Genomic DNA, 144,179 nt, shown 5'->3' with positions numbered 1-144,179 from the left:
TGATATTTAATTTCATGTAGATATGAAATACTTGGGTATAGGAACTATGTTTTAATCTATTTCTTATAAGAAAAAGTTTGGAAGAGGTCATAGTCACATCATGGGATCATTCTTAGGATATTCAGTAAGAAGGTATTTAGTAAATAGTAGCTATTGCCACTACCCATTATTTCTGGCTTAAGGCAAGAAGGAATGCTAATTCCCATGCATTTTCATGTCAATAATTTTGTCTCCTGTTCTTCTTGAGGAGGGATAGAAGTAGCCAATTCAGATTAGGAGATGGTGAAAAAGAGGGTGTGCTCAGTTTATGTTTGGGAGCATACCTTCAGTTCTGCAGATGTTCAGTGATCACACATTGAGCAAGCAGCTAACCACTCTTGCTGCTGATAAATTATTTAAAAACAAAACCGTCATCTTGGTATTTGGAAACGGTCTTTGATTTTATATAAACAGCTCTCTAACCAAGTTTTTAAAAATAGAAACCATATGTAGTCAGGGCCTACATATTTTTAGTCTAATTAAACAAATTTAATAGTCATTTATTAAGTGCCAACCACGTGCTGAAGATAGGCACTAAAGATAGAGAGATGGAAGCATACTATTGCCTTGAGAAGATCATCATGAAAAAGAGAGAAGAGCCATCATCATAGAACAGGGTGATTTTAAAGGCAAACAGATATTTTTCAAGTGTTGTAGAAGCAGAGGAGGGAGCAATGAATTATTTCTGGGGAAGGGCTTTAGGAATCACAATAAGGAGGTTATGACATTTAAGAATGTGAATATCACCAAGGGGTGAGGGCATTCCAGGCAAAATCTGCAGGAAAAATCTAGGGATTCAGCTTAGGCTTTCTAGAGAGGGAGGTGGAAAATACATCTGGAGAGGCAAATGGGGCTTAAATACTTTGCTAAAAAGTTTGGAATTTGACAATAAAGAGCCTTTAAGGGTTTTCAGCAGGGATTGGAAATGATCAGAGCGACATTCTGGAAAGATCACTGTTCTAATTTGCTAGCTGCTGGAATGCAATATACCAGAAATGGAATGGCCTTTAAAAAGGGGAATTTAATAAGTTGCTAGTTTACAGTTCTAAGGCCAAGAAAATATCCCAATTAAAACAAGTCTATAGAAATGTCTAATCAAAGGCATCCAGAAAAAGATACCTTGATTCAAGAAGGCCGATGAAGTTCAGGGTTTCTCTCTCAAGTGAGAAGGCACATGGTGAACATGGTCAGGGTTTCTCTCTCAGCTGGAAGGGCACATGGCGAACATGGCGTCATCTGCTAGCTTTCTCTCCTGACTTCTGGTTTTATGAAGCTTCCCGGGAGGCGTTTTCCTAAACACTGGTGGACTCTGCTTCTCGTGGTTATGTCATTTTTCTCTGTGCTTTCTGAATCACTTCACTCTCCAAAATGTTTCTTCTTTTATAGGATTCCAGAAACTTATCAAGACCCACCCAAATGGGTGGAGACATGTCGTCACCTAATCCAGTTTAACAACCACTCTTAATTAAATCACATCTCCAGGGAGATGATCTTATCACAGTTTCAAACATACAATATTGAATAGAGATTATTCTGCCTTTACAAAATGGGATTGGGATTAAAACATGGTGTTTCTAGGGTCCATACATCCTTTCAAACCAGCACAATCACTTAGGCAACCACATGAAGGATGGAATAAAGAAAGGCCAGTCAAGGCAGAAAAGCTAGCAGGGAGCTATTGAGATAGCCCAGGGGAGAAGCAGTGATGGCCTATAGCTGGCCTGGAGCAATAGGGATTTAGAGAAAGCGTTTGGATATAAAATAGACAGCTTTGTCAAGAGATTGGACATGAAGCTTGAGTGACTTAGATAGTCAGAATATTATGGGCTTTGCAGAAACACAGCTGGTGGGTGTAAACCCTTGGTTTTCCCATGAGTCTCAGGGAGTTGTGAGGAGGATGTAGGGAAGGGAGGATGTAGGGGCAGAGAGAGGGTGGGAAGGAGCCAGACTGCCTTCCCTGTTTGGGCTCCTCACACACCCTGATTCTCTGTCATCAAAAGGTAATAAGGAAGCATCAGTCTGGTCACAGGAATGAGTTTGGTCTAGACAGGTAGTTCTCTCACAAGCCCTCTCTCCTAAAGCAGAACTGAGAGCCATTCTTTGAGGGAAGCAAACCATCTTGGAACCAGCAGGATAGCCAGACCCTTGGACTTAAGTACTGGATTACTATGTATTTTCCAAACTGGCAGCTGATTTCTTGGTGGGTTTTTATGGACCCAGCTGCTGACACAGGGACTCAAATCTTGGGTGCACCTTACAGACATTAGGAAACTCTGACCACCCCACTGCATTATCCATTTTTCTCCATTCAAATTAGTCAAGTTAAAAAACAAAACAAAACTTTAGGCAGTTTCAAATGTATAAAACTAAACAGTGGATTCATAAATTGTGAAGAGATTTTGTTTGCTGAGATCTAAAAACACCCCAGTTGCATTTTGGACATGTCAAGTAATATCATCATGAAACTTTCCAACAACCGGGATAGAGAGATGTTCCTGAAAGCTCCCAGAGAAGCAAAGAATCAGGAATCAGAATGGTGTCCCTCTGTAGAAGACAATGGAGCAATCCTTTCGAAATATGAATATTAATCTTCCAATCTAGAATTCAATACTTAGCCAAGTAAAAATAATGTACCCTTTCTCAGGAAGTTACTGGAGAAGGTGCTCCAGCAAGACAAAGGAGTAAATCAAGAAAGTAGAGGACACAGGATCCAGGAAACAGTAGTACAGCAATAGTTTTTTTTGTTTTTTTCTTATGGGCAGGCAGGCGAAATTGAACCCGGACTCTGGCATGGCAGGAGAAAATTCTGCCACCGAGCCACCATCGCACCACCCAACAACAATAGCTGATTATTATATTACTCAAATATCATAACTATAGGGTAGTTTGGGGGGCAGGATAAAGTTGCTAAGTTCTTACTTGTTATATGAGAAAGCCATTAGATATGTCTAAAATTAGTAAGTGAAGACATAGCAGTGTAAGCATATGATTCAGAAATATAAAAGCAAACACCAGAAGCAGCAGGTAGGAGGTGACAGTGGTTTGCCTCTGGGGAGCAGAACTGGGTAGGTGAGAGAATAGGGACTGGAAGGCGGCCAGCAGGAAACCAGGTTTTGTTAAACATTCTTTTAATACTATTTGATTAAAAAAAATATATATATATATGTAAAAAACCATGTGCACATGTTACTTTGATAAAAATTTTAAAATTTCTTTGAAAATCAATGAATCAGTACACCTGAGGGGGATTATCACCACAGGCAAGCAAGCATTGTCCAAACAGCAGGAAGAGCTGTTGCGGGCTGCGCCCCACTTCTGCCTAACCGGGTTTTTCTCCCTGATAACCCGCACAGGGCAAAACCCTGCACAGCTAATTCCATATCAGTATTGCAGGCTTCTAGGCAGCCGAGTCAGGGTGAGGAAAACACTTTAACCAGTCGCTTTGGCACAGGGCACGAGTGCTCTTCCTCTATTTGCACTCCCGGTTGCTATCAAAATCCCACAAAACTCCCTCTGCTTCTCCGGGGCCTCTCTCCTGTCCCCGGAGACAGCGCCTGCACACCGAGCTGAACTCCAAGGCGCCCAGACGTCCTCACCTCCCGCGCCCTCTCCTGCACCGTCCCCCGCCCCACCCAAGGTCCCGCGGCGCGCCCGGGGCACAGCCCCAGTCCGGGTCCCGCGGGGTGGGGGGAGCCGGGACTCCTCCCACCCCATCCCCGCCGCGGAACAGCCCCTCCCCCAGCCGCAGTTGACCCCAGAGCTGCCTGTTGCCGCTGGAGTCCCTATCGCCGGTCCTGGGACTCAGCTGACAGCGGACAGACAATGGTATTTCACATCAACCTGGGTGTCAGGAGCCGGCCTTATCCAGCAGTGTTTTTCTATTAGTCTAACACCCCATTGTCCATCTCCTTATCAACTGAAATGTTGATGTAATGCCTGGCTTGGAAGTGGTTTCTGCATCCCGGCACTTGCACAGCTCGCCTTAATTTGGGGAGGGGGAGGGGTGGAGGAGCCCATTTATCAGAATTCTCACGAGAATTCACCCCTTTCCTCCTTCCAAAAGGCAGCTTGGGGAGCCACCGGTGGGACCACAATTATGGGCTTCTTTCTCTGCCTGGGTAGGTGCCGAAGTTCTCGGCGCTGAGGGCCGTTCTCACAGCAGGAATGCTGGGAGAACCGCCGCCGCCGTTTTCATCCCTCTGTGCTTTGGGGTGTGGGATTTTGGAAATCTATCTTATCCCTACCTGTGGTAGATGGTGGGTTCTGGGTGGGTAGGGACCTTGTCATTTCACTCTTCTCTGAATGTCCTGCAGCCCTGAAAGATCAGGGCCTGTTCTTAGCAGGAGCTCAAAGCATATGCAGGAGATTAAATCAAAGGGCGCACAGCTGGGAAGAGGTCAGCCTGATAGAGAGTAAACTCACCACCATCTTCTCTACTCCATCTCCAGGTCCTGCCCTTTGCGTCCCTAGCTCCCAACTGGGCGAACTCCTAAGGAAATTCTTAAAAATAGGATCTTTGCTCGCCATTGAGTCCACACCCTTCTGTGATCCTGTTTGCTCAGAGTGGAGGTCAGAGCACAAGGGGATTGTGTGTGTGTGTGTGTGTGTGTGTGTGTGTGTGTGTGTGTGAGAGAGAGAGAGAGAGAGAGGGAGGGAGGGAGGGAGGGAGGGAGGGAGGGAGGGAGAGAGAGAGAGAGAGAGAGAGAGAGAGAGAGAGAGAGAGAGAGAGAGAGAGAGAGAGAGAGAGAGAGAGAGAGAGAGAGAGAGAGAGAGAAGAAAGGACTCTTCAGGAATCTGATTAAGAGAGAAAGGGCAGCACTCTGGGATGGAGTGGGTTCAGCTGCAGTTTGCTTGGGAAAGTTACTTAACCTTTGCAGGACAACTTTCACATAGATTAAACAGGTATGCTTTGCTCAGTGCCTACACATAGCTGTACTCAGTAAATAGTGGCTGTTTTTAGTAAACATATTAGTGGGCTCTTGGCACAAAGTCTGGTTTGGGGAATTGGTGAGCAGGGCTCAGGAACAGAAGTGCTAATGGATGTTACAGGTAAGTCTTCAGGTACCCCTCTTAGGAGGATTCCGGGCAGAGAGGAAGAGGTGTTTCCCTGCAGGCTAAGCCAGCCTGTGTTGGGCTGCAAAAAGGGAAATGAGCTCACTGGGCCTTGACTTCTTGCCTCAAATTTAAAAAGAAAATAGTGTATTGTAGCATTTGGAGAGTTCTGTTCTCTGTGAAGTCAAAAGTTGTATATTTAATGTGTATGTTTTTTAAATGTAATTTTATTGAGATATATTCATATACCGTACAATCCATCCAGAGTGTACAAATATTGGTTCTCAGTATCATCACATAGTTGTGCATTCGTCAACTTGATCATTTTTAGAACATTTGCATTACTCCAGAAAAAGAAAGAAAAAGAAAAAAAATTCCCAAGCATTCCATACTCCCTACCCCACCCTCTTATTGATCACTAGTATTGGACTCTCCCCAATTTTAAGACATCCGATAGGGGTAGGTTAACTGAGAAAGTGTAGTGTTGTCAGATGTCTGTCTGTCTATCATCTATCTACCGATCTATCTATCTATCTAATCAGTGGGACAGAACAAAACAGCAGGAGATCTACACAAATACTGGCAACCTCCTCTTTTTTTTTGTAATATAGTTATACAATCATCAAAGACCAGAGCTACTGGATTACAGTTCAACAACTTCAGATATTCTGTAATGCCCTTGCTTTGATGTGCTCCTTGGAACAAAGTTGGTAAGCTCCATTTTAAGGTGGATTTCAGAAAAACCAAAGTGGTCCCAGCACATTAATCTAATTTAGCTCATGCCAAAATTCTGCAAGCAAATGCTACTCTCCACAGAAGCTTGAGAGGTTAAGGACCTGCCTGATGACACACAAAAAGCAGCAGGGCTGTTGGGCTACTGAATGCTCAGCTTCCCTTACCATGACCCACAGAGGAGCTGCTCAACATAGCCATGGAAGCCCTTCCAGCCCATCCCACATCCACATGCTCCTGCTCCCCAGACTAATAACAAGCACTGTGTCTGAGGCTCAAGAGTCCACCTAGGAAGGCTATCTCATGTGATTCCCACTAGAACCTGTGAGTCACAGGGAGAAATCATGATACCTATTTTATTACTAAAGAAACTGGGGCCCATGGAGACCTAGAATTCAAACCCATGTATTCTGAGTTCAAACCCAGACCTTTTCCATAACATCAAGTACTATAAATAAAGCACTTGACTTAGTCTCTTAAGCACACATTCCTGGGATGACAAGAGGCTTAGAAACTAGGGGCAGAGCCTGTCCCATTTTGTTAGGATGTTTACTGCATGGTTCTTACCAGATTCTAATGAGCTCTACTGTCCTTGGCTTGGAGGTGTTGGCTCAGAGACCAAGACTAAGTTGACCGGAAGTCTAGAATAGTGTCACTGCCTTGGCGCCAGTTCCAAGCCACATAGAGTTTACTTTCTGTTTCCTTATAGGGCTCTCCCATGGAAGTTCCAAACGTTGAAGAATGAGAATGAGAGGGAGGGAGGCAGAAATAATGTACAGAGTGAACAGAAGATGGTGTTTTCAAGGGCAACTTTAAGCAAAGTCAGTTCTCTTATCCTGAAGGCCTGGAAGGACCCTTGTAAGTCTCAAATTTCTCCTCTCCTGATAGGGTAAAATTCCACCAATGAGCATTCTATCTGTCCCATTTTTACGGTGCAAATAATTCTGGATTGTCCAATGCACAAGGTAACTCACATGCCCACTTCTGAGAGTGCCAAATACAAACTAAATAAAACTGAGGGAAGAAAGGGCCAGAACAAGAAGAAGGTGGTATAGAAACAGAAGACAACCCATCTATTTAACAGTTTTCCCAGACCTGTCACGTTTTGTTTTCCAGGGAGTGGGGATTTCCCTCCTTTTAAGTTTCATGGTTGGCATGTACAGTCCTTTGGTTCCTTTGGTTCTGGGCACTCTTTCCAGGGTGTCCCTTACCCTAACTGTGTATTTATGCCCTTAAGCTTCAGTGATCTCGGTGATATTTTCAGAAGTTTAAGGGTTGAGTTAAGTTTCTTGAAAAATTCTTACATAAATTTTAGTGCCTTCTGCTTTTCCAGAATGAACAATTTAGTTTAGAGAGTTATCAAGGGCCAGGGCTCTAGAAATACCATTTTTGCATACAATGCCTAGTCCATCTCCTTAAAATGGTCCCCTTTCTCCTTTATGTGTCCTTCCTTCATCTTTCATCGCTCTTTCATTTTTTCTTTGTGATCTGTAGTTTTGCATGGGAGATAACAGTTATTTACTCAAGTAGTGTACGGCCTAGATGAGGAAATGACTTAGTTTCACGAATTATTATAGGTGATTTTCTTTCTTGACCCCACAAGCCAAATTAGCACCCCTCCCCAATTCTCATTGTTTTTGGACCCTTACTAGACTTTATAATCATTATTTTTTCATTTCTGGTTTCCATCACTAGACTATAAGCCCCTCAAGGGCAGGAAATGTGTCAATCTTGTTCTAACTATATCCCTATCCATTAGCATGGTGGCCAGCACACAAGCATGTGTGAGTGAATGAATAAACAGATAAAGGCCAGGGTACTGGGCAAAGGTCAGTGATTCAGTGGAGAATGGATGATGCTCTGAGTGGCTGAGGCAGGTTTCATACAGGAGGGGAAGTGGTAGGATTTGAACCCAAGAAGGGAGGCCACCCTGGAAGGAGAAAATAGAGATTTGGGATGATAGAGCAACTGCACAGAGGCTTTCCCACAGCTCAGTCTCCTCCATCATGAGCCAGAAGAGACCTTGGAGATGACTAAAAACAGTGGAGGAAACTGAGGTTCAGAAAGGAAAATGATTTGTTGGACCATCCGCAAAGAAAGGAGCAGATACCCAACTTGGGCTCTTCTCTGGGTCTCTGTGGTGTCTCATGGCTGGCGGCTGAGGCCTCAGCTCAGCACCTTGCCTGGCTCTGTGAAGAGGCAGCAGGTGAGGGTGCCACACTCCCAGGCCATGCCTGGGCCATGGCTTCCTGTGCATGGATGGGGCAACTCCAGGCTCTTTCTCAGGAGGGACTGTAAAGAGCATATGTAGAGCCGCAAATATCTCATGAAGAAGCATGGTTCCCACCAGAGATGTAGGCTTTCCAGTTTGCCTCTGATGCCCAAAGCCAGAGCAACCCCCTGGTACCATGGGAGCCACTGCCCAAGTCTGCTTCCTAGCAGCTGCTTCAGCCTTTTGCTCTGCGGAGATACTATGCAGGAGCCAGACCAGTCCTGAAGCCACTTTCAGGGAAGGAAAGCAGATGGCTATTGAAGTAAGAACCTTTTTCCTACCCACTTAACCTGCGGCATCCCAATTCCTCTTCTCCAACAACCATCAGGAGAGCTAGGTTCCTAATAACCCCCACCCCCCACCCCATAGGATGGTTAGGAACTGGCCAGTGAACATGGGGTCTTGCCCTAGGCCTGAGTGATTCCTCAGCATCTACTGTTTGAATAGGCCCTGCTGCCTCTTAACTGTTCCCCCTGGAAGGCCCTGGGCCAGTTTGGCAGCTGCTGGGGCCAACGTGCTAAGGCTCCTCTCTGCCCCTCAGCTGAGACTTCCTCTGCATTTCCCCGCTGTCTTCCTCATCCCTCCGGCCGCTCCTCCCTGGCTCCGCGGGTCTGCTGCCTGTGTCCCGGCCTCCCCTTTATCTTGTCTCCCTGTTTCCACTGCTATCAGCCATTATCTAATGCAATCCCACCCTGGGCGGGCAAAGCAGGAAGCTGGCCTGTGACTCTCCTCTCTTTACTCTCCATCCTTTTCCTTCTCCAGAGACAAAAGCAAAAACAGCCTGTTAACAGATCTGCCGTTTCCCTTGGCTCCTTGACTCCCATTTCCCACTCTCATTTTTTCACAGGCTCCAGTTTTCCATGGTCCGGCCCAGCCTCAGGAGCCTCTGAGCCCCGAGGCCTGGAGGCCCAGGGCCGCCACTTCCTCCCGGCCTGTCTGCCAGAGGCCAGCACCCCGCACCCTGCGGGCCCAAGGCTGTCTCCTCAGGAAAGCCGCCTGCTCCCTCTTATCCCCTCTGAAATCAGCCCAGCCAGAAACAGTCGTCTGGCTGTCTGAGTCAAGGATGGGGCTGAAGACAGAGCGCCGGCCTTCCTCGTTAATGGAGTCTCCGCAGACCTTCCTCTCCCTGGCTGTGACTGGAGCTCTGATTATGGTTGTGGGAGTTGGTTTTTTTTGTTTGTTTTTTGGTCAAAGAGCATCATGCGTCCATTTATTATTTCACCATTCACTCAGACATTTACTGCGCACTTCCTACAGAGCTGCTGGAGGCCCAGAGAGGAACAAAATGTGACCTCTGATCTCAAATCGCTTATAATTTGTGGGACGGGGGAGGCCACTGGGCTGAAGTAAAGGGCTCTCATACATGCTAGAAATTTGCTAAGTGCAATAAGGGGTGAAACTAAGTGCTCTGAGAGTTCAGAGCAGGGAGGGAGAGACCAACAATGATTGCAGAGGGTTGATTAGCACTGTGCCAGGCGCTGTGCTAACCGTGTTCCATGTGGCAAACCCACAAGGCAGGTTGGCCCATCAACCCCAAGTTATAGACAAAGCATCAGGCTTAGAGAAGTTAAGCAATGACCTATGAGCACATAGGATTCATACCTAGAGCCTGTGTTCTTTGAAGACCCAGTCAAATGCCGCCTTTACACCATCTCCGTCTCCACCCCATCCAGCCTCTGGATCTGTAGAGTAAGCTTGATCTACTCTTGACCTACTGGGTGAGAGTGTGAGCACCACAGAAATCTCTGGATCATGATACTGAATTGCATTGACTCTCGGTTTTCCTCACATTTAAAAGAGAACGATAATAGTACCCAGCTCCTGGGTTTTAAAGGAAGCAATCATTGTAACTTCAGGAAAGTTATCAGAGAGAGTGGCTTTGTAGGAGAGTGATTTAGGAGATTGATTGGGGGTGTAAGGGTGATATGTGTGTGAATTTTGCATCTATTTTCAAGGCGCTTGCAACATTTTCCCTCTGTGCCATCTCAGGCTAAGAGGGGATCTGGATGAGTACATAGTCCCAGAGTTGAATTTTCCATTTTTCTCTCAAGTTTAGCCAAAGTCTCTCCAATGCTCAAACAACTTGCTAATTTCCAAGTCATCTGGACCAAGTCCTTGAAAAGTCTAAGGCTCCCTTCTCTTGTGAGCATCCAGTTTCAATTTAATACTTCTTCTGATGAGGGGCTCATCCTTTCAGGAGAGGGTTTATTCTTTACTGGATGGGTGGGGGTGGGGGGCACATCTGATTATTGAAAAGCTCTTTTTATCCTGAATTCAAATGCTCTTCTCTCCTTTACTTACTGGCCTGGCGTGCCCTGCGAATTACCCTGAAGAAGTCTGCTCCCTGTTCCACTGGCTCTCCTCTCAGCAGCCTGGAGCAGCCCTGGCCTGGACGCTCAGTGTGCAGGGCTGGCCCCTCTGTGTCCTGCTGGCCCTGGCCCCAGCCACGGGACGCTGACCGGAAGGACGTGCTCCTACACGCTGACTGCTCACGAGGTACCTCCTGCCTTGGAGTGGGCACAGGCCCTGCTGAGGCCTGGGATGCCACTCCTTTGCTCAGGGAAGGTGAATTATTGGAGGGAAACTCTGGCTCCCTGAAGAGCTAAATCATTCCTGGACTCAGAGAAGAGCCCTTTGCCCCTCGGGAGAGCATTACTCATCCCGGCACCCCCTGGGACCAGGCTCTGTGTCAGGGGAAAGTGCGGCTCTCATTCCCCTCGCTCAGAAACTCATAAATCATCCTTATTAGAGTTTCAGCTCTTCATATAGAAATGGAACAGCTGGCTAAAGTGGAGTCTCCGAAGTGCTCCAAGCATTTTTCCTGGGGAGCAAAGAGGGGATGGCTCAGGGGACCAGGGAACCCACTTTCTCATCCCCTGTCTCCAGGACTCTGCTTGGACTTCCCTTGAAGCCAGCCAGCTCTCCCCACTGCTGGTCGATGTGAGATGGGAGGATTGCAGGTCTGGTGTCCTCCAGGACAGGAGAGGCAATGGATGGGGAACAAGCAGAACTGAAGTATGGGCTGCAGCCACATTCCGTTCGTGACTGTTGCCCTACTCCTAGCCCAGCATTTGGCTCATCGCCGGTGCTGGATATTTGTTGGACAAATGTTGTTGAAAGCTGCTGCCCTGAAGTGATGTAATTTTCTCTTGGTTCCACCATTTCTTCATCTGTAAAATGAAAGAATTAGACTGGAAAATCTGTACGGCTCCTTCCAGCTCTAATATTTTATGACACGAAAATCCAAGAGTCGCATGTGGGTTGGCCACAAGTTGAAACCAGCTGGTCCTGAAGTTCATTTGGCCATTTCAGTAAGACAACACAAGATTCATGAATAATCAATTTAAAATATCAGTCTAGTAGGTTTTACTATAGAGACATAGCCAGACTCATGGGAAGATAAGCCTCCCTGACAGTTTAGTGCCCAGGTGAGAGGCTTCTGAATTCTTGATAGGAGATATAGCTTAGTGTGTTTTGGACAGCAGAGAGAACAACACTGCTAGGAGATTGAAAACAATACTGTTCGCAGCACACTTTGTAGATGTTTTTGGAAAGTTAGTTGGGATAGTTATGAGTTTTAAGAAGCCCCAAATTACAAGTCTTGACTGTGGCTGCAGACCAATATCACAAATTCTGGTTGGTTGGTTCTCAAGTGTGAACTGTGGGCCGCCAGATTTCCTAAGCAACTGAAGAAGCACAGATCTGTTCCCCCTACTGGTTAAATGAAATCTTTCAGTAGTGTAGGGATGTGAGTTGGTGGAGGGGTACAAACCCAGGACATTTGAGTTCTCACCCTACCAGTATCAGTAATCAGCTGGGCAATTTGGCAAACATAATGAATACATGTATTTTTTATTTTTGCCCAGCTTCCCTTACTTTGTGCAACCACCAGGAGGTCCTAATGGGACTCTTAAACATCACCCTCCCCTTTACATGCTTATCCAATCACTGAATTCCATTCTTCTGGTAGACGGATGGGTACATGATGCAAACAGGACCATTAATGTCCTTCCCTGGGATTTATATAGGTTATTGGGAGAGAACAATTCTTCATGGGATTACTAAGCTGATGATATAAGTCTATATGTCATTAACCTCCTTTCCAACCTTATGTAGAAAGCTTGCCAGCTGTAGGAGAGAATGAAGCCAACAGTCAAAGAGAATTAAAGCTAAGAGGTGATAATAGCAACCAAGCTCTAATGACTTCCTGAGTCTCAGGATGCGGTGGTGCCTGATTTCCCAGACATTTTACTTTTTCCTCAACCCCATGGTCTGAGTTGGGTTTGGGTCATTTTCAACTAAAGGTGTTGTTGACAGAAGGCCACTTCACCTCTCGGGTTTCATTGCTTCATTTTCTTTGTGAAAATAGTAGTATTGAAAAAAAGTGATTGCTGAGGCTCTTACAGCTCTGTAATTCTATTTTCGCCTATGAGAAATGAAATAACTTGGTCTAACTCACTTGGGAAACTACAACAAAACCTAAAAGCCAGGTTTTATACCCTCAAAATTTTGATATTCATTGCTATTTGAGGAAGAAGAGGTAGCTAACAATTGTTGAGTGCTGATTATCTTCCAGGAACATTTCGTCGACATGTTTTCTCGTTTACTATTCACTGTAACTATTCAAAGTAGGTGGCATCCTTCCATTTTGCAGATAAGGAAACTGAGGCTCAGTGAGGTTGTGTAATTGCCCAAGGCCATGGTGTTAGTGAAAGCACAGGCAAAATTTGAATCCAGATCTGTCTGATTCCAGCACCCAGGCTTCTCTTCCATTCAGGGGATAAAATATTTTGGTAACAAATAATCCCACTAGAATTTTTTTAACCTTTTTTAATTGTATAATATAACAAATATACAAAGCAAAGAAATTAAAAAACCCAATATTTTTCAAAGCACTGTTCAACAAGAGGTTACAGGACAGATTCCAGAGTTCGTCATGGGCTACCATATGATCCTTTCAGAATTTTTCTTCTAGTTGCTCCAGAATATAGGAGGCTAGTGGGCTTAAATACTTTTTTATCATCACAATTGACTTTTTTTTCCTTCTTTTTTTTGTGAACAATAACATATATGCAAAAAGCTATAAAATTTTAAAGTACAGAACCAGAATTAGTTGTAGAACATATTTCAGACTTTGACATGGATTACAGTTTCACAATTTTAGGTTTCTACTTCTAGCTGCTCTAAAATACTGGAGACAAAAAGATTTAATGATTCAGTATTCATATTCATTTGTTAAGTCCTATCTTCTATGGATAATTCCACCATCACCTTTGATCTTTCCATACCTCTCTTTGGGGTTGTTTGGGCTATGGCAATTCTAAATTTTTTATATTGGAAGGTCTCATCACTGATATAGGGTGGAGAGATGGAACTATCTGATGTTCTGGAGAGGCTGGGCTAGGTTTCCGGACTTATCTGGACCAGGGACCCATCTGGAGGTTGTAGGTTTCTGGAAAGTTACTCTAGTGCATGGAACCCTTCTGGAATCTTATATATTGCCCTAGGTGTTATTTGGGATTGGCTGGAATCGTCTTAGTTGGGGATTGGCAGGTTATGATAGGTAGCAAGGTCTACTTGAAGTTAGTATAAGAGCAACCTCCAGAGTAGCCTCTCAACTCTATTTGAACTCTCTGTTCCACTGATACCTTATTAATTACACTTCTTTTCCCCCTTTTGATTAGGACATAACTGTTGATCCCACTGTGCCAGGTCTGAATTCATCCCTGGGAGTCATCTCCCACCCACTAGAGTTTTATGTTGTAAAAAATGGGCTTGCCAAAAGAGTTCTCTGGTTTGAATCTGGCACAGAAAGTCTGGCCAGACTGAGTTCCTCTTCTGCCATTCTCCAAGGCTATACAGCTGTTGGTCTGCACATATGCTATATTTTATTAGTGCATGAAATACTTCTTAAGCTTGGAAGTTATGTTTCCATTGGCCATTTTAAATTCTACTCCCATCTCCTGGCTGCTATTCCTATCAGCTGTCAAGAGTCTTCCTAGACTCCAGCCTTGGTGGGACATGGCAGGGATGGAAATTCTGATGAGGATAATGCCAACTCTGACATGGGATGAGCTCAATCATAGCCACAGTGATAGCTTATGGGACCTTGTGGAACTTTATCTATCTTGACTAATCCTTACAATCATTCTGCAAGGTATTATTACCATCATTTTATAAGGGGCAAAATAGAGGCTCAATGAAGTGAAATAACTTGCTCTGTTTCTAAATGGTTCCAAAGTCCATGCCCATTCCAAAACATGACAGGTACACGTGCACTGGCACGGCCTGGAGATTTCTGGGGATGCCTAGACAGGTGAAGATTACTGCTCTCCCAAGGCATAACCAGAGTGCAACAGCTAGAGGAGGTGAATCAGGCCAACACAGCCTGGGAAGGAGTATGCATTATTGGTGAGTGGGAGAGATGGTATACCCCTAAGGCCAAATCTTCTAACCACTTCTTTGGAGTGTTTCACCATGGCTTAAATAACCATCACTCACGCAAATACAGCACCTCAAAAATGCTGAAAAAGGCACTACATTTGGAAAACTTGTTGAGAGAATAGTGCCATATCTATCCCTTACAACCAAAGGATTTAAGTCTTTTAAATCTCAGAGATTCCTTTGAGAGGTGGATCTAGTTGTTAACCCCTGGGACTGGTAGGCTAAAAGCCCAGTGATTCAACATCCCTCAGCAGTCCTTTCTGGAGCTATCCAAGGTCCTGCAATTGCTTTGACCTGTGCTCTCTATAATCAATTGGCCCTCCATCTTTCTACCTGTGTCCTTGGTCTTCTGACCTCTCTTTACTTTGGACCTCATGAAATATTGCCTATCTGACTTAAGATAAAGTTCCATTTCATTTACTTTCTAGGTATTTCTAACCTGAGCTCACTTGATCCTGTCCACTAATGGCCTTGAGACTCAGAATCCAAGTGGGTTCAAGGCTCACACTTAACTTACAATTGTTCTTGCTGATAACCAGATAAGCCTACTCTCCAAACTTGCATGCCTCTCTGTTCCCCTACTTCATCCCACAAGTCATTTGGCTTCTTTGGTGGTTGCTTTTTGTAAACTGGTTACTTTCAAGAGACATCCAATTTATTGATTTTGTCTGTTCTTCTTTCTTGGTCTCATGACCATCTGCTCTAGTTTGCTAGCTGCCAGAATGCAATATACCAGAAACTGAAAGACTTTTAAAAAGGGGAATTTAATAAGTTGCTAGTTTACAGTTCTAAGGTCGAGAAAATGTCCCAGTTAAAACAAGTCTATAGAAATGTCCAATCTAAGGCATCCAGGGAAAGATACCTTGGTTCAAGAAGGCCAATCAAGTTCACAGTTTCTCTCTTAAGTGCACATGGTGAACACAGTCAGAGTTTCTCTCTCATTGGGAAAAGCACATGGTGAACACAGCGTTATCTGCTAGCTTTTTCTCCTGGCTTCCTGTTTCATGAGGCTCCCTGAGAGGCATTTTCCTTCTTCATCTCCAAAGGTCATTGGCTGGTGGACTCTGCTTCTCATGGCCATGTCATTCTGCTCTGCTCTCCCTGAATCTCTTATTTTCCAAAATGTTTTCTCTTTTATAGGACTTCAGAAACTAATCAAGGCCCACCCAAATGGGTGGAGGCATGCCTCTATCTAATCCAGCTTAACAACCACTCTTGATTAAATCACACCTCCAGGGAGATGATCTGATTACAGTTTCAAACATACAATACTGAATAGGGATTAGAAGAAACAGCTGCCTTTACAAAATGGGATTAGGATTAAAACATGGCTTTTCTAGGGTACATACATCATTTCAAACCAGGACACCATCCATTTATGAAATGTTTCCTGAAGTTAGAGCAGTAAAGACATTCTTATTCAATAAGGCCCATGAGTGTGGTTCTGTCCCATTGTGTGGTCATATCTGCCCTAGAAAATGAGTTTCCAGTGGGATGCATCACATTGCTTCCTCATGAGATCCAGAGTTCTGGGGCTCTAATCTCAGCATTGTTCCTGACCAGCTGCGTGACCTTGAAAAACTCATTTAAGCCATGTGTGATGTCATAATTCAGTCATTCATTTGCCCTTTCATCAAATATTTACTGAATGTGCATGTGCATTCAGCACTATGCTAAGTGCTAGGGATGTTACAAGAGGTAAAGTATAGTCTCTGTTTTCAAGGAACTCACAGTCTAGTCTGGGAGACCTATATATATATATATATAATTAAAATAAAAATGATGTGATAAATTATTACAGCAATGAGAACAAAATGCCAAAGGTATAGGTACCCAAATATCAAATCTGCACTTGCTGTTCCCTGTGCTTGGAATACTTTCCCCTAGACATTTGCATGATTTGTTCCCTCACAACTACAATTCTTTGGTCAAATATGATGTTACCAGAGAGGCCTTTTAGCCACTGGATTTGACATAGCAACCCTACCCTCTCTCCTGGAACTCCCTGTTTTTCTCTCTGTGCTTTATTTTTCTCCATAGCCTTTATAATTAACTGGCATGAAGAATATACTTATCTATGTCATGAAAGACTGAGCTGTTGATCTACGGTGAGAGGAATACGTCCCCCCAAACATATGCCCATCTCCTAACCCCCTGGAACCCATGGATGTGGCCTTATTTGGAAAAAGGGTCTTTTCAGGTGAAACTAAGTTGAAGATCTTGAAATGAATCTTCCTGAATTACCTGGGTGGGCTCTAAATCAAATGACGAGTGCCGTTACAAGAGACAGAAGAAGAGAAGACACAGAGGAGAAGGTCATGTGAAGATGGAAGCTGAAACTGGAGTAATGCAGCCACAAACCAAGAAATGCTTGGAGCCATCAGAAGCTGAAAGAGGCGGAGATTCTCCCCAGAGCTTTTCAGAGGGAACGCGGCCCTGCCAACACCTTGACTTCAGACTTCTGTCCTCCGTAAATGTGAGAAAATAGATTTCTGTTGTTTTAAATCACCAAGTTGGTTATGCAACTTCAGGAAAACAATACGATCCCTATGACCTCTCTGGTAGGCTTCGAGTTAAATAGTCTGAAACCTAAATAAAGAGTTAGGGCTGGCAGTAGTATTGAACAATGTTAGCCTTTTCAATGATTCATTAACTGTATTTGTAGATGTGACATGGCTTGGGGAAGAAAATGGGACATGGGTTCATTGGTCACTCTGCATAAGCTGCACTAGGCAGAGATGCCTAGGAAAGGCTGTCCCTTTGCTGATCCCAGGGTGGAGGGAAAAATGCAGTCATCTGGTCCCAGTGGGGACAACAGATACTTATCAGCCTTGTTTACAAAACAAAAAGAGACACATGTTAACTGTAGCATTATTTGTAATAGAAAAAAAAATGGAAAGAACCCAAATTTCCATAAGCAAATAGTTTATAGACCCTACTACATGCTTAGTTTAGAAACCCTACATATATATATACTGTATTTCTTGATTTACCCATACATACATATAAATGCACTGAAAAAGGTCTCTAAGGATATATGTGCTAAGCTGATGACATGGGTTGCTTAAACTTGGGAAGGGTGTGGGGATTGAGCCATGGTCAAGGGAGATTTTTCACTTCCTCTACTTGTTGAATTTGTTGACAATGACTTGAGGCATTAAAAAAATCTTTTAAATTTAAATAATAAAAAAAAGATGAGAAAAAAATAAATGCAGCTGAAAGGGTGACATTACCTGTGGCCTTAGATCCTTTTTGGTGGGATGGGGAGCAGATCAGCTGTTCTTCAGTGCTCCAGGCTTCATAAATGTTGTATCTAACATGGATTCTTTTTGGCTCCTCCTCATCCTGACAGAAGTTTGATGGAAACCTGTGCATGGATGGAGTCCTAGCACTAAGTGCTCTTTGGACCCTGGCTTCCAGAGAGGGCTATCTTGGCAAACCAATGAAATGCTTGCCTTTTTTCAAGATGTTCACAGGCAACCTGGGGAGCCGATCCCTTCAGTGGCCTGGGAGGGAGGGCCTGCTGTGACATTCCTCCACCCTGTTGACAGGGAACAGTCAGTAACAGTTCCTGCTCCATCCACCCCCACCTCCAAGGCCACCCAGTCAGGGCCTGAGTAGAGGCATCTAGTGCAGCCAACCATGTACGTGATGGGTATGGACTTTTGAGCTACAGTAGGAGTCTTCGTAGGGAATCAAAGCCCCTGGACATGTGCTGCCCTCAGCACCTTCTCCCACTCTGATGGTCATCAAAGCCTCAGAGAGGGTGGCAGCTGGAGACAGTGGGTGTGTGGGGTCAGGTGGTCCAAGGTGGTCAAGATAATTTGGCCCAGAGAAGGGAAGGGAAAAGCATTCCAGCTATGGCATGGGGTGACTTCTAAAGTTGTGTGTATTCATATATACACACATACACACATATTTTCATAGTAATATAAACCAGTTATTATCTTTTAGTGCAAAGAATAAAATGAACTGAGAATATGACAGGGACACAGGCCTTTAGGGCCCCTTCAGTGAACAGATAAGTCTCATTTGTAGCCAGCCAAATGACATAATGCTGAAAATATTGCATTTTTCTTGGAAAAGTTATACACTCCTCCAACTCTTTCCCCAGCCCCCACTTCTGTACAATAGTATTGTTCTTAGCAGATGTTCTATTTCAGAATTAAAAAATCAGTTCAGAACTGTTACAGCCAAGAGGAGCCTAAGTAGGCATGATGACGAAATATAACATGGTAACTTGGATGCAAGCCTGGAATACAAAACAACATTCGGGAACAATTAAGGAAACAGGAATAAAGTATGGACTTCAGTTAACAATAATGTATCAATGTTGGTTTATTAATTGTGACAAACATATCATACTAATATAACATGTTAGAAAGAGGGGAATTGGGTGTTACATCTTTGTAACTTATCTATAAATCTAAATTTACTATAAAATAAAAAGTTTATTTAAAAAAATCAGATCTGGCCTGGTTTAATCGATGTCAAATGAGGATTACATTTGGGGGATGGGGGTGGATGAGTAGAATTCAAAATTTAGGGGGGTTATGATGGGCTCATTTGAAATAACACTTGTGAGCGCTTTGCCGTAAAATACTTTTTCCCCACTGGATCCTTATAAGCAACACATGAGATACTATTATCCCCATTTAACAGATGGAGAAACTGAGGTCAGATAAATTACATGATTTCCCACCACACACCCAGTTTGTAGTTTATTCACTTAGGTAAGATGATAATTTCCCAAACCTGCCACGTTCTTTCTTGCCTCTGTGCCTTTGCACATACAAGTTCCTTTGCTGAGCCCCTGCCTCTCTTATCTGCCTGCTAAATTGCCTGGCCTTTTCCATTTTTTTACAGTTTGCTCTGATTTTACTGCCTCTGAAAAGTCTTTCTTGACATTCCTACATCATTGATCATTCCATCCTCTGCATGCCTTCTGAACCCTTGCATGAAGGAATTCTCTCCTTGAAATTGTCCACTTCACATATCTGAGTGTGAGCTCCTTGAGGACAGGGATTGTGTCTTTTTCAGCATTGAACCCTCACTGTCTAACCTGGTGCTTGGCAGACAGTGACTGGGTAAGTTTTATCTCTTGAATGGAATTGAATGAAGTGACCTAAGCTAGCATGAAGCTGGAGGACATCACCCTGATTGTAGAAGCCTGGGTGGGCTGTGGTGCTGGTGAGTGGAGGAGAATAACCCCAAGGAACCATGCTTTAGAGCATGCAAGTGGGATTTGGACAAAGACCTGCACATTTCTAGGCTTGAGTCACTAGAGAGTTTCTGGTATTCCAGGAATATGGATGCAAGAGTGGTATATTTGGAAAGTGTTCTGAAGTTTTAAGATGAAGGAGCCACAGAAAAGGTTTCTTTTTATTTATCAGCATCCTTACTCTCACAACTGCTTCAACCAGAAGAGGGATACTGAAAGCCTTGGGTCTGCTTGTGTTTTCCAGCCTTGACCCCTGACTATCACTGAGCTCACAGTCTCTGTCTCTTGCTCCTCTTTCTCTCCCACTGTTACTTTTGCCTGGTACAGCCCACACAGCATGCAACATCTTCAAGGCTGCAGGCTCTGGGACAGGAGGAGGCCTCGGAATGGAATTTCAGACTAAACTTGCACTGGCAAACTACCCTGTCAAGGGCACAGGGACTTCTCAGGCAGCAGCCGCAGCTGCTCAGAAATAGCCCACGTGGGACAAGGGCCTACGAGCCTGTTTCTTAGGCCCCAACTGTCTGAACCTTGTGGAGGTACAAAGACATTTGCAGGATCAGTGGAAGCTGCAAACATTTTATAAAGGTTGGTTTGGGGCCATTGGCATGACTACTTTGGGACTAAGGGTTGGTTTTGTCAGGTGGTGGCTATTTATAGAGCATGTGGTGATCTGCCTAGTGTTTTAGAATCTACAGAATATAATCATTGACATTTGATCTGCACTAACGAGGTGAGGAAGATTCAATCACATACTCCGAACTTGCAGTTGAAGAAATTGAGGCCCATAAAAGTAAAATGACTTGTCCACAGTTGCTCAGCTAGTAAAGATACAGTTTGAAACAGGGATCAAGCCCTCTGGCTTCCAAGGCCTGTATGTCACCTCCATAGCAGCCTGAGATGAGGGTCTGATGCTTTTCATTTCTCAGGTGGAACTATGCTCACAGGTTACATGATTGTTCAAGATCTTGCAGCCAGGTGGTGGCAGAGTTGACTTCCATCAGCTCTTCTGACATCAGATCTAGAGCACTCGGCAGAGGACATCTGGTAAGTTTGGGACCAAGTGCCTGTCCTCAATGTGCTTACAATCCAGCTGGTTGAGATGAACAGAGGCTGGAAGAATGGGGAGTATGGGCCTGAGTTTACACACTGGGTTAGGGACATCTCAAGGAGTCAGAGATTTTGCTGGCAGCAGCTACTGGGCCCACAAAATGGGACTATCTGGCCTTTTACCAACACCTTCCACTAGTGGTTATTGATCCAGAGAGGAAGCACAATGTTAGGGAGCAAAAGAGCATGGACTTAGGAGTCGGACACCTGAGTTCAAATGCTGATGCCACCTTGGACTAACTGTGTGACCTCATGCAAGCTGGTTCATTTCTCAGCTCCTAAGTCTCTCCACCTGTGAAATAAAGGAAGTAATGCCTACTTCATAGGAATTTTTTGAGGATGAAAAGGAGATGATGACTGCCATCTGTACCTGAAGCATAGTAAGTGTTGAATAAATGGCAGCTAATGCTATTCTAGTTTGCATGGTGGGGACTGAGTGTCAGGTCTAGGGAAGAAGGTGGGGAGAGCTCTGAGATAACTTGTTGGCTCCCATGGCTCTGAATAGGCTTGCAGGTTGACCCCTAGACCTCTCTGCACATCTGCTGTTCCTACTTACTGGCCTAGAGCAAAAGGTTCTGGTAAGCATTGGAATCTGTGTAACCATGGGCAAGTTACCTGACCTCTCTAAATCTCCTTTTCCTTGTAAAGAAAATGGGTGTAATAATAGTACCTATCTCCCAGTGTTGTGAGAATCAAATGGGGCAGTGCACGTAGACTCAGCACAGTCCCTCAACACGTAACAAATACTCAGTACATGGTGGTCATTAACACCATATTAGTCATTGCTAGCAGCAGCATCTCTCATGCCAGCTGGGTAGTTGGTATCTGGAGATCTGTGTTGAAAGAAGTGGGGGTCTCGTTTAGTTTCGGCATAGGAAGTGCTATAAGTGATTAGTGATGTATGTTAGAAGTGGGACAAGAACATAAAACCCATGAGTTTTCCATCCCTACCTAAAGTAGATGATTCTTAAGACCTTATTAGTATAAAATTTGACCCTACTCCACTTCGGGCTTCGGTGGTGTACTCTATTGATGACGGCTGATCTCTATCTCTGAATTCCTTTCCAGCTCCAGCATTCTAAGAAGACAGTGACTCTGTGTCTTGGCTGAGACGAACATTACCCAAGATGCTCCTTTTCAAATAGTTGGCTGCAGCCATGGGCAGGAAGGAAATCAGCTCATGCCTGGCTCCTTCCTCTCAAGTCCTCTGGGAAGTGTCTCCACCACTCAGCAGGCAGTTCCTGATTGAGAGTGGGCCTCCTTTCCAGCCTGCATACATAGACCTTTTAGGGGTTGAGCTTTTACTGTGTAACTTGGAATCCCAGCCTGATACTGGGAAGCAGTCAAACCTCTCTGATGTGCTTTCTTCCTTAGAAGCAGTGAGAGCCGGGTGGAATTTCATCTGTATCAGGGACAGCTGTTGAGTCTACTGGTGTGTCCATGAAACAGGGTGCTCAGAACTGTTCAGACTGAAGGAGCAATGGACCTTGACCATCAACAGGGCCTGTGAACAGCCCTTCGTCATCTTCCCAGGGGAGCGAATCATTGAAAACAAAGCTTGATCTGGAGAGAAGAAGAATTCACATCTGCTACCCTTCTACTCCGTCAGGCACATGCATTTCTTAGAAGACAAAGAGGAATAAGAGAAGGAGTTACTGTCTAGGCAAGGGAGACAGGCAAGTTGCTTATTTAAAAAGTATTTTTGTGGGTTTCCTCCAACTTGAATGCAAACCACAGGAGAGCAGAACTTTCCTCCATCACATCACCAAAGTGTGCCTTGGAACTGGCTGGGTGCCTGGCCCATGGCAGCCCCTCAGTCAGTGCTCATGAACCGAATGGGACAATGACGGTAGCACAGAATAAGAATGGAAGTATGACCAAGGTCCTGGCAAGATGGTGGAGAAGGTAACCCCAGAGTGGTGACCATGGGACTGGATTTCATCAGGGAGTGACAGTAACAAAGGGCTTTCTCCCAGTTGAGTTTGAGATGAACATTTTAAAGATGATGCTTGTGAGACCTTTAAGTAAGTTATGATAGGATGCAAAAGTATGAGCCCTGGAGCAGTTAGAATAAATACCTTGCAGTTGCCACAATGAGAAAGGGAATTGGTAGACATTAATGACATACCTTCTTTGTGCCCAATGCTGGGCTTGGTGCTTATTAGCACTTAACACAAGAGCTCGTTGGGTTGGAGATTGGATTAGACCCTCTCTTTCTGCCCCAAGCTCTTGCTCTTTCCACTCTAACAGTCTCCTGGGCAGGCAGGCTCTGTCTTCAAGGCATGGGACCGGGACACCCTTAGAGTAAATGAATTAAACGTCCCTTAGGAAATAGAACCTCCTTTTTTTTTTTTTAATTTTTTTTATTAATTAAAAAAAATTAACAAAGCATTTACATATCATTCCATTCTACATATACAATCAGTAATTCTTAATGTCATCACATAGTTGCATATTCATCATTTCTTAGTACATTTGCATCGATTTAGAAAAAGAAATAAAAAGACAACAGAAAAAGAAATAAAATGATAATAGAGAAAAAAAACTATACGTACCATACCCCTTACCCCTCGCTTTCATTTACCACTATTTCAAACTGAATTTATTTTAACATTTGTTCCTCCTATTATTTATTTTTATTCCATATGTTCTACTCTTCTGTTGATATAGTAGCTAAAAGGAGCATCAGACATAAGGTTTTCACATTCACAGAGTCTCATTGTGAAAGCTATATCTTTGTTCAATCATCACCAAGAAACATGGCTACTGGAACACAGCACTACATTTTCAGACAATTCCCTCCAGCCTCTCCACTACATCTTGAACAACAAGGTGATATCTGCTTAATGCGTAAGAATGACTTCCAAGATAACCTCTCAACTCTGTTTGGAATCTCTTAGCCATTGACACTTGGTCTCATTTTACTCTTCCCCCTTTTGGTCGAGAAGATTCTCTCAATCCCTTGATGTTAATTCTCAGCTCATTCTAGGGTTTTTCTCAGTCCTTTGATGCTGAGTCTCAGCTCATTCCAGGATCTTTGTCCCACATTGCCAGGAAGGTCCACACCCCTGGGAGTCATGTCCCACGCAGAGAGGGGGAGGGTGGTGAGACTGCTCATCATATTGGCTGGAGAGAAGGGCCACATCTGAGTAACAAAAGAGGCTCTCTTAGGGGTGACTCTTAGGCTTAAATTTTAAGTAGACTTGACCTATCCTTTGTGGGGTTAAGTTTCATGTGAACAAACCCCAAGACTGGGGACTCAGCCTATAGCTTTGGTTGTCCACACTGCTTGTGAGAATATCAAGAATTCAACTTGGGGAAGTTGAATTTCTCCCCACTCTCACCATTCCCCAAAGGGGGCTTGCAAATACTTTTCCAGTCACTGATCAAATCATTCTGGGATTCATCGGGGGATCACTCTGGACAAACCAACAAAATCTTATGTGCTACCTGAGATTCCAAGTACTTACAACATTCAATCAAACTATCTACATGAGTTATATTAGGAAATGCTCTAGTCAAAATCTAAATTTTGTAACAAATAAACATTTTTCACTTTAGTCTCACATATAAGGTGACATTTTAAAGTATTAATTATCATCTGTAGGAAATAGAACCTTCTGTTAAAGCTTTAGGCCTCAAGGCCAAGAGCTTAAAAACAAGCTCGAAGGCTTTTTTCAACACTCATCCCAACCCCCCAAACCCCACATCTTTCCAGCTCATGGCCTTTCTGCTTCTCTTTCTCCCAATCCTTTCCCGCCCCCTCACTGTCCTCCCTTCCAGCCTGAGGTCTTAGGAACACTCAGAAGCTCTAAGAGGAGGCTGAAGAAGCTCCATCTATCACTGACCTTGAAAGGCCCCAGGGGCAGTTGGGGGGTGGGAGGAGGGAGAAGCCGAGGGTAGCTGGAAGGGAAACTCCACCCGCCCAGGCAGTCCCTAGCCCCATTCCCCTGGTGGGGAGGGTCCAACATGTGGAGGTGGAAAGGGAAAGAGGGGGAGAGGAGAAGGGAAAGATAAGCTGGCAGTAATTTGTCTTTTTAATTGGCTCAAATGCTTGAAGAAGAGCCCTGTTGTTATCCTCCAGCTCTGGGGCTGGCCCCCATCCAGGTTCCCGCGGGGAGACGGCTGCTCAGTGTGGGGCTGAGGGACCCGGCAGACTCCGAGAGGACAGGTTCAAGGAGACAGGGTGGGAGGCAGCTCCGCGCATGCTGAGAGGCAGCTTTTGCGTCTCTGGCATTTCAGAAATTTAAAACAGTACCTCAATGACTGAAAGAGACCTATTTTAAGGAATCCATGGAATCTGAAGGACCCTCCTAATTCATTCCTGTGCCTTGAGGATTGTCTGTCAACCAACAGAGAGAAGACTGCTTTAGAATTTGTTGTCTGGAACTTACAACTTTCCTTTAGAAGCAAAAACATAAACACTGTTAAAGTACCCTTAATAATAATAATAATTTCTCATATTTCCCAGCCAATTTATAATCAACAATACCCTCTGTTTATTATCCCTGAAATCAAGTTTGGGTCTCTGATACAGTCCAGTGAAAAAGGCAGGACAGGCATACCTTTCCTGCGTTACAGATGAGGCAATTGCAGATCAGAGCATCTATGTGACATGTCCAAGGACACCCAGCATTACAGCTGGGACTCAAATCCAGGTCTTTTAATACTATGTCCATGGGGTGGCCCTCCAAGGCCATTTAATCCCCAGAGAAGCTACACAGGTGGGTCCCTGGTGTGTCACTTCCCAGTGACGGTTGTTGGCGTGGCTTCTAAGGGACAGATGGCTCAGGTCAAGTTCCCTCCCCGAACACATCTCAGCCTGGTGAGCCATTGCACTGGGAGAAAGAAAGCTTTAAGCATGGAGAGGGAAGAATGTTCCTAGGAGCATGATTGGCTTAAAGAGGTGATGATTAGGGCAGGAAAGTTGTGGCCACCGGGAGGGGAGGCAGGCTGGTGGGGTGCTCCCAGTTAGTGCTAGGGTGTTCAAACAGCCAAGAAAGTAGGCTCACCCATGCCTGAGTGGATGTTTGTGGGTGAAGGTCCTTTGTAAGCTGAGAACAGCCTGTGACCACCTGGTTCCTTAAGACTTTCATTCTAAGAGATTCTACCCCATCTCCAATTAAAACAAAGAACCGTTGCTTCAGTATGTTTAGGCAGAAAGTGCCCAAGTTAAATCTGTAAATCCTTGAAACTACCTCGTGAGAATGTAGCTCAGCCTTGGAATCCTCGCACTCAGGTGAGTGGGCAGTGTCTCCACCTGCCATGAGACTTTGTGCCTTAACTTCCCTGTTACTGAATTTGCCTCCTACTTCCCTGTTTCCCTGCCTCCACTCAACTACCCCCTCTACCTGGAATTTCCCAAAATACTTCTTCAAGGCTTAGCTCAAATGCCACCACCTTCATCAAGGAAATTAAATTTTGAAATAACCCCTGATTTATGTTCCGTTATTGGTCAGCTGGCTTCCCTCTCCCATCATTTCATCCACCTTCGCTGCCCCAGAAATGGGAAGGCAGATACCATCCCAGTAAGGATGAAGGTGTGACCTGGGAGTGTCCTGCTCAGACAGAGAGAGGAAGAGAAATGCTCTCTCCTTCCAGGCTCCTGGAGGATTGAATAAAAGAGAAGCAAGGGAAACGGTGGTGAGATGACATGTCCCAGCCTCCTCTTGCTGTGGCGAAATCCTGCAGGAAGATGCCAAGTCAAGTAGGTTGAGGCGATTGAGGAAGGTGCCAGAGTTTTGCTCTCCTAAAACATAGTTGTGGGAGAAGACCATCTTTCAGAGTAGGTCCATAAACCACTCCAGGGGAACCCCATCCGAGAAAAATTGGAGGCAGGGAACAGTTATTTGGAAATAGGCCTGGAGTCAGTTTCTTGTGGTGTGAAGGGAACCAGAGGTAGGAAGATGATAGTTGGCTAAGAGTCTTTGAGTGAGCGTGGCAAGGAAGATGCCTAGGCTGAGGCTGAGTGACTTACAGGGTGGATCATCTAGGCTGGGATTCAACGGGAGACAGACTTCAGGCAAGCATGGAGGTGGGGTCCTTTCAACAGGGGGGTGCTTCACGCCCTGACCAAGCCAAAGAACTTACTGCAAGTTCTTCAGTCCCAGCCCAGTCCAGGGATTGGGTCCATACTCACCTGCCTTGCTTTCATGGCTTCAACCCAAGGCTGAACAAGACTAGTATAGACCAGAGAGGAGCCTGAGGAGATAGGCAAGTTTCATCCCCTACTGTATGACCAGGAGTACAGGCACCCCTCCTGTGTATGATGTGTAGATATCTTCCATTTGCCCTTCCAGGTCCATACTCCTCTCTTCTCCTTCCTGGTCCCTGACCCAGAAGCTGACCTGAAAAGATGTTAAGGGGCTTCTACGTCCTCTGGCTTCCAGTTAGGTGTGGCCAACGATGGAAAGTTGCCAGAGTAGGAAGCTGTTGTTTGATAGTTAAATACAGCTACAAGGGTGAGGGTGGATGCCAAATAGGAAGAAGAGTGGATTTGGCCTGTTTGCCCTCAATCCAATCCTTTGCAGACTCTGGACAGGCCCACCCTGGCTCCAGTTTTCTCTGGGTCATCCTGGTTCCCGGACTTCATGACGCAGCTTCCTCCCTTGTTCCTCTAACCCGAGGATGATATCTTCCTGCTGTTGCTATGCTTTGGGTCGCCTCACTGTCCTTTTGTTTGGTGTCTCATCAATTCCATCACCTTTATAAGCAATTATTCACTTTAAAATCCCACTGTTTTAAATAATTGGAGCAGATTTCTTTTTCCTGCTTGGCTTCTGGCTGATGCATTTTTTGAGGGCAGTTACATTAACCCCATTCAACAAATGAGATTAACCAAAGCTGAGAAGTTGAGTAACTTGTTCAAGACCCACACAGCCAGTGTGTGTGGAAATTGGAATTTGAACCCACATCTTTTGATTCCACAGTCCAAATTCTTTTCATTGTGCCTTCCAGGGACAGTATCACCACATGCATCTCATGCACTTGTGGCTTACAAAGCACTTTCACATAGTTCATTTGCTCCTCGTCACCCTTTTATGAGAGAAACTGGACGCTGGGAGGGATTATTATTATCACATTTTGCTGATGAGGAGACTGAGGCTTAGAGAAATTGGGTGACTTCCCCCAGTTACTTGGTTACACGAAAGAATTCAAACTCTACCTCTGGCCCTGTATAAGGATATCATGCCTTTGCTTAAGCCATTTCCATCTTTGGAAAAGCTGTCCCTGCACCATTCTCCAAATCTGCCCATCATGTAAGGCCCAGTTCAGATCTCACCTCTTCTAGGAACCTGAGTAGTTGCTGAATACATCCAGGAATGGAGGGCAAGAGTCCTCTGGGAACTCACACTGGGAAGAAACCCTCTCTAACCCCCACTCCCACCCCCAACATTCCCAGGCAACTTAAATGTTGGGTGCCGTACTCCTGGCACTGAAAGTCACCTGTTGGAAATAATGGATAAATAAGGCCAAATGGCTTTTTCTCCCAAGAAGGAAATATTCATGTCAAGTCCAAGTCAGAAAGGCTATTGATTGGAAACTGTTGGAGGGCAGGGATTGGGCCTCTTCTCCCCACTATGGTTCCAGCTAAGTTCTCAGACCCTGAGGCACTGAGAACGATTTGAGCCTGACTCTCTGAGTACTCAGCTGGGTGCCTCAGGGTGGTAGAATTAAAATACTGGTGTAAAATGAGTATGAGTGTTGAACATTATGCTGCTATCCCATTTAGCCTCTGGTACCTTACAGCAGCTAGAAATAAAAATCTAAAATTGTGGAAATTATAACCCATACCAAACTCTAAAATCTGTTCTACAACTAATTGTTGCAATGTACTTTGAAATTTATTGCTTTTTTGTATATATGCTATTTTTCACAAAGAACAAAAGAGAAACAGGAATACAACAGAGAGGATTTAACAAATGAGTATGACTGCTGAATCATTATATTGACATTTCTGTTGGTCTCCAGTGTCTTAGAGCAGCTAGGGGAAAAAAAAAAAAAAACAACGAAAAATTGTGGAACTGTTACCATACCCCTTTTATAATTTGCTCTATAACTATTTGTTAAAATGTACTTGGAAGCTTATTGCTTTTTTGTATATATGTTATATTTCACAATGAAAAAAAAGTTAAAAAAATACTGGTGTAGGGCAGTGCGACGGTGGCTTAGTGGCAGAATTCTCGCCTGCCATGCTGGAGACCTCAGTTTGAATCCCAGTGCCTGCCCATTAAAAAAAAATACTGGTATATTCTTTAGAGGATATCCATCATACATGCCATTCCTATTACTTTAGACCTTCTCCATCTACTCTTGTGCTAGGCAGCAGGGGTGTGGTCCTGGAAATGAGGAGCCAAAGCAGGAAAAATCCCCACAAAATTAGGAGGGCAAGGAAAGGCAGGGAGGCAGGAAAGGAGCATCTGGGAACGCAAAATGCCTTCCAAATTTTGGAGAAGATGCTCCATACTCTTAGGAATTTTTTTGCTTGCTTTTCAAAAAATAATTTTAAAAAATCACTTTGGGTTTCACCATATATCTCAGATCCACTTTTAGTGTTGAGGCTCTTGAGGTGGAAAGTCCCATGGAGAAGTGAAGGAAATAGAGGATCCTAAGACAAGAAGTTGGGAGGAACCAGAGTCCCCACGTGGTAGGACAGTATACTGGCCAGGCACTGCACAACAGCACTATGACAATGTTCCAGCAGATGGCAGTAAAGGAACCTTTTTCAAATTCGCACAAAGACCCTGTATGGGCTAAGCTGTCACCTGGGGTGCAGTGAGGAATGTTCCTTAGACATTATCTCATTTTGCTTTGTCATTTGGCAAAGGTATGACCCATCCCTAGGTGAGAGACTCCCCCCCACAAGATATGTGAAGGTGGGGTTTACGTTTGTTCCGACTAACCCCAGAGATGAGGGGTAAGACCGAGGAGTTGTTGCTATGAGAAGGTAAAATTTGGTTCAACACAGGAAGAGCTTTACAATAATCAAAAGTGTCAAAGATTTATGGTAGTGAGGTGTCTGTGGCCAAAAGTCATCCAGCTTGTGCCGGGTGATTATCTCTTAGTGATATTGTAGAGGGGACTGACACATCAGATGGGATCCGGTTAAATGGCCAATAAGGAGCTCTTCCAACCGAGAGAATTTTAATGGTTATTTTACTAAGAGGAAAATGATGACAAGATCTTGAGCTCTTCCAGGGAAGAAATATGCCTTGTTCATCATCGAATCCCCTGTCGGTACCATAATGCCTAGGGTGTTGAGGCATGTGTAAGTATATCAGTAAATAAAGCAAGCCCTATTCAACAAAGGAAAGTCAGAGAATCAGGACTGGAGCTTCTGTTTTCTTAGCTGAACAACTCATGAAGCCACCCTCGTGCCTCACTGCTGGTGGCCCCCCATCCCATCTCTTGGCTGGTCATCTGATGTGGGCCGCCATCTTGAAATTTTGGGTGTGCATTCAAAGAACCCCTATCTCCAAACACTGGCCTTCTTCAGCATCCACATTGAATGGAGAACGGTCCTATAGTCTACAGTTTCCCATCTGTCCTTCCTTTCTCCCTTAGGAGATGGAGTAAGGCAGGAGTGACATCGTAGCTTCTTAGCAGACTGGTGAACTGGCCTATATTCAGCCGAGGGCTCCAAGTGTCCTAAAAATACCAGTCCCCACCCCCAGTGCCCTACTCCAGCCCCCATCTCCAGGAATCCCTGACAGTAACCATACGCCACCACAGTGTCAGTCAAAGAAAACTTGGCAAATGTCAGCCACAGTTGCTTGTAATCTTCAGGGAGGCAAGGCAGGGCCAGAAGTGACCGGTTTCTTTATCCACATCACCCAGATATAAACAATATGCGGGAATACTGACACGGAGATCCTTTTCGGCCAGTCTCCTTAAACCATTTCACCCTGAGTGAGGCCACCCTCAGGCTTAGGGCCTTAATGGCTCTTGAGGTTTGCAGCTTATTATTCTTATCTTCTGGAGGTGAAAGCACCTCAGTGAAAGACATTTTTTGGTGCCATGTTCTGGATGTCTCGGTAATCCTCTCATTTATGTACGCAGACAAGGAGATCAAAGCCCCTCGGGGATGCATAAAACACGTCAGGACTGGGAGTTTTACATCCATTAAAGCTGACAAGTGCTTTGTCCAGCTGATGGGGCAATCAGATAGCCACCCTGTGGGACCAGAGAGCTGTGGGCAGTGAAACAGCGGCCCTGGGTGTAAGTGACTGGCTGCCCAGGCCCTGAGACAGGGAGAAATATAGGAGAGGTAGGAGCAAAGAGGAGGGACAGAGCAGCGGCTGTGCTGTGGGACCTGGGGGCCTAGACTCCCCCAAACTCCCATCAGCAACTCCCAAGCTTTGATAGGGATAATTGATATTTTCTCAATCTCATGAAAACTACTGGGCAAACAAAAGCAAGATCAAGACCGCCCTTCCCAGGACCCCAAAGCCCTTCTATGAAGACATTCTGGAATCACCACTTGCTGAGTGAAAGCCAGACATGGAATGAGGAATGGGAAATCCTGAGAGAAAGGAGGGTAGAGAAAAGGAATGAGAAAGAAAAAGGCAAGAAAAGATTCTTAATATTTCCAATCGTCCTTTAAAAAATCACAAGAGTGTAAGGTTCACCTGTAATTTGGTCTGCCATCAATGTGGTCGCCATATGTACCCCAATTCTTCCACCATGGGACTAGAGTAGTATGCTCTCTTGAGTCCCAGTGAGGAGAAAACCCTTCCTGGGTGTCTGCTGAAATTAAATCTATCAGTTTCCCTTGGCTTTCTGGGGTTTACTTTGCAAATAGAGGAGCAAAGTATCCCTGAGGGATCTTGAAGCTTTCCCAGTCTGTGGGAGAATACAGGCTACAATTTGTCCCCTAAATAAGGGAAGGTTTAGGTGCAAATGTGCAAGAGAGAGAGTGTGTGTGTGTGTGTGTGTGTGTGTGTGTGTGTGTGTGTGAGAGAGAGAGAGAGAGAGAGAGAGAGAGAGAGAGGCACTCCAGAACCTTTCTCCTTCTGCACAGAGGGTATATCTTGTAAATTCAAGAGTTACAGCTCACTAGCTGCAATACAAAGTAGTGAGCTGAACCTGTACCTGCAAATCGTCTGGTTTTATAACATTCCAATGGAGCCTCATGGTAACTGTGTGATCTCCGTTGGCTAATCAGACCTGGTTTCATATTGGAAGTCTCACTTGGAAATGGTAAGTGCCTAGGGGTCCCAGCTTTTGAATCACCAGGGTAACCCTGACTTTAGTTTTTTAGACAGCCCCATGCAGGGGTGTGAAGTGGTTGTTAAGGGTGTAAATGACTGTCACAATAGCACTGCTTTCTCTGCTCTTGTATTCCTTTGTCTGTTGAGTTCATAGTAGTATTTGTAGAGAGAGAAAAGCTCAATCAGTGAGTCCCCTGGCTTCTTCATCATGTGAAATAGCAGTGTCAGGGTTTGCTTAACCATCAATTTTGATAAAGTCATCATTTTCCTAGCTCAAATGAGGAAAGGTAGCTTTGATTAGAAGAAGATGAAGAAACAGATGGAGACCTTTGTATCTGAGGAGCTCTCCTATGTACCTACAGCTGCTGTGCTGTGGAGATGATGCCACTGTTTTTTAAAATTGTGCTTAACTTCAAACCTAATACATTTTCCTTTCATTAATATAGATATCTCACTATATTTTATCTTATGATTGAGGTCAATTTTTTGCCTCTCTCCACACACCCGCCCCTCACACCCAAATGAGGAAAAGAGCAGGAGAAAGCAAGGGAAAAGGGAGAGAATTTTCCTCAGAGGTAACTGGGCAATAGCTGAAGGAGAGATTCAGGACTTAAAAGAGGACACATGTATACCCGTGCAAGTGTTTGATGTGCAGTTAGCTAATTTTGGTCAGAGAACCACTGAATGTAGGAAAGAAGTAAAAGCACAGCATATAAATAATTTCAGCAGAAAATAAATGGGGAGATGGGAAGGAAAGAGACCTTCTGTCTCCTGGGTTTTTTTGATAGCCACCAGATGGCAGCACTTGATCAGAACAGTTTTGTTGCTCTCTATAATAAAGAAAGCTGATCTGCTGAGAGCAGAAATCTCTAGGTGGATAGGAGCTGTGGAGGCAAGGTGTAGTTCTGAAGTGTCAGGACTTGCCTAGTTTCTAGCTTTTATGAAGTCCTCCACCTCAAAGCTAAGGCCACTTTGTTGCCACCTTCACTGAGGAAGCTCTGAGACCAGTTTTGATTCTAGTCACTAGTATTTTAAGGAGCTCCAGTTTTCATGTTTGTTTAGTCTTAATTCAACCTTATTGTTAGTCTCCTTCTGATATTATTACTGCATCATCAGCACTTTTGATTTTGTCCTTGATGCCAAGTTCTCAGTTGCATACCAATCCTCATATGTGGATTCCACTTTTGTTTCCTTGTAGTAAAGGGATATTATAATAACCTAATTACTAGCGTTCTACATTACTCTTTTAAAAATGCTTCTCTGAACTACTTTTGTATTTCCACCCTCTTCCCCCACTGTCCAAGATCAGAGTATTGTCCTCCAGTTCTATGCCAGAGGCCCCACACCTTGGTGACAGAATTTCTGATTATCACTGCCCGACTGTCTAGAAAATAATGTGTACTGTAGGATTTCCTACTGTTGACATCTGTGATAAAAACAGGTTACCTGATTCTTCCTTTACCCAAGATTATATGTCCTGCTGACCTATCTGAAGTCCTTCCCATCTGCTGCTGGTGGGGTTGTATCTTCAGCACCTGCTTTTCCTGATCTGGACCAGTGCTATTGAATTTAAACCTATGTGCCAGCAATATCACAAGGAGTGGCAATAAGTGACAACCATATGCTTACAACCTTCATTGGTACTGCATTATCTTTAGGATGATATCCAAACTCCTTAAGGTGGTAGATTCCATGATGTTTCCCTAACTTCTTCAGCCTCTCCCATCCCCTTTCTTTTATGTGCGTGTTTTTCTTTAATCACAGTGAACCCATTTCCATCCTCTGTAGATGCTCTTTTTGCTCATTTCTAAACACTTGAACAAGTAGGCCATTTTCTCTCTGTATCAGCCTTGCTAATTCCTCAACTTGATTTCAAGGCTAAGTTCAAACATCATTTCTAATGTGAAGCCTTCCCTCATGGTTTAACCTAGGTTAGGTACGCTGTGTTCCTAGAGTACCTTGTGCTTTCCTCTTTTACAACTTCTACTCAACTGTTTTGTTGAATTACATACCCCCACTAAGCTAATAGTTTGTAGCATTCCCTATAAATTGTGAGTTTCTGGTGGAAAAAAATGATGGCTCATTCACTTCTGCATTACTTGTACCTTGTTAACACAGCCGGTCTTTATGAAATGAGCACTGACTGTTTAACAACTATATTGGGTAACTCAAGGGTATTTGAATGATATAATCAAGTATTTTTCTAAATGTGTTTGAAGAAATTCTATTTCCACAGAATGCCAGGTATAGGTTGACAAAAGTTTTTATAGAAAATTAACTTGGAGAAACGCTATATTAAGAAAAGAAAGATAGATTACTTTATGGAAGTGTTTTTCAAATCTTTTTAATGTGTTAATATGTATAATATCCAGGGGGCAGATAAAATTTGAAGCACTTCTCAAACTTATTTGATCACCACCTCCTTTTCTCAAGGAGTCTACCATTGCATGGTGTTCTAGGGTACATACTTTGGAAAGCTCTGATGTAATTCATTTATCCATTCTCTTTATGAAGCATGCCTGCTGGGAGAGAGAAGTATGATTCATGGCCATAATGATATATATTCTTCTCATAATTGTAATTAATGATGCATCTGCCACACTTACTTTTGTTTTCTTATGCTAAAAATGTTTAGTATCCATAATCTTTAAGAACTATGGAAAATTTTCAGATGTCAAATGAGGCAACAGAATGTTGGGAGATAGGGGCAAGTCTTCTTTCTTTCTTTTTTAAACGCAATTTTATAGACATATTCACACATCATATAACCCATCCAAAGTATACAAGGGAAAAGTATTATCATGTATTTGTGCATTCATCTCCGTAATCAATTTTAAAACATTTCTATTACTACAAAAAAAAGAACACTGAAACCATTCCATATCCCTCACCCCCTATTTCTTTCTTTCTTCTTTCCTTCCTTCCTTTCTTTCTTTATATATGTATATATGTATGTCTTTATTTTATATTCATCTGCCCATATGCTGGATAAAGGAAATGTCAGTCACAAGGTCTTCACAATCACATGGTCACACCATAAAAGCAATATAGTTGTACAATCATCATCAAGAATCAAGGCTACTAGATATCACCTTGTTGTTCAAGATAGAGTGGAGAGGCTGGAGGAAATTGCCTGAAAATGTAGTGCTGTGTTCCAGTAGCCATGTTTCTTGATGATGATTGAACAATGATATAGCTTTCACAATGAGACTCTGTGAATGTGAAAACCTTATGTCTGATGCTCCTTTTAGCTACTATATCAACAGAAGAGTAGGACATATGGAATAAAAATAAATAATAGGGGAACAAATGTTAAAATAAATTCAGTTCGAAATAGTGGTAAATGAAAGCGAGGGGTAAGGGGTATGGTACGTATAGTTTTTTTGTTCTCTATTATCATTTTATTTCTTTTTCCGTTGTCTTTTTATTTCTTTTTCTAAATCGATGGAAATGGACTAGGAAATTATGAATATGCAACTGTGTGATGATATTAAGAATTACTGATTATACATGTAGAATGGAATGATTTCTAAATGTTTTGTTTGTTAATTTTTTAAATTAATAATAAAAAAAAGAATCAAGGCTACTGGATTACAGTTCAACAGTTTCAGGTCTTTCCTTCTAGCTATTCTAAAACTCCAGAAACTAAAAAGAAATATCTGTATAATGCATAATAATAATCTCCAGAATGACTTCTCAACTCTATTTGAAATCTCTTAACCACTGAAACTTAATTTTCTTTCATTTAATTTCCCCTTTTTGGTCAAGAAGGTTTTCTCAATTCCATGATGCCAGGGCTGGGCTCATTCCTGAGGGTCATGTCCCACATGACCGAGGAGACTTTATACCCCTGGCAGTCATTTCTCATACAGGAGGGAGGATTGTGAGTTTATTTGCAGAGTTGGCTTAGAGAGAGAGGCCACATTTGAGCAGCAAAAGAAGTTCTCTGGAGGTGACTCTTAGGCATAATTATAAGTAGGCTTAGCTTCTCTTTGCAGGAATAAGTTTTGTAAGGGTAGGCCCCAAGATGGAGGGATTGGCTTATTAAATTGGGAGTCTCTAATGCTTGAGAAAATATCAGAAATTCCCTAGGTGGGGAAGTTTAATATTTCCACATTTTTCTCCAGTCCCTCAAGGGGACGTTGCAAATATCTTTTTATTTCCCACCCCAAATACTCTGGGATTATCTGGATATTACATTGACCTGTACAGAATAACCAGATCTCATCCCCTGTTCTAGCTTTCAAGTAGTTTATTGTTTAAATAAACTGATCATAAAGGTTAAACAAGACAGTATGCTACAGAAAATACAGATTTTGTGTCAAACAAACTTCTCTTCCTTTGGTCTCACACAGAAGTTGAAATTTCAAAATACAGTCAATATCAAGCTTTATCCTGTATTGTGAGTTACCTTAGTCTTAACCAAGTCCATTTCATTCATGTCTCTAATTGAAGTCTGATCTCTATTTCAGGTTCTTTAACAGTTGCTGTATGGAGTAATGCTGACTTTCAGCACTGCATCACTCTAACTCTGAATCTCAAGTGTCACACAGATTCCCAAAGTTCCAGGGAATGACCAGGTTATATACAGAGAGCTCAGCATCTCTAATTTAGAATTCACAGTTATAACTCAGGAATAGATGTGACTGCTATAAAAGCCTACAATCTAGGAACCTTTACAATAAGCTTTATTGAAGAATCTGTACTCCTTAATTATCTATTGCCTTATCTCTTCCCATGTTCTGTCACCTGATAACCTATGCTCTTGAATTCAATTCTCAGAGTTTGCACATTATAGTTAGTCCATATTAGCGAGGCCTTACAATATTTGTTTTTTCATTTCTGGTTTATTTCATGTGACATAATGTCCTCAAGATTTATTCACCTAGTTGCATGCCTCACAACTTTATTCATTCTTGCAGCTGCTCAATATTCCATTGTATGTATACACCACAGTTTGTTTAGCCACTTGTCTGTTGATGGACATTTTGGCTGTTTCCATCTCTTTGCAATTGTAAATAACGCTGCTATAAACATTGGTGTGCAAATTCCGTTTGTGTCTTTGCCCTGAAGTCCTTTGAGTAGATACCTAGCAATGGTATTGCTGGGTTGTATGGCAATTCTATATTCAGCTTTTTGAGGAACTGCCAAACTGCCTTCCACAGTGGTTGCACCATTTGACATTCCCACCAACAGTGGATAAGTGTGCTTCTTTCTCCGCATCCTCTCCAGCACTTGTCATTTTCTGTTTTGTTGATAATGGCCATTCTGGTGGGTGTGAGATGATATCTCATTGTGGTTTTGATTTGCATTTCTCTAATGGCCAGGGACATTGAGCATCTCTTCATGTGCCTTTTGGCCATTTGTATTTCCTCTTCTGAGAGGTGTCTGTTCAAGTCTTTTTCCCATTTTGTAATTGGGTTGGCTGTCTTTTTGTTGTTGAGTTGGACAATCTCTTTATAAATTCTGGATACTAGACCTTTATCTGATATGTCGTTTCCAAATATTGTCTCCCATTGTGTAGACTGTCTTTCTACTTTCTTGATGAAGTTCTTTGATGCACAAAAGTGTTTAATTTTGAGGAGTTCCCATTTATTTATTTCCTTCTTCAGTGTTCTTGCTTTAGGTTTAAGGTCCATAAAACCTTCATAAGATATCTCCCTACATTTTCCTCTAACTGTTTTATGGTCTTAGACCTCATGTTTAGATCTTTGATCCATTTTGAGTTAACTTTTGTATGGGGTGTGAGATACAGGTCTTCTTTCATTCTTTTGCATATGGATATCCAGTTCTCTAGGCACCACTTATTGAAGAGACTGTTCTGTCCCAGGTGAGTTGGCTTGACTGCCTTATCAAAGATCAAATGTCCATAGATGAGAGGGTCTATATCTGAGCACTCTATTCGATTCCATTGGTCGATATATCTGTCTTTATGCCAATACCATGCTGTTTTGACCACTGTGGCTTCATAAAATGCCTTAAAGTCAGGCAGCGCGAGACCTCCAGCTTCGTTTTTTTCCCTCAAGATGTTTTTAGCAATTCGGGGCACCCTGCCCTTCCAGATAAATTTGCTTATTAGTTTTTCTATTTCTGAAAAATAAGTTGTTGGGATTTTGATTGGTATTGCATTGAATCTGTAAATCAATTTAGGTAGGATTGACATCTTAACTATATTTAGTCTTCCAATCCATGAACACGGTATGCCCTTCCATCTATTTAGATCTTCTGTGATTTTTTTAACAGTTTTTTGTAGTTTTCTTTGTATAGGGTGTTTTTGTCTCTTTAGTTAAATTTGTTCCTAGGTATTTTATTCTTTTAGTTGTGATTGTAAATGGGATTCGTTTCTTGATTTCCCCTTCAGCTTGTTCATTACTAGTGTATAGAAATGCTACAGATTTTTGAATGTTGATCTTGTAACCTGCTACTTTGCTGTACTCATTTATTAGCTCTAGTAGTTTTGTTGTGGATTTTTCCGGGTTTTCGATGTATAGTATCATATCGTCTGCAAAAAGTGATAGTTTTACTTCTTCCTTTCCAATTTTGATGCCTTGTATTTCTTTTTCTTGTCTAATTGCTCTGGCTAGAACCTCCAACACAATGTTGAATAATAGTGGTGATAATGGACATCCTTGTCTTGTTCCTGATCTTAGGGGGAAAGTTTTCAATTTTTCCCCATTGAGGATGATAATAACTGTGGGTTTTTCATATATTCCCTCTATCATTTTAAGGAAGTTCCCTTGTATTCCTATCTTTTGAAGTGTTTTCAACAGGAAAGGATGTTGAATCTTGTCAAATGCCTTCTCTGCATCAATTGAGATGATCATGTGATTTTTCTGCTTTGATTTGTTGATATGGTGTATTACATTAATTGATTTTCTTATGTTGAACCATCCTTGCATACCTGGGATGAATCCTACTTGGTCATGATGTATAATTCTTTTAATGTGTTGTTGGATACAATTTGCTAGATTTTATTGAGGATTTTTGCATCTATATTCATTAGAGAGATTGGTCTGTAGTTTTCTCTTTTTGTAATATCTTTGCCTGGTTTTGGTATGAGGGTGATGTTGGCTTCATAGAATGAATTAGGTAGATTTCCCTCCACTTCAATTTTTTTGAAGAGTTTGAGGAGAGTTGGTACTAATTCTTTCTTGAATGTTTGATAGAATTCACATGTGAAGCCGTCTGGTCCTGGACTTTTCTTTTTAGGAAGCTTTTGAATGACTGATTCAATTTCTTTACTTGTGATTGGTTTGTTGAGGTCATCTATTTCTTCTTGAGTCAAATTGGTTGTTCATGTCTTTCCAGTAACCCGTTCATTTCATCTAAATTGTTGTATTTATTAGCGTAATGTTGTTCATAGTATCCTGTTATTACCTCCTTTATTTCTGTGAGGTCAGTAGTTATGTCTCCTCTTCCATTTCTGATCTTATTTATTTGCATCCTCTCTCTTCTTCTTTTTGTTAATCTTGCTAAGGGCCCATCAATCTTATTGATTTTCTCATAGAACCAACTTTTGGTCTTATTGATTTTCTCTATTGTTTTCATGCTTTCAATTTCAGTTATTTCTGCTCTAATCTTTGTTATTTCTTTCCTTTTGCTTGCTTTGGGATTAGTTTGCTGTTCTTTCTCCAGTTCTTCCAAGTGGACAGTTAATCCCTGCATTTTTGCCTTTTCTTCTTTTCTGATATAGGCATTTAGGGCAATAAATTTCCCTCTTAGCACTGCCTTTGCTGCGTCCCATAAGTTTTGATATGTTGTGCTTTCATTTTCATTCACCTCGAGGTATTTACTAATTTCTCCTTGGACCCACTCATTGTTTAAGAGTGTGTTGTTGAGCCTCCATGTATTTGTGAATTTTCTGGCACTCCGCCTATTATTGATTTCCAATTTCATTCCTTTATGATCTGATAAAGTATTGTGTATGATTTCAATCTTTTTAAATTTGTTAAGACTTGCTTTGTGACCCAGCATATGGTCTATCTTTGAGAATGATCCATGAGCACTTGAGAAAAAGGTGTATCCTGCTGTTGTGGATGTAATGTCCTATAAATGTCTGTTAAGTCTAGCTCATTTATAGTAATATTCAGATTCTCTATTTCTTTATTGATCCTCTGTGTAGATGTTCTGTCCATTGATGAGAGTGGTGAATTGAAGTCTCCAACTATTATGGTATATGTGTCTACTTCCCTTTTCAGTGTTTGCAGTGTATTCCTCACGTATTTAGGGGCATTCCGGTTCGGTGCATGAATATTTATGATTGTTATGTCTTCTTGTTTAATTCTTCTTTTTATTAGTATATAGTGTCCTTCTTTGTCTCTTTTAACTGTTTTACATTTGAAGTCTAATTTGTTGGATATTAGTATAGCTACTCCTGCTCTTTTCTGGTTGTTATTTGCATGAAATATCTTTTCCCAACCTTTCACTTTCAACCTATATTTATCTTTGGGTCTAAGATGTGTTTCCTGTAGACAGCATATAGAAGGATCCCGTTTTTTTAATCCATTCTGCCAGTCTATGTCTTTTGATTGGGGAATTCAGTCCATTAACATTTAGTGTTATTACTCTTTGGATAATATTTTCCTCTACCATTTTGCCTTTTGTATTATGTACATCATATCTGATTTTCCTTCTTTCTGCACTCTTCTCCATACCTCTCTCTTCTGTCTTTTCGTATCTGACTCTAGTGCTCCCTTTAGTATTTCTTGCAGAGCTGGTTTCTTGGTCACAAAGTCTCTCAGTGACTTTTTGTCTGAGAAAGTTTTAATTTCTCCCTCATTTTTGAAGGACAATTTTGCTGGATATAGAAGTCTTGGTTGGCAGTTTTTCTCTTTTAGTAATTTAAATATATCATCCCACTGTCTTCTAGCTTCCATGGTTTCTGCTGAGAAATCTACACATAGTCTTATTGGGTTTCCCTTGTATGTGATGGATTGTTTTTCTCTTGCTGCTTTCAAGATCCTCTCTTTCTCTTTGACCTCTGACATTCTAACTAGTAAGTGTCTTGGAGAATGCCTATTTGGGTCTATTCTCTTTGGGGTGCGCTGCACTTCTTGGATCTGTAAATTTAGGTCTTTCATAAGAGTTGGGAAATTTTCAGTGATAATTTCTTCCATTAGTTTTTCTCCTCCTTTTCCCTTCTCTTCTCCTGCTGGGACACCCACAACACATATATTTGTGCGCTTCATATTGTCATTCAGTTCCCTGATCCCCTGTTCAAATTTTTCCATTCTTTTCCCTATAGTTTCTGTTTCTTTTTGGAATTCAGATGTTCCATCCTCCAATTCACTAATTCTAGCTTCTGTCTCTTTAAATCTCCCATTGTAGGTATCCATTGTTTTTTCCATCTTTTCTACTTTGTCCTTCACTTCCATAAGTTCTGTGATTTGTTTTTTCAGTTTTTCTATTTCTTCTTTTTGTTCAGCCCATGTCTTCTTCATGTCCTCCTTCAATTTATCGATTTCGTTTTTGAAGAGGTTTTCCATTTCTGTTTGTATATTCAGCATTAGTTGTCTCAGCTCCTGTATCTCATTTGAACTACTGGTTTGTTCCTTTGACTGGGCCATATTTTCAATTTTCTGAGCGTGATTCGTTATCTTCTGCTGGCGTCTGGGCATTTAATCAGATTTCCCTGGGTGTTGGACCCAACAGGTTGAAAGATTTTTCTGTGAAATCTCTGGGTTCTGTTTTTCTTATCCTGCCCAGTAGGTGGCCCTCGTGACACTCATTTGTCTGCAGGCCCCACCAGTAAAAGGTGCTGTGGGTCCTTTAACTTTGGAAAACTCTCGCAGTGGGGGAGGTTCACCAGCTGAAGCGGCTTGGAGGAGTGCCAATCCGAATCTCCCCAGCCGGCCCGGGGATCCGAACGTGGGGAGGGTCGCCAGCCGCCGCAGCCCGGGAGAGCACCCGTCCCAATCTCCCAGCCGGCCCGGGGCACCAAGCGTGGCGGGAGGGCACCAGCCGCCACGGCCTGGGGTAGTGCACCATTCCCAGCCAGACCAGGAAGCCACGTGTTTGGAAGGGACCCCGGTCACCATTCTCCGTGGCCTGGGGATCTCCGATCCAATTCTCCCAGCTGGTCCAGGGGGCCACGCGTGGGGGGGGGGGCGCCAGCCACTGCGGCTTGAGGGGACCACCTGTCCAATTCTCCCAGCCGGCCCAGGAAGGAGGGAGGGAGGGACTCTGGCCACCTGCCGCCCCGGCCCGGGGAAGTCGCGCCCCTCGGTGATCTCATCGGAGCAGGTTCTCCCAGCCAGTCAGCCATTCCAGAATGGGGTACGCTGTCTTCTTGATCTCTGTCGTGGCTCCGGGAGCTGTTCTTTATCGTTTCTACTCCTCTAGTAGCTGTTCCGGAGGAGGAACTAAGACCCGCGCGTCTTACTAAGCCGCTATCTTCTCCGGAAGTCCAGACCCAGTTTTTATCCTCCATCTTTTCTTCTGGTATCAGACATGCCCCTACATTTCCTCATTCAACCATACTCACACTCACCTTTGTTCATTATACATACAATTTTGTGCTCTCTTTTTAATCCTTATTGATAGTCTTCATTTCTACACTCTTCTGCAAACCTCTCTCTCCTGTCTTTTTCTTGTTTCTTTTAGTATTTCTTGCAGAGTAGGTCTCTTGTTCAAAAATTCTCTCCATTTCTGTTTTTCTGAAAATATCTTAAACTCTCCCTCATTTTTTTTTCCTTTTTTTCGCATGAACAGGCACCGGGAATTGAACCCGGGTCTCTGGCATGGCAGATGAGAACTCTGTCACTGAGCCACCATGGCCCACCCTCTCCCTCATTTTTGAGGAACAGTTTTGCTGGATATAGAATTCTCGGTTGGCAGTTTTTCTTCAGTATCTTAAATATATCATGCCACTGCCTTCTTGCATCATGATTTCTGATTAGATATCCATACATAGTCTTATTGAGCTTCCCTTGTATGTGATGGATTGCTTTTTCTCTTGCTTCTTTCATAATTATCTCTTTGTCTTTGAAATTTGACAATCCAATTAGTAAGTACCTTGGAGTAGGTCTATTCAGATCAATTAGTTAGGGGTATGCTGTGAACCCTGGACCTATAATTTTATGTCTTTCATAAGAATTGGGAAATTTTCAGTGATTATTTCTTCCATTTTCCTTTCTTCCCCTTTTCTCTTCTCTTGTCCTTCTATGACACCTATTACATGTATATTCATGTGCTTCATGTTGTCATTCAATTCCCTGAGACCCTGCTCATATTTTTTCATTCTACTCCCTATCTGTTCTTTTTTGTGTAGGATTTCAGATGTCCTGTCTTATAGTTCACGAATCCTTCTACCTCTGCAAATCTGCTGTTGTATGTCTCTATTGTATTCTTCGTCTCTTCTACTAAGCTATTTATTTTTTCAAGCTTTCAAGTTCTTTCGTAAGGTCACCCAGTTTCTTTTTTTATACCTTCATCCCTTCTGCCATATTTTCCTTCAACTCACTGATTTGATTTCAAAGACTTGCTTGAACATTGTTAATTACTTATTTCAACTTCTGCATCTCATTTGAAGTGTTAGTTTGTTCCTTTGGGCCATATTTTCTGGTTTTCTAGTATGACTCATGATTTTTTTTTTTTTTTTTTTTTTTACTTTTTGCTAATGTCTAGGCATCTGGTTTCTTGATTTGTTTATTCTGGAAGTTGTTTTCTTTCTTTTACTAGGGTTTTCTTGTTTGCTGGCTTAGTTCTCTATCTATTCTTTGACATTCAGTTCAACTTATTCCAGACGTTTAGCATAGCTTCTGTCTAACTGATAAGAATTTTTTAGCTCTTGTTTTTGTCATTCTTGCCCTGCTTATATGAAGGATTTTTGAGGAGGGACTCTCCAGATGTGATCAACACCAATTAGATTTTCCAAGACAAGACACGCCAACTTCTCAGGAAGAAGATGCAATCAACATCCAGGTTCACTGGGGATAAGACTGAGCACAGTCCAGTCTTTCAATTTCTTGACTCTGTGCTTTTCCATCTTGCCCAGAAGGTGGTGCTTGCCAGTCTGCAGTTCCCCACTGGCATAAAGTGGTCTGGTGCTTCTAATTCTCAGCAGACCCTGTCCCTGACAGGGGTTGAGACAGAGTCAGAAGGCATATTTAAGTTATTTCTATTTTCCTCCCCTGGGGTCTGAATTCTATGAATGAGAGTCTCCATTTGTGCTGGGCCCTGCCCCACCTCTTTCTTGGGGAAATTATCTCCTTCACCTAACTAGTTACTTTTTCTCTCAGACTTCCTTTGCCTCAGCCCTTGCCTGGGAAAGTGCTGACAGTTGAAAATGCTTGCAGCTTTCCTTAATGGGTTGCTAAAAATAAAAAAATAATTAAAAAAAGAAAAAGAATACAACATCTTTTCAGAACTGGTCCCCAGCTGTCCAACCCCAATTTGCCAATCAAGAGCTTGAGCTGGTGCCTGGCTCTGTGTGCCCCTTTTCATGGGGTGTGGCCCTTTTCCAGTATTCTGAGTTTGGCCAATGCTAACAGCCTCTGTTTTTTTTTTTTTTTTTGCCTTTCTTCATCATTCCCATCTCCTCCCTGCCAGGAGAGAGCTCCAGGTTCCTTTCCTGCTTGCTCTGGATTTATCTGTGCTCAGAGCTTGTATTCAGAAGTCCCAATTTGTTAATTAAAACCACAATTGGTGCTTAGTTGAACTACCTTCCTTTCTTCTAGTAAGGACTGCTTCTTTTTCCGATGGGGAAGTGACTCCTATCATGACAGTGGGGAAGGGGCATAAGACTCCACAGTTTGGAAGACTTTACTCACTGTTCTGTGCTGTGATCTTGGCCCGTCCATCCATTCCATCCATTTACTAGAGGACAAAGTAAATTCCACACCTCCCTATGCCACCCTCTTGCCATGCTTCCTCTCATCATTTCTTTTTATTTTTAACCAAGCCACTCCCTTCATCAGCAGCCCCTTTTCTTTTTGTTATCAGATGGAATTCGTTTGCCTAATGTGAGTTTTTACATTATTTCTTAATATTTTCCTCTGTCCCTTTTGCGCATTATTATTTCTCCAGGTTCAGTGAAAGTCAGTAATTACTAATCAGCCACCCTGCTGCTCCTTAGAAACACAACTATGAGAGAGAGTCTCCAAACATAGCCTGAGCCCTTGGAGCTATCCCCATTTGGCCTCGTAGACTCAGAGAAGTCCAAGACTTGGTAAGGGGAACTTCTGAGGTCACAGAATCTATCTCTAGTCTCTAGTCTCCAGGAGAGAATATACCTCACTAACTCTAATATAAATTTGTCTGGCTGATAGTATTTAAGTTGTGGCTGAGTCCTATTCTTACCCACTTCTTCCTTACCCTGCGTGGCATCTCCCACTTATCTTCCAGAGCTCCCCTCTAACATATTTCTCCAGGGGAAGAGGATTGAGTGGGTGGCAGTGGGAAGAGCTCTGGGAAGGGCTTAGGGAAGGGAAGATGGTGGGTGCAGTGGGAGATAAAAATCAGAAGCCCTGGAGGGCAAGCAGGAATTTTCAGTATGGCCTTCTCCATTCATTCATTCATCAAATATTTGCTGAGGGCTGGCCATTTCCAAGGACTGTTCCAGGTCCAGTGGAAACAATTGCGGACTATATGGCAGCCTCTCTTCAAACATCCATAAGGCTGTCCCAAATTCTGAAACAAAGATAACTTACTCAACAAAAATATTTGAAGACTACTATTTTCCGAGTTAGGTGTCAATTTTAATATTACAGTTAAAGCTTATAATAGCTGCAACCAGGTATAATTTCCAGGAGCAGAAGGAGGAGATATCCTTGAATCACCCTAAGCATGTTAGGATGTCATGCATCAAAGTGTTTGCCTGTGTAAGTGGTTAGTGGCTCCAGTCGCATTCCAGGAGATTGGAGAGATAGGAAATAGAAGGGGAGAGAGTCCAAGAGAGATTCTGAAATCACTGGAGGTGAATCGTGCAAGTTCAAGGGGGAAGAGAAACCACTAGGGAAGGAAATATGAAGCAGAAAATGAAATGACCTTGAGTCTCTCTCTTCACTTCACTTTGAGGAGTGTGAGGCCAGATCCTCACGATAAAAGAAGTAAGATGATGAAGGTGCGTGCAAGTCTTTCTGCTCGCTTTTTTCTTGTAGAGACCACCTGTAGGTGTAAGCAACATGGATAGGAGACTGCTAAGACGGGAAACATCAGGACCTCACCCCAGTTCTGTAATTCTTATATAGTACAATGTGCAAAGCCACTAGACTAGGCATTATTTACACCTGAAACCCAGGTCCTGATTGATCCATTTAGCCATTATCCAGACCCCTGGTTTTCCCATCCTCTGATCTCTTGCCACCTGTTCTTTGTTGATTATTCTAGGGCGTGTGCAGGGGAAATGAAATGAAAGGAAATGTAAATCTTTCAACAGAGATTCCTATTAACAGTCCTGCCTGAGGAGAGGAGATCAAAACCAAAGTGTTTTAAGTATCTGAAGATTTCAACTTAATAATCAATAGGCAATTATTTAATGACTCTTCACCTCTCCCAAATCTTTCAGACAAATGGAGGGATGAAAGGTCCAAATCCTGGTCCAGGAGAGGGTGAAAGTAGAGGAAGGGGGACAGGGCAGAGGTAAAAATGAAGACAGGTGGAGACACCAGGTTAAACGATAGTGAGAATGGAGAAGATAAACCCTGGAGAAAAGTCTTTGAGTCAAAGAAACTCAAAACTAATGTGGGCTTCAGGATGACAGGCATAAGAAAATTATAAATTTACTCATTTAATAAATATTTACTGATCACTTACGTATGTCAAGCACTGTTCTAGGTAGTAGGGATATAGCAGGAAACAAAACTGACTGCTCTCATGGAGCTTACATTTGGGTGTTTGGCAAATATTTAGAAAACAGTAGTGCAATTCCTATGCATTCCCTCAGACCTAATGCACCCAAATCCTCTCTCCCTCCCTCCATCCCTCTATCTTCATTCATGCATTAGTTAATTAAGGATAGGCACGTTAAGTAGGTAGAACCGGGGAATGTGTAGACAGAGTATCTTGAGCGCTCTTTGACATCCCTGTGGGAATTGGAGAGAGAGGAATGGGGGTGTTGTCATTGGGGGAAAGGATGCCCACCAAGGGGCTGTAAATTCAGCTTCTTCTCTGTTCCTGTTCCCACCATCTCCGACTTGCCTTGCCCAAGGCTTAGCTGACAGGGGAGCTCAGAAGCTGGCAGGAAAATTCAGAAGTAAACATAAGACTAACTATCCTGAAAGACTTTGGCTTTGGTGGGGGAAAAACTTACACAAAATGGCTGTAAAAGAAAACATGGCAGTAGTTTACAGAGGCTAAAATGAATGACTCAAATTTTTAGAATTATAGAAGTTGGAAAATGTGTATAGAGTAGGGGCTTAATCAACAAGATTAAAGAGATTGGAAGAATATTTAGGAAGAAAGAAGAGCAAGAAATTTGATGCCAGAAAAGACCTGACTAGTAGTGCCAACTTGGCCAATTGTTTCCCTAATTAATTTCTGTAAACCTCAGTTTTGTCATTTATAAAATGGGGATAAGCATAGGACCTACTTCATAAGATAAGAATTAAGTAACAGGACCTACCTCACAGGTTATAGTAAGCACTTGAACATAGTAAGTACTTAAGAAATAGTGTTTGCAATTATTTCTGTGGCTATGAGTGTTATTAAGCCATAATCCCCTGGCTGGCAGGTCCATGCCTTGCTGTTTTGTGTCACTAAAGCACAGCACCATGCCTGACATGTCAGGCACACAGAAGGCTGTGGAGAGAACTAGTATCATCTCTAAGATGAGATAATAGTGGGACTAAAGTGAGCTAATCCCATGGAGTGCTAGGGATGGAGCCTGGCACCCAAGTAAGCAGTCCATAAACTTTATTTTATGTGCCTCTCTACATATGTGTATTTTCTATTTCTATATGCCCACGCACCCAGAGGCAGATATGTGATGTGCATATCACAGGGGATTTTGTTCACAACCTTTTTTTTTTGTTGTTGTTGTTGCATGGGCCAGGAATCGAATCTGGGTCTCCCATAGGGCAGGCGAGAATTCTACCACTGAATTTACCCGTGCATCCCAATATCTGCTCGTTATTTATTTATTTAAAACATAACAACATAAGACACGAACATTCTTACCATATGATCATTCCATTCTTGGTATATAATCAATAACTCCCAATATCATTACATAGTTGTGTATTCATCACCATGATCATTCCTTAGAACATTTGCATCAATTCAGAAAAAGAAATAAAAAGAAAAAAGGAAAAAACTCATACATACCATACCCCTTACCCCTCCCTCTCATTGATTGCTAATATTTCCATCTACCCAATATATTTTAGCCTTTGTTTCCCCTATTTATTCCTATACCCCTTATCACTCCCTTTCATTGATCACTAGCATTTCAATCTACTAAATTTATTTTAATATTTGTTCCTCCTATTATTTATTTTTAACCCATATGTTTTACTCATCTGTCCCTACCATAGACAAAAAGAGCATCAGATACAAAGTTTTCACAATCACAGAGTAATTGTGAGAGCTATATCATTGTACAATCATCTTCAAGAAACATGGCTACTGAAACACAGCTCTACATTTTCAGGCACTTCCCTCTAGCCTCGCCAATATACTTTAACTAAAAAGGTAAATGTCTGCTCTTAATATCAAATTAGCCTCACTAGGGCGGGCCACAGTGGCTCAGCAGGCAGGAATGCTTGCTTGTGATGCCAGAGGACCTGGGTTCGATTCCCGGTGCCTGCCCATGTACAAAAAAAAAAAAAAATTAGCCTCACTAATGGTGGAGGTTGGATCCAGCCCCGAGCCTGCAGGTCCCAGATGCCCAGATGTGGCAACACACCCTCCTGCCGCAGGAGGCTGCCCCAGCCAGGAGATGGGGAGCACAGACCGTCAGCCCTGGGAGGAGAGAGTAGGACCTTGGGGAACAATGACCTACTTGGACCTCTGAAAACAATGCCAGTAACCAATGAGAACTTTACATTTCCAAAGCCTTTTCTTGTACAGCATCTCATTTATGGGAGAATAGCAGCGCAGGCATTATTATCCCCATATTTTGATGAGGACACTGGGACTCAAGGGGGTGAGTGTGGCTCAAAGTCACACAGCTAGTAAATAGAAATCCAACCCAAGCCATTTGAACACAAGCCCCATAATCTTTTGTAAAGTAGCAAAATGGGGACGAGGCTAGCCTGGCTCTGAAGGATCCTTTCAGCTTCCAAGGTCTGTGTTTCTAATGCCTGGGAAAACTGGCATCTTCTCTCTGAAAAATGTTCCTGTGTTGCCCATCCCAGAGACCTTAGCATTTTGGAAAAAGAATTTTGGAGAGGGCAGAACTCACAGGCAGAAGGTATTAACTTTATGTTTAACTTTTATTCATTTGTTCTTTTTATAGTTGTGGGTTTACAGAATAATCATGCATAAAATACAGGGTTCCCATATTTTCTTTTCTTTGCGCGGGGGGCGGGGGGAATGCATGGTCTGGGAATCGGTCCGAGGTCTCCCACATGGAGGGTGAGCATTCTACCACCGAACCACCTCTGCACTCCAGTGCACTAGCTAACTTTTCATGAGTGTTTCTCTGTGCCAGGGCACTGCATTGGGCACTACGTAATCTAATCCTTACAATCATTCCATTGTAAGCAGGGAGAATGTATTATCTGCCACTTGCAGAAGAGGAAACTAAAGTTCATAGAGGTCCCATGGATTGGAATCCAACGAAACAAATGGGGGAAATGCTAGGGTAAGTAGAGCCACTATAGGGTCAATATTTTGGAGGAGGAGAACTCAGAGAACACCCCTTAATGACCACATGCAGATGGTGCCTTGGACAAAGGAATGGAATTCAGACTGTGGAGCCCTGGTGCAGGAACGCTGCCATCCGTGGCGAGGACCCACTTCCCCAGAGCCTGTGACTCTTGGGGCGCCATGTAACCTACCTCTCCCAGCCAAGGGAGAGGTGCTTCTCCGGCTCCTCCAGATTGGCTGCAGATGCTGCCTTGTTCATGCTGGTGTTTACATCATCTTCTCTGAGATGAGAGCCACACAGCCTCAGACCGCCCCTCCCAGCTACGGGGAGTGCAGTGAGATGGTGTGATGCTTGACCAGCTGCTGGCCCCAGGCTGACCCCCTGTGAACCCAGAGTTATCACAGGGGAGACTGTCCTGCGGTGGGCCTGGGACCACCAACGATGCAGCCAAGACAAAAGAGGGGAGGGAGGGGTGAAGAAAAGGAGGTAACAGGGAAGGATCCCTCAGGCCCTTAGGCCAGCCATGGCCACACAATGGATGCCTAATAAATGCCTGCTCCTTGAATGGGCAGGAATCAAAATAATAGTGAACATCTTTTGAGCAGTTTTATAAACATTTTCCCACTTATCCTCATAATAACCTTGTGAGGTAAATGCATTTTCATCCAGAACACTGAGGAACACAGCAGAAATAGGTTAAATAACTTGCTGGAGTAACTCCACACTTGTTAAGAGACAGAGCCAGGATTTTTTTTTTTTTTGCATGCTGTATGGTGGGGGTCACGTTTCATTCTTTTTCCATGTGACTATCCCATTACTGCAGCACCATTTGCTGATTTTTTTTGGGGGGGGAGAGGGGAGTGCATGGGCTGGGAATCAAATCCGGGTCTCTGGCATGGCAGCCAAGAATTCTACCATTGAAGGTAGAATTTACTACTTTACATCCCCACAGAGCCCAATTTTAATCCATATATGTTGGCCTCCAGAGCCCTCCCAAGCCCTGGCCTTACTCCATAGCCTTGGATCAAAGTCCACTTGAATTCCCACCAGAGACTTTAAACAGAATCTGTGATCAGGAAATATGCAAGGGGCTCAAGGGAGACGGGGGAGAGGATTGAATGTTTTCCGGGTCTGCGGGTAGGTTGACCACCACACATCCTGTCCCAGCCCTTCTCCCCTACTGTGGCTGCCCCAGCAGAACGAAGCCACAGAACCACAGCACCTCTGCATCAGAACTTGTCCAGCCACAGGGGAAGGGGCTTGTCCACGCCCTCTGGGAGCAGGTGGTGGTGGTTGTAGTGTATCTTGAGTCCTGTGTCCCAGTGATGTTGATCAAAGTTACGGTTAGACTGAAGGGACAAACCGTAGAATCCTTGAGCTAAGCAGATGTCATTTTCTCCAGCCCCTGCCATCCATAAGCTTGGGCTTTCTGATAAACTTCTATCTCAGACTTTAAGAGAAGGTGTTTTTGTAGGTTTCATCAGGCTTTTTTTGGAGATCCTTTCCTTAACACTATTGGATTGAACAATATGAAATTGTCAGTATTCAATCACTTCTGATCTACAGTAACAGAAACTTCCTATGATCTAACTGAGTACTTCAGAGGGTCATACTGCCCTAGCAGAATTTTCTGGAAAGTCCTTAATTGGAACCCTTAGTCCTTTCTCACCCAGGTGGCTTTGTTCTTGACAAAGTATTCTCCAGAGCCAACTGTGATGGGAGGACCTGAGTCCCAGCCCATCTGCAAACCTCATCAGCTAGGGAAGAGTGGAAAGGGTAATAGACTGGAAATCAAAAGCCATGTGACCTTGAGCAATCCACCCAACTTCGCTGAGCCTCAGTTTTCTCATCTGTACCTCTTCACAGGATTTTTAAAAAATAACATTAAACACAGTGGTATATGTGTAAAGTATCTAGCTCCATGCCAGGCTCTCAATTAATGCTCAGTAAATATGTGTTGCTTGGATTAGAATCACCAAGAACAGTGTTCAGTTCAGAAGGAGTCTCCTCAAAGATGTGGACCCCAGAATTGACTGCTTCAGCGTCACCCATTCGTACTGTGACTCCATGCCTTAGGAGACCCCGTAGATGCTCAAATCCATTGCCGGACCACACCATTCACATCCGTTTTAGCCTCTCACCACCCATTTCCTTTGCCTTTTTTGGTCTTGTTTGGTCAGAGATTCCACAAACATTTTCAAGCCTACTGGTGGGGGGCTCTGGGGTGAAGGAATTGTTGCCCTCTGTGTCAGGGCTGCCTCTCTGACATATCCCCTTCGTGGCACATCCACCCCTCCTGAAGCACCCATCCCTTCCTGACACATCTACCCCTCCATGACACACCCATTCCCTAAAACACACCCGCCACCAACATATCCACCCCCCATAACCCAACCACCCATCCTTCCACAACATACCTACCCCCAAGACACACCCACCTTCCCATCCATTCGTGGTCCCTCCCGTGACCCACCACCCCTCTACATCTCCCCCCATCACATGCCCACACCCATTCCATGATACACCCACTCCCCCAAACTCTCCCCACCTCCTGACACACCCACCCTTTTTGATTCTTTCCTGGACTTCTGCCGGGGGTACCTCCACCACTTCCCACTGCCCTGGGAAATGAAGTCGGTAACGTTTCCCCAAATCAAGTCCTCTAAATTCTGGCCATTGTCTTCAGTGGCTGGAGGACACTGGTTGAGAGCTTTCTAACACTTATAACAGGTCCTGTTGGAAGTTTTTGAAATAGCCCTGGAAGACTGCACTATTTTAATTTTCATAAGAGAAAACTGAGGCTCGGAAAATTTAGGTAATTACCTAAAGTCAATCAGAGGTTGAGCCAGGATCTGATCGGAGGCAGAAGGGATTAGGGAAACGCCTTCAGCTCTGATAGTCTAAGGATCCTTTCTACTCTGAGGTCCGGAACAGCTTCCTCCACTTGTGACTGCCGTTACAGTCTGGGAGGGAGCTGTGGTTTCATAACAAGTAGGCACAGAGCCAGGAACAGGCGACACATCTCTGAGAATCCAGTCAGTTTCTCCAAAGAACAGGGATTCCTGCTTCTAACGTTCATCAAGAGATTTTATTCAGAATTTTCCAAAGCTCCAAAAATCTCAGGCTCCCTTAGAATTCTCTGAGATGTCATACAACAGGGTACCCTACAGTCCTGCCCACCCTTTTGAGAGCAGTAACTGTGAGCCTGGACTCATGGAAACAAGATCGTCACATTACTTTCAGGGATGTCACGTTTAGTGGGGTATTGTCCAGGAATTGCTTTAAAAGAGTAAATGATTCACGGTGAGAACATTCTGTTGGGTTCACTAGACTTTGAAAATTGTTTTTCTCTCAATTTGGTGAAGTATCTTCCCACCTGCCTCACTTACACTGGTTTGGCAAAACCTATTTCTTTTAAGGAGAGTGTCAAGGAAAACTTCACTTTGGCTTATCAGAATTATAGATAGGATTGGAAAGGACCTAAAAGATCATCTACTATTTCTTCTTAATTGTACAAATGAAGAAACTGAGATCCAGAAAATGTCACCAATAATACTAATGATGATACCACAATTCCTGAGCGCCTGCTATGCGCTAAGCTGGTCTCTAGGTGCTTAACTTCCATTTACCTGACATCTAAGGGCTTAATATACATTTGACATCTAATGTACTCCTGCAGGTACTGTTCTTACACCTATTTCACAGATGAGAAAACTGAGGCTGACAAGTGACACAGTCGAAGTTCAGAGAGGTCTGCCACACCACCAGGTCGTTCCAGGTGTCTGAGTCCACAAAGCCCACCCCACCACTTCCCCCAAGAGCCAGGAGAAGACACAAATTCTCAATTAATGGTGGTTGACAATTAATGTTGCTAGACTGAATGCTTCTTGGTCCCTTCTAATGCCAAGGATAATGGGACAGAATGAGTCACAGCTGGGTGAGAGACACCTGGGGGAACCCAGGCCTGGGTCCACTGGGACCTCCTGCTTTCCAGGAAGAGGTCCAGCAAAGGACCATCCACATGTTTTACAGTCACACAGCCCTGGGTCCAAATCCTGCTTTGGTTGCTTATTTGCTGGTGAAATCAAGTCACTTAATATTTGTGTTTCTTCATCTGTGAAGGGGGCATCTTAGCACCTACCTGTTAGGCTGGTCACCAAGAGTTTAAAAAAAAGAAAGAAAGAAAAGTAGGTCAACTGCCTAGCATAGTGGCTGGTCCATAGTAGGGACTCAATCAATGAGAGCTGTTACTGTTACTATAGAAAGAGAGGATGGTCTACAAAATGTCTTTCAGACTGGGGTATCGCAGTTGTTGAGAAGCCGCTGCTGGTGGGAAGTTATCAGCCCTCCCCCCAGCCCTAATTAAGATGCTGGACTGGGCTAAGGGTAGGGGCTGGGGTCACGATCAAACAGCGCAGATTCCTCCATCTGCCAGTGGGTTCCCGCTTCTTGGCCCACGGGGCCCACGGACTTGGCCTCGCCGCCAGCCGTGCGGGTGTTTACGCCCTGCGGGCGCTTGTGTACGGTGACGGCGACGATAAGCCGCGTGATGGACTGTCCCGGCAGCGGCCAGCGCGCGCAGATTAAAGGCGCTGAGCAGGGCCTGGCCTCGCCGCGCCGGAGGGCGCTGATAACAGCCTGCGAATGCCCGGCGTCCCCGCGGGCCGGGCCCTACCTGCGGGAGGGCGCTATCGGGAGAGGAAATGGACTGGAATTAAGGGGGTGGGGGAAGCAGCCGCCGTGAGGCCCAGCATCAGGAGGCCGCTTAGAGCCCCAGGGCGGGACCCACCCTCCGCGGGTCACGTCATCCATTCTCTGCCACCAGGCACAATTGCACCGAACAATCCATCACTGACGGGTCTGCCTGGCTTTTTTCTTCCCCAAATGCATTAACGCATTCTCATTCCCAAAGATGCAAAAAATCAAACAGCAGGGCAAAGTAAATTGCGAAGGGCCCCCCTCATCCACCTCTGCCCCTTTCCCCCGGACCCAGGTCCCTCCCTAGAGCTCACGATTGATTCTGCTTAGTGCTCTCACTCCGTCCCTTTCTACACATTTACACACATGTAGATGCATGTGCAATAAATATGAAATGATATGTGTGTACAAGTAAAATCATGCCCTATGTATTTTTCTGCACTTTTCTTTTCACTTGATATATCTTGGACATGTTTTCATTTCAGTACCTATAAAGCTGTCCCATTCCTTTTTAGTGGCAGAATAGCAGTACATAAAATAAATGTGCTAGGGCAGTACAACGATGGCTCAGTGGCAGAATTTTCACCAGCCGTGCTGGAGACCCGGCTTCGATTCCTGGAGCCTGTCCATGCCAAAAAATAAAAAAGTGCCATAATTTACTTAAATCTTTCCCATTGTTGTACCTTTGAGTTGTTTCTAATTTTTGTAATTACAAACATACTGCAACGAAGGTTATTGAAGGTTACTGTCTCTGAGGACAAGAGCATGTTGTACTGTAGGATAAGTTTCTAGAAATTCATTGCTCCATCAGTAAGCACATGCATTTAAAATTTTGAGCATCGCTGCCAAAAATGCTCTCCAAGAAGTCTATCAAATTACACTCCCATCAACATTTTTATGACAGCAACTATTTTCTTACATCTTCACCAATATTGGATATTAGCAGTATTGCCATTTAATCATTCACAGGGGCAAAAATGATCACATTATTATTCAATTTGCATTTTTCCAGTTTCTGGTGCAACTGTGCACCTTTTCCTATATGTATCAGCTGCTAGCATTTCTCTCTCTGTGTAGTGCCCATTCTTATCATTTGTCCATTTGTCTTTCAGGTTGTTTAGGAACAGGAAGAACTCCTTAGGTTTTCTCGGCAGTGATCCTTTGTCTGTTATACAGGTACTGCAAATATTTTCTCCCCGTCTGACACTTACTTTTAACTTTGTTTACAGTGGGCTTCATGGAGGTTCTCCCCTGCAGGATTAGCAGCTGGGCCCTGGAGCTCCTGTTTGTTTTACCCAATGAAATCTGGTAAATTAGTGATGATCACCATTGGCTGAAAGCCTGTGGTGTGCCTGGCATCCTGCTTGAGAGGCATCGTCTCACCCATTTCAGGCAAGGCCTCTGATTAGTGCATGCACTCGGCAAGTGAAGAAGCAGACTGGGGCTGTTGACTGACTTTCAGAAAGTCACACAGCTGAGCAGAATTTGAGCCTAAATCTGTGTGGCCCCAGAACCTTGACCATTGTGCTCCACTCCCTTTGAGGCACAAATCATTCCTGACCAAATGACTGATGTTGTTTTGGCATAATGTGTTATTATCTATGGAATGTAGACAAAGAATAAAATAGCAACATCCCCAATTTATGTCTGTATTCATAAATAACCACTGAACACTTTCTATGTACCAGGCCCTGTGCTTAGGGGCAGTGGGAAAAAGTCAATGGCTTGGCTCAACAGAAAGTAGAGTCTGGCCCAGCCATTTCTTGTCTTCATTTATTATTTTCCCACTCACTCGGCAAAAACCCATGAATCACGTGGGATTCAAGAGGTGCTGTACATTTCTCCCAATCTAGGGTATGGTATGTGGGTGGGGCAGCCCTGCTGTTTAATGATAAGGACTAGAAATGAGTCAGGTGATGTTAACAGATTACACAGTATCTTGAAGGTAAGAAAGAAGCAACACGATCAAGGAACAGTACCAAGAATGATGCATTTGTACAATTTCATGATTATGTCTCCTCCCCAGATGCCCTGGTTTGGTAGTTATGCAAACCATGCACAATTATGCACCAACATGCATGCTCACACCCCCCTCCTCCAAACAACAGACATATATTCTATTTGCTGCCTGGCAAGTAGAAGGTACCCAGCCCAGCCCCCCACCCCCACCCCCACCCGTGCATGGTCAGGTCCTGGTGGTTCATGGGAAATGGCTATTCTCAGTCCAACACACTGAACAGGAGGCTAATTTTAACCGAGAGTAGCAGAAAGACCTTGGTACAGACAGGAAAGGCTCCAACAGACACATGCCTAAATGGACCAATTCTTCCAGAGAGACAATGGGCCAAGAAAGAGAACTCCTCTTGTCTTCTCGCTTCCCTTCCTCCCAGGTGATGCTGTCAGCTTATGGGGCAGCAATCCCTTTTCACCTCATCAGTCCTCAGTAATCTGCCTTCAGACCCTTTGGGACTGGCTCCCATCAGCTCCTGACAGCTTCTGCTGCCCACAGGGACCTGCTGGCCCAGGGAGCCAAGCTGCTGTTTGAAAATGGAGGAGGATGGAATGGGGGTGGAAAGTGAGAAGCAGAGGTTCTGGGAGGCTGGGGTCCCACACTGACCCCAGGAAAGGTGCTATCTGGCCTGGGCTTTGGCTTCCAAGTGTGTTTGGGGGAAGGGAGTAGAATGCGTATTGACATCCTACTGCAGCCACAACGCTGTACCTGAAACTTTATGCACAACATCTCAGTTCATCCCCAACTTCTCCTGAAGGTGGGGATGCTTGGGTCCATTTTAAAGATGGTAAAAATGAGGCTCAGAGGTTAAATAACTTGCCAGGGTTCCATGGTCATAAAATGTGAATGAACATTGCCTGGCTCCTCCAGAATGTTCCTGGGGACAAGCCCCAGCTCTGTCTCTAACTTGCTGTGTGTCCTTCAGTCTCAAAGCAACTTGCCCTCACTCCTACCTCCCCACCTCCCAGGAAACTCCTACTGGAGGAAGCTCTGCAGAAGGCTGAGGAGGAGGAGCTCAGGCCTGGACTCAGACAGACCTGGGCTTGCATCCCAGGCTGGCTACTCCCCAGCAGTGTGACCTTGGTAGATGACTTCACCTTCTGGAACCTCGGTTTTCTCATCTACGAAATGGGAACAGTAACAGGATCTTCTTCTGAGGGTCACTGTGAGAACTGGGTGTGATTGTGCATGTGAAGCATAAACGCAGTGTCTGGCACACAGTAAAGTTAGGTGGCTTTGTTATCCCGTCATTATTACTAGCACCCACAGGTGGTATTCAGGTATCTGTTGAATAAGGATATGTTTGAAAGCTTCTTGAGAGAAGGGGTCTTGACTTACTTATCACTGTATCTCTTCAGGTTCACGCAGGGGTCTGAGAGGTCACAAAGGCCCTTAGTGAGCCACTAAGACATTTTCTGCATGAACCCACCATTCTGCCTATAGATTTAATTTTTTTTCCCATTTCTCCTGGTCATTCCCTGATGGCTATTTTTAGGTCTTCAACTCATGTCAGGCAGAATTGTTACTATGTGAATCATCGACGGAGGATCTGGGTCATGCACTGGGACCCAGTGACATGTCACCTCTGCAACGACTGCTGTGACCAACTATGAGAACCCCTTAAGCCTGGTGCCCCTCTCAATGCCAGGTGTCTCTCCTCCTCACTGTTTTTCCACCAGCCTTTGCCCAAACCTGCCTGTCATCCTCTCTGAACTGTTAGCTTAACCTTATTAAAAGGATTGCCCCACAAGGGCCACTCAAGCTCCTGTGGGGGTTATGTCCACTCTGTTCTTCAGCTACTCAGGAGCACTTTTTTAATCTCAGTGCCACTTGCTGGATCACTCATGTGCTGGGGCAGAGCTAGGAGGCCAGGTTTCTAATTCTGGCTTTGCCACTTTGTAGGGATGCAATATACTCAGCTTCTCTGCCTTCCTCCTTTCTAGAATGAATTAGAGAAAGAGGGTCACACATCCTGGAGGCTGCTATGAGGAGGGAGCACCTGAGGCAATGCGCCTGAATCACTGTATAAACTGTCAAGTGCTGTGCCCATTCTTATGAATAACTTTTAAAGACTCTGTACTACCTATTCCATTAAATAAATGGCTATTGTGGCATGATTAGGGAATGGGCATGATTTGGAGAATGCTTAGCTGCAAGGATTTTTATTTTCATAAAATCCCGACGGAAACTCGATTTTCCAACCAGGAAACCGAGGTGAGCTGGGGTGAACAGAGGCAGAGGCTGGCTGAGGACCTGTAGACCTGGGATCTGGGTGCAGTTCAGCCAAGGAGTGGCTGTGCATCCTTGGGCAAGTCTCTTCTCAGTTTCCCAATTGTGAGAGGGAGTAGGTGATGATTTTCAAGGAAATTTGAAGCCACATTCTGTTCACATAAACCCTTACAAGGTAGCTGCAAGAAGAAGTGGGGGTGGGGGTGGAAGCCTTGCAAAACCCACATTTTCATTCTCCCTCTCCCCATCCCACTATCGGCTTCCTTCTCCAGAGGCTCCACTATAAAATCCCTAAGGTTCCAAGGAGCACAGTTTGAAACATCTAGGTGAGATCTTTCTAGTCGGGTGGTTAAGACTAGTGAGTCCTCACTCCATCATTAGCAGCTGTGCAGCCTTGCACCAGTTACTTACCCTCTCTGTGCCCAAGTTTCCTCATCTGTAAAATGAGGATTATAGGACCTACCTCTTAGGGTTATACACACATTATTTTCAATTCATGTTGACTGATTATTAAAGTCCTCTCCAGCTCTCTAAGATTCTAAAGAAAGGTTCCATCTTTCTTTAATAATTCAGAAGACTTTCAAGCTCAGTTTTGCTGTGAGATGTGCTGACAAGTCTGTGTCAATGGCTCAAGTGTCTGTTGCTTTCCCTGATCTGTCCGCGGGTCGCGGTGGGCACTGCCTTCTGCTCTCTCCCCCCCGGTCGCCTCTGCGACCGACCAGAGTGCCCAGAACTAAACGTGCCTCGTGCATGCCTCTCTCGAGGTGCCGACCATGTCCCTGAGATGCCGCGTGTCGAGAAAATCCTTGTGAACATTTGCGGGCGGCGTGCCCTGCCGTGTGCCCACTGGGACGTAGGCTCACCTGGGGACGGCGGTGGGAGCCTTGGCCAAGTTCCTTGGGGGCACGGATGCAAGGCTGCAGCACACTCCTCCAGGCGGGAAATCGAAAAGGCTATTTCCCCCGCAAAAGTTCTGTAACACACACTGAGGCCCAAGCATCACCGCACCGGGCCCTTAGAGAGTCTAACCCGAGCGGGAGGAGGCCTCCCCCTTCCCCGGGGACCGCCCCGCCTCAGGGCCGGCTCAGGGGCGCCCGCGCTTCAGCCAGAAACATGCCGCCTCCTTGTGGGGAACAGTGGAACTGCAGTGGCGACCGGCCTGAAGCCGCGTCATCTGGGGGGAGGGGGCGGTGAGGTGCGGGGGCGGAGAGCCAAGGTTGAAGAAATTTGGGTTATTACTATTCAAAAGACATTGTGAGCCAAATTTGAGTCCTGGTTTTAAGCGCCTAAATGAAATCGCGCTGGAACCTGTTGTATATCATTAAGGGCAGCTTTATCTTCTGTGTAAATCTTGACTTAAAAAAAAAAATTAAACTACAGGTTTTGCTAACTCTTTAACAATAATTTCTTTTTGGAAATATAAGCGATTTCTATGATTACTCTTATCCTCTACCCAAACACGGTTGGCCCCATCTTCCTCGGGGGCCTTCAGTGTTACCTGAGGTGTTACCAATTTATTTTTGGGGTTTTTTTTTTTTTACTTTTTTTTTTTTTATCGTATCATATAACATACATACAAAGCAAAGAAAAAAGCAATAGTTTTCAAAGCACTCTTCAACAAGTGGTTACAGGACGGATCCCAGAGTTTGTCATGGGCTACCATACCATCATCTCAGATTTTTCCTTCTAGCTGCTCCAGAATATAGGCGGAATCTTGACGTTTTATAGATGAATTTGCTTAAAGCTGGGATTCTAGCTTGGCTTTGGATCGCCTTCATTTGTAAATGGGAAGTTTATTCACACCAGATCGATCTTGCTTTTGAAACCAGTCAATAAGTCACAAGAATACGTTGCCTCCTGCAATATGCCTAGAAAAGCGGGTGGGTACGGGGGAACATAGGAAAGAAGCAATAATGATTACCTGTATGTGTGAGTGTTTTATTTTCAAAGTCTTCTTTAAATACTTAAAAAAAAAATACCCCCCCACCACCACCAAGTGAGGGGGGTGTTATTCCCCACAGTTTACAGATGAGAAAACCGAGGCTCAGAGGAATTGAATTACTCACCCAAAGCAGGTAGCTAGAGAGCGTTGGACAGGTCTGGGTCCTTGATTTCAAACCGTGAGTGCACACTTCCACTGGAGGAGGGGAAGGGGTTGAAAGCAGACAAAACAAAATCACAGCCACAGGTGGAGAGCACAGCGCTGCACGGTGCAGACAGACACCTGAGAGAGATGAGCTATCACAGGAGGCGGAGAAAACCCAGCTAAAGGGGTGAGGAGTGCGTGGTGGAGGGTTTGGGAAAGGCTTTCTTTGGAAGCTATAATCACAATAATAGGAGCTAACATTTCTGGGCACTTACCATAAGCCAGACGCTGCGCTGAATGCGTCACCTGCAGCATTTCACATAGACCATATGATGTAGGTGCCGCTGTTATTCTCGTTTTACGGAAGAGGAAACTGAGCTTCAGAGAAGTGAAGCAAAATACCCTAGGTCACACAGCCTGTGAAAGTACTAGAACCAAGATCGATTTGACCCCAAGGACCTTCAGAGTCCTGCTGCAAGCACGTGCTGGCTCTGGGGAGGAAGAGAAAAAGGGAAAGCGCAGCCTCCAGCACAGCCTGGAAGGGGCCTGAGGGCTGAAGTCCTGCGGCCAAGCCCCCCCACCAAAGTCCTGGGTGGGCAACAGCCATCTTCAGCGCCCGACGTTTCAAAGGCATCAGTCCCCTTTTCTTATATTCTCACACGTGCAGATTTATGGTTGGGAGACCATGCCCCCACCCCATAAACATGAATCACGTCCCCTCCAGCTGAAGACAGATTCAAAGAGCAGGAAATGTTGCTGCTTGTCCATCTTCCAGGGTGCTGGGGCTCTCTTGCCCATTCTCTCTCTTTCTGTCTTCCCACGCATTCTCACACTCCCTGGCTGGGAATGGACGGCCTTCATAAACGGATTTACATGCTTGATGATCAGGATACCACTAAGGCTAGCGTTCCTCCTAGTGGGGAAAACTTCTCCAGGAAAACTTGGGGAGCAGGAGAGGAGGTGGAGAAGGGGAGCGTATCTGCCTTGCAGGGTGTGTCTGTAAAAACTGATCTTGTGGGATTTTTTTTTCTTCTAGTTTCTGCAGATCGTCACCTGCATATCAGAGCTGGGTCTGAAATGCCCAGGATCTGAGCGTCAGATTGGTGACTTGTAGTATTCACAGGGACCCCGGGTAACATGGGGCCAGTCTTCCTGGGATGGAGCACTTCCAAACCGCACACGGTCTAACCCTGTGGTTCTCAGGCCTGTCTGAACACCGTATATTCAGGGCTCCAGGCTCCCACTTAGACCACTGGTCGTGGGATCCTGGCACCTGTTTCCCCGCCGTGATTCTAACGTGCAGCCAGGTTTGAGAACCATCCGTCTAAGCTGAGGCTGGCCTTCGTGGGAACCACTTAAGGTGCTTATGCAAGATGACGTTTCCAGAATCCTGCCTTGGGCCTACTGGATTGGAATCCCTGAGGGAGAGGTCTAGGAACCTGAATTTTAAAACCAGGGCCTAAGGTTATTTTCATGAATCATGACATTGGTGAAGAACTGAGGGATTCCCTTCAACCTTCAGGGGATGGCAGTGGGGTCCAGAAAGATGAGCCAGCAGGTGGTCTTGCAGCGAGTGGACAGCTGGGCAAGCCTAGAACTCAAGTCACAAGAAGCTATTTCGGAGCCCTTTCCATCCGTTCTGGGACCACGGGGGTTCAAGGGAAGAGGTGCCCTGGCCGAGTTCTAGAGCAGCAGCTGGAGGGAGGAACTCAGCCTCACCTAACTGAAGCCGGGCCGCAGCCCTGGTGCAGGGGGAGCCCTTGGGTCCTCTTAGGCCCCCTAACAGGGTCACCACAGCCCTTTCCAGCCATGAGCCCCACTGGCAGGTATGGTTGACCTTTCAGCGCCCTGCATGCCGGTTTAATTCCCACTGTCTACATCCCCCTTTGCCCCAGGTTCATGGCCAGGCAGCCCCAATTCCCAGAAATTCCTGCCTGACCCGGAGGCCTGAGGGCACTGGGAAGTGAGCACTAGGTCTGGAGGACCGAGCTGTGGGTTTCTTTTCTTTTTTTTTTTACCTGAGAGACTCAGTCACCACTTCCACAAAGAGCCCTTTAGTCCTGGGGTAGGACAGAGGCCCCAGAATTCTCTAGAGTCCCCACTATTCCCATCAGACTGGTTTCCTGCCTCTCTACCTCTTCCGTCTTCCACCAGCTACAGGAAGGTCTGTGCAAACTCTGATCTACCCATGCCATGCCCCTGCCTAAAAGCTTTCGGGGGCACCAACTGGCAACTCTGCCGCAAGGCTCACCATGCCTGCCCATGCCATACCTTTCCAGACCCATCTGCTGCACCCTCACCCCCGCCTGCATAGCTGTCACTCACAGCAAGGGGCTTTGGAGGACCAGCTAAGAGCCTTCAGACAGGCCTGGTCACCGTCGTGGTGGTGGAGGTGGGGTGGGGGACCCTGCTGGTTTCCTCATTTGTAAAGATGAACATGGCCATAATCTGTTAACAGATCGCACACGAAAGTACTCTATAAAAAGCCAAGTCTTATACAAATGTGCATCCTTTAGGGCTCCGTCACTTTCTCATCTCCATGCCCAGCAACTGCAGTTGCTCTGTGAGGTTCTCTCACCCCAGCTTTCCCTCACACTCTGCTGCTCACACTCACAAACTTTCCCACCTGCTGCTTGAGCCCACAGCCACATCCTGCTGCATATTTAGTTGTGTGGCCATGTGAGCACCACCTAAGCTCTGTGCCACAATCGCCTCATCTCTAAATGGGGATGGCAACGTTCTCACCTCGTAGAGTTGTCACAGGTCGAAACAGGACAAGTGTTGAGAACAGCGTGAAGTCTCCAAGGAATGTCAGTGTTACCAGCCAATGTTAGTGCTACCAGCAGCCCATCGCCATCTACTTATCGTTTGTGCACCCAGTTCCCGCAGATTCCAAGGGCAGGGAGCTTGCTTCCTGCATCCTTGCAGGCTGGAACACTCAACGGGTGCTTTCTTCCATCATTAGATCCGAAGCTTCGCTGACCTAAGATTCCTCCACTCAGACCTGGAGCCTAAGGATTTCTAAGGCGCGGGCGCCACCTGCTGGCCCTGCTCAGGTCTCTCCTAAAAGGCGAGGGGCCGTGGGTCTGTGCAGCTAGTTAGCAGTCCTGAAGCCTGGGAACTTGGTTTCTCCTGGAAACCCGATGCCACTCAGGGACTCTCTACTGACACCAAGCACCTCACCAGGTACATCATACATGCTATGTCCTGGCTTTTCACCGGTAATGACACTGGAAAGACCAGACTCATACGACTTTATTACAGAAAAGTCCCAAAGTGGTTTTATCCCTCCAGGAGCCAGTCACAAGTGGACGCTTCTCCGCAGACATCCTGGAGTATTCAGTCCTGGTCTTGAAAGGCCAGCTTCTCAGCCTGACGTCTCAGCTGTGGTGCCACCGCAAGGAAGCCTTTGTGGACAGGCCCTAGTTCCCCCTCTTATGTGACAGTCATTTAGTGCTTAGCACTGAACACCTTCCCCGGTTAACTGATCTAATTCTCAGGAACATGTGAGGTAGGTACTATTATTGTCTCCCTTCCCCCCTCCTCTTTACAAACAAGGAAACGAAGTCACAGAGACCTTAAGTAACTCGCCCAAAGGCACACAGCCAGTGAATGGTGGAGCTGAGATTCAGATCCGGGCAGCCTGGCTGCAGAGTCCCAGCTGTACCCACCTTCCGCGCCACGCCTCTATCCTCTGGTTTCCTCTTGTGCGAAACTGGGATAATAATCCCCCCCCTGCTTCTCAAGGCCGTGGGAGGGCCCGGGTAGAAGACTGCCCAGTCAGTTCTTACGGTCTGTCCAAGGGTTGGCGACCACTTCCCGTCGCGTGGAGCTCGGCCCGGTGAGCACGCGCGGGCGCGGGGCTGCCATCACCGCCTCTGGGCGCGCATCCCTGGGGAGGCCGGGCTGGGGCCTAGGGCTGGAGCTCGTACTGCCGCTCGGTGGCCGTGTAGAAGTCCTCGAGCACCGACTGCAGGAACTCGAAGGTGGGCCGCTCCTCGGGCCGGCCCCGCCAGCACTCGGCGATGACGCCGCTGTACAGCTCCGGCGGGCACGAGTCCGGGCGCGGCATGCGGTAGCCGCGCTCCACGTTGCGGATGACCTCGGGGTTGCTCATGCCTGCAGCAGGGGGCGAGATGGGCGCGCGTGAGGGCCGCGCTGCGGGGCCCGGGGAAGCCGGGGGTCGGGGTCCGGGTGGGGGAGTCAGAAAGGCCAGCTGAGACCCGCTAGAGGCACGGCCCCATTGTCTCCTCCTTTGCACTTTTCCTGTCTTCTCGGCTGCCACAAACATCCTTTTATTTATTCATCTGTTTTAATCGCTGGCATCTATTTAATCAGCTAAGGTTAGTGAGCCTTGGAGAACAGCTGAAAATAAGGCTGTCGATTTTCTGTCTCCCCAAGGCGGGAGAGTCCTCAATGCATGGCACCTTGTCTCAGTTATCTGTGATTCCCCCAGCACACAGCACCTGAGCAGGTACCCCCTGGGTACTCACTAAGGGGCGGACTGGGAGAGACCCCACAGGCCTCCAGGCTGTCCCCGAGCCTTTCCGTCTGACAGGAGGCTGGAGGACCCGCGCGGTGGCAGTGGGGTCTCCCCTTCGGAGTTGTGCTTGCCCAGGGAGGGGCACTGTGGAATACACGCGGCCAGGCCAAGGTGGGGAGACCTGTTCCCAAGGAGAGGACACCAGCTGGAAGGAGCTTGTGTTCAGACCCTGACGTTTACATCAGTTCCAGTCATTCTGCTGGAAATAGAGGATTTATTCCTGATGCCAACAGCAATGATGAAGAAGGGGGCAGGCACCTGATCCCCCCAAGTCCCCCAACCCCCTGCCCAGAGCAGCATCCTGGGTCTCTGTCCCGACAGGTGGGACCCCCTTCTGACAAGTATGTGAAGCCCCGGGTGCCGGGTAGCAGCATCTCTGCCGTCAGAGCAATCCCGGAGAGGCAGGGGAAAATGTGGTGAGAGGCTGCAGGGAGCAGCGGCCTACCTGGGTAGGGTACGCGCCCGTAGGTGACGATTTCCATCAGGAGGACTCCGAAGGACCACACGTCCGCTTTGATGGTGAACACCCCAAAGTGGATGGCCTCAGGGGCAGTCCACTTGATGGGGAACTTGGCACCTGTGGGGAAGGACGTGGGCAGCTTCGCGTAGGGCGATGACTCTGTTCCCTTCCCCCACTCCCTGCCTCGGCTCCTGCTCCTCCTGCACGTCTGCCCTGCCCTGGCTGCTGCGGCGGCCGAATGTGGTGGACACGCGTCATGGAGACACTAAGACGCTAAGACACTTGGCCATGCACATGCAGACGCTGGGCTTTCAGCATGAAAGAATAATAAGGACAATGAATAATTCTCTCTCATCATCCTCTTGGGGTGATTTAAAAAGATAGCAAGTAGGTCCCAATTTCCATCTGGGATCAAGCAGCTCCTTTCCACCTTGCGTGGGCCTTGTTTTATAGCAGGGAACAGGACTTGGGCAAGTCATTTTAACTTATCTGTGCCTCCGCTATTCCTTTCCTGCAAACTGGAAACGATGGCACGTGACTTATATACTTCCTAGGGTCTCCCCAGCCAACCTGAAGTTCCCTGAAGGAGTGAGCCGTCATCATCCTTCTTCTGTATCACCTGATTATTATATTAACTAATATTGGTTGGTTGATTGATAAATGTACTTGCCACCTTATATCCTTGTACGAAGGGGATTTTACCTCCCATTGTATGACCAAAGTAAAGCAGAGGTGCTCAGCGAGAACTCTTATTCAGATATAAAGTTATGCTGCTCAAACTTGGGAGCAATGTTTTCCAAAGTGTGTTTTGTGAAATTCCTGTTCTGTAAGATGTTAATAGGACCTAACTAGGAAAAATATCTGGGGCTCAAATTAGTTTGGGAGACACCAGATGAACCAAACGTAAACTGTTTCTTTGCTGAGGGACTTCTCAGTGCCTCTAATATGCTGATGTGCACTGGGGATCCCCAAGTGGGGAATGGAGTCTGCGTGTCTCCAAATCCACCTTATCACAGAGCCATTTCTCAGTGGAATGTCTCGGGGGACTAGTATCCTGCAGAACACGTTGAGGGAAATGCTGTTCTAGGTTGGGGTAAGGCCAGAACTGAAAACCTGCAAAGCTCTAAGATTTCTGCACACAGTGTCAAGGAGAAGTCCCGGCGGGCACTGGGGAATCGGGGAAGATAAGGCCCCATGTGGGGTCTCAGCTCACCTTCTTGGGCGGTGTATTCACTATCGATGATCCGGGCCAAGCCAAAGTCAGCGATTTTGCAGCACAGGGTCTCTGACACCAGGATGTTGGCTGCCCTTAGGTCGCGGTGGATTGAATTCCGCTGTTCAAGGTATGCCATCCCTTCGGCGATCTAAGGGGACAGCCACAGGGAAGGGCAGTGTGGTGCCCTTCGAACAAGGACAGCACCCTCCACTGTCCCTGGCACGGTCCCTGTGAGGTGAGAACAATGATTTTGTCCCCTGCCTCTGCCCACCAGCCTGTCTGTTGAACCAGCTTTCTTCCTCTCACAAAGCTGGACAAGGAAAGCGCGCGCGCGCGCGCGCGTGTGTGTGTGTGTGTGTGTGTGTGTGTTGGGGGTAGCTGCTGGGGAAACACATATCCTTTGGTGAAGTAGAAAGAACAGATTCACTTGCTCCTCGAGTGAATAAACCCCAGTCCCCTAGAAACCCAGAAAGGCAGAAATCCAGCCCCTTGTCCTCAGACACAAAGCACCCACACTCCTTCTCCTTCTCTCCTTCCAAGCAGCTTCCCTTCAAGTGTCTGCAAGAGAGGAAGACAGCCAAACAGAGGCAGGAGAAAGATCTCTTGAGAGGGAGGGAGAAGAGAAGAAAGGGGCAGGGGAGAACATGAGAGAAGTGATCTCCGGGCACAGAGTTGAGGGGAGAGTTAGATGAGGTGTCCTGTGGCAAAGGCCCATCCCAATTTCCACCCCATGGCAGCCTGGGCAGAATCAGAATGGGTTCAGAGGCAGAAAAAGACCTTGTCTCTGTACCCTGGATCACCAGCACTGGGCCGGGAATATGTGCTGCTCTTGTGCCTTTTAGCCAAGGAACCTAGCTGAGGCATTAGTCACGTGTTCTCAGTTGATGGATGAAGAAACTGAGACAGAGAATAGAGAATAAAATTTATCTCCACAGACTTGCTCCTGCAAGAAGCCAGTATTGGAACTGATCTCACTTCTCCTTATCTTCTGTTTGCACAGTTTATTCATGAATCTGTTCGTTCCGTCCATCTATTAATTTACTCTTTCATTAAATTATGTAATCAATATACATTTATTAGTAAGGCATGGTAGGAAATATAAAGCTGAATACTAAACATCTTATATTTGGATAGCTTTCAGCAGTACTCATTCCATTAATAAATACTTATTGAATGTTGCTAGAAACATTTTAAAAATGAATATGACCCAGATCTGCATTCAAGGAGAAGAAACTAATATGAACCAGGCTAATGAGAACAACGAGCTAAGTGCTCTCTAGTAGTTTCCTGCGCGGGGAAAACATCACAGAAACGACACGGATCACTTGAGTTGGGTCGTGCAGGTTGGTCAGGGGTCCTGCCAGGTGAGAAGAATGCCACAGGCGGGCTGGGCAGAGAGAAAGTCTCGGCAAAGGCTCAGAGGTGTGCCAGGGCCCGGGGCCTCTGGGAACAGGGAAGGGGGCCATGTGACTGCAGTTAGGGGCCCGGGGCTTAGGGTCTGAGAGGCCTCCTGGGGTGAGCCTGAGCTGACCTAGGAGAAAGGGCCATGGGGGGCTTTGCATTTCATCTGGAAAGTCGGAAAAGGAGAGCTCAGAAAGGCTTTGTAGGGGGAGGGGAATGGGACTGGGTGTGGCGAGGCTCTGGCAGGATTAGACTGTGTGTGTCTCAGACACTGTTCACTTGGAAGGTTCTGATTTTCTGGTTTGCTGACACCTAGACTCTTGACCACATCTAGGTGTTAAACTCAGATAGATGCTTTTTCCCATGATTTGCCCTTGGCCGACCTCAGATTTTCCAAGGTGTTATAGAGGAGATCGAATAAGAGAAGAAGAAATAAAAAGAGGACGATGGCAATGATGAAGAAGGAAGAGGAGGAGGGGAAGGACGAGACAGGCTTATCAGCATCTGGTGGTTTGAAGCCTTTACCAGCATGAATTTTCCAGAACCATTTCCCCAGGCTGCTCTACACCCCTCCCACCCCCACCCCCCATCCCCGGCGTCTCTGCTCACCTCAGTGGAAAGAAAGTGCCATGACATCAACTCCTGCATCGTTACTAATGGCAGATAAAGCCAGAGGGGGTGGGGAAGGGTGATGTGGCTGATAGGTGGGGCAGGTTTCCTCTCTGTCGCCGGATGGAAGTATGCGTGTTCATGCGTCTTGCGAGCTGACCACAGACCGAAGCTTTTTTGCTGAGAGTTTCAGTTTTAACGAACACACATACTCCGGGTCACCAGTTTTCTATCACAATGAAACCCACTTGCCCACTGGGTTAAATGGAATTCTTGTGAACTCTGTGGCAAAGATGACCGGGCATCTTGCGTGTCCCTTCTCCCTCTCTTCCTTAGCCATGAATGGAGCACACTTCGTCCTGTTATGGCCGCATGGAATGAAGACTACATTTCCCAGGCTCCCTTGCAGCTAAGTGTGGCAAAGGGACACAGTGGCCAGTGGGGTGTAGAAGTGTAGTGGGTGATTTCTGGGATGTGTCCCTAAGGGGAAGAAGGCGGGCTTTCTTCCCTCCTTGCTGACTGAAAAGAGGAGCTGATGGTAAAGCCTGAGTAGCCATCTAAGGCAATAAGATGACATGATAAGATATCCAGCAAACTACAGAAGTCCGGGTCCCTGAGACTTTGTAGAGGATGGCTACCTATTTGCCATGGTCTGCCTACCTCTGGATGTTTTCACATTTGTCATTATTATTTTGGGTCTTCTGTCCTTTCAACCCAACCTAAATCTACCTGGTATAGCCTCTAAATAGTTGACTTTGTTAAGCCACATGCCGTGAACAGGAAGGATTGGGGGCCTTGTCAGTACAAAGGTGTCCCGTTACTCTCTGGCTTTCTCTGCACTTGGTTCACAAACCTGGGCTGACATGTCAATCAGTCTCGGGAGGGACATTCGGCTACCTTCATCCGTCTTCAAGAAATCCAGTAAGCATCCTAAGGAAAGAGAAGTTGCAAGTCCACTTCTGCAAAATGACCCAACCCTGGGTATGCCAGCCTCTCCCAGGTGAGGGCTGCCCCAAGATGTGATCACTCTCTTAGATATTCTGGGTCACCCAGAAGGCATCCACCCACAGATACAGAGTGCCATATCCATCACAGAAATTCCAGTCTCAATCCTTGCAGCACCCAGGAAGCCGCTAACATGCTCCCAGCTGTCCGGAGGCAATCAGGTCTCAGCCAGGGGAGGGTCCTGCCTGAGCTCACACAGCCAGGACAGCCGGGAGTAGGAGAACCTGCTCTTCTGACTCTAGGTTTAGTGCTCTTTCCAGATATGACTTTCCCACGAGTCTTCCTTGCTCCTTTGATTCTTTGTTGACAGACAGACTCTGCCCCTGAGGATCAAGGGTTAGTAAGAAAACCCGAGAATGGAGAGAACTGTCTCAAGGATTTGGTACAAGGGACAATTGCAAATCCTCCATCGCATCAAAGAGGGAGTGACGCTCAGCTGAGGTACAGCTATATATGGCCGGCAGGGAGAACCACTGTGTGGTGTTCTTTTGACAATTTTTGAGGAACCATATTATCCTGGCCACAAAAAGTTCCTATTGGAAGAGGTGTGAATTCAGGGCCATGAGAGGGGTGATAAGGAGGAGGTCAGAGGCTGAGACTGTAGTTGGGGTTTGCGCCCCTTCCCCACCCAACCCGCGAAGGTCCACTGTCCCCCTGAGAACTTGGCCACATCATGGACCTGAGGCCATCTAGCCTAACCTTTTTTTCTCGTACGCATTGTAAGATGCTCATACAGTGATAAAGGCCTGTGGCTGGTGAGTCGTAGAACCAGCACTAGATCTCCATCCCCCACACCCAGCCTATTGCTGTTTTGATTTTGACATGACTGGTTTCTCCAGGAGACACTAAAGAGTGTTGAACCCACAAGGGCCTCCATAAATGTTCATTGAACTGTTTCTGAACTGAGGACAGAGCTCTGTAAGAGCCATTTACTCCACCTGTTTCTCATCCCCTCCCGTTAGCAACCCCCTAGATGCACGGGACATTGGCTAACAGATCCAGCCCATGGGTCAACCAGGTCCATTGTAGATCCCCTGGACAGCCAATTCCCCTGCAGCTAGATCAACCTCAGACCTCTAGCTCTCTAAGCCTGGACTTTCTGCCCCCACCCCCGCCCCTCCAACCAGGGGGATGAAGTCCTACAGAAGGCACCACCTCTGGCCATGTACTCGGTCACGATGTAGATGGGTTCCTTGGTGACCACAGCGTAGAGACGGACCAGTCTCTCATGCTGGAGGGTTTTCATCATGTTGGCCTCGCCGAGGAAGTCTTCTGGGGACATAGTTCCCTCCTTCAAGGTCTTGATGGCCACCTTTATGTTGTTTTTATAATAACCTGGGTCCAGGGAGTGGAGGGAGAAGTAAGAAGCCATGCAGAGGGTGTCAGAGATAAACTTTGTAACCAATATCTACATAAGCTTCCGGGTGTCATTCTTACCCGATGGATGGGAAACTCAAGTCAGACAGGCCTGCCTAGGAAGTAGCCCTGGGCTGGAAAGTGCAGCTTCAGAGGGTAACCACCTGTGCTGGTCCTTTCTTTTTGGAAGGATTTTGAATCCATTTCAGGCTCCCTTGCTACAGTGGTGCTTCAAGAGGTTGAGGAACTCAGCCTATCTAGGAGGGAGGCCAGGTTACCTCTTTGCGCCATGCCCAGGGCCTGGGGCTGCCTGCTATTGGTCTTTCGTGCAGCTGGTCTGGTCTCCTACCTCTGCCACTATCCCTTACATAATGAGTCCCTTCTACTACTTAATTGCTTAATTAAGGAATTAAGCACTGCAAGATTGTAAAAGAAGCAGAGGTGGTTTGAGGACTGTTTACCTGCTTTTGATGTCCCTTTTTCACTCAGTAAATTACCTGTCTCCAGAGTCTCGCCTCAATCTGTTAGGTCCCCCATCCACACCCAAGAGTGAAGGACAAACAGTGACTCACTCTCCCCTCCCAGGGGGGCTGCACTGTAACAGACCCCTGGTGGAGCGCCTTCCACAGGCTTCTCAGGTGTTGGTCTTGGGGTGCATGAGGGTTTGGAAAGGCTTCAAAAGTCTATCCTGAAACCATGCCACAGAGCCACGAATTGTTCCAGGAATAAAAGAAAGCACCCTTTTAGATTCTGAACCTGCCCTAGGTGGTAAGCATAGAAACAGTCACCAACCGCAATTTAAAGATGAGGACATTGGAACCCGGAAGATAAGTGACCTGTCCAAAGTCACACAGCTGGCCAAGGGCTAGCTCAATCTATTTCAACCTCTTGGAGCGCCTGGTTCACTGTTCTTCCATGTAGGACACATCGTCTACTTCTGGGTCAGCCAGAGCTAAGGGACCATAGCACTATGGTCACACTCAAACTCGAGTCGGTGGCAAAGCCAGCACCGTGCAGAGAAGGAAGGAGGGAATGGAGCCAGGGGTCGGGAGAGCTGGATTCTGTTCCCTCCATTACCATGACTGTGTGATGCTACTTGGGGGCCAATCACTTCAATGTGCCATGCCTTGATGACCTCATCTGCAAAAATGGGCATCATAGCCCCTGTCTTTTCTCTTTTACAAGTTTTTATGGGAGAAGTATGATGTACTGGGCAAATACTGGGCCTTTTTGCCTTTGGTAGCTCCTTCTATGTTTTGGGGCACAGGGCAGGAAGAGAGGCTCGTGGCATGCCACATACTCACCCATCCAGACTTCACCAAACTGCCCAGACCCGAGTTTCCTGACCAGTTTGAGAGACTGCCGGGGGATTTCCCATTCATCCTGGGCCCAGGGGTTCTGAGGAGCCCGGCTCACGCAGGGCAGGGTTAGCTTCTGGCATAAACCATCCCCTTGTTCTGCATCAGGGTAAAAAAAATGGGGCTGGAGGTTACCAGGGCAACCACAGACTTGGGTGTCTCACTTGGGAGCTGCACCATTCCCACTTGGGTCCCTCTCCTCTCCACCTCCTCTCCTCCCTCAGCATTTTACTTGGTTTTGCACAAAGCCACACATGCTGTCACTGAGCTGCTCTCTCTAAGGCCATGGAGACTTAAACTATTTGTTATTCTCCAGGAGATCGCCTGCTAAGCCAGTAGAGGGGATGAGAGTCACTGACTTTGAATCATTAGGCTGCGCAATCTCTTGGTCCAGCTTTGGGACCAGCCCCTTCTATGGGGGGACAAATGACTCACTCGATCAAGGGATCTTAGCTGAAGAGATCCCAGGGCTTCTCTGGCACAGCTCCCGCCCCCCCAGCAGAGGCCCCGCTCTTACTAGAATAGTGCTGCACCAGAGCCTGGAGTGAGGGAAAGGTGATCCTGGGCGAGATGTAATAGCCGCCTTCGTCCAGGGAGCGGATCTTATAGTGCTTGATGACCTCCCCCTGGGAGGTGACATCCTTCACCGACAGGGAAAAGGCACCTAGAGGGTGAGCAAAGACACACACACACACACACACACACACACACACACACACACACACGAGAGAAGTAAGGCACAAAGAGGAAAGACCAGGATTGGCACTCGGGCTTGGTTGCAATTCTTTGAAAAGAACATTCCCCAAATTCTACTCTCCGTTTTAACCATTTCCATAACAAATGCCCTTTTCCCACCTCTCAGCTTCAGCCCTCCTGGAAATCTTCCCTATCAGCTCACCTTGACTCTGCCCTTGACATTCCACCCCCTCCAAGCCCCCCAAACTCAGCATGGAACCTCAGAACTCTGGAGCAGGCAGGAAAGGCTTGTAGCAGCGGGGTTGCTGTAGTGACTAGAAGCTTTATTTATTAATTCACTCATTCATTTCTTTATTTTCTGGTGGAAAAGGCTGACTCCCCCCCACAAACACACACACATACTATAGCTAACCATGAACCTCAAGCCCCTGGGTCCATGGAGGGAAGCATAAGCTATTTCCTAGAGTTTCGGTTCATATTCACTGGCTGCTTGGCCATTTGTTTTGCCATCTTTGTTAATGTTTTCCTGGAGACAAGTGGTAGCAGATGCCAAGTTTTAGGAATAATTCAGAGGTTAAAAGTTTCAAGTTGAGAAACTTATTTCCCTTAACATGATGCTTTTGTAACATGCCTCTGTGCAGCAATCTGGAGACCACGGATCCACTTCCAACTCCTGTTTGGGAGATGAGGATGCCAGTCACAGAAGGGGGGATATCACTTGCCCATGGTGTTTGTCATTTCACACACAGGTTTGGGGACCTCCCCTCGAGGCCAGCCTGAAAGATCAATACCACACGCCCCCACCAGGTGGCAGACTTGGACATCTCTTTCGCAGGCATGTGGACACTCCTTTTTCATCTGTCTTGTCTTCTTGTAGCACCTTTCCTTGCCTGTCAGAACCGTTACTCCTATTCACACCCGCTCTCCCCTCCCGTTTCTCTTAGCAGATGTGCCTCTCTCATCACTTATTTGCAAAAAAGGATGCCAGGAGGCTGCCCTTCCAGCCAGTGCACCTTACTTCTGCATTACCCCCACCCCAGGCCTCCAGCTCCAGCTGGCATGCTGCAAACTATCCCTGCCTCCTCCCCCCGGCTTGGTGCAGCCGGGCCCCCCAGTTTCTAAGGAACCCACGTGCTTGGCTTTAGTGAGGAACCCACGTGCTTGGCTTTAGTGAGTTCATTCATGTTTACACCACCTTGTCAGGAAAGGGGCTTCTCTCCCCATTTTGTAGGTTGCCCACCGAGTGAGGTGACTCGTAAGAAGGCACGAAGACCTGGCGTTCCACGCAGGGTAGGATTTACTGTGAAGCAGCTGAGGCTTCTGCTTTAGGGCCCCTTCCATACATGTTCCCTTCCAAGAGCCTCTCCTTAAACTGTTTTCTCATGTTTGCATTCTTCTTAAAGAGAGTCTCTAGATCCTTTAAGTGTCAGGTTCACAAAACCTGGACTGACCTGCCTCCACGGGCTGTGGAGACTGCACCTGGCACGCAGCCCTTGGTTCTCAGAGACTGAGATTTATTTACATGGGAAAGACCATTGCCTTGGGACTGTGAAACTAGTTTGATTCTCACGGAGGTGCCAAAGATGGCCTTTCTTTGGAGTCAAGGTAACCTTCTTTAAATGCCTTAGTTTGGACATTTTTAAGGCCTTAGAACTGTAAACTTGTAACTTACTAAATCCTCTTTACCAAAGCCATTCCATTTCTGGTGTACTGCATTCCAGTAGCATCAGCAAACTAAAACGGATTGGATTTTCCCGCTCTTAAGTTTTTCTCTTATGAACATTCTTTAATCTCCAGAGCCAGCTAGGGCTTGTCCAAACCTACATTTTACATAGGATAATGATTGACTCGGTCCCTCTCCCATACATATCTTTAATTTAATGCATCTATTGATGCATTTTCAGGAAATTCTGCACAGAGCATCCTAACTTCCCAATGTAGTCTTCTCTTCCCCAACCTGGCCCCAGCCTTTTGAGGGGCAAACAAAGCGGAGCAATTTCCCTGCAGCATCACAGTGTGTTGTACGTGGTTCTCTTTGTCCCAGCTTTTGCTTGTCTGGTGCTGCCCTGCTGCCTGCAGTTCTCAAGCCATGAAAGCAGCTGGGGAAAGTCCAGCGGGGTGTTCCTACTGGGCAAAACCCCTGGCCATTCTCATTGCTTAGCTCACAGGAGCCAGACTCCCAGCCGAGCTCCCCTCTGTCCCCATACTCCTCCCACGTCACTGCCACCGTCTCCTCTCAGGGATGTAACAGGCCCCTACCTGCAGCTCCCTGAGGTGCAAAAGCTTTCTATGCACTGCTTGGGACATTCCCCCAGGTCGCCCCAGGCTAGGTCAGTTTGACACATTTTAGAGCATGTGGGGATTCCGAGCCTCTTACGTGGCCACTGACCCTTGAGGCTCTGATGTTTCCTTGCTGTGGGCTTTGGGTGAGTGGCTTCTGCTCTCTGGGTCCCAGTTCCTCGTCTTGCAAATGGCAATTGTCCTACTATCTCAGAGGTTGAAAGCTAGTGGCTAATGTGTGCCAGGAGACACGCATGGGAAGGCTCACGGCGGCACGTATGCACTAGTCCTGAACCGGTAGCAACCCAATGGCCATCCACAGTACAGCAGATAAACAAATTAATGCATAGTCCCACACGGAATTCTATATGCAATGAGAGTGAACAGACTGTTGCTTTACTCAATAAGGTAAATGAATCCCTCAAAAAGTGCTGGATGAAAGAACCCAGACACCCAAAAGATAAAAACAGCGTGAATCTGTTTGTATGAAGCTGAAAACCACACAAATCAGGGGTGGAAGATCTATGAAGAAAAGCCAGGAGGGATTTCCATAAAAATAAGGATAATGGTCGCCTCTGGGGGGCAGGGAGGTTGGTATAAGGAAGTGACACTAACGGGGGAGCAACGAGGAGCTTTCTAGGGGTTGGAATGTTTTATTTCTTAGCGTAGATTGTGCTCACACAAGAGCTTACTTGTGGTTATTTTCTATTTATAATTTATAATTATGTACTTAAATTTTGTGCAATTTTTATGTGCGTTTTGTCTTTCACAACAAAAAGAACATTAAAAAGGAAGAAAAAAAAAAGCCAAATAAAGGGAAAGAGGTAAACATAAATAAAACCCCAAATCAGCAACCTGGGAGTTGGTGTCAGAAAAATTTACTCATGACTCGGAATTCACGAAGCTTTGAGATTGAGTGTGGTCTGTCCAGTTCTCTACAGCCCCTCGCTCTCTCTCCTTGCGCATGCCAGTCATGTTTTTTGACCGTCTGTCACCTGTCAGCATCTGAGGTCACAAGCTCTGGCTGAGATGATCGCTAAGGAGTCTTTCAGCTCCCAAATCCTTTGCTTCTAAACGTGGCTGGTGAGCAAGGGCTCCTGGGTTACGTTAGCCTCCCTCCCTACTCCTGCCAGCCTCAGCATCCCTGCTGCCCCACGAAGGACACGCGGCCAAGCGTGCAGACCACCAGTCCCTCGAGCCTCGGCTCGGTGGGAGAAGAGGTAGCACTGCCCCTCCTGCCTGAGGACCCGGGTGGATCTCTGGCCTAGGCAATTGGGAGGACTTTTCATTTGGAAAATGTCACTCAACTATTGGCCACTAACTGTGTGGTCCAGGTGGGATGTGAAATAGGAGGGGAGACTTGGGGTCCAGAGGCTGCCGGGGTCTTCTGGCTGGCTCGCACAGAAGGGGGCTTCTGATGGAGGCTTCCCGGGGTGGATGGGCAGGGAAGGGAGGGTGGGGGTGTGCTCACCTTTATTTGTTTCACTCTCTCTTATGAGGAATGAGCCGACCTTATTGACCGGAGCCAGCAGCTGTCTCTCTGCATCTTTCCGGTTAATTGATCTAAAGAACCATCTGGAAGAGAGAAAAGGCAGGCATGCCTTGGCTACTAGATGTGCGTCTCAGAAAATTCTCATCCAAGTCTCTCTCCCAAGCATCACCCCCTTCCCCCAAGAAATAAACTATCTTTGCTTCTGTTCTCACGTGAACTCTGAGCTGCTTGACAAATTCAGTGCCTCTCCAGGCCCTGGGCCCCTCCCCTTCCACTTTCCCATCAGTATGTGGATTTACTGTTTTCTTTCAATAAAATGAGAACATTATTTGTGTGGCTTTTGTTAATTTTGCATTGGAAAAATGCACCCGTCCACCTTCTCTCCAAAGCACCAAGTGCCTCTCATGTGCTCACTGGCCCGTCTCCTTAGACTTGAATCTCTGTAAAGGGTAAATTTCCAAAGACTCTCAGAACCTGGATTCAGATGGGGTGTTCCCTTCTGGGCCACGCCAGGGCTGCACAAGGCACTGGGGTGTGGACGTCACACTTCCCTGCATGTTAGGCTGGGGAAGGACCCGCTGGGGTGCCAGGCTGGGCTGGGGCTGACGGGACGAGGGCTCTTCCAACAGCAGCCTTTGCTCTTGGACAGGGAATGTGCCAGAGAATGTGCACTGACCACACTGCCTCACTCCGGGCTTGCAAGGCTGTCCTGAGATTGGGGATGTTTCTTTCCAGGTGAGCCAGGAAAGTCCATTCTCTTTTCACAGATGCGAAGTGTCAGGTAGAGAGCTTGGAAGCTACTCCCTCAGTATCACATAATGGATTAAATGATGTCTGGGGCCACTAAATTGCCCTCTCCTGGCAGTTACAATGACCTGCCTTTTTTCTGGTCCCCCTTCTTGGGTTCACTTTTTAGCCTGCTTTGTAGCTCCTGCACAGCAGCCTACTGCAGAAGCAGTGATTACTGATTCTGGCTAGATGGGGCCTCCAGCGTGTCCACTTACTTTTCCACTTCCAGGGTCTCTACTCGGGCAACAAAGTTGCTGGGCACATAGCCTTCCCTTCCAGTGATGAGAGATTTGGCCAACCACCAGTCTCCAGTTCTAAGTGGGAGAAGGGGGAGAAACAAAAACATGATGACGGCTCTGGGCCTTTCTCTGAGGCAGCTCACAACCCCTGACAATATGATCTCATCTCTGGGAGGTGGAGAATTCACAGAAATAGTCTGGCAAGTGAGCAGTGGCTTGTGCATGTTGCTTGGTGCTGCAGGGGCTATCTGGGTTATTTCTAATTTATTGGGCATGAACAGGCTGAAGGTCCTCCGAGTACAGACAATGGGAGGGGATGATGCGGTCTCTAGGGAGAAGAGTTTGTTCAGGCAGCCTGACGAACCTTAGAGGGTCCCTGGCTTACAGTGGACAGCCCTTCCTCTTGATTAATGGGGCAAAGTTTCAGAACTGTTCAGAATTTAGTCGTGTGAGTTGGGAGTGGTTTGGGAAAAACAAAAAGAAGGGGGGCTGCCGAGGAAAGGGGAGACAGGGCAGCCCACACATGATCAAAAGTTTTAACACTCTTGGCTCAAAGTCATTGCAGGACTTCAAGAACAAAGTTAGGCTTTCAGTGCCTCACAGAACAAATCCGGCATTTGCGAGAGAGCAGATTTTGGAGACGTTTCTGGGAAGGGACACCAGAAATAAGCTAAAGCTGATCTCTCCTTATAGAATTCTGTATGACATCTCAGTTTAGCAGGGGAGATGAATATGGACACAACTGACTCAAATACAAGGTTCTTTGGAGCGGTAAGCCAAGTACTGGGGGAATAGATGAAGGAGGCAGGAGGGCTGCATGGAGGAGGTGACATTTCAGGGGTTTTTGAAGGATGAGTAGGATTTACAAGGCAGAGCAGAAGGTAGTGAATGAATACTACCTCACCAGAAAGACTTCGGAAAGGTACATGGAAGAAAGACGGTTGGATCGAGTTTAGGAAGATGCTAGGCGATCGGGTTAGGAAGCAGGACAGTGAAGATATTCTCGTTTCCATCACAGAAGACTGTGGTGGGTGAGGTGAGGTGGGCGCATGGGTGGGCGTGCTGCTAGGATAGAAAGCTGCAGAGACCTGTGACCAAGGCACCACATTCAGGAACTTACTCCTTCAGGATCTGCAGCTTCTCTCCTTTCAGCATCTGCAGGTCCCGGTCGTTCACTGCTTTGTAGTCATACAGAGCCACCACGAAGTGCCCCTCTAGGATGAAAAGGAAAACATGGCGGCCACTTGGGCCTGCTAGCGTGCCAGCAGGAAGTGGGGTGAGTGTTTGTATAAGCCATATCCTGGCTCCTAAGAGGGTGAGGGACAGGCTAGGGCAGAGCGGAAGGCCGTGGTGAACCTTCTCCCTCACCAGTACTGAACGGGGAGTTCCTGTCAGGATGACTAACCATCGACCTTGCTGTCTGGACCAGCAATGGACTCTCCCTTAGAGACCTCCCTGTCTTCCCTCTAGACTCCACTTAGAAACCCTAAGGATCGGGCAGGGTTATTGTGTAAAGGAATCAACAGCTGGAAGATCTAGGGAGATAGGCAGGACCCATGCAGCCACTGGGAGGTGTCTGTTGACAGCACGTTCAAGTTTGGGGAACAAGTGCTGACTGGTTCCTCCACCGCCTTCTCCCTGCACCCTGCCACTGAAGCAAGTGCTCTTCGTCTGTCCTCCAGCTTCCCCATGGGCCCTATTCTACCCTATCTCAAAGGGGTTGTGGTCTTACAACTTGGCAGCTTTAGCGCACTGGGTTGGTGGAATCCTGGTCCTGCCTTGCCCTCTAACTTGTTATCCTCTGCTGTGCTTGGAACAGAGGTAGAGAGAGAGCCCAGGAATTAGTGATGAGGGCTCTTCTGCACAGCTCTGGAGAGCCAAAGGATTCACCTGGACAAGGTTACCTGGAGACCCCTTAACTTCCCTGGGAGGAGATGACTCAGCTTTGTCAATAATGAATGGTGTGACCTTGAGCTGGTCACCTCACCTCTGTGTGAAAGCAGGGGTCAGAATAGAGGGCAATGGTTCCCTTCAGTTCTAGGATTCAAGTTCTTTCTTTACCCTCAGCTTGTTTCCTGGAGATGCAAACCCACCTGTTGGGAAGAAGAGGCTCACCTCTGAGAGAAGTTAACTGTGATCACCAGCAGGATAGGACACACCATGTGAGGTCACTAAGCTGGCTACAGAGCATTGCTCATGTGTTTCACAAACTCTCAGCTCTTTCAGGCAAGGAGCCATTTCTTACTCATTTTTATATCTTTCCCTTTCCTTGGGTTCGCATACTGAATGTTCAGTGTGAGTGAATTAATGAATGAATTAATGAATGAGTGTGAGTGAATTAATGAATGAAACTCTGGCTGGCCACGACAGACCTTCTTGTTGTGTGCAAATTGGCTATGCGGATCCTGGGGAATTAAGAGATTGGGATTCTGTTCTCCTATATCCCAATTCTGAACATTTATGGTGGACTCTGAGTGGAGCGAGGCTCACCCAAGGTCTGACCTCCTGAGTCAGGAAGGACGAAGTCATTCATTGTGTCGCCATCACCGGCCCATCAGATTAGAAGTGGAGACTGGGGGTGATGAGAGGCCAGTGGGGTGGTTAGCATGGGCAGTAACTTTTCCAAGCAGGCTGGGAAAGGGTTGGGAAACAAGATGGTGCCCTCCACATGAAACGTACTTAGGGCTGGGAGGGAAGGAGGCAGAGCCACTGGTCTTGGTTCTTTGAGGTCAAGCACTAGAATCTTTGATTTGATAAAGCTTTTTATATTTCCTGTAACTCTCTCCTTTTGCTCGCTTTTATAATTTTTTTTTTTGCACGGGCAGGCACTGGGAATCAAACCGGTATCTCCAGCATGGCAGGCGAGAATTTTACCTGTGGAGACACAGTTGCACCACCCTACAATTAAGTTTATAATTTTTTGTAAAGTGTTTTTTTTTAAATACCATCCAGGCTCAGACACACTAAAGGACATCATGCTTGGTTCCAGGAGAGATCCCCAAGGAGCAGGTAAAGCCGGGGACAGAGCTGAGCCACGTGTCTAGCTGCTCCCAGCCTCCCCTGCCCAGTCTTCTCTTCTCCAACCCCAAAGGACTCAAGTCCTGTCTGATCAAGGAAAGCTGCTCCCGGCGATGCCCCAGTTCTGCCCCCATAAAGCAGGGCCTAATGGAGAAGGCTTGTGGGGCTACGGATTCCCAGCCTACCACCCTCTTACCTTGGTCCGGGTGTCCGTCACGAGATGAAGGAGTAAGGTTGTTAAAGACGACCTAGAACAGAAACACAAACTGCGCAGTAGTTCAACGCCCTGCACACTAGGCGTGACTGAGGGAAATGAAGCAGTTGCCTGTGTCAGCTGTGTTAGCGCTGATGATCTGCACGGCCGGAGGAAAGGCAGCCTCTTTTGGAGGTTGCACAGGTAAATTCTGTACTTGCTGTAGCATCTCACCCTTACCCCCCATACCAGGCCATCTGCCATCTCTGCATGGACCACACACGTGATTAAAGGACAGATGTGTGGGGATGCCCCAGCCTGCAAGGGTGCCTGGGGTTGCTTAATAAGACCGCTGTGGAGTGGAGGAAAACATCCAAGCACCTGGGTTAAAATCTTGGACCTACTATTAAAAGACCAAGTTGCAAAAGGTTTTTGGTTGACATGGAAAGCATTAAAAAAAGAATGCTTCCCTGAAACTCAAAAAGTATATTTTTAGGTATAGAATCCTGCAGAGAAACTTTTGCATACATGTACAAGGAGATATGTGCGAGAATGCTTCTAGCAGAAATAATAATAATAATACACAAAAATTTTTAAACATGGAAATAATCCTGATGAACAATTCTAGGAAAATAGGCAAATTGTGGTATATTCATGTAATGTAAGGCTGATTCACTTATTAGCAAGTGCAGAAATTAATGAACTACAGCTACAGGCATCAATGTGGACAAATCTCTCAAATAAAGCGTGGAGCCGAAAACCAAGCTTCGAAAGAATACACGGTGTTTGATTCAACAGATTCAAAGCTCAAAGCATGCAAAATTTAAGTAAATGCTGTTTAGGAAGGTATACATGTGTGATAAAATGAAAAAGTAAAGCTAAGGAGCGATAAATACCTTCCAGAGGGGTGGGGCCAGCAATACAAGCTGGGGAGGGAGCAGGCAGCGTCAAGAACTTAGTCACTTTCTATTTTTAAGATGGGAGGTAGATGATAGGCCATGATATTGTCATTCTTTCCATCTGACATGTGTTATACATATTATTTTGTTTGTAGTCCATATTTCTTGAATGCAATTTTGAAGTAGAATTTTGCAAAAATTTTACGTATAATTATGACTTCATTAAAAATATGAATATCTTTAAATTTATATATATTTAATACAGCATATAAATAACACATAGACATAGGGTCTGGAGGCAGGAGCACTGAAGGGCTAACCAGTTGTCTCTGGGCAGTAGGTTCTTTGCATAAAGAATATATACCATGTGACTTGTTTTAAGTTAAAAAATAATGCAGGTTCTACTACTTATTAGCATATAACTTGACGGAAAGCAACTCTGTCTCTCTAAGTCCCAGTTTGCCCATTCAATTATTTATTTTATTTTTAATTTTTTTAACTTTTTATTGTATAATATAACACATATGCAAAGCAAAGAAAGAAAAAAAGCAATAGTTTTCAACACACTCTTTAACAAGTAGTTACAGGACAGATCCCAGAGTTTGTCACGGGCTAATCCATGATCCTCTCAGATTTTTTCCTTCTAGCTGCTCCAGAATATAGGAGGCTGGGGGGCTTAAATACTTTTTTATTACCACAATCAACTATTTTTTTCTTTTTTGTGAAAAATAGTATATAAACAAAAAAGCAATAAATTTCAAAGCACAGCACCACAATTAGTTGTAGTACAGATTTCAGAGTTTGGTATGGGTTACAATCACACAATTTTAGGTTTTTACTTCTAGCTGCTCTAAGATATTGGATGCTAAAAGAGATATCAATTTAATTATTCAGCATCCATATTAATTTGTTACAACCTGTCTTCTCTGTAGAATTCAACATCACCGCTGTCAATCATTTATTTTAAACAAATGTCTCGTTGTTATGTGCCAAGCCCTGGGCTAAACTGGGAAGTAGACGGATAACATACCGAGTGCGTCTGTGAAATGGGAGTAATCATCCCTCCTCCAGCAGGTCGCTGCTAAGTGACATCCCCTTGGACGTGCCAATGGAGGGACAGTGGGCAGGACAGCAGGGTCCAGGCAGGACGCTGAACTCTCCCTAACCAAAAGGGGGATGGTGGTGGTAGGGGGCACGGAGGACGGGACTGGTCATTTAAAAATGCATTTTTGAGAAAAGGCTACAGCTGTCAAAGGATGCTAACTTCTGTGTAAATAAACTAGAACTGCTTGATATGAAAAATGAATCCCCTAACAATAAAACATATCTTTTATTTTTCCCATTATAAAAAAAAAAAGCTTCACTTTTACGTTCCTTTAAAATGCCCACGGGGTTCCATGAAAACTTGAGCCTGCTGTGGCGGGGAGGCTATGCAGCACACTGCCACAGGTACTTCAGCCCCCGGCGAGAGTGCTCTTTGAAATACCCTCAGTGACACCACGCAGTGGACAGTGATATGTGGGGGTTTCTGGGCGCTCCTTACTGTCCTGGGACCTCCTTTTAACCTTTTTAATTTCTTTTTTCCTTCAAGTCTGCCCTTGAGAAATGAAAACTGGCTAAGAATTATTGGGAGCTACCCAACTGCTAAGAGCATTACACGACCACATTATATGCTCTTTACATCCCTATGAGAGAGCTACTTTTATTAAACCCATTTTACACTTGTGGAAATGGAGGCATAGCGAAGTAAGGAACTAGCTTCAAAGCTTGCAGCGAGTAGATTTAAAGCCAGCCAATCTACCTCCAGAACCCAGGCTGCTAAACGTGCTACTGTACTGCCACCCTGAAGGGTGCTGGGGTGGGGGTGGGGGACCTGTATCTCAGAGCTCTGAATTCTCTCGAGATGGCTCTGGGGCGGGGTGGAGACAGGCAGCAGCCCCCAGGGAACCGCCGGTGGGCAGTACCTTCCCTCCTCCCGCCCTCCCTCTCCAGCTCCCATGGAGCCCATCACTCACCAGGGGCGGCAGTGGTGGGGGATCCTTGCTTTGAGTTTTGACCTTCAAGGGACTCCATCGGCCCTTGGCCTTCTCCTTGACCTGCTTTTTGCTGCTCACCACTCCCATCCTGCCAGAGAGCAAACAGAATGACGTGAGACTAGTAGGTCTTCAAATGCTCTCTTCGGAAGAGCTCTCCCAACCCCTCTTCTAAGTGGCCAATTAGAAAGGTGGGGTGGAAGTGGGGGCAGTGAAGCCCTCATAGTCCAACTGTGGAGTTAAGAGGGAGTTGGGCGATCCAGTTTTGCATCCCCCTTTTGCTCCAGAGTAGGAAGAAGTAGCCCAGAGAGGAGAAGTGACGGGATTTAGGACACACAGGTCATCTGACCTGAGGCAACTGCTGGAAAGAACTGGGGTGCATCCAAGTCCTCTGGGGCAGAAGCCTTGGAAGGGAAGCCACGTGGCACTCTAGAAAGAACAGGGTCCATGTGTCTGGGGGCCTGGGGTTCAGTCTTCACTTTGCCACTAGTTGCATGGCTTGGGAAGTTTTCATTTCCTCTCTGGACTCATATTACCACTTTCTAAAAGGCGGGTGGCTTTGCTAGAGCTTGCCTAAAGTTCTCTCCAGCTCAGATTTTCAGCGAAGATGTTATCAATTCAGGGCAGACTGTTATTACAGGCACCCAAAGCCTACTGAAGCTTCTCTGTAATGTCAGCGATTCTTTTTTTAGAAGTGAGAAACTGTGGTAAAGATTTTTCTAGGTAAAGAATCTTAGGATGACGGATGTGGGAAAGACCCTAGCATCCACTGCCATCACCTCATTGCTATGTCCTCTTCATCCCAGCAGGCACTGTTGAGAAGGGGCTCGCTCCTCACCAGCACATTGCAAACCTTATCTCATACAATCTTTTCAACTCTATAAAATAAGTGTGAGTAGGTGTTCTTACTGTCCCAGTATAAGGAATAGTGCAAGTTCAGATCCAGACCACCATAATAAAGCAAATGTTGCAATAAAGAGAATCACACAGATTTTTGGTTTCCCAGTACATATAAAAGTTATGTTCATACTAAGGCTGTAGTCTATTAAGTGTGCAATAGCATTATGTCTAAAAAACAGTGCACACACCTTAATTTAAAAAGTACTTTTTTCCTTAAAAATGCTGTCATCTGAGCCTTCTGTGAGTTGTAATCTTTTTGCTGTTGGAGGGTCTTGCCTCAGTGCTGATGGTTGCTCACTGATCAGAGTGGTGCTTGCTGAATGGGGTGGCTGGGACAATTTCTTAAAATAGCAAAATGATGAAGTTTGGTGTCTTGATTGACTCTCTCTTTTAATTGAAAAAGTCATATGATATATACTATTTATGCAAAGACCCTACTGCCCAGATTAACCAATTAGCCTTTCAGAGTTCCTGCCTCCAGACCCTATATCTATGTGTTATTTATATGCTGTGCCATATAAATATTATATCTATTTATATATATAATCAATTATATACCATATTATATAATCAATGGCTCAAAATATCATCACATGGTTGTGTGCTCATCACCATGATCATATTTAGAACATTTGTATCACCCTTGATTGAGTTTTCCTTCCACAAAAGTTTTCTTTGTAGCATGGGATGCTGTTTGATAGCATTTTACCCACACTAGAACCTCATTCAAAGTTGGAGTTAACCTTCTCAAGCCCTGCCAATGTTTCACCAACTAAGTTTATGTAATATTCTAAATCTTTTTGGTCATTTCAACTATGTTCACAACATCTTCACCAGGAATAGATTCATCTCAAATAAAAACAAAAAACAAAAAGTAAACAAAACCAAATACTTTCTTCGCTCATCTATAAGAAATAGCTCCTTATATATTCAAGTTTTATGTTGAGATTGCAGCAATCCAGTCACATCTTCAGACTCCACTTATAATTCCAGTTTTCTTTGCAGTTACTTCCTCCACTGAAGTCTTGAAATCCTCAAAGTCATTTATGACGGTTAGAATCAACTTCTTCCAAATTCTTGTAATGTTGATATTGTTACCTCCTTCCATGAATTATGAGTGCTCTTAATGGCATCTAGAATGGTAAATCATTTCCAGAAGGTTTTCAATGAATTTTGCCCAGATCCATCAGAGAAATCACTATCTATGACACCTATAGCCACACGAAATATTTATTTTTAGTAGTAAGACTGAAAATCAAAAGGTCTCCTTGATCCATGGGTGTTGTGTTAGCAGGTATGAAAACAATATGAATCTTGTACCTCATCAGAGTGTTTGAGTGGCCAGGTGCATTGTCAATGAGCAGTGATATTTTGAAAGGAATCTTTTTTTCTGAGCAGTATATCTCAACTTTGAGCTTAAAATATTCAGTCAACCAAGTCCTAAACAGATGTGCTGTCATCCAGGCTTTGTTGTTCCATTTCTAGAGAACAGGCAGTCAATTTAGCATAGTTGCCTTGATCATTGATATCAATGATCTTAGCTAGATCTTCTGGGTAACTTGATGCAGTTTCTCCACCAGTACTCACTGCTTCACCTTGCACTTTGATGTTATGGAGACACCTTCTTTCCTTAAACCTCCTGAACCAACCTCTGCTACCTTCAAACTTTTCTTCTGCAGCTTCCTCACCTCTCTTGGTCTTCATAGAATTGAAGTGTGTTAGAGCCTTGTTCTGGATTAGGTTTTGGCTTAAGGCAATCTTTTGGTTGGTTTGACCTCCTATTCAGAGCATTCAAACTTTCTCCATATCAGCAATAAGGCTATTTCACTTTCTTATCATTTGTGTGTTCTCTGGAGTAGCACTTTTAATTTCCTTCAAGAACTTTTCCTTTGCTTTCACAATTTCCCTAATTGTTTGGTACAAGAGGCCTAGTTTTTTAGCCTATCTCAAATTTTGACATGCCTTCCTCACTAAGCTTAATCATTTCTAGCTTTTGATTTCAAGTGAGAAACATGAAATTCCTCCTTTCACTCGAACACTTAGAAGCCATTGTACTGTTATTAATTGGTCTAATTTCAATATTGTTGTGTTTCAGGGAATAGGGGGGTCCAAGAAGAGAGGAAAAGAGGGGGGGAACTGCTGGTCAGTGGATCAGTCAGAACACACACCACATTTATTAAATAAGTTTGCCACCTAATGTGGGTGCAATCCTTGGTGCCCGTAAACAATTATACTAGTAACTTCATAGGTCACCGATCACCAAGGCAGTTGTAATAATAATGAAAGAGTTTGAACTATTGAGAACTACCAAAACGTGACACAGAGACACAAAGAGAGCACTGTGCTTTTGGAACAACGGTGTTGATAAGATTTGCTTGAAGCAGGGTTGCCACAAACCTTCTGTTTGTAAACATACAGTATCTATACTACCAGTATGAGCTAGGACCAACCGGCATCAAGAGATTGAGAAAGCCTTCTTGACCAAAAGGAGGAAGAGAGAAATGAGAAAAAACAAAGTTTCAGGGGCCGAGAGATTTCAAACACAATTGAAAGGTTATCCTGGAGGCTATTCTCATGCATAATACAGATATCCCTTTTCAGTTTATGGTGTAGTGGAGTGGCTAGAGGGAAGTACCTGAAACTGTTGATCCCTGTTTCAGTAGCCTTGATTCTTGAAGACGATTATATAAAGATGTAGCTTTTACAATATGACCGTGTGATTATGAAAACCTTGTGTCTGATGCTCCTTTTATCTAGGTTATGGACAGATGAATAAAAAATCTGGATAAAAAATAAATAAATAATGGGGTGAAAAGGGGTAAAATAAATTGGGTAGATGGAAATACAGTGGTCAATGAGAGGAAGGGGTAAGAGGTCTGGTATGTATGAGTTTTTCTTCTTTCTTGTTATTTCTTTCTCTGGAGTGATGCAAATGTTCTAAAAAATGATCATGGTAATGAATGCACAACTGTGTGATGATATTATGAGCCACTGATTGTACACCATGTATGGAATGTATATGTGTGAAGATTTGTCAAGAAAAACATTTTTTTTTCAAGATGATAATTCCTGAAATTACGTATTTATAATAAAACTTCATGGAAACAGCAAATATAATTATAAAAAGCCAAAAAAAAAAATTTAGTATCTGCTAAGTGCAATTAAACAAGGTGTGCCTGTCCTGAGGGTTGAGACATTAAGTAGCTTATCCTTGGTCAAACAGTTAGTGGCAAAGCAACGGCTGGTGTCCCGTCAGTCGGACCCCAGAGCCTACCCGCTCTCCTGCCTCACCTCTGGCTCACCCCCAAGACTTATGAATTTATAAAGGGAGAGGAAGGAATTGGACCAGGACCTTGTATGAAAGGGCTTGTTGTCATCAGTGGCCATTTCCTTTGGATGTGCACACCATATTTCATCAATCCTGAGATGCATCTTTCTTCACATTTTCACATTTCATCCTCTCTGATATTGGGATATGTCTTCTAATTGAGGGCAAATCATTGCATCATTGGCAACATTTTTTTGAAAAAAGTTCAATGATACCTACAGAGCTAGACTTCCAATCTGAAGTGTCTTGAGTCAGTGAAAGAGTAATGCATTTCTTCCCGACAGTTAAAGCACACACATCCTATCAGTTCTCCTCCAACTCACCTTGATAAAAGAGAACGTTTATAATAATTTTGAATATAGGACAGAAAATCCATGGAAACGAGAAATCCACAAGTGTGTTTTGAATATGCTTAAATTTAGAACATATAATACTTTGCATTTGTAAAGAACAATGACTTCTGTATTTAAGTTGTTTCTTTGTGTTAGTGCAAATCAGCTTTACCACCCAATAAACTTGAGTGCCAAATTCAAAAGCACCATTTCAGTTTTCAGAGATTTTTGGATTTTAGAATTTTGGGTAAGGAATCATGGGTCTGTATTAGGTAGGAATGCCTACTCAATTTCATCAGTGCCTATTTAGTATATCTATTAATAAAATAATTATTCTTCCTCAATTTGTTGATGTAATAATGAGGTTGGTACATTTTCAAATATTGAAATATCCTTGCATTCCTGGAATGAAAGCTACTTGGTTACAGGATATTACTTATTCTGGCACATGGATTGATCTAACTTTCTAATATTTTAATTAGAATTAGAATCTATATTTCCAAATAAAATGCATCTATGAAGTGCAAGTTTTAAGATGATTATCCCCTCAGAAAATATATTTGGGATTTCTCTGTTTTTTCTATGGTCTTGAATAGTTTAGTAACATTGGGATTATTTGTTCTTTAAAATCTACCTAGAGCTCAGCAATTAATCTCTTTCCAGGACCCTTTTAAAATAAGTAGATCTTTCAATATATTTCTAATCTCTTCCTTGGGAATTGATCTACTCATGTTTTTCCTTGTCCTTGCACCTATTTTTCAAAAAAAACATTTTGGTTGATAAAACAACTTACAAACATATAAACATTCTTAGCATACAAACAGTCCATACATGGTGTACAATTAATGGCTCATAATATCATCACATAGCTGTTATCCATCACTATGGTCATTTTTTCTGAACATTTGCATCACTCCAGAAAAAGAAAGAAAAAAAGAAAAAAAAAACTCATACATACCATTTCCCTTACCCCTCCTTCTCATTGACCACTAGTATTTTCATCTACCAAATTTATTTTAAACTTTGTCCGCCCTATTATTTGTTTATTTTTTATTTGTATTTTTACTCCTCTGTCCATACTCTAGATAAAACGAGCATCAGGCGCAAGATTTTCACAATCATACAGTCACATTGTAAAAGTCATATTATTATACAATTATCTTTAAGAAACAAGGCCACTGAAACACAGCTCAACAGTTTCAGGTACTTCTCTCTAGCCACTCCATTGTACTATAAACTAAAAAGGGATATCTATGTAATGTGTAAGAATAACCTCTAGGATACCCTCTCCACACTGTTTGAAATCTCTCAACCACTGGCAGTTTATTTTTTCTCATTTTTCTCATCCCTATTTTGGTCAAGAAGATTTTCTCAATCCCTTGATGCCAGGTCCCCGTGAATCCCAGGATTTCTGTCCCACATTGCCAGGGAGATTTACACCCCTGGGAGTCATGTCCCATGTAATGGGGAAGGGCAGTGAGTTCACTTGTGGTGTCGGATTAGAAAGAGAGGCCACATCTGAGCAACAAAAGAGGTTCTCTGGGGGTGACTCTTAGGCCTAATTTTAAGTAGGCTTAGCCTATCCTTTGCAGGGATAAGTTTCATAGGGGCAAACTTCAAGAGTAAAAGTCTCGGCCTAGTGATTTGGTTGTCCCCGCTGCTTGCTAGAATACCAGAAATTCTCCGAATGAGGAAGTTAAATATCCCCCCTTTTCTCCCCATCCCCTGAAGGGGACTTTACAAATACTTCTTTATTCACTGACAGATCACTTGGGATTTATCAGAGCATCACATTAACCCGGACAAACCCACAAAATCTCACCTTGTATTTATTTTGAAGATTTACATAATTTATAGATTTTAGATTTCTTCTACGTTGTCGAATTTGTTGCCAGAAAATTTTATGTAGCATTGTCTTGTAATTATTTAAATCTCTCCTCTTGATTATGGGTTTGTTCTCATCCCAAATATAAACTGGGTATACTTTCAATCACAATTACAATTTTAATTGTATAAAATTATCTTAAGGCTCACAGGGTGGAACAGAGTCTGAACCTCCCTTTACAATTATGGAAAAGAAGGCTGTAATCAAAACAGCATGAAACTGGAATAGGAGCAGACAAAAATATTCAGTGGAGCGGAATGGCAGGCATGCACCCAGGTTCCAGCACCTTCGGCAAAGGTTGGGTGGAGCCAGGAAGTGCAGAAATTGGTGCAAAAGCAAAATGCAACCTGTGCTAGTCCCAGGTACTCCTTGTCACTTTGCTGTGTTCAGCAGACACGACTCCCTTCAGCAGTGGGGAGGACAGAAGGTGTGAGTCTGAGTGTGTGTGAGTGTGTGTGTGTACAAAAGAGTAATTTTTTAAAAACTGTATTTGTGTGTGTAAATGTAAAGCAGTGCCCCCCAAAATATATTTCTTAAAATGTTAATATTGTGCATTTCAGGTGATAAGACCTCAGGTGACTTTTACTTACTTGATTATAATTGTATATATTCCTTGAATTTTTTGTTAGTAAGTATGTATTATTGGGCAGTCATAAAAATAAAACAAAAATGTTAGTGACTTGCCCAACAAGAGAGTAGGCATAAGCCAGGGCCAGCCCCCCCAGTTCTGGGGGACGTCCACACTGTGGCCAGCTGAGCCGCAGGCCTTCCCTGGCCCCTCCCAGTCACCTGGTCTCAGTGAAGTGCCAGGAGGGCGCAGCTCCTGAGCATCCCCCAGACCTGGGCTCACGCTCCTGCCCAGATGGCCGACCGGATCATCTTCCTTGTTCCCGTCAGCCCTGTTGCCACCCATTTTAAACTTCCCGGCAAATACTTATGTCCACTTCAACAACATAATGAGACATTTCATTAACTTTACAGAAAGTAAAATCCCTAAAATCAAATCACTTGCTTCTTATACTTTGTCTCTCCACCCGACAGCGGTGCGCACATAATGACTTCCCAGGAGTTTTATGAACCCGTGGGCTCTCTAAGGATCCCTCTATCCCAGTGGTTCTGACTGGAGTCCTGGATTACCCAGGAGGCTGCTGACCATCAGAACTGTGACCAGTGCTCGGGCTGCCAAACCCTTGTGATATTTTAGCAGTTTCAGGTTAAGTAGAGTCAGGAAGTGCAGAAGTCTATGCACGAGCAAAATGCAATGTGGTTTTAGCTGCCACATGACTTTTTTACAGTGGTAAAGGATGGAAGGTGTGTGTGTGTGTGAGAGAGAGACAGTAATGGCCAGTGTGCTAGCAGTGTGTTTGCATGTGAGTGTGAAGTGGGGGAGCTAGCAAGGGGAGGGAAAAGTGTGTGTGTGTTGCAGAGTTTGCTTGTTTAAAGTGGATCAGCTCCCTTAGGCAGACCCCCTTCTGGGCAGCCCAGGCAGTGCTTGCCCCAGGGGAGATGTAGAAAGCTTGAAAAACAGCAGCCCTGGCCAAACAGGGGATGTGGTGGAGGCAGTAACCAAAAATAGAGAAACTAGAAATACTTTATTTACATTTTCCTGGCATTTCACAGGTTGTAAAGTGCTTGGCATATGCGAGCTATCTGATATTTATGATAACATCGCTAAGTTGGTTACGGTTATCTTCACTCTGCAGTTGAAGAACAAGGTGCTGTGTGACTTGTGGCAGAGCTGGCTAGAACTCAAGATTTCCAAGTCCAGAGCTGCAGCTGCTTCCCAGGGAGGGGGCCGAGGCTGTCCTCCGCCCCAGAGCTGCCCAGAGCTCAGCGCCCATGCAGGTGGACACGTGGTGCTGCCTGGGGCTCTAGCTCCCTTAGAAACATAGTTGAAGCTCAGTTTCAGGGTACCCTGTCCTCTCCTATCTCAGAGCTGTCACCTGCCCTGTAGCCCTCCCGTTCAGACAGGAACCTCGGGGAGAGCTCCTGGGGCTGGGATACCTGGGGCTGGGACACTTTGGAATTGTGGGCAGAGACTCAGACACCTTCTCCCTGATCCAACAAGGAGGGACCTGGGTTCAAAATCAACCCGCTCCCTGGCTGTATGAACTGCTTCAACTCAGTTAACTTCCCTGAGTCTCGGTCTCATTACGTATAGAATGGGGGATGTAGGCAATGACAAAGCATTCCTGAACAGGCATATTCAACAGTGAATGACAAAAGTTCAACAACTGACTTTTTTGTTTGTTTTTTTCTCATAGGCAGGCACGGGGAATCAAACCTGGGTCTCCAGCATGGCAGGCGAGAATTCTGCCACTGAGCCACCCTCACGTGGTCTGACAATTGACCTTTATATCATGGAAGGAAGGGGCTGGGATAGGGAGAGTTCCACTTCTGCAGAATCAAATAATATTATAAAATTCTCAGTTACATTTTGCCCACTTGGCAAATCTGAATAATATGTTTTCAGCCTTTCACTGATGTATTTTAATTTAATTATGTATTTTTCCATTGCTTTGGGCTTAATTCCAAGATATCTGACTGTTGCACCAAAGTATCAAAACAATTGTCCAGACACCACTGCCCTGATGAGAATGGTTGTCCTGTCAAGACTGAGCTGACACTGGGTGGACAGAACCACCATGTGATGGTTAGAAATGTCCATCTGCCAGCAGACATGCTCAAGTCCAAATTCAGCATATGGGAAATGGTTGGAGATGCTGATAATATAACGTACAAATATATAGGTTTAATAGAAGTCACGGACCAGCAGCCTCTACATAATTCACACAGTTATCATGTGAATTAAGCAAGATGAGACTAATGAAGGAACAAATAACATAGATGACATGTAATAAATATTAACTAAAAGATGGCCTGTGGTGCTTGGGTGACACCTTCCCTCACCAGAGCTTTATGGTGCCCAAAAGTGATCTTAAGATCCATTGGGATTTCCTACCTTTCCTTTTGGGTCTGAGGGCTTGGAGATGGGCATGAGTGTATATACTTGATGGTGCAGGGTGGGGAGTAAAGGGCAATGTGGGAAGGCAAGCTACTGTGGGGCCCAGGCAAGATTGAGCTTTCTGAGTCCCGCCATCTGCACTGAAACTCCAAGAAACTTAAGCATGCTATTTTAGAGGCAGGAGAAGATTTGGGTGAAAGAAGTCATAAACCCTGGATTTCATGGAATGCGCATGGTTTCATGACAAGAGAATCAGGTTCACTCTGGCTTTCTGGCTTACTTTTTTTAAAAAAGCAGGTGCTACCAATGTGCAGCTCAGGGAAGGGTTTAAATTTCTGAGTCTTGCCATCTGCACTGGCACTCAAAGAAACCCAGGTTAAGTGTCTCCTATTTGTGAGACAGTGAATCAGACACCCTACATTCATTGTCCTGTTTAAAAGAAGCTATGTAGTACGGTAGATGTCAGTGTTGAAGTTGGAATCCTAGTTTTGTTATTTTCTACCATCTGTCCTTGGATAAATTACTTAAATTCTACCCCTTGGGTATTGTAAGGATTAAATTAGTTACTGCATGCTCTGACATGCTTGCTGTTGGTACATCTGAGAAAAGTACTTAAGCCCATGGTTAAGTATTTAATAACATTTCACTATTATTCCACTATGCAATTAGTTATTGATAACTATTTACTATATAACTACGCTGGTAACTGTAAAATAGGCATTCCTACCCCCTTTCTACAGATGAGACGGGCTTTGGAGAGATTAAGCAATTTGTCCAAAGCCACACAGCTAGTAAACAGTGAGCCAGTCTTAAATCCAGTTCTGACTGACTTGATCTATGATCTGGAATCCTTGCTGCATTACTAAATGAGAGCTTTAACTTTCTCTCTTGACCTGCCAGATACGGGTGGGTGGACAGGTGAGGTATTGATGTGTCTAGCTTCCAGGTGGAACAGGGAGCCTATCAGCAAACCTGAGGGTCATCGTGGATGCCAGTGGTCATGATGAGATGCCAACTTCCTATAGATAGGATCATTCATGGGACAATTTGCCTATATCTAGCCATTCCAAGTCCTTTCCCCAAACAAATCCACTAGTGCTGTATTCATTTCTCAAATGAGAAAAGTACAGTGATATGTCTATGACTGTGAACTTAAGAGGCCAAAGAACTTGAATTATAATCTGTTTTTCTTTTCTCAACTTCAGGATTGCTGTCAACTGAACCGAAGTTGTCTCACATTGGCCCCCAAATTAATCTTTCCACACGTGAGCATGACACAATCACAAGTGTTTTGCTCTTTTAATTCTCTATCCTTCTGTTCATTCAGTCACAAACATTCAACAACTATCACCCATGTACTGGGTCAGGCACAGTGGAAGATGTAGACATGAATGAAGGAAGGATTTGTCCTGGTACGATAAAGATGTAAGACTTATACATTCAGTTCAATTCAATCAGGGCAGCCAAAATTACAGGCAGAAGAGAGGCCCGGGGTAAAAGTGACTTGTGAGCTGAGCAGGGAGAAATCACTTCCACTCGGGAACATTACACCTGCATTTGATTCTGCTGACATAGAAAAGCTGGAAATTTGTTAGGCAATTATGCAGATGCACGGCACTATGATGTTACTTAAATTCTTGTGATAACTACTGGCCTGAGAATAAAGTTCCTTTTTTCGTAAAAGACATATAAATTTATATTTTTAAAAAACCCTGATAATAGTGATAATTAAAGTATGCTACTGATATGCCCGAATATTAACAACTGTATTTTGGTTGATGGGATGATGGGCTTTTAGTCTATTTTTCACTTAAATTTTTTTCATTGTTTTTACCTATAAAATTTAAACAAAACAATCAAATTATAAGTTTACTATTCTTAATGGAGTCAATCCCTTAGCACAATGGTTCTCAAAGCTTAGTTTGCATTATGGCCAGCCAGGGACCTCAAGGGGTCCCGAGTCCCACCTCTGGCAGTTCTGATAAATGGGTTCAGTGCCAGGCTCCAGGTTCTACATTTTAAACAAATGCCCCAGGTGGTGCTGAAATAAGAAGTTCACAAATCCCTTTTAATTAGGTCCTTTCATATATTTGGTTTTGTTTCTGGAGTATGATTTAGAAAAAAAAAAGGATTAAAAGACAGTACTGCAATGACTGTCCTTCTTTTCATAAGATTCCTTCTTCTAAAATGCTGGTTGATTTTACTGCCAGTGATTCTCTTGTTTCTAAATGAAATGAATTTGTTCCACCCTTTTGACAGACATTCCTTATTTATTAATTTATGTATGCACAGTTTGTTGACACGGGGGAAATAACTTACCTTCCTATAGTAACAACTAGCATCTCTAGTTTTACAAAGCAGTTTCCCACAAGGTATGTTAAGAGTCTCAAAACAACCTGGTGAAGAGTGATTTGAACAGTGAATAAAAAAGTATTTGTAAAGTCCCCTTCGGAGAATTGTGAGAAAGGGGGAAAATTCAACTTCCCCAAGTTGAATTCTTGATACTCTCACAAACAGTGGGGACAACCAAAGCAATAGGTTGAACCCCCAATCTTGGGGTTTGTTCATATGAAACTTAATCCCACAAAGGATAGGCAAGCCTACTTAAAATTAGGCCTAAGAGTCACCCCTAAGAGAACCTCTTTTGTTGCTCAGATGTGGCCTCTCTCCCCAGCCAATACAACAAACAAACTCACTGCCCTCCCCCTGTCTATGTGGGACATGACTCCCAGGGGTGTGGACCTTCCTGGCAACATGGGACAGAAATCTTAGAATGAGCTGAGATTCAGCATCAAGGGATTGAGAAAACCTTCTCGACCAAAAGGGGGAAAAGTGAAATGAGACGAAGTGTCAATGGCTAAGAGATTCCAAACAGAGTGGAGAGGTTATCCTGGAGGTTATTCTTATGCGTTAAATAGATATCACCTTGTTAGTCAAGATATAATGGAGAGGCTGGAGGGAACTGCCTGAAAATGTAGAGCTGTGTTCCAGTAGCCATGTTTCTTGAAGATGATTGTATGATGATATAGCTTTCACAATGTGACCATGTGGTGGTGAAAACCTTGTGTCTGATGCTTCTTTTATCTACTTTATCAACAGACAAGTAAAATATATGGAATAAAATAAATAATGGGGGAGCAAATGCTAAAATAAATTTAGATTGAAATGCTAGTGATCAATGAAAGGGAGGGGTAAGGGGGATGATATGTATGAATTTTTTTCTGTTGTCTTCTTATTTCTTTTTCTGAATTAATGCAAATGTTCCAAGAAATGATCATGATGATGAATACACAACTATGTGATGATATTGTGAATTACTGATTATATATGTAGAATGGAATGATCATAAGTTAAGAATGTTTGCATTTGTTTGTTGTTATATTTTTTAAAAAATTTCAAAAATTAATAAAAAAGAAAAAAAAAACCCAACCCAGTGAGTGGGACGGAATTGTTGTCATCACCATCCACATCCAGTAGACAAGAGATGGAAGGCAGAAAGGGGAAGAAACTCTGAAGTATAGAATGAAGATTTAAGTCATGTCTCTGATTTCAAAACCTTGTTCTTTTTTACTGAAGCTCACAAGATATTTCATTCTGGATACCCGTCTGTTCATGACTTGGATTCCTTAAAAATGTACCATTCAGTCTTCTTGAGCTACCTTTCCAATGTTTTTAAAGCAGAAACCAAAGACGAAACATATAAAAAGAAAGGAGGTCATGAAAAGAACAGTTGAAGGATGTGGGAGACTATTTGGACTGGAAATGCTGGCTCAATTTTATGCTTTCATTCACATGAAGTTTGAAAAGGTTATAGACAGAAAAAGAAAAGAAACAGATAGATAATACTAGATTCTTTACCTTTATGGACTAATTGTAAGTATTGAGTGGATTTATTGACAAATGTCCAGCTAAAGATGCAGAGATTTAAAATTAACTTGCAAAACTCTTTGCTGTAGAATTCACCGAGTAGATGACATAGAAATACCACTGATTTTTAGTATAGTGCCTTGAAATCCTCCCTATGCAAGGTTGGGCGCAAAGCTATGCACTTTACAGGTATTATATCTAATAAAATATAAATATAATTGTATCTAGCCCAACAACGGACATATTTGTTCCCATTTTTCAGATGAAGAAATTAAGGCTCAGCGAGGTTAAAGCACTTGCTGAAGACCACACAGCAAGTCACAGAACTGATATTCAAAACAAACTCTATCAGCTCTGAAGTCTGGCTAATTTTATTCTCTACCTACATGTGTAAAGTAATGAAAATATAGCACTTGTGAGGACATCTGTGAAGAATACGATAACAGCTAGAAAACTATATACGAATAATAAATACGTTAAAGTGGATTAGATTAGTAGGAGTTTAGAAAAGGATGAGGGTCTGGGAGATGTTCAAGCTATTCTTTTATTTATTATTATTGTAATTCTTATTCCGGGCCAGTTTTATTATTACGAGGCCAAGAAAACTTAACTGAGTGGGCAAAATTACTGACTGGTGCTGAATAATAGATTAATCACTCGTTGAGGAAGGTCTATAAGTGATATACTTCAGGGTTCTATTGTCAGCCTTAATTAAACAATATTTTATCAGCAACTTAGTATGCAACATAAAATCTTGTTCATGAAATTTTCAGAAGGTGTAAAGTGAGAGGAAAAACGAATAAAGCCCGAATTGAAAAGATCTCTCAAGCTGGCCTGAAACCAACAAGTAGGATTAAAATAAGACTAGAAAATCATGCAATTTAGGCTCAATTAAACAACCACTAGCACCGATAGGAGAAAGAGCTGACCTAATAGTAGTTTTTGAAGGAAAACACAGTGGGTGTGGTAAAGTAAATTTGGAAACTCACAAAACTACTTTGAATCCTGGATTTGACACTAACAGTTTGACAAAGATGATATAATGTATCTCTCTCAAGCCTCTGTTTCCTTATCCTTACAATAGAAATAAGATGCCTATCTTGCATAATTACTATAAGGAGTAGAGATAGTATATATAAGTGGCTGGCAGATGGTGAATTATTCATAAATGTAGCAATTTTTGTCTAAGAAAAACTTAGAAGTTCCATTAGGCAATAAGTTTACAAATCTGGATCCTCTACTATTATCACCACCAAGAATAACAACAGCTAATGAGATTATTGCCGCCAAGTAATTTAGCATTGTATATCTTATCTCCTTTTCTTTGTTTTTAAAAAGCTAGTCTTGTTACTTTCTTATCTCTTTCTCACACCCTCAGAAGAGCCTACACATCTTACACAAAATGCACAACCGATCAGTCCTTCCATTAAGGGAAGAAATCTATGCAACTGCAGATGAAATCTACATCGACTATCAACAGTGCAATGCAGTCCTTTATCCATAAATATGAACTGTCGACCACAGGTCAAAAGAATTATAAAAAAATGAACAACATTAAAGAGAAGACCCAAATTGAACAAATAGAACAACTCAGGATGAAGCAGAGATAAAGTGCAAAATATAACTAAAAAAACCACAACCCCACTCCAAATTAGCAGCCTCAGAGACATTCTAGAGGACAGTATATCATTTACAAATAGGTTGATGCCAAAAACGAATAAAAATGTATACAATTTCGCAAGTTAATATTGTGATTTAAAAATAATAAGATGGACATGGCTGAAGCTCAAGTTAGTGATCTGTGCAATCAAGTCAACAAATTACGGAAAATAGTGTAAAAAGACTAATATTTGGGCAAACTGATGTGAGAGGAATTGAGAAAAGGAAAATAGCGCTACAAGTCCACTATACATAAAATTAGAGTTTAAAAAAAAAGAGAGAGAATAAAGACAGTAGATGAAAGGAAATAATAATAATATAGATAATAAATTTCCAAGAATTAAAAAAAAATGAATCTTGAAACTGAAAGAGCCATCTGATACTTAGTAAAATGAACAATACTACGTGAGAGCAAAGAAATGTTTGAACAAGCAGCAATTCAGAAAATCCACTAACTATATACTGTTTATATTTTAAAATAGTTCCACTGCCACCCACGAATATTTAATGCTATAGTAATTCCCCCATCAAATAACTAGAAAACTGGACAGACAACTGTTTTCAGATTTAAGACAGCAGCAGGCTGTGTGGGACTAGACGCTGTGAAAGGAGGGAAATGATTGAAGTAGGCTTGAACCTTACGATTGCTTCAGTTACTGCCAGAAAGCAATCCCCAATCAAAAAGCAGTGAGGGAAAACTAAAATAGAGCCCAGCAGTGGTGGGGGCAGAAACCAGTGTATAATTGGCCATTGTGGCTAGAATTTCTAAGGAAGAATACTGGAGAAGAGGGAACAGCAAGAGAAAGAGAGAGAGAGATTGGAAGAGAGAGCCACAGATCTGCGGAGGGGCTTCCTCAAATCTTTGACCTCCCTTGAACGCTGATTTGTGCATATGTAAAACAACCAGAAAGAGGTACCAGAAAGTCGTAGGCTGATCAATTCTCAGAGCTCACACAAAGCTGGAAATAGTTCAATTTTCCTTCAAGTTGGAGTAGAGAGACTTCATAATACACCAGAACATTGAGGAAAGGAATTTGAAAGGCATTGCCTTAGGAAAGGGTTACATTTCACTCCCAAAAGACTACTCTGGACATAGAGTAGTAGAGCTTAAGAGCAAACACTGACGTGATCAAATTGATACGCTAAGAACTTAGTGTGCCAGAATAGTTTAACACTCTTTAGAGAAACACAGCAATATTCAGCCTTCAGCACTATAAAATTCACAATATCTAGCATCCAATCAAAAGTTACTAGGCATGCAAAGAAACAGGAAAATATAGCTCTCAACAAGAGAAAAATCAATCAATAAAAGCAGAACCAGAAATTACAGACATTATTGAGTTAATAGACTGGAAGCTTAAAACAGCTATTACATAAATAAATTCAAGAAAATAACTGAAAACAAGAATACAATGAGAAGAGAAAAGGAAGATACAAAAACAAAAGCCACTTGAATGGAAATTTTAGAAATGAATGAATAATACCTGAAATGTAAAAGTACTTTGAATAGGGTTAACAGTACACTAGATCTGGCAGAAGAAAAAAAGCATTGCAATTGTAGTCATAGCCTTAGAAAACTATCCAAAGTAAAGAACAGAGTAAAACACAACTGAAAAAATAAAAAGGAACAGAACATCAGTGACCTGTGGGACAAAATCAAGTAGTCAAAAAACATATAGCTAAATTACCTGAAAGGGAATAGAAGAGAAAAATAAATTTGATGAAAACTTAGATCCCAACAGTCAAAACACCCCAAGTACAAAGAACACACCAAGTTTTATCATAATAAAACCAGTTTAAAAACCAGTGATACAGAGAAAAAAATCTTAAAAGTAATGAAGGGAAAGACATTATATAAAGAAGAGCAAAAATTGAAATGTCTGCAGATTTCTTGTAAGACTAGGGAACTATGAAAGCCAGATGACAATAGATGAGCATCTTTAAAGCAACGAAAGAAAAAAAAGTCAACCTAGAGTTCTATAGCTACTGAAAGTATCATTAAATAATGATGGCAAAATAAAGACTTCTCAAGTCTTTATTCTCAGCTAACAAAAGCGGAGGTAATTGATCTGCAGCAGAACTGAACGACAGGAATGTTGAAGTTATTTAGGAAAGTGATAATAGATGGAGGTCTGGATCTACAGGAGAAATGTCAGAAATGATAATTTTGTGATTAAAAATAAAAGATTATTTCTCTTATTTTTAAACTCTGATAATTGACTGTTTAAAAATAGTAACAATATATCGTGGGCTCTATGGCATATGTTGACGTAAAATGTATAAGAGCTGCACAAAGAAAGGGAAAGAGGAGATGGAAGTTTACTGTTGTAAGATTGTTTCACCATATGTGAAATAATCTGATATTAGTTGAGGGGAGAATTGAAAAGCTAAAAATATATACTGATAAATTAAGTATTTATAAATAAAATTACTATTAAGATGGCTTCACAAGTGAAATCCATTATCTATTAAGGGGGAAATAACACAAATTCTATACAAACCGAAAGAGATGGTACAAGAAAATAAAATATCCCTCATGAACATGGATGCAAAAGATCTTTCTAAATTTTTAACAAATCCAATCCAACTATATGTAAAAAGCTCAAGATGGAATATTACTCACACAATAATGTGGGAATGCAAATTGGCTTAACATTTTAAAATTAATTTATGAAATTCACCATAATAAGATACTTGAAAAGAAACACTTCCTTATTTCCACAATTACTCTAAAGGTACAGTAGTGAAGACAGTGTGAAATTGGCTAAAGACAAACATATAGCTCAGTGGAACTATATAGAACAGAACACATATGATCAAATAACTTGTATAAGGCAATTGCATGGGAAAGGATCATTTATTCCACACAGGATTCTGAAACAACTGGATATCCATATGCAAATAGCAATAATAAACCTCTACACTTACTCCACACCAAACACAAGAATTAATTCAACATGTATCATAGACTCTAATATAAGAGCTAAAGTTATAATTTTTAGAAGAAAATTTAGGAGAAAATATTTATTTGCGACTTTGGCTTAGGCAAAAGTTTCTTATTTAGAAAAGCATAAATTATAAAAGAAAAAAATGACAAATTGGATTTTTTCATGATTAAAAACTTCCGCACTTCAAAGGGAGCCATGAAGAAAATGAATGGGTAAACCACAGTTTCTACTGTGGGAAAAATGTTTGAAATATATATATAATATGAGAATATATAAATGGTTCTTGCAGCTCAATAAAAGAAGACATAAATTCAACTAGAAAAAAACACTTGAACAAAGACACTATATGAGTGGCAAACAAGCCCATGAGAAAGTGTTCAATATCATTAGTCATTAGGGAAATAGCAATTAAAACTACAATGAGCTAACACTAAATATCTAGTAGAATCACTAAAATCAAAAGGCTGACTAAACAAAATCTTGGCAAGGATTTGGAGCAACTGGAATGTTCGTGCAATGCTGATGGCAGTGTGAAATGGAACAGAAAACATTCTGGGAACTTCTGATCATATGATCCGCTTATGACCACAGAAAGACTTGTTACACGTATGATCATAGCCGCTTATTTATATTTGCCTCAAATTGGAAACAACTGAAATGCCCATTAACTGATGAATGGATAAACAAATTGCGAATGTAACAGACTATCCATACGTGCAACAGCTCTGAAGAATCTCGAAAGCATTGTACTAAGAGACAGAAGGTAAAAACAAATGAATACATGCTATGTAACCCCGATTTATATGAAATTCTAGATAAAACAAGCTATAGTAACTGAAAGCAGATGAGTGGTTGCCAGAGGCTGGGGGCAGGGTGGTGGTGCAAGGGGACTGAATGCAAAAAAGGGCTTAAGGATGCTTTCTGGGATGATGGAAATGTTCTATGATTTAATTGTGGTGGAGCTACTCAAGTGTATATATTTATTAAAAATTCATAATTTTACATTAAAATGGGTGAATTTTGTTGAATGTTATTTATACCTCATTAAAGCTGATTTTTGAAGAACACTTAGGAGTTACTGAAGGGTGTTGAACTTTGCATATTCTTTGGTATGTTGAGTTTTGTACATGGTGGGGGGAAAAAAAGGCCCGTTCCTGTCTAGACATTCTAAATTAAACCTTAAAGTCAATGAAAGCTCCCCTCACATATATAGGCACACAAATATACACCAGGGAAAATAAATTACACCAAGATGTATTCAAGAACAAATGAAAATAGAATACCCGAAAAAGAGGATCGCATGAAGTATCAGAAATAGTGACAGCTGAGTGTGCTTCCAAATAAATAGAGGAAAACAGAGGTTTCATTAAATCTTAATACTTGGGAAATTCTCTTTCAAATGACAAATTTTAATGACATAAACGATATATGTCCTTCTCTATGAATCCAATTACTCTATTTCTATAGAAAAAATTTACATCATCATATTATTGTAATGACTATTTTTCAATTTTAAAAATTTTTATTATTAACTTATTAATGAAAAAGTAAAGTTACTAGAGACACAAAATGGAATATAAATGTTATAAGCCTTAACTGCATAAAATAATAATATTACAAAAAATAAAAATGAAATGAAAAGTGTGTCTGTGAGGAGGGTCCATAGACACTAAGTTTGGTCAATCAAGACAAAGATTTTTAAGTATATTATTTAAAACCATACAGTCAATCACTCTAAGAATAAAAAACAATTGATTTAAAACTATAAAACAGGGTATGGAGAGAGGAGGAGACAGGTAGAAAGCAGTAAAAGGAGGTAGCATTTTGCATTCTGCATCTTTCATAGTGGAAATCAATATAATTAGCACAGAGATACATGAAAAATAAAAATATCAGTATTCATTAAAGTTGTAAAAGTAAGCAAAAAGAGATTTAAAAATAACTATTATTGTCTGCTTCTGGGTGGGAGGCTTAGGTGGTGGCAGGAGTGGGGAGGCACACTTTTATTTTTCATTTTATCCCCTTTTGGGCTTCTCAGATTTTTTTTTTTAAGTGCATGGTCTGGGAATCGAACCCAGGTCTCCTGCATGGAAAGCGAACGTTCCACCACGGAACCATCCATGCATCCAGGGCTTCTCAGATTTTTAAAAACAATATCCATGGATAATTTCTTTTTCATAGATGACCTTTATGGTAATAAACCTAACTAAGTAAATAAATGGATAGATATATAAAATAGGATAGGAAGCTGAACTGACAAAGAAAATGCCCATATTATTGTCAAATGAACGAGTAAATTTCAGAATGCTTTGTATAATATGATCCCCAATTGTAATAAAAGTAAATTTCAAAGTAAAGTGAGTGTAGAAATATATTTGCCTATGAAAAGAAAATGTCTGGAAGCCTTTGGTATAATCAAACAAACATTGTCGCTCTCTGGGGTGTAGAATTTGCAAGCAAAGGGATTGGAGGACCTTAAATTCTTGCTTTACACTGTAGTTTGAATTAAACAAAAAAATAATAAACTTATATTACTTAATACCTTTATAGAATGTGGAGTTAAAAAAAAGAAAAACAGGCAATTACCTAAAAAAAAGTTGGGGCTGGGTCCCCCTGAGCCACATTAGAGAAAGGCAGAGAAACCAGATGGATGAGGTGACAGAAGCCTAACCTTACAGTGCTTCGTCCGTGTTTGGAGAACTGAGCCTCCGGTTATGAATCACATTAAATATACTTTCCTTTCACATAAGCAATTTGCTTTTAGTGGAGGAAATTCAGAAAATAGAGAAGAAGATAAAAAATTACCTATCACACTATCCTCCAGAGATAACCACCATTAACATTCTGTTATGTATCTTTCCATTACCATTTTTTTAAAAAAAGCAAAAATGAGATCATAATCTACATCCTGTTTTGTGACCTGCTTTTCAAATAGTCTATCACGGTCATCTTTTCCAGGCACTACTTGTTTTCTCTGCAGCATCGTGTTTAAGGTGTAGAGGATCCAGTTCTAAGATTATTCTGTACTTCTTTTACCCAATTCCTTTTGTAACATATCCAAGTGGTTTCCAATTTTCCAATTTCACAAACAAGACTGCAAAGTTTTCCTTTGTTCGGGTGCATTATCCTTGCCCATGTTCTTTATTAATTTTTATTGATTTTACAATTCCAGAAGTAGAATCGCTAGGCAAAAGAGCATCACATTTTGAAAGCTTTCGGTATGTTTTGTCAAATTGCCCGTCTGAAATTCCATACAGCAGGATATGAATGCGTATTTCCGTGTGCTTTTTCTAACAAAGGTTATTACTTTTAATCTTTTTAAAATTATTATAGTTATCTTCTTTCAGTTTTTAAAAATAATATTTTTATTGAGATGTTTTTGTGTACCATATAGTCCATTCAAAGTATACAGTGGCTCATAGTATCATCACATATTTGTGCATGCATCACCTTGATAATTTTTTGAACATTTGCATCACTCAAGAAAAAAGAAATAAAAAGAATAAAGAAAAACCTCATCCATCCTTACCCCTTACCCCTTCCTCTCATTGACCACTAGGATTGCAATCTACCCAATTTTTATACCCCTTAGCCCCCCATTATTTATTTCTTTTTTACCACAATCAATTTTTGAACATTTTAATTACTCAAAAAAATTAAAATAAGAATACAAATAAAAATTTTTAAAAAACACCGAGAACATTCCATACTCCTTATCCCCCATTATTTATTTATTTTTATCCTTATTTTCTTTTTAATTATTTTTATTGATATGTATTATATATTCATATACCATGTAATCATCCAAAGCACACAACCAATGATTTACAATATCATCATATAGCTGTGCCTTTATCATCACAATCAACTTTTTTCTTTTTTTGTAAAAAATGACTTATACACAAATAAGCAATAAATTTCAAAGCACATCACAACAATTAGTTGTAGAACAGATTTCTGAATTTGGTATGGGTTACAATTCCACAATTTTAGGTTCTTACTTCTAGCTTCTCTAAGTTATCTTTGTTTTTTAGCTTACTTTTTTGTTAAACAAGTAATGCACATACACAGAAAATCAGATAATTTAGATTAATGCAAAAAAAAATAGAAGTCAATCAAAATTCCACCATCCATGGACAACCACTATGGAAATTTTAGTGTCTGTGTTTCCAGAGTTTATATATGTATATATACTTTAAAAAATGGGGCCAAACTATTTATACTGTATTGTAGCATATATCTCAGTGAACAGTAAACTTATATATAAGTAAATACAATTTTGAGACTAATATTTATCGCACAGCATGCCATTGTACAGATTTACTATTAATTTAACCACCATTGGTCAAACAAGTTTCTTTCAACCTTTGGTGATTATAAATAAATCTGCAATAACATCCTTGGAAACCATGTATTTAGCTGCTTATCCAATATTTAAAGATCTCTTTCTCTAAGGGGAAGTACTGCGTCAAAGAATATGCACATTTTTATTCTAATTTATCTAACAATATACATGCATGTGAATAGCGTTTTTTTAATGTATCTCCCTACATATATGTATTTCTATGTCTATACATATACATGCACAGAGGCAGATGTGTGATATGTTTATCATATGGAGTTTTGTTCAAAATGTTTTGTTCTTTTGGGGATGGTGGAGTGGGGCATGATGCGTAGACCAGGAATCAAACCCGGATCTCCCGCATGGCAGGGGAGAATTCTGCCTCTGAACTACCCATGCGCCCGCAAATAGTGTTCTAATGTGTCTACATTGGGGAATTTTACATAATCCCTAGTTTTTTATTTCTAACCCCCTTAAGATAATACATTTGGCAAGCATATATAATGTACCTCTTTGGTGCAAAACAGGCTAGGGATAGCAAATCTAAAGAAAATTATCCCTGCTTTTGAAAAATTTACCATAGATAATAGCACATGTACAAATAAACGTAACATAGGGTAGACTGTATGTTATGGATTATTGAATCCATAATCCAATCATGTTCCCCCCGAAGACATGTCCATGTCCTAACACCCGACCCTGTGGATAGGGGCCCATTTATAAATAGGATCTTTGAAGATGTTATGAGTTAAAGTGAGGCCAAACTGAATTAGGGTGGGCCTTGATCCAACCTGACTGGAGCCCTTATAAGCAAAGGAATTTGGACCCAGACAGGGAGAGAGGGATGGCCACGGCCATGCGACAAAGCCAGAGACTGCGCTATGGACTGCTAAGCCAGCACCCGATTCCGGAGAAAGCATGATCGTGCTGACGCCTGGATTTTGGACATCTACCCTCCCAAACCATGAGACAATAAATTCCTGCTGTGATATCTGTGGTAGCAGATCTGGAAAACTAAGATACCATAACTGGTGCTTCTATTTTCTAAAAAAGAAAATAGTCCACATCGGGGAGAAAAGCATGCAATTGGGCAGAACAAAAGGGAAAGGCTTTGGGGTGATATGTGATCCGAGGAGGTCCTTGAAAGATGAATAGGACTTTGAGAAAAAAGAGAAGAGACAGTAGGATTATTCCAGGTGGATGAAGTGCACAAATAAAGGGGCAGAGGCTAACTCCCGATGTGAAGGCACCCCAGGGGATAGAACAGGACCGAGTTTGAGTTACAGATAGAATACAAATGATTCTGGGCTGGCTTTTCTGTCCATCTAGATTTCCCATTTCCTCTCAAACTATTTTCCAACAACCTATCTAGCCTCTGCCAACCCTTCCCCATTCTCTCAGTTCTACGAGTCAAAACCTCCATAAAAACATGCAACCATGAGCACTATATGCAGTTGATTTGCATGTTTTAAATATTTACAAAAATGGCTTCATTATGGATGCAACCATTTACAACTTGCTTTTTTCCCACCCAAAATTGTGTTTTTGAGACTTCTTCATTTTGATACATAGATCCTCACTTTTGCTATTTTTTAGCTTTATCCTGTTCTATTAAATGAATTAGCTTCGTTTTATTTATCCATTTTCTACTAAGTAACATTGTCTCCACTTTTTCTTAACAACAAACAGCACATATGTGGTGAGCCTCCTATTACATGTCTCCTTGTGCACATGTGTGAGTTTTTCTAACCAACATTATTTTACTTTGTAGACTTATGGGGCAGTAGGAGATGCTCCCCACCCCACCATACCACGGATCGCCCAAATTGTCTCCAGAATGATTTTTACCAGTTTATACCCCATCAACAACACCTGAGTGTTTTCATCTCTCCCATATTCTCACCAAAACAAAAATAAATATTTTAAAAAATAATTTCAGATGTTAATTTTAACTAATCTGATGGGTGGCAAATGGGCTCTTGCTGTTTTAATTTGTTTTTTCTTAATTACTTTTGTGATACTTATTGGTTATATGGGTTTCTTCCTCGGTGTACTGCCTATCCATATCTTTTGACCATATTGAAAATATAGACTTTTTAGAAAAAGAACTCATTTTCAATAGTAACCAAAAATATATTTTACCTAGAAATAAATTAACAAAAGTCATGTAATTTTGTATGGAGATAGACAAATTTATTGAGAGATATTTTAAAATAAATAATAATAATAAAGATATTTAATATTTTAAAAGTACCTAAATTAAAGGAGAGATACACACTGATTATGACCACTAAAACCCAGTATTGTTGAGTTGTACTTTTTTCCTTCAAATTCAATGATTGAGTGTATTTTCAATCAATATTCCAACAGATGTTTTGAGGGACTTTGCAAGCTATTTCTAAGTTTTTTGGATGAGCAAAGACCCAAGAACAGTAAAGATATCTCGAAAGAAAAAGAATAAAACAGAGAGGTGTCCTCTACCAGCTATTAAAATATATTAAAAGCTGTAGTTTTTAAGAGCGGTGTTGGGAAAGGAATATATAAATCGACCAAGGCATTAGAATACAGGGTCCCCAACCAATCCTCACACTCATGGAAACATGATAAATGTTAGGAAGGAAGATCATCAGGGAGTGATGAGCCATTCAACAAATGATACTGGGACAACTGGTTTTCCAAATGGAAAATCCTAACCTCACAACCATCTTAAACTATCTCTTCAAAATTGATTGAACATTTAAAGACAAAAGAGTATCTTTAGAACTCAAGATGCACACACACACACACACACACACACACACATACATACACATATAAGATGCAACGCATAAAAAGACTGATAAATTCACCTACATTAACATTAAGCTTTTCTGTTCATCAAATAGATACCATAAAGAAAGTAAAAACACAAGCCCCACTCTGCAGACGATATTTCCAACAAATAGTTAGTATTTAGGATATATAAAAACACTCTTACAAGTTGAAAAGAAAAAGATAAACAAACCAGTGGAAAAATGAGCAAAAGTCATGTCATTAATATTCATTTCACAGAAGAGGAAACAACAATCTTGAAAAAAAACATACAAACATGTCCGACTTCATTAGAAATCAGAGAAATGCAAATTAAGACTAAATAAGATGCCATTCTATAGCCACCACATTGGCTATAGAATTAAAAGATCCAATGATGGCAAGTAATTGCCAGGATTTGGAACAAAGTAGATACTGCTGGTGGAAGAATAAATTGCTACAATCACTTTAGGTAAATGGAGGGGCATCATCTGAAGTCAAACACTTCCATGTACTGAAATGTGGTCATTCTCCTGCTAGATGTATATCCCAGTACTCCAAAAAACTTTTGGGCAACTTGCCCTGTGACACATGTACAAGAATCATCGTATAGCATATGGCATGTAGCTGGCTCCCAGGCTACCCCTTTACCCTGCCCTGCTTTTTCTTTTCTCATGGTGCGTAACATCTTCTAATACACTACTCAACTATTTACTGACAGAGTTGATTATGTCTGCCTCACCCCACTATAATGTCAGTCCCAAAAGATTGGGAATCCCCCACTGTTTCGTTCATTGAAAGACCAAAGATGGAGAGTAGTAAGCATCTGAAAAATAGTAGCTCTTCACTAAATATTTATTGAATTAAAAATCCAATATTGTGTGATATAAAATTTTTTTAAAAAGTAATCCATCTTTCTCCAGTGATTTCAAAGGACTCCATTTTCACATAGTAAATTCCCACACAGTCACGGGTCTGCCTGGGCTCTATCTGTCCCCGCACACACCCACACATATGAATTGCTCCAGTTCAATAATGTAGCTTATGTCTTCTCCTCAAATTTTTCTACATTTTTTCGTTTTCATTCATTTTTGTAATACCTCAAGAATAGTTTTGACAGGTTCAAGAAGTCTTGCATTAATTTTGATCGGTATGGCACTTAAATTCATAGGTTATTTTTAGAGAATTGGTATTGCTAATGTTACTATTAGAAAAAAGAAAGCTATAGGTTCTTGTATATTAATTTTGTCACTGCCCACCTTAGTTGAAATCTCTTATTAGTTCTAATAGGTTTTCAGCTACTTGGCTTAAAATCCCCAGAAAGACAAACATCATGTTATGCTTGTTCTTTAAATATGTAGATATTGTATTACTTTGTGGCTAGAATCTGCAAAACAAAGTTTCAAATCCTGCCTTTGGCTGTGGGCTTGAAATAGATATCTAGGAAGTTTCCTTCTTCTCTAGGCTACAAAGACCTTTTACAAGAAGGTAGTTGAATTCGATTGATAGCCTTTTAAGGAAACTGTCAGGGCAGCCAACAATTACTTTTATACTTTGTTTTACTGATATGACAAATTGCACTAATATTTGTCTTAGCGTTAAATTCTCCTTTCATCGTGGAATGAATTGTTGCCAATCACAACACGTTAGACACTTAAGGCTTGCTTAAGTATTTTGCTTCTATATTGACATACAAATTTCACTATAGTATTTTGTGTATGTGAGAACTACTTTTTAATGCAACTTTATTGAGTTATACTCACACACCATATAATCTATCCAAAATACACCATCACCGGCTCACTGTAACATCACGTGGCTGTGCACACATACTCACAATCCACTTTAGAACATTTTAATTACTCCAAAAAAGAAATAAAAAGAAAAAAGAACCCCTCCTCCCACCATATCCCTTATGGCCCCTTGTTATTGGCCCATAATATTGATGTGATCCATTTATTACTGTTGATGAAAGGGTATTAAAATGTTAACCATTAATTGTACGTTCCATAATGTTCATTTTAAAAGTTCCTAGACTGTGAGCTCTCACAGCAGCCACATCCATTCCCGGGCTTCAACTGCCATCTCCAAACTCTGAGACGCTGTGCATGGGGTACAATTTCCTGAAACCCTGGGCATCCGTATGACACGTGAGACCCAGAGCCAGAGACCCCTAACTCTGCAAACCAGCACCACTCCATAGAGCAGCCATCAAAACAGTCAAAAAAGAGACCAGACCCCAACCAGAGATGTGAATAAACCCGAACTGCTTAGGAGCAAGGCAAATCAGAGCCAGGGCAAAGCGTGACACTGTCCCCATCCCAAAACTTCAACTTCTGGGACAACTTATTTTTTAATAAAATTTAAAACTTTGTGTGAAAATGATATATGCTGATTATTTTAAAAACATCTTTTAAATATAGGATATTATAAAGACAAAAATTCCATTTCTTGTTAGTCTTTTTGGGGGTTAGTCTTTTTGGGGGTTAGTCTAGTGTTAGTCTTTTACACTAAATATGTCATTTAGTCTTTCAATTACACATATTTTAAAATGTTTTACAAAGCTCATATCAATAGGGAATATGGTTTAAAATGGAGCCTTTGAATAGGCAGCTGTGGATTAAAATCTTGATTTATAATTTATAAATTATACCACCTTTGTCAACTTCCTTAAACTCTTCAAGTTTCATTTTTCCCAGTCGGTAAAATTAAGATAATAAGTATTTTAATTAAATTAAGATAAGAAAAAATACTCCCTTTTTGGGGAACATACACTTTTGTATTCCTCTTATCACTTAACACAATATCATAAACCTTTTTATATCATCCAGGCTTATAATAAGCACGATTAAAAATTTTTTCCTACAGTGTATACACACATATACACAAACATATATGTATTGTATACGTATACACATAAGTGTATATATGGTATATATCTACATATGTGTGTATATAAAACTTCAATTAATGTTTACATATAAATTGTTGCCTCCATTTCAGATTAGTTTTTCTTTTTGTTTGGGCTTTCAGAAGGAAAATTGCCTGGGACCAAGACTGTGGAACCATTTCAGGATTCCTAAGACTCACTGGCAAATTGCCTCCCAGGAAGATTATGACAATTCACGCTGCCAGCAGCTGCCTATGAGGGTGAGCGCTGCATTAGCGCAGGGCTGTCCTCTCCCACCCTACGAGGAATTAACAACCCCCTCAACAGCTGCTCCCGGGCACATCCTCCGTGGCAGGCTGCGGGGAGCACTGGGGAGAGGGTGGGGAACCAGCCACGCCAGCTCCCGCTCCGTGAAGAGCACATCTACTTGACACAGCACAGAGGAGTGAAGGGGGAGATGGACGGTAAACCAGAAAAGTAACTGAAAGATAATTCTCAATAGAGATGAGTGCTGTGAAGAAGGTAGGATGATGGGCTGGAAAATGACTGCGGAGACACAAGGTTATTCAGGGGAGGAGCAAAGACCTCTAAGTTGGGGAAACTTGAGCTGAGATCTGAATGACAAGAAGGAGACATCTTTGCAAGGGTCTGGAAGGGCAGAGGGACCAGCAAGACGGAATGCCCTGGCCATGTTCCAGGGTGCCTGCAGTGCCATGAGCTAGGGAGGGCGGGAGGAGGGCAGGGCAAAGACACCGGCTGGGGAAAGAATTTGGCTTTCTTTCAAAAAACCTGTGTTAAACCCCTGGTTGGTTTTAAGCAGGGGTGGACTCACCTTTTACAAAGATCACTCTGATTGCTATGGGGAGAAGAGCTTGCGGGGTGCGAGCCTGGTTAGGAGGTGACTGCAGTAGATGAGGGGAGCGATAACTGTGGCTAGAACAAGAGTGTTGCTGGTGGAAATGGAAAGAAGGGTATGGAAATGGTGAGAGGTCAAGGACGGCGTAACAGCGCTCTTCTAATCTGGGAGGGGCTGTTTTGAGGAAGCGGGGAGAGGCATCCCTTAACCCTCCTGGAGAATTAGAGTCTTCAGCTGCCGTTTCCGCCCTGCAGTGGGATATCTGTGTTCAGTACTAGAACCCAGAATCTAGGAGAGGTTTCACAGGGCAGTTTATAAAAAGTTGAGTGCCCTGAATAAATTCATAAGGAAGTGAGTATTTGATCCGGTTTGCCCATTGTCTAGAGCAATCAGCTGTTGTCTCACTTAGCTGAAGCCTGGACTTGAAAGTCAACCTGTGCCGTGTGGATAAATAACCTCCAATCTCAGTGTGAAGCCCGAGGGCTGCAGGGGCAGCCAGCTCCTCTGGGAATTGGGAGAACTGGGTTCTTTTATGCCTGATTCAATTGTGAACGGGCTATGCACCCTGAGCATTACCCTTACCCTCTCCTAGCTTTAGTTTCCTCTTCCGTAAGGTGAGTGCTGAGAGGCTGGCAGCCTGTGCAGCTCAATAACAAATCAGTCCAGCCAAGCAAGCCCTTGCCCATATAGATTACTAATCACCCCAAAGCTCTATCTCCCCTGTCTTAGTGGTACAGGACTGTCAGTTCTGCAAGGACAATGTACGTCTCCGGTGTTTACAGAGGTCAGTCTGAGGTCTAAGAGGTGCCCTTCAACTCAGGTTCAAACTCTTAGGGACTAGGATTCCACCATGTAACCGGGCCAGAGTTCAAACCACAGAACTGGAGGCTGCACCATGGGGCCCGCTGACCGCTGTCTTGCTGCTCCCAGCAGCCTGCAAGCCTTCTGGCCTGGCTGGACAAGAAGCACAGCTCCTCGGGAGCCTAAGTGGCTTTGTGCCCTGTCATGGGCTGGGTGGCTTTCTCCTGCCCCCATGTGTTATTGCTCATACCTGCACACCTGAGTGAGGCTCTCACTCAGCTATCACTCAGACAGGCAGGTGGGGAGGAGGATTGCATGAGCCTAGATGCATCTGGAGGGCCCAGGTGTGCTTGGTGGGGAGGACGTTCACAAGCCTCACAAGGGTAAAGGACCATAGAAAGGGCTGGTAAGGTTCAGAAAACCAGCTGATAACATCACATTGGCACTGGGATTTGTACGAAACTTCTCAAACTTTGAATGGCCCAAACTGAGCTGCTGGTCTTTCTCCTCAAAGTGCTAGTCTCACGACGGCCCAGAGAAAGGGCAGGCATTTCAAATTCTGCTGGTTCTGCAGAACAGGCCTGCGAGTTCCAGACCCATAACCAAGGAGCCGCTCAGTTTCATGGGATCAGGGAGGCTTTATAAATATACAACCTGCAAGTCTTTTAGAAACCTATGCCCATTTTTCCCCCTCCAGCTTGCCTTTCTTCTTTCCTTGCTTGCCTCCTTCCTTCATCCTTCCAAAGTTATGGAGTAGGCTAAGTAATTGCTATTTTCCTTTCTCTTCCATGTCCGTGGAGCTTTCTGGTTTTAGTCCTTGGGAAAATGGGACTAAAAATGTAATACCTGTTGGATTATCTTTCACCCAATGGATTGTTGGTAAATGTTTCTAGAATAGATCAGGAAGGGCCTTGGCAGGTAACAATGATGCAATGGCAGTTTTTCTGTGCAGCACACCGCACTGCAGGGAAAGAAGGGGAGACACGGGGGCATCCAGGCTGGGACAGCTCATGGAGCTGCTGGTCTCAGGGGGTCCATGGCAGCATGTGCCAAACTTTCCTTTCTTTTTCACTGTGAGCACCTGTAGGGAACACCATGTACATCTGCAAACTAGAACATAGCCATGTGCTCGTCTGCACACGTGCACCCCCACGCCAGCAAAACAAAAGGTTCAGGAAACACACCTTACCCTCACCTTAAGCAATGGATATTTTCTATTCTATTCTATCCCTCATTTATAAAGCTTGTCATGACCCACTAAATAGATTTTTTTTTGTTTTTTTTTACATGGGCAGGCACCGGGAATCAAACCCGGGTCCTCTGGCATGGCAGGCAAGCATTCTTGCCTGCTGAGCCACCGTGGCCCGCCCTCACTAAATAGATTTTATGAACAACTAAAATGTCATGACTTCCCATTTGAAAACCACTGCCCTAAAGAAAATGAGGCGAGTAAAGCACCGTAAGGACTTTTCTTTCTGCCACCTGCACGTCACGTACAACAAAGCTACATATAAGACACGGTAGAAAGAAGTGTCAAAGGCTAAAGTGGTACTTTTAAGATAAAATTATACTTTAAATGCTTTTACTGATATGAGAAATGACAGAAGGTTGAAAATTAATCAGATAACTGGCCAGTACAAGAAGTTAGAAAAAGAATAAGACCAAAGAAAATGGAAGGGAGGAAAGATAATGATAGATGCCCAGCTCAAGGTAACAGAAAGCACAGAAGCAAAAGAGAGGCAAGTGCTCAAGGTCCTTTGGCCCAGCCCCAGGGACAAGGGGGGAAGCCCAAGCCTTGTGGCACTACTGTTTCAGCTCCCCTTTAATCCGCATGACCACCTGGGAGGGTAGGTATTGATGGGCCCACTTTTCAAATAAGAAGGTGGAGCCTGACAGAGATAAGGTTGGCCCAAGGTCCCTCAGCCAGGTAAGGAGTCAGGCAGGATTCAAACCCAGACCTGGCACTACTGCAGCCCATCTTCATTCTCTGCTAGCGGAGAAGGAAGCCCCCTCTCCCTCATCACAAATTTTGCAATCTCATAGGACCTCCTGGCAAAACAAATCAAAACCATACAGACAGGTGCAGCAGGGAGTTATAAACATACAATCAGCCATGGGCATTTGTATTTGCAGGGGCACAAGGGGATGAACTGGGGAAGGATTCTCAGAGGAGACACGTGATGAAGGAGAGGGTGGGGGAGGGGCTCCAGAGGAGGCCGAGACCAGGTGTGCACCGTCCCTGGATGGAAGCTGCCCAGGAACAGAAAGGGGGCCGAGTTCCTGGAGGGTCCCAATCCCCACGTGGGATGGAGGTTGCTGGCTGGTTGCATTAGAAATGATCTGGGATTCTAACAGCTACCTGCGTTCTCGGGTGATACCCAAAGTCCAAGACAGCTCAAGGAACCTGTATTTTTTAACGGTTCTCCTCCCAGGTGATTCTAATGCACAGCCAGGGCTGAAACGGAGTCCCCTCTTACCCCGGACTGTCCCTGCTGCATAGGGGCATTCCTCAGCCAGGAGCCAGTGTCCCGCCCAGAAAGGATTGCAAAGGCTACTCTGGCACAGAAGGAGGCAGAGATGAGAGTTACAGGGGTTGGGCTGGTGGAGAATACCTGGGAGGGCAGCTGCGTCCAGGAGCAGCAACTCTGCATAGAAGAACTTGGTGTTCCAGAAGGACCCTCAAATAAGGCTTGGCAGCCTGGGTTTTCCCATGGGGTCACAGACGCCCTGAGGGAGGCCATCGCGGGGGTTTCGCCTTTGCCTCCTAGAACTCTTGCTCCCGTGTTTAGTGTTCTGCTGACTGTGCCATCCGACTGAGACTGAGACCTAAAGTCGTCCTTCTCAAAGGGACAGCTAGATTTTCTGAAATGTGATGAGTTCGTGGCTGAGCAGTGGAAGGGAGCACCACGTGGACAGACCATGCCCTATTTTCTTAGCCGTGCCTGACCACTGAATTGGAATGCCTGTTTGATTCAGCCGCAAGCTGAGTGCTCAAAGTGACTGAGGAAAGAGAATTTGGCCAGACTCTATTCATTGAGAAACCAGGATCTCCCTGGAGTCATTTCTGGAGCAATTGAAACAAAATGGCTGCTTATATCTGAAGGGAAAAGGCAGATACCTCAGCAGACCCTGTGCCATTACAGGTTTTATGCAGTTCAAGATGACTAAAATACCATACCTACTGGGACTCATAAAAAAATCCCAGCCAAATACTTCCCCCACAGAAGATAGGCCAATGAGTTGAATACTTTTCAAGGCACAGATTTTTCCAAACTGTAGCGAACTCCGTAACGTAGCTTGGCTAGGTAGTAGGCTGCTCTGGTAATGCAAATCCTTGCTCATGTGAGTGGCCATGTGCAAAATGCAACTGGCCACTTTTAAATGCCCCCGACCTGTTTTGAGTGCATCCTAACTCTGACTCTTTGGGAAGCACTTTAAGATGTTGTAATGCCGAAAGGGCTTCACTGAGTCATATGGGACCAGTTCAGTATAGCGCATTGCTTCTGTCTCTTCACCTGAACAGTGAAGGCTTTGGAAGGGGGATCTCCCGGCTGTCTCCAGCCCTAACATTTGGTGGTCCACGATTCTCCTGAAAATGTATGGAGGTGCTGACGGACCGCAAAGTCTAAGTGGTAACCTGGGCTCTGCTCAGAGCTGCAGCAAATGAAGATGGATACGGAGATGGCCCCCTGCGTGTGCTCTAGTGACCCGAAAGAGCCCAAGGTGATAACATCGAGTGATTTCCCATTTGGGATGATTGTCTGGTCTCTCTCCCCCTCTCAACCCTCTCTCTGCCTTCATCATGACCCATGAATCACCACTCTCTTCATTCCCGCCCATCCTACCTTCTTTCCCTTGCTGTGTCATCCCCACCCACCCATCTACGGACACCCACTTTTAGATTTGGGAGGACTCAGTTCCTGAACCCGCCACGCCATGTGGTCCCCCAGTCTCAGACACACCCAGCGTCTCGTGCGCCCAGGACGAGCCCTGGACCTCGGCGTGCTCTGCTGAGACTCAGCGCCACAGACCCAACCCCGGAGGCTGGGCAGGGGGTGAGAGATCAGGTAGAACAAGGAAAGTAAGTTTGTGCTCAGGGGCAAAATAATTTCGAGAGAAACCTTGTTTCAGCCTCTGAGGAATAACTATTATTTGAGAAAGGCAGTCATGTTAAATTTCCTAGAAGAACTTGAAAAGCGAAGAATCAGGACTCATTTACTGTAAGATAAGACAAAGCCAAAAAATCTTTTATGAAAGCAAGTTCCTGAATGATTGTGCCCTACATAAGTTAAAGAATATAAACTACTTGGAATAGTGCCTGGCAGATAGTAAGCACCAAATAAATGTTTGTTGTTCTTGTTATTCCCACATGGCACAATTATGTATTACAGTCATGACGCCGAGTCATCAAGAGACAATTACATTTATTGATTTAGAAAGCTGTAGAATTTGAGTAGATTTTTAAAAATACATGTTTATTGAGAAATATCCACATACATACAGTCCAACCGTATTATATAACCAATGGCTCACAATCTCATCACACAGTTGTGTGTTCTTCAGTGTGATCAGTTTTGGACCATTTGCATCACTCCAAAAAAAGAAATACAAAGAAGAAAAAAGAACTCATACATCCTATATCCCTTACTCCTCCCTCTCATTGGGTATTTCAATCTACCCAATTTTTATCCTTTATCTCCTCCTATTATTTATTTTTTATCCTTTTTTTTTTACTCATCTGTCAATTCCCTGTATAAAAGGAGCATCAGACACAAGGTTTTCACAATCACACAGTCACATTGTAAAAGCTGACTAGTTATACATTCTTCTTCAAGAATCAAGTTGAGCAAATTTTTTAGCCTCTTCGAATTTCATTTGTTTTATCTATAAAAAAGGGATAGAAATACATTTTCTGCTTGCCTTAAAGGATTAAATGAAGTAATACATGCAACAGTAATTTGTAAAATGTGAGGTCCCATATAAAAATTTCTGTTAAAGCCTAAAACTTTAAAACCCTTCGTCTTCCAAATACCCGCACTCATGCCAGGGAACTGACATGTTGTCAGAGTGATTTCAGTGCCGCGTTTACGGCAGGAATGTTTACATGCTAATGATGATATTGATTAGACAGTGTTAAGAAATGATAATAAATTACTGAGAAGAGCCAGACAAACCCTCAACATTGCATTACTTGCTGTCCTTCCCTGGGGCTGCATGACGAATTCCTAATTTCCGTTGAAAACCCAGACCATGAATCATCAAATGTGGGGAGACATTCCTGGCACCCTGCATCCCATGTAACTCACTCCGTCTCTGTGCGCACAGTGCTTCTTACAGACCCCTCGCACTGCAGCCATCGGAGTGTACTGGTGTTTTTTAGAAGGCTGTTTAATGTCTGCCTTCTAAACCAGATTTCTAAACGAAAAGGGCTATTTTTGTTTTCATCTTTCAATGTTCAGAGCCTGTCTCAGTACTTAGAACACGGTAGCAGCAAATCTTTCTCCTTTTTGAATGAATGAATGGATAGATCGATTAATCACAGCAAGCCCAAACATTAAAAAACACCTCCTCACACTTCCTATTGCTGTAAACAGTAAATAGTTTAATTTCTCAGGATAATGGGAGAAAGACGTGGTCATTCATGCCAAAAAGCTGTTATCCTCTATACTAGTTTATCATTAACCAATACTTTTGGCTAATGAGACTCATGGATCAAAAGTCTAATACAGCAATACATCTAAGATGCCTTAGATGAAAATATAATTTACTTCTCTTTTATTGCATGATTGTTTCCCGTATTTAAGGAAATCATTCCCCTTTAACGACTGTTGATTTTCAATGGTAATAATTATAATAATAGTGTAATATAGTAATATCGTAATAGTGGTTAACATAGCAGGGATTCACAGAGGAAGCCAGGAGAAGGGAAATTGAAATTATGCCCATCTTCTTTGCCTCCAGGGATACTCACTTGAGTTTAGTGAGATTCAGAACAAGATTACTAAAAGAGAAAGGAAATCAAACACATCTAGGAAGTCAAAGTCACTCGCTGGTGCCAAATATTTTGTCTCTAATAAAAACATGTGCTTGAAGAGGAAGGCTTAACTGGATTCAGGAAATAATAGACTAAAGCCTCCTATCCCTTGGGCTGAACTGTAGACATTGGTCTCCTGAATTTTTAAGTGGCTTTGCCTCTTAAGCCTTAAATGGTAACATTTTAGTCTGCTAAGTGCGGTTTATGTCCTATGGTTAATGCTTGTAACAGGAAAGAACAACGAACCCATCACAAATGTTTCCATCAGCCTGAACCCCTGGTGTGAAATCCATTTAAAAAAAAAAAGAAAGAAAAGAAAATCACAAACAAAACATTTCCATTTGTTAAGAACCACAGATGGCCATAATCATGGCAAAATCCACTTTAACACGTTAGTAATTAGCTTTGGTTAAAGAAAAAAATATAGGAGCAACTCTCCTACCAGGAGGCACTTAAGCACAATGGATTGGCCCCCAAACTTTCCATGTCCCAGACTTGAGGTCAGAGCCCAGCTTCCCCATACCCTCACTGCAAGCCCTTTGGCTTTGGTTTCCTCACCCTTAAAATAGGCACACTATGTTCCCCATACCATTACTGGACTTGGCGTTCTTACATTTCAACACCAGACAACCTGAAGGGACAGAGAGAGAGAGAGAGAAAAGGGAGGGTGAGAGGGAGGGAGAGAAAGAACCCACTAGATGAGCTATTTTTGACATTTTGGGGGTCACAGCCTCCTTTGAGAATCTGATAAAACTACAGGCACTATCTCCAGAAAATACACTTACATGCAAATATGCCAAATCTTGTGCCCAGTTTCAGCAAGCACACCCGCCCCCCCCAACCCAGTAAGGCCTTAGGACAATTTCTGGACTTCTGGTTAAAAGATGGTGGTTTAGACTATGGGACAAATGAAACCAAGGCCCTGGGGTTTTGTTTCCTTATGAGTCATTTCATTTCACAGAGAGGAAAGTCTATTCGGTAACCAAAGACCACATCATTGGCTCTGGCCAGCAGAATATGGTTGCCAGGGAGCTAGATGGGAAAGTATGAAAAACTCAGAGCCACTATCACCATGACTTAAAAGGCAATTCATAGTCCACCCTACTCCACCCACCAAATGATCATTTAATCTTCCTATATAATTGTCATTCCTTGGTGGTATTAAAAGGAGCCTCCAGCTGTATGACGTTGTTCAGAATTACTTTGCAAGCTGCAAGTTATTGTTTTTAATCATATTCCTCTGTAACGGTAAAAGAATTGAAATCAAACTAAATGCCCAATTCAAATGGTTCAATAGGGATAATAATGAAATATTGTTCTCTAAAATGATCATTTTGAAGACCATGTAGCCATGGGAAAGATGCTCATGTCATAATCAAAAGAAGAAAGAAAAAGGAAGCAGAATCCAAAGTGCTGTGTCCCCATCATTTCAGCAAGGAAATATTGTGCTTTATAAGAGCAAAGACCAGTGGCTCTTATGTAAAAATGTTGGGTTTGTGAATTATTGATGGTTTGGGGTTTTTCCCCAAAATTTTCTTTGGTATTATATAATTTTTATAGTTTTAAAGCAAGGAGACATCTGATAGATTTGTAGAGAGTCTACTTAGGCTTCCAGATGGCTGTGGCCAATCTCTTCTAACCAGCCCCAGCTCCTTCTGTGGCTTCTCTTGTGATTAGACTAAGAGAAGGCAAGCCCGGTTGTGGTAGACTGGGTCCGCGGTCCCCTAGACGCAGACAGCCACAAAACCTAAGCCTGAACGATTTAAAAGAACATGAGAGCCCACTCATCATTTCCAGCTCCTGGCCCGGTTCTTCTCAGACCCTACAAAGTTTAGGTCGACACCGGGCTGATTGAGAGACTGGTTCATGCAAGTAATGAATTTCCACATCTAAATTGATCTAAGCCCTGATTTTTTTTGGATTACTATCACCTACGAATAAGTTGACGCTAGAATCAGAAGGAAGTGATTTTTCCGGAGCCACAGAGTAGTTAGTGGTGGGACAGCATTAAATTCTCTTCCCCTGCAAAGCTGGGGTCCGGCAGGGTTTTCTGTTGGCATTTGTTGTTGCTGAAGACAAATTAAGATGCCCTGACATCCCCCTGAGTACTGTGAGGTTAGCTCTTCCCAGAGGGGAGCAACAGCCACCAGAGAGAATTATCAAAAGGCTTCCTGCATTTTAACCTGAGGGAGGTTTAGCAGCTTTAAGTACTGGGAAGCCACCGTGACCTTATTAGCGCCCAGATCAGCACATCCGTCGTGAATATGAAGTCTCCTCCATAAAAGCCGTGCGAGCTGCACCACAGCTCTAACCTCGGGGGCCAAATTCACTTCCCCCAGGCTGAGCATCTAGCCGCCTCCCTCTCATCTTCAAGCTCCCTGCACGCACAGGTGCGGGGATATGAATAGTAAGGGCAACCAGAGGGGATCACATCCTGCACCCAGCTGCATTTCCTTCCCAAACACCCAGCTGGCAGGCAGGCTTTTCCCTTAAACCCTATGAAAGCCCCTCCTCCTTCAGCAACTCTGTGAAGACCTCTCCGGCCTCTGGGTAAATTAGTGACTCCTTCCTCTGAGGGCCACAAGGCACACTGTGGAGCCTCTGCCATAACTCTCTCCTCACAGTCCGATCTGTGTGGGAATGATGTGTTTTTACACCCATCTCTATACATCTTTCTCATTTCCTTGCTTTCAGGGCCTAGCACCGTGTCTGGTTTACTGTGTATAGACAATGAATAGCGATTCACTGCTGACAATCCCAGAGCCAGGAAGCAACAAGAGAAAGGGAGTAGACTGATCCCAAAGGCATTTCAGATGTAGGGTTGACAGATGTGGGGAACAAAGGAGAAAGTGAAGGCAATGACAAGGCTTGAACTACTGACTAGAGAGGGATGATGTTCATTAAGAAAGGGAAAATAGAGGGTTGGCAGACAAGTGACCCAGGCCATAGGAAAAAAGGGGTATTTTCTGGAAGGTCTTTTTTTTTTTCAGGCAAACTTTGTGCCAGAGGCCTCCCAGCAGTATAGAAGTTTCCTGAGACATAGATTTTCCCAGATGCTTTCCAGTCAGCCAACACATGGTGCCTGTGACAGCGACACTACCCTGAACTCCTGGGTCCTTGGTTCTTGATTGCCATTTAATTATTTTGCAGATGTCAGACAGCTGTGGAAGATTTCACAGTGTGTGCTTCACTCTCACCTCAACGATATGTTTCTCCTGCCTTGCTATAGAGGAAGGGTCAGTGCCCCAGACACAGTGAATAGTTAATGAAGACCCACTAATGGCAAGGCAAGAGCACTGGCTTTGGAGTCACAGAGCCCTGACTGAGTCTGAATTTCAGCTCTGGTCCTTATCAGCCCTGGACCTTGGGTGGGTTCCTGATAATTAATCGCCAGGCTGTTGTAGGGATTACATGTGTTCACATGCATAAAGCACCTAGGATATTTCTTCACACATTTCTTGGTACGGAGTAGTTATTCAAGTAATGACAGCTACGCCATACTTGACCAGTATGCGTGATATGTCCAGTAAATCATCAAAGGATTGACTGGACGGAATATTCAGAGACCATTTAGTCTATCCTTCTTGTTTGCCAGAGTTGGAATTTGAAATCCAGAGAGAACAAGTGATCTACCCAAGTCTGTAAGGCAAGTTCCTGGTTGTAAAAATTCAGTCTCTGGGACAAAACCAACTTAGTCCAGGCTGACACCCTTCAGTAATCTCTTCCCAGCTCTTCTAGCTTCTTCACCATCCTGGTTTCAGGCTTCCCCTCCAGTCTTAGCTTGAAGTCACTGTCTGAACTTGCTGAGCCCCTCTGTACCCCTAGGTTTCACTGATTCATCTTATATAAAGATGAAAAGATCCTTGAATCTCCCCAAACCCTCAACTCTGTCCAAATTCCAAGCACTCAGTCAGCCTCTGCAGCTGGAGCTTTCACCTTCAATCGTATAACTAAGTTCCTGTCCCTTTAAAGATCCTTTAAAAGATTGACCTCCCCCGTCATTTTTCTGAAAGCTCTCAGCAGTCTGGTTCGTGTCTTCACTTCTGATCAGAAATCCCCACTTGGCCCTCTTCAGACCAGTGTCATACTTCTCGGCAGGATCTACCAGTGTCTCAACATCCCAGGGTATTCCAGGCCAGCCTCACTGCAGATCTAGACTCATACCCAGAAAAAGGGTTTTGCCACAGGTAGGAAGGACATCCTGTATGCTTTCTTCTTCTAAAGTCCCTGCCACCTTTCCCTTTAATTCCAGCAAGTTTGCAAACCATCCTTCCTTCCTGATCCCACTTGGACTTCCTTACCACCTTCACACTTCCTATTCCAAGGTGCTCCTACAATTCAATAACTTTATAAACATAGTCATAAATACAGTTTACGTTGTACTCTATTTTAGGAAAAATATCAAAGCAACAAGCCTGTAAAACAGATACATGATTTTTGAGATATTAATAGATCGTTCTTCCTTCTGTTTGTCATTTTGCTTCTTACCCACACTTCAGCGCAATCATGAAATTGAGACTATTCTGCTTCCATTGACATAGGGAAGCAGAAAGTAGAAACAAAGCAAATTTCTTGACTTAGAATGGAAGATGTGGACATAGGCCGGCTAAGAAAAATGCTGAGAGTCAGTCTAGGCAGATGGGAGTTGAAGTGGCCTCAGTGAGGTTCCTGCAGCCTGGTGTGGCACAGAAGTGGCATTTTGATTCCCAGACCCCATGATGTGGCACAGAAGTTCTGAGAAAGGATTAGCCAGGGCCAGAGGCTGGAATAAGGCATCTCAGCAGGAGCCTGAATGAAATAATGACAGAGCAGAGAAGCCACCCCAGAATCCCGAGACTCATTAACTCCCCAGAACTTGGACCCAACCTTGACAGAAAGTGGGGAGAACCCTGAACTGACCGGGGTTACTTTCTATTCCTCCTGAAGGAATTAAGGGATTAGATCAGATGACATATATTTTTACAAACTGAATTGTAGACTGAGATTCCTACCCAGCACACATGAATCTACATTCTGATTTACCCGAACCCACCAGACATTCTTCCAAAGATGAGAAACACCTCGATAATAAATTTGCTTGATAGACTCTTTTATTTGCTATGATGCTAGTGTCATTGTCAACAATTCTGAAGATTCCACTTAGCATCGTTGTTCTCACCAACAGCACTTTTTAAAAATCTTATAAATGAGCCAAATATATATTCCTGAGTGTTTCCTGGCTGTCTGGCCTTGGGAATGTAAAGAGAAAAAAGAAACTAGACAAAAGCTCCCTTTTATTCAGCACTTAAGTTGCCTTCCCTTTAGCTTTGCAAAAGACAATCTCGATGCTGCCTTGGAGAGATACCACGTGGTGTGGCAGAGAGAAGTAAGGGGTGAAGAGGTGTAGCCCCCAGGGCCAGGCAGGTTGCTAATGATCTGTATGAAATCAGGAAAGACACTCATCTTCTCCTGGTAGGTGACTGGGAACTGGTTACACAACCAGGTTGTATAAATGGGGAACTGAGATGGACAGCCATGTCCACTTGGCTCAAAGTCCAAAGTCCTTTCCACTCTACTTCACTGCTTTGACTGAGAAGAAACTATTCATCAAGCTTGGTTGGGCCAAGGATAGGACAGAGAGGAACGAATACAAAAAGGCTTCACCAAGGCTGAGACACTGGGACTGGACCTTCAAGTACAAATAGGAGTTCCTCAGGGGAGGTGGGCATTTCAGGCAGAGAGAAGCTTTCAGCCAAAACTCTGAGACATGATGGAGCTCCAAAGTAGGCTGGGCTGGGCCCAGAGTATCTGGAGAAAGTTACTGGGAGAGAAGTTGGAAAAGGAGACTCAGACTGTCTATATCTCTGGAGGGCTCAATGGGACACTGGGACTTTGATCTCCAGCATTGGGGAGTAGGCAAAAGTTTTATCCTTGAGGGTGTTGCAGCCCATATTGAGTTTTAGAAAGACCTAGCCAGCCCCATGCTGTGCACTGGTGTGGAATGATACATATTTTTTGCAGAGAGGTGAGTTTAGGGGATGTGGCTGTTGTGTAATGCAGAGGTCGGGAGGACCTGAATTAAGCCAGTGGGGATTTGGGGATAAATGTGAGAAAGGGAGGCACAGAGGTTACCACAGCTTGGCTCTCGCTCAGGGAAAATGGATGGATGCTGTGGTCAGGTTCTCCATTGAGTGTTCCCAGGTCTTCCTCTGCCCTTTGCTAAAACTCCTGATTCCCCGATGTTTCTGCTTTCTTGTGAAAGGAACAAAGCCACCTCCTGGAAATGCCCAGGTAACTAGTCATTCTTGGCAGAGGGCGAAGAGCTGAGGCTGGACTCCAAGGCAAAGGGACGCCTTGCCCATTCAGGCAAAGGAACGCCTACCCGCAGCTGGGAGGGAGAGAGGAAAGGTCTGGCATGTCCTTCATCTCCTCCGCCCTCCACTGCTCTGTGGCTCTGTTGCACTTTCTTAAACTGTCTCAATTCCGCCTGACCTCCGCACCCCCACTTCCCCAGGGTTGGAGCGCCAGCTACAAGCCCACCATGCTGGGACCGGCCTGGAGGGAATGGGAAGTGGGCGCCATCTCCCTTTTCATGACTCATTCAGAGCAGTTGAAGGCTCAGAAGCAGGAAGCTTTGTATAATAGAAATAAATAGTAATATTGGGAAGGATGGTGTGCAGTGATTGTATTTCTACTAGGTGGACAAGGCTTGGGAACTTCTTGATTGTAGGGAAGTTTTTTTTTATAGGTATGTGTGTGGGTGGGTGCAGGTGTGTAGATACGTGTGTGTGCGCACACATGTGTGGGTACATTTCCTACAGCAAAAAACCCCTCCTGGGATATGGCTGCAGAGATGCCCTGCTTTTTAAAAAATTATAACCCCCCTGAAACAGGGTGTTAAATGGAACGACTTATGCCAGACGCCACATGCTGTGAGGCTCCATTATACCCAGTGCCCAAACTGCCAGCCCTCCCTTCTCAGGCCTGTTCTCAACCAGGGAAGGAGGGTGTAGGGAGAACACTTCTCAGCTGACCAGTCCTTGAAAAGCAAATCCCAGTAAAGAAACATTTTTTGAGCACTTGCTCTGGTAGGGCCAACTCACAGCTACTTTTACCTGCAATTGACTAAGGTAATTAACAACTAAGATTTATAAAAGATTTTAAATCCAAAGTTTTTATGGCAACAGTATATGTACAGGCAAAGCCAGTCGTCCGAGGCCCATATTCTCCCCGTTCTTTTCTTTTCTGGCCTTTTCACTCATTTATCAGTGGGTTTCCCAATCAACAGGAGAGGAAAGCCCAAATATCAACAATGCCAAAGATGCATAGATGCGTCTTTCTGTGGCAGTCCATGCATATTATGGATTTCCTGACAATCCAAAAATAAATAAGAGGAAAGTAGTGGGGAGGTGGGTGAAGTGCACAGGATAAGAGAGTGGTTTCACCGGAAAGTGCGATTAGGAAAGCCTGGTTTTGAAGCGTAAGTTTGCATGCTGCTGAAAACGAATGGCGTAGCATCTCAGAATCCACTGCAAACCACTCTCATCAAGGGGCTTCATGGTAAAAGGTTTTACATCCTTTCTAGACCACAAAGGGGCGAGGCTGTTCTGGGAGGTAAGCATTGTGGAAGAAATGAGATACCCACTTTTAAAGAAAGGCTAGCCCCGAGCTTTAGGGGGAGGTCAGGTAGACCGCTGGACCAGGAATGGAAGAAGGGAGAGGGTCCCTTTCCCTGAGTCACAGCCCAGGTGAGGAAGTAGCTGCTGCTGGGGTGAGGCCCTGACAGAAAGACGGATAGAGGGACTCTTCCCTCCTCTATATCTGTGAATGGAGGCCACGGCTTGGTCATCGAGGAGAGTCATGGGTAGGTGTCTCCTCGCCAATTCCAGCCTTCAGACAGCCAACAAAGAGCACGCTGTGCTCATTGCAAACCCAGTGTTGAGACCTGGCCCACCAGGAAACATCTCAAACTCTTCCCTCAAGCTGACAAGGTAGCAAAGACCTCTCATTTGAGGGTCACTCCATAGGGTCCCTGAGCACAGGATCGAGCAGGAGAGTAGCCAACGTTGATCCACGCGAGAATTAGCAGAAGTGGATTCCTCTCTTGCCTGCAGGCGGGAACGTTCCGCATTAGGAGGCAGGTGGCCAGCCGGCAGCCCCTGGGGTGGGGGCCGGATGGCTGTGGAAGGAGAGTTCCCCATGCAGGGCCAGACTGTCTCCCCTTTCTCAGCCACCAAGCACACAGCCGGTCCCTGGATCTCCTTTCAGACTCCTCTCACAGAATGCAGATTAGAGGTGACTGGGAGGGCGGGAAGGGGAGTTGGTGGTCAGTGGGTGAGGAGCATTTGTAAATTTTGGAAATTTTAAAACAAAAAAATATATGTTAAAAAAAGTGGGGGGTGGGGGGTGGGAAGATTTGCTAGAACCAGACAGCATGCGCTTTAGAAGGATGAGGATTTCCAGAGGGGGAGAAAAATAATTCAGAGTAAGATGGGTAGATACAAAAATCTCTTTGACTACAGATCTTTAGAACTTCTTTTCGAGTTTGAGAACGGCCCTTAAAATACTTTGGGAAAAAAATCCGGCCTCTCAGTCAGAGGCATGCTGGGGCCAGCTTGTACTGTTTTTCAAGAGTCAACTGTTATATTTTCAGGAATTTTGTGAGCTGGTTGATGAGCGCATGCATTATAAAAAAAAACTAACATATAAAATTACAATGAAATAAATTCTATTTTAAAAAAGGAAATAAATACTCAAGCATCATAACTTCCTAATTATTTTACTACATTTTACTCTTTTCTATGTGCTTGAAGGGATTTATGTCTCCTACATCTGGGGAGTGAAAAGGTGACGTAATGGCATACAAGGCACCTCTTCCCAGCTCCACACTTAACCATGTCACATTGGTTGCTTGAAATGGGCCACGGTGAGAGTATTTACACCAAATAGGCAAATGCTGTGAATCTGGGGCTGTTGGTTTGTTTTGTGGATTTCCTAGACTTAAGTGAAGGAGATAATGTTAACAATGTAGATGAAACTTGAAAGTGTGTCCTGTCTGTAGCTGTTACACTCTCAATAGCACAGAATATTGAGGAAAAGTCTTTTGAGTATTTAAAAATTACTCAGTTTAGCAAAAAGTCACTCATGTCGTGGACTAATGTGTACAGTTCCAACTTATACCTCTGTGGTTTCCGTTTGGTCTTTCTCCCTAACATAATGAAAACATTAACAGACATCCATGCCAACAGTCCATTTGTCCATCAGTTGTGACCACAGCTTGGCTATGGATCCAAGAACTTCACAAAAATTAATGCAAGCACCCTGGACTGGATAAGTCCTGAAATGCAGAGGGGCCAGCCTTTCCAGAACATCAACTAGTTCCATCCCCCTACCCCATATTATTGACAGTCCCTTTCAACATGAAAAAGTTAGAATGGCCATAGCCCAAACGCCCCAAAAAGTGAGAGAAGGATCAAAGGTGATGCTGAAGTTATACAGAGAAGGTGGGGTTTAACAAATGAATATGACTGCTGAATCAGTAAATTGGTATCTCTTTTAGTCTCCAGTATCTTAGAGTGGCTAGAAATAAAAACCTAAAGTTGTGGAATTGTAACCCATATGAAACTCTGAAATCTGTTCTACAAATAACTGTTGCGATGTACTTTGAAATTTATTGCTTTTCGTATATGTATTATTTTTCACAAGAAAAGAAAAAAAGAGAGAAGGAAGAATATAACTGAGAAGATAGGATTAGCAAATGAATATAACTGCTGAATCGATACATTGATATTTCTTTTGGTCTGCAGTGTCTTGGAGCAGCTAGAAGAAAAATGAAAAATCACATAACCGTAACCCATACCAAACTTCAAAATCTATTGTATAACTACTTGTTAAAAGGTACTCAGAAATGTATTGCTTTTTTGTATATACGTTATTTTTCACAGTATGAAAAACCATTAAAATAAAAGAAATGACTAACAATAATATTGTACTTATTTTATTGCATTGTTGTCAGATTTGAAAGTGTTAGTCAATGTAAAATACAAAGGACAGTGCTTTGCAAAATGTAAAAGCTCAAAAAATCTTAAACATTAGGATTAATATGAATGGATAAAACACAATCAAAATAAATTCAAATTATTTTAAAAAATCAATGAAAGCATTCTATGAGAACCAACTGGTTATATGAAATATATAATAAAGATTATTTGGTATGTTATTATTTTTAAACTATGGGCTATACATTCTTTATGCTAGTAAAATTTATGCTAAAATTATGCATATAAGTATATGTGTCCCAGTTTTCCCAGAAAGCTTATTGTTGAACATTAACTAGCATTACCACTGCCCTCCTTGACAAGATTTGTATCTTGACCTAAAACTTCCCGTTGGCACCAAAAAGTGCCAGGGAGATCATCAGAGACACAGAGGGACACCACAAAATGGAAATAACTTTTCCCATGTTAATTTGTAGAATATGGAGAGGTCAACCTTTCCCATGAAGCCATTTAACTGAAATATTGAAATGGGTTATTATTTTTGATCCTACCATCATGTGCAATACTTTTTTTAAAAAAAGAATTTATTTTATTTCAAAAAATCTGATTGCATGACAGAAATGGTAGGAACAGAAGGAATATTAAAATGAAATAATTACTTAATTTTTGTAACCATACAAGGTGGAATATCTGTAAAAAATAAGCAGTTGAAACTTTGGCTATTTGTATAACTATAATAGAATTCCAAGGATACAACTCAGCATAAGCTGGCTCCTAATTCCTACTGAACATCTACACAGGCTTTTTCAGAACTACTCTCTTATTTTTGTTTATTTGTGTATTCATTTTCTGGTATTTCCAAAAAGTTTTGGAGCCACTAATAAAAATATATAAAATACAACAGGAGTGGAAAGTAGGTGAAGAATCAGACCAAAGGTAAGTTAGGGCAGAAAACCAAAATGAGGCACTAAACTAGTGCAGAAAAGCAGACCATGAGATGCTACATGATTGCTAATGATTAGATGCAAATTTGGCTTTTTGTATATAGGTTATTTTTCACAATAAAAAAGGTCACCTAGAATCTGAAGCATAGAGTGGAAAACGATCCATTTGAAGGGTCACAGGGTTCATAACGCAGCCACTGCTAGAAAGCTGCATGGAGATCCTGGCCCTAGAGTCCGCAATGCTCCCACGACTCCTGTGACTCCTCCTAAGGGGGTCACAGCTGCAGCAGCAGATCCTCAGTAAACGCCTTGGTGGGCTTCCCACCTCTATTCCCGGCAGGTGCCTTGAGCCCAAGCTGCAGACAGCTTGCCCACGTCCAAAATCGCGCCCAAGCCTGATTCAATGGACGCAACTGACCAACAGCCCCAGTTGTTGAGATCCAAACACGCTGACTGGCTGATCCTGGGAACATTCCAAAGTGTTGACATTCACCTCTTTCAACCTTTTAAAACCTATCTTTTCCTTTGAGAAACATAACAAAATCTTACTCTCCTTTTTGAGATTTCCAAATAAAGATTGACTTGCCTGCCATGTTGGAGACCCAGGTTCGATTCTCAGTGCCTGACCATGCGAAAAATAAAAAGATTGAATAAAAATAAATCAGGAGTGTATAATACTAACTGTGCCTTTCCAAACCACAAGCACTGCCCTGGTGACTCTTGTATATCCTATTCCTTCCCATTTGGGAATCGTATAGGATCTAGAAGAATGGAAATACTGCAAGTTCTTCAGTTTAGACTCAAGTAAGAATTAGGGAAGGTGTTCATGGTAAATTTTTACTATGCTGTGATGTGTCAGCAGAGAAATAGAAACTGAATTTTATATGCTCTCTCCTCCTTCATTCTTTCTTCCCTGTGTTTTAATCTTCACTTGCATGTGAGGTTTTTTTCTTATTTCTTTCACTCAAGCACCACTTCACGGAGCCCCACTGTGTGTCAGACAACGTGCGTGCCGGGGCCTGGGAGACTGAGGGGAATGTAGGGCATGGGCCCTGCCCTGGAGGAGCCCAGGTTGAGAAGGAGAGGCTGAGCTGTAAGCAAGAGCTGTCATCCAGGTCCTAGGCATGTGCCGGAGCTTTGTGCGAGCTGGGTGACTTTGAGCACTGGTGACAGAAGAGAAGCCATTTGAGCTGATCTTGAGCATTAGAACAAGTAGGACTTGCCTACATGAGAAAGCAGAGAAGGGCATTCCAGGCAAAGGGACTGGCAGGAGAAAAGGCAGGATGTATTCCAGAGACAGTGAGTGGCCAGTGGAGGAAAGCATCTGGGTTGGCAGTAGGAGAAGCAAGAGATTGACAGGGGAAGGTACTGTAGGACCAGGTGTTGTGATTTTCATCTTAGTGTTGTGATTTTCATCTAATTGCTGTCTCCCCATGACTTCATAATTCTTTCTTCTTTCTCATCTGCTTCCAAAGCATGTCTGTAATCTGAATGAGGCATCACCTTTAAACAAGGACACACCTGTTCTGTTAAGTCCAGGAGGCGGTTGTGGGGGAGGAAGGGGGTGGCTCAGACCCCTCCATCTCTGTTATCTCTCCACACGCCTGAACCTGATAAGCAGGGGCTCTGGCTGCGGGTGGCTGGTGCTGACTGCTGCAGTGTCTGGGGCAGAAAAGCAGGTGCCCAGGCCGGGGATACAATGCAAACAGTGGAGGCTCTTTGAGATGCACCACTCTGCATCCCTCAGGCCAAAGCTTCCTTCCCGGGGAAGAGGTGTTTTCCGGCCGCTTTTACCCTTCAGCTCACACCTGCTTGGCTGGCACAGACTCCGCGTGGCCAGTTGAGCCCAGAGGGTGGCAAATTCCATTCTGACTGGGGCGCTGTACTTCATGCAGAGGGTGCACCCACACTTGCCTCCCTTCCCAACCTGCTTCTTTCCTGGAGAGGGGCCAGGTGTGGGCGGCTGGACATGTGTTCGGGGATCTAGAGTCTGCCCCAGTCCACAGAGCTGCACCGGGCAGACTGGAGTGCATTTAGTCCTAAGTCTCCTGGCACCCAGAGTGAGGGTACAAAACTGTGCCGAAAGAAAAGATAAATGAACGATGAAAAATGCCTCAGATAGAGGAAAAAGCAATGCAGGAATAAGGTGGGAGTGGGGAAGGAGACTGGTTAAAAATGCAAAGGCCTGTAATGGTCTTTGGGAATGTTCAAATCTCAGCAGGTGTCACTGAGGCACAGACACCCATTTTCCCAAGAATGTGGAGAGTTTGACCATTTCTACTCTAAGTTTGGACAGGTATAATTTTTTTTGAATAATTTTGTATTAACAGAAAAGTTACAAAGATAGTACAGAGAATTCCCTTACACCCTTCACCCAACCTCCCCTAATGTTAATAATACTTAACCACGGTACGTTTGTCAAAACTAAGAAATCAACATTGGTACAATGCTATTAACTAAACTACAGACTTGATTCAGATTTCACCAAGTTTTCCACTAATGTCCTTTTGTGTCTGTTCTGGGGTCCCACCCAGGATTCCGCATTGCGTCTCGTGGTCATGTCTCCTTAGCCTCCTCTGGCAGGGACAGTTTCTCAGTCTTCCCCTGTTTTTCACAACTCTGACAGTTTTGAATATCAGGTAATTTGTAAAAAGCCCTTCGGACTGGGTTTGTCTGATGTTTGCTATGTTTAGATTAGGGTTATGGGTTTGGGGGAAGAATATCACAGAGGTGACGCGTCCTCATCACATCATGTCAGAGGGTCCATGGCATTAACCTGACTGACCACTGGTGATCTCAACCTTGACCACCTGATTAAGGCGGCATCTGCCAGGTGTCTCCACTATAAAGTTACTATTTTCCCTTCCCAAGCTCTATTCTAAGTCCAATCCACATTCAAAAGAAAGGAATTAAGGTCCACCTCCCGGAGGTAGGAGTATCTACACACATTATCTAGAATTCTATGTAACTACTGCAGCACAATTACAACAATTTTTTAGTGTTTTGGTAATGTGAGTCATTGAGGATGAAACCAATGGCAAACTAGAAAATGTCTGGAAAATCATCAAAACCCTAGAATTACAAAATCCTCCTGAAATATGTTAGCAACTATTCTTTCCTTTTCACAGTTGGCCTTCCTTGACAAAACAGATCTCTTAGCCAAAAAAGTCATCATTCAAACTACTCTATTCCCCCTTCTCTCCAGGTCTGGAAAATAGAGCAATTGCATTAAAATAAATAAATAAAGCAAAACCAACCACCACAACCCACAACAGCCTATCATTTACCTTGAGCCATACGCTCCCCATAAGTCACTGCTAACCCTCTATCAGCTCTGCCCAGCAGATATCATTATCCTCCTTTATAGGGAGGTGGAGTAACTTGTCCCGAGCCTCTGATGGTTGGCAGAGCTGAGTTTCCACTCCAGTCTCTCTGTCCCACAACCTATATCCTCTCTTTCCTCTGTGGCTCGTTCTCTGCTCTTTCCTACTAAGAAAGACCAAGAAGCAGACTCTACTCTAGACAGATGAACATTTTAAAATCAAACAATCTCTCTAAAATAGAAATGAACCAATGATGCGGCAATCTGTTCACAGCTGCAGAAACGACTGCAGATTTCCTCCTTTTCTACCAATAATCCCCGTCACAGTGCTCCTGCCTGGCCCCCACATCTATGGGCCTCAGAGCACCATTAACCCAATTCAAAGAAATGAGTTGGCCAAGAAACCAGAAGACGCAGGACCTTACCTTGGCAGTGCCTCAGTGGCTTTTCACCATGTCCCTTCAAATCCTGATGGCACTTACAGTGGAGGGGCCTTCTAGTTATAACTTGGCAACTCCTGGTGCAATCCTAAAGAAAGAGCATATCCCCAGATGAATTCTTTTCATCTTAATCAGTATATGTAGCTGGTGGTTTCCTGTCAACAGCAGGCAACAGGCAGTGGTGGCAGCTTCCACGGTCTGTGATCTAAGCTGCATTAACTGCCCCAAGGAGCAAGCTCTGTGTTCAACGTGACCCCGCCCCGCCAGCCCAGGGCTTCAAAAGCTTCTGTGGGGCTCACTGGGTCCATGGGATCCCTCTGCCCAAGAAAACCCAGTGAAGAAGGGCCAAGAGCAGCTGACCATTTCTCAGCTCTGAGCCAAATTTGTGACAATGCCCCATTGCCACCAAAGAGCACTCTTATAGGATTTTGGTTTAATAACACTGCTGGTATCCTTCCTGCCCCAAGATTTGCAGACTTAGAAAACCTCCAAACTAATTCTATAAGATATTTAGCACTGCCTTGCTGACAAATCCTGCCAGGCACAATGGGAACAGCTTAGGTTCTGCCATTTGCCATGTGTGAGCCAGAGCAATCTACTCTCAGCCTTGTTTTTGTTTTGTCTTTGAAATGTTGCTAAAAATACCTAGCTCACAGAATACTCTGGGCATCAAATGGACGTGAATGATGGACACAGAATTGGCGCTTGATAAATGCTCATCCCTCCCTTCTTTCCTTACACCACTGTAGCCAGCAGCTGCTTCTGATTCAGAGTCTCTTCGAACATGTCTTTTCATTTGGCAATGAAAACTCAGAGTGCGGAGAGCAGTGGAGGTAATGGGGGAAAGGACACCAACATCTAGAGGGGTGAGGGGGGTTTTGTCCTATACCAGTTGAGAGACCAACAGGAGCAGGAAGCGACTGAGATGAGCTCAGGAGACTTGCTGACCCAGCCGGACACCGTGAGCCACTGGTCAACTGCTCTCTGACCCCGCGGAATCACAGAGAGCCCATGTGCGGTTTCCTCTGCTCCCTTCATTGTCTGCGAACCTTGGGGTTGGTGTGGGAGTCAGACAAGTGGACCCCTCCTCCTGACCTGGGAACACAATCCAGACTCTCAATTTTCCCATGGAGTTTCTTTCTTCAGATTTTTGGGCCAAGACAATGATTAACTGTGAATTTATAGTAGGAAAGAGCTTTTTGACCGATGTTCACAGCAATTGCAGCACACAGTTCAGGGGTTTTAAGGTAACTTGGAAACTATCTGCTCATTTTCTCAAAAGACTTTTTGTGAGAATAGATGGAATAATGTATAAAAGTATCTATTATAAGAGTTAGCACATAGTAAACTCTAAATAACTTGTAGCTGACATTAATATGTCTAATCTAAGTCCTAAATCTGACCTTTAAAACTGCTTTGTCTTTCTTCCATCCTTGGTAGCTAAATGCCCAAAACAGTGTTCAGGATACTGGGTGTGCCCAATAGTGGTATCAACACTAATTTATTATTATATACACACCTGATAGTTGTATCTGAGCATTAAATAGAAGTCGAAAGACTCTCAAACACCTTAAATTTCTTATTTTAAAAAGTTATTCATCTGAGACCAGATTAGTCAGTCTTGTGACTTCTCTTCAATTAACATGACAAGTGCTTTTGAATGCCTGCTCAGTAGGCATCAGTAGGCAAAACTTAGTCTAGTTTTTGTCATGCACAACACTAGAGGTTGGGAATACAGATATAAATACGAATGGTCTTCGTCATATGGACTCAGCCTTCAGGAGGTGAGGAAGGAGACCCATCAAACAGGCAATTAAAATGTCAGATTGCTAAGTGCAGCCACGGAAGCCTCAATAAGGCATAGCGTTGGCATGAAGTGGGGAGGAATTAACGAAGGAGATGGATTTGAGTGTAACTTGTGACTAAGACTTGCTAAAGATTTTCAGAGGCATCATTTTACTGAGCTGAACATTTTCTTGAACAAGGATCCTGGGGTGCTGCCTGAATGTTTGGTCAATAGAGCCCGTATTTATGACTTTGGAACATAAATTTTGTCTATTTGTGCACAAGGCTATAGAGGATATCTATAGAAAGAGGAGAAAATCCAAATCTGACTCGGGCTTATCTATTTAAGGTTGGAGGCAGAAAGGGTGTGAGAATTTGCAGGTATGCTGCCCTTTGTGTAACCTGGAAAAAAAACTTCCCCTTTCTGCCTACCCCAAACTGACAGGTTGGATAACAAAAATGAAAACAAAATGGATTCCAGCAGCCACTCAGAAGAGAAAAGGAAATGACCTCACTCTGGGGCCCCAGGTGTCTGAGGAGAAGTGAAAGTTAATTTCTGCCATTTTCACCCCCAGAGAGTCGCAGAATCCATGAGACAGGCAGAAGGAAGGCAGGGAAAGGACCCCGGGGAGAAGATAGGAAGCAGTGAGATGTGTTAGGTAAGGCCAGGAGTGTCCTTTGTAGAGACTTTTGTTAGAGAACCTCAGAGAGGCCTCTGTGGCCGGACTGAGACTAGGCCCCAACTCTGAAACTCCCAGCTCAGTGTTCAGCCTCACTGGTTGCCCCATTTATTTTTGCACATTTGAGGTAACTTATGCAAAATTCAGAGCTCCCCTTCCATGTCCCTACACCAGCCTCCTCACATCAGTACATCTCTGATCAAAATGAAAAGCTGTGGGTAATAGAATATTTGAGTGAATTAAATATTAAAATAATCCCAGTCCAAGGTTGGCTTCAGGCATGGTGGTGTAAGAAAAAAAGTCGAACAATTTCCCTTTGAAGTAAATAAAGATAAAACTACTCAATATTGTCAAAAACAACTATTTCAGGATACTAGAAAATGACCAAAGACAGAAAACAAATTGAGAAGTGTTTAATCTTAAAAACTGCTGCTGCATCGGAATGGCCATGAGGGTGTATTTTCTGCCTAGGGATTCTGCTCTCACCTTAGATTAGATAATGAAAACCACAGTTTACTGATGGGAATGGTGGACTCGGTTTGTGGGCTGTCAGAGAAAGCTAGCGGCTTTATCACCTGGAGGTGGTCCGGGGCGGGAAATGAAAACCTGCAGTTTTACAGGTTAAAGTTCACAGACTCAGTCCTAGAAAGGAAGCAAAAAACTGAAGCTTTGCTGGCTTCAGAATGGGCAGAAGTTCAGCCAGAAATGTAATGAGGAAATCCTGGAAACAAGAGTAGTATAAAAAAGCCACGATAAAATCTCCATGCATTGTTTGCTGACTGTTAAAATATTAATGAGTGGGGGAAACCCAAGAGAGGACAGCAAAAAGTGAAAGTCAGAGGAAACTTGAGGATTTCCTGTGAATTTGAATGTGTTCCTCCAGCTGCACTTGGCTCAGACAGCAGAAGGCAGGAGGCTCATGTGTTCGAGGTTTCTGAATATAACCTCTGTCTGACCAATAAACAATGCAGAAACAGAGGAGACCTATATAGGACCAGGTTGAAAAAATAAAATAAAATAGTAAAAATAACAACTGAGCAGTGATATTAGTGGCTGCACACCTGGAGAAGAATGATTCTGCAACTTAAGCACAGGAAAATGTTACTAAAATAAAGAAAATCAATAACTTTCAGGAAAATAAAGCAGAATACAGAGTCACTACAGTGTCCAGTTTTCAATTAGAAATTACTAGACACACAAAGATTCAGGAAAGGGTGACCATACCGAGAAGGAAATGCAGCCAGTAGATTCTGGCTCCAAGTGGGCTCAGGTGTTGAACTTAGGAGACAGATTTCAAAGCAGCAGTTAGATTCAAAGAATTGAAGGGACAATATGTTAACGATGAGTCAATGAATAAAGAATCTCAACAGAAAAATGCAAACTATAAAAAAGAATCAAATAGAATCTCTAGAACTAAAAACTACAAAAATTAAATTGAAATTTCGCTGGGTGGTATCGACATTAGATCTGGGATGGCAGAAAAAAAGAAGCTGTGAATTTCGAAATAGGGCAATAAAAGTTACCAAATCCAAAGAATAGAAAGCAAAGAGATTTAAGACAAATGAGCAGAGACCTAGAAACCTATAAGACATTTATGTCTGTAAAATGTTCAAACATAAATGTAATAGGAGACCCAAAGGTGTAGAGAGAGAAAAAAGACACAGAAGAATTATTTGAAGAAACAATGGTTGAAAATTCCCTGATATTAATGAATAACATTAACTCACAGAGTTAAGAAATTGAATGAACCTGAAGTAAGACAAACACACACAAAAAAACAATACCTAGACACATCATGGTCAAAATGCTGGTGGCAAAGAAAAGAGATGTCTTGCAAGCAGCAGGAGAAAAGAAAAGATATAACACATTCTCAGAGCAAAGCATGTAATTAACAGTTGACTTCTCATCAAAAAAACAATGGTGGAATGATTTATTTAAAATTCTGAAAGAAAAAAAAGACTGCAATCTGAGAATTTATTATGCAATTAAAAGCTATCCTTCAAAATTGGAGGTGAAATAAATACTTTTCCAGATTAAACAGAGAATTTGTTTCTATCAAACTTACAGTGAAAGGAAAACTAAAGGAATCCTTCGGGTTAAAAGAAACTGATACCAGGTGGTAAACCAATCCACAGAAAGGAATGAGGAGTACTTGGAATGGCATGTGGGTAAATATATAATATAATAAAATGAATATAAAATATAATGTAGATATATATGTTATTTCGTCTCAGCTTTAAAAAAACATGTAATTATTCAAGGCAGAAATTACAGCACCATATTGTGTGCTTATAACACGTAAAAATCTTTGACGATATTTGCACAAAGGAGGAGAGGTAAAAAATGGAGCTATATTAGTGCAAAGTTTCCAATTTTTACCAAAAATAGATCAGTATTACTTTAAAGTTGATTGTGTTAAGCTGAAGATGCATCTTATAATCTCTATAGCAACCACTGTGGAAAAAATTTTTAAAGAAGCATAGTTAAAGAGTAAACAGGCAAATTAAAATAGTATACCAAAATTATTTTTAATACAAAAATAGGCAAGCAAGGAGGAACAGGAACAAAGATGAGATGAGACAACTAGAAAAAAAATAACAAAATGATAGACTAGACTCAAACATATAAATAAAGAACAAATTAAATCCAAAGTAAATATAAGAAAAGAAACAAAGATCAGAGCAACAATCAATCAAGTAGAAAGCAAGCAAATAAGAAGAGATTAACAATTAAATCAAAAGACGGTTTTGAGAAACCTTTAGCTAAATTGATGAAAAGAACAGAGAAGACCTGTTTTCATCAGAGACTACATAGAGGTTTCGGAATTGGAAGTGGAGGTAAAGGTATGCTAAAAACAGCAAGATAGGCGAAAGATTGCTGAAGAAGCAGTTAGGGTGATTGTAGCCCAAGACTGTGAATATAATTAACAGTACTAAAATGTATGTGTGAATGTGCTCAAAAGGGGAAATTCAGGTTTCTATATGTGTTACTCGCATAACATTTAAAGATATACATACTGTACGATGCAAACACTGAACTCTAGACTAAACAACAGACTATAATTAATAGTACAATGATAAAGAACATTCTTTCATCAGTCTCACCAAATGTACCATACTAATGTATGGTGTTATGACTAAGGTAATATATGGGAACTCTGTATTTTATGCATGATTTTTCTGAAAACCTACAACTTCTTTAATAAAAAAATAAAAAAAGAGTATGTTTTGGAATATTATGGTGGGGGACAGCTACTTGTTCTGTATAACAAGAAAAGTCCTTTATTAAAACAATATTTTGGAAATAAATAAATGGGAACTCCTCAAAATTAAACACTTTTGTGCATCAAAGAACTTCATCAAGAAAGTAGAAAGACAGCCTTCACAATGGGAGACAATATTTGGAAATGATATATCAGATAAAGGTCTAGTATCCAGAATTTATAAAGAGATTGTTCATCTCAACAACAAAAAGACAGCCAACCCAATTACAAAATGGGAAAAAGACTTGAACAGACACCTCTCAGAAGAGGAAATACGGATGGCCAAGAGGCACATGAAGAGATGCTCAATGTCCCTGGCCATTAGAGAAATGCAAATCAAAACCACAATGAGATATCATCTCACACCCACCAGAATGGCCATTATCAACAAAACAGAAAATGACAAGTGCTGGAGAGGATGCGGAGAAAGAGGCACACTTATCCACTGTTGGTGGGAATGTCAAAGGGTGCAACCACTGTGGAAGGCAGTTTGGCGGTTCCTCAAAAAGCTGAATATAGAATTGCCATACGACCCAGCAATACCATTGCTAGGTATCTACTCAAAGGACTTAAGGGCAAAGACACAAACGGACATTTGCACACCAATGTTTATAGCAGCATTATTTACAATTGCAAAGAGATGGAAACAGCCAAAATCTCCATCAACAGAAGAGTGGCTAAACAAACTGTGGTATATACATACGATGGAATATTATGCAGCTTTAAGACAAGATAAACTTATGAACCATGTAATAACATGGATGGACCTAGAGAATATTATGCTGAGTGAATCCAGCCAAAAACTAAAGGACAAATACTGTATGGTCCCACTGATGTGAACGGACATTCGAGAATAAACTTGAAATATGTCATTGGTAACAGAGTTCAGCAGGAGTTAGAAACAGGGTAAGACAATGGGTAATTGAAGCTGAAGGGATACAGACTGTGCAACAGGACTAGATACAAAAACTCAAAAATGGACAGCACAATAATACCTAATTGTAAAGTAATCATGTTAAAACACTGAATGAAGCTGCATCTGAGCTATAGGTTTTTGTTTTGTTTTGTGTTGTTTTGTTTTGATTTTACTATTATTACTTTTATTTTTTTCTCTATATTAACATTCTATATCTTTTTCGGTTATGTTGCTAGTTCTTCTAAACCAATGCAAATGTACTAAGAAATGATGATCATGCAGCTATGTGATGATGTTAAGAATTAATGATTGCATGTGTAGAATGGTATGATCTCTAAATGTTGGGTTAATTTCTTTTTTTCTGTTAATTAAAAAAAAAAAAAAGAGAAGGGATAATTGGAGATGAAGGGATACAGACTGTACAACGGGACTGGATATAAAAACTCAGAAATGGACAGCACAATACTACCCAATTGTAATGCAATTATGTTAAAACACTGAATGAAGCTGCATGTGAGGTATAGATTTTTTGTTTTTGTTTTTTTTGTTTTTTTTTTCTTTCTATTATTGTTTTAATTCTTATTCTGTTGTCTTTTTATTTCTTTTTCTAAATCGATGCAAATGTACTAAGAAATGATGAATATGCAACTATGTGATGTTATTAAGAATTACTGATTGTACATGTACATTGAAATGATTTCTAATTGTTTTGTTAATTCTTTTTTTAATTAATAAAAAAAAAAAAAAAACAATATTTTTAAAGGAGTGATGCCATTAAAAAAAAAAGATTCTAGTCCTGAAAATCTTGACTGCAATTGTCGTGATGAGCCGCCTCATTCTGCTATTTCTTTATACCAGTGCCTGGTGGGCATTTTTATCTTGTCACTTGAAGCCAATTACGGAAGAATTAATTTGAGAATACTGAGAGACCCTGAAATGAGACTTATAAATGCTGGATAGAACTGGATTTATACGCTTGACCTGCTTTTTAGGAAGGCTACCATAGCAACTCTTAGTTCCTACGACTGCCTCTCCTGGGCCCATGTGACACTACTAAGCTGACCACAACTGTTTGGACCTGTGATCGGTACTCCAGACAAAAAGGCTCATGCATCAATTACCCTGCCTTCATCTGTCCTTTGTGTGCTTCCCTATAATTAACGCCCAAGGCTGTAGTTCAGTGGAGTCTAAGGTGAATTGGAACATCTTTTTTTTAAAAAAAAAAAAAAAAAAAAAAGAAGCAGCTAGACTTCACTCTTTCTTCTTTACTCCTCCCCATCCCAGCACATCTGGTGTTTTATACTCTGGTGAGGTTACAATAGAAGGACTCGGGGCTGGGAGACTCCACACACAATTAAGGGCATGGGTACCATACTGAAATCAGAGAATAAGTGAATATTTGCCTACCCAAGTTTGGAAACCTCAAACTCTAGCCTTGTTCCCCATATACATCCAAAGCACAGGCATCCAGGCTTGTATCTCCAAGCAGGAGGGTGGAAGAGTCTTCTCTGGGAACTTTGATCAGTCCAAGAGTCAAGCTCTGAAGATGTTAACATTTCCCATGGAAACAGCCCGACCCATATCAGCCTACAATGAGAAAACAATTGACAAACCCCAATGGACTCAGAGCTTACAGTTTTTCTGTTTGTTTGTTTTAGTTCACCACTCTTAAATATAAGCAACCAGTCCAGAATAAATAAGTATCTGAAAAAAAGCATCTAAGTCAGACAGAGCTGAAAGGGACAGGTAAGGTCATATATAAAGACCTACATTATTGAGCATGGTGTCTTCAGGAAAAGGTAGTTAATGTTTTTCTTGAGCCTTTTTAGGGACAGGCACTTTACCTGCCAACTCTCACAAGGACCCTAAAAGTTGGGTTTTACTGTCTAATTTTAACCATGAGGAAACCGAGGTCCTGGGAGGCTAGGCAACACAGCTAGCGTCTCACAGCTGGTACAGTTATAAACTGGGATTCCAACTTAGGACTGTGTAGCAATGAAGACTGTGTTGCAATGAAGACTGTGTTCTTCCTACTGGGTTCAGCTTCTTCATAGGCTCTTCAAAGTGCCCTTCAGACACTTTGCATCAGTGTTTTCTTTTTGACTCTTAGTGGTTAGACACCTAAGTGATAGTAATAATCAATTTAATGGGTCAAAACCAGAGTTTAAAAAATGAAATAGAGGGTGCACAGGTGGTTCAGTGATAGAATGCTCGCCTTCCATGCAGGAAACCCAGGTTTGATTCCCAGACCATGCACCCACCCACCCCCATAAAAAAAATAAGATAGAATAGAAAGAGCAGAATAAACAGAGCACACAGAAGAAAAGAGGAGAAGAATAGAACATAATAGAATACAAGAGAAAATAGTATATAGGAGGTAAGGCTGAGCATCTTTTGGAGAAACTTTGGACTTTGTTACCCATGTGCAAGTACCAAGTTGTAGGTCATGGGTCACCATAAAAAGATTTTGGAAGCCACTGCTCTATGTTTTCCAATCCTTCTGTCTGCAGGTGCTTCCTCTAGGGCCCAGGGTTTCCAATGTGTATAACGGTAGTCACTGGTACCTTCTCCAGCTTTGGGCTGAGCTATTTCAGAAGTCCTCCTAAAGTCTGTGTACACTGTACATCTTAGAATTCAAGAGTCATTGTACTGTTGACCAAGGGAAACCACAAGCTAGGTTCTGTTAAAGTACTCATTAAGGCTGAACAACCTCTGAGGCAGTGAACAAAACAGCTTGGGGCAATTTGAAGTAGATTAGAAGCTGTTGGGTTTGTTGTTGTTATCATTTTGGTTTTGTTTGGTTGACTTTTTTGTCT

At 43.3% G+C, this 144,179-nt stretch overlaps 1 protein-coding gene across 2 annotated transcripts; it reads right to left on the bottom strand.

Moving 5' to 3' along the window:
• Positions 1-64,058: 64,058 nt before the first annotated feature.
• On the bottom strand, positions 64,059-134,917 carry BLK (BLK proto-oncogene, Src family tyrosine kinase). Of its 2 annotated transcripts, XM_077152971.1 has the most exons (13): positions 134,706-134,917; positions 84,423-84,531; positions 81,512-81,563; positions 79,418-79,511; positions 78,274-78,372; positions 77,249-77,352; positions 73,319-73,465; positions 72,748-72,900; positions 71,243-71,422; positions 69,936-70,012; positions 67,070-67,220; positions 65,842-65,973; positions 64,059-64,972 (listed from the first exon to the last, which is right to left on the bottom strand). In XM_077152971.1, exons 2-13 carry the CDS (start codon positions 84,528-84,530, stop codon positions 64,767-64,769), a joined length of 1,503 nt encoding a protein of 500 aa, XP_077009086.1. In that variant the 5' UTR covers position 84,531; positions 134,706-134,917; the 3' UTR covers positions 64,059-64,766. The 2 variants fall into 2 exon arrangements, with proteins under 2 accessions (XP_077009086.1, XP_077009087.1); XM_077152972.1 differs by lacking the exon at positions 84,423-84,531.
• Between the last annotated feature and the right edge of the window lie 9,262 nt (positions 134,918-144,179).

This window comes from Tamandua tetradactyla, chromosome 3 (assembly GCF_023851605.1).
Source record: "Tamandua tetradactyla isolate mTamTet1 chromosome 3, mTamTet1.pri, whole genome shotgun sequence".
Classification (NCBI taxonomy): domain Eukaryota; kingdom Metazoa; phylum Chordata; class Mammalia; order Pilosa; family Myrmecophagidae; genus Tamandua; species Tamandua tetradactyla.
This window is presented reverse-complemented; position numbering and strand designations above follow the sequence as displayed.

Bases quoted from the DNA above. Each gene is read 5' to 3' on its own strand.
- BLK (XM_077152971.1), bottom strand. From the start codon at position 84,530: ATGGGAGTGGTGAGCAGCAAAAAGCAGGTCAAGGAGAAGGCCAAGGGC. The intron at 79,512-81,511 runs GTAAGAGGGTGG...TTTTCATCCTAG, and splicing joins TGACGGACACCCGGACCAAG to AGGGGCACTTCGTGGTGGCT. The intron at 67,221-69,935 runs GTTTGTGAACCA...CTGTCCCCTTAG, and splicing joins TGATTGACATGTCAGCCCAG to ATCGCCGAAGGGATGGCATA.